The sequence below is a fragment of the Tasmannia lanceolata genome, unplaced genomic scaffold (genome assembly GCF_043159265.1).
Source record: "Tasmannia lanceolata isolate RefF3 unplaced genomic scaffold, GAP_Taslan_0.1 ptg000008l, whole genome shotgun sequence".
Lineage (NCBI taxonomy): Eukaryota > Viridiplantae > Streptophyta > Magnoliopsida > Canellales > Winteraceae > Tasmannia > Tasmannia lanceolata.
The window spans coordinates 31,820,172-31,947,100 of record NW_027518685.1 but is presented as its reverse complement, the minus strand read 5'-3'; the positions used below and the strand labels follow the sequence as shown (position 1 = coordinate 31,947,100).

The 126,929-nt window shown below is 39.4% G+C and overlaps 6 protein-coding genes across 11 annotated transcripts; 1 reads left to right on the top strand and 5 right to left on the bottom strand.

The window, feature by feature from the left end:
• Positions 1–15,854: 15,854 nt before the first annotated feature.
• On the bottom strand, positions 15,855–33,631 carry LOC143885204 (PITH domain protein (DUF1000)). 2 transcript variants are annotated; one of them, XM_077389263.1, is made up of 9 exons: positions 33,482–33,631; positions 33,268–33,354; positions 33,044–33,167; positions 26,142–26,190; positions 25,961–26,018; positions 25,768–25,814; positions 25,592–25,669; positions 16,602–16,654; positions 15,855–16,032 (listed from the first exon to the last, which is right to left on the bottom strand). In XM_077389263.1, the coding sequence occupies exons 1-8, from the start codon at positions 33,518–33,520 to the stop codon at positions 16,651–16,653; spliced, it is 486 nt and encodes a 161-aa protein (XP_077245378.1). In that variant the 5' UTR covers positions 33,521–33,631; the 3' UTR covers positions 15,855–16,032; positions 16,602–16,650. The 2 variants fall into 2 exon arrangements, with proteins under 2 accessions (XP_077245378.1, XP_077245377.1); XM_077389262.1 differs by lacking the exon at positions 16,602–16,654.
• A 2,123-nt stretch (positions 33,632–35,754) lies between these two features.
• LOC143882882 (uncharacterized) lies at positions 35,755–36,219 on the top strand. Its single transcript, XM_077386270.1, has one exon. The coding sequence runs from the start codon at positions 35,755–35,757 to the stop codon at positions 36,217–36,219; it is 465 nt and encodes a 154-aa protein (XP_077242385.1).
• Positions 36,220–42,624: 6,405 nt separating this feature from the next.
• On the bottom strand, positions 42,625–51,609 carry EMB3119 (Ribose 5-phosphate isomerase, type A protein). 2 transcript variants are annotated; one of them, XR_013253167.1, is made up of 4 exons: positions 50,853–51,609; positions 49,773–50,008; positions 46,743–46,814; positions 42,625–43,005 (listed from the first exon to the last, which is right to left on the bottom strand). XR_013253167.1 is itself a non-coding variant. In XM_077389261.1 (3 exons), the coding sequence occupies exons 1-2, from the start codon at positions 51,446–51,448 to the stop codon at positions 49,786–49,788; spliced, it is 819 nt and encodes a 272-aa protein (XP_077245376.1). In that variant the 5' UTR covers positions 51,449–51,608; the 3' UTR covers positions 42,625–43,005; positions 49,773–49,785. The 2 variants fall into 2 exon arrangements, 1 of the variants encoding a protein (XP_077245376.1); XM_077389261.1 differs by lacking the exon at positions 46,743–46,814 and having other exon boundaries at positions 50,853–51,608.
• A 3,504-nt stretch (positions 51,610–55,113) lies between these two features.
• Positions 55,114–74,200, bottom strand: SRR1 (sensitivity to red light reduced protein (SRR1)). 3 transcript variants are annotated; one of them, XR_013253166.1, is made up of 2 exons: positions 73,787–74,200; positions 55,114–55,563 (listed from the first exon to the last, which is right to left on the bottom strand). XR_013253166.1 is itself a non-coding variant. In XM_077389259.1 (2 exons), the coding sequence occupies exon 1, from the start codon at positions 71,635–71,637 to the stop codon at positions 70,822–70,824; it is 816 nt and encodes a 271-aa protein (XP_077245374.1). In that variant the 5' UTR covers positions 71,638–71,769; the 3' UTR covers positions 55,114–55,563; positions 70,595–70,821. The 3 variants fall into 3 exon arrangements, 2 of the variants coding, with proteins under 2 accessions (XP_077245374.1, XP_077245375.1); XM_077389259.1 differs by lacking the exon at positions 73,787–74,200 and adding an exon at positions 70,595–71,769; XM_077389260.1 differs by lacking the exon at positions 73,787–74,200 and adding an exon at positions 70,627–71,769.
• Positions 74,201–78,867: 4,667 nt separating this feature from the next.
• LOC143885200 (small ribosomal subunit protein eS1z) lies at positions 78,868–87,160 on the bottom strand. The gene is made up of 7 exons (XM_077389258.1): positions 87,027–87,160; positions 86,885–86,932; positions 86,676–86,781; positions 80,617–80,754; positions 80,354–80,539; positions 79,790–79,990; positions 78,868–79,201 (listed from the first exon to the last, which is right to left on the bottom strand). The coding sequence occupies exons 1-7, from the start codon at positions 87,035–87,037 to the stop codon at positions 79,106–79,108; spliced, it is 786 nt and encodes a 261-aa protein (XP_077245373.1). The 5' UTR covers positions 87,038–87,160; the 3' UTR covers positions 78,868–79,105.
• Positions 87,161–105,360: 18,200 nt separating this feature from the next.
• Positions 105,361–120,743, bottom strand: LOC143885199 (protein NETWORKED 1D-like). 2 transcript variants are annotated; one of them, XM_077389257.1, is made up of 5 exons: positions 120,538–120,743; positions 119,973–120,099; positions 119,379–119,684; positions 107,248–112,505; positions 105,361–106,597 (listed from the first exon to the last, which is right to left on the bottom strand). In XM_077389257.1, the coding sequence occupies exons 3-5, from the start codon at positions 119,479–119,481 to the stop codon at positions 105,515–105,517; spliced, it is 6,444 nt and encodes a 2,147-aa protein (XP_077245372.1). In that variant the 5' UTR covers positions 119,482–119,684; positions 119,973–120,099; positions 120,538–120,743; the 3' UTR covers positions 105,361–105,514. The 2 variants fall into 2 exon arrangements, with proteins under 2 accessions (XP_077245372.1, XP_077245371.1); XM_077389256.1 differs by lacking the exon at positions 120,538–120,743 and adding an exon at positions 120,202–120,412.
• Between the last annotated feature and the right edge of the window lie 6,186 nt (positions 120,744–126,929).

Genomic DNA, 126,929 nt, shown 5'->3' with positions numbered 1-126,929 from the left:
CCGTCCATTTGATGTGCAACAAGATAAATAGTTTGTTAGGACGATCCTAGCCCTCCGATTTAGACAGGACCAGCATATTATGAAACCTCTAGATGGGAAAAAAAAATCTATTTACGTTATGGGCCATCCATCAAATAGACGGTTAGGATGATCCTATGGCGTTGTCCGTACATTGCTTTTAAAGATGGAATGCACTAGTATCAAATCAAGTATTTATGAGTAGCTTTCTACAGTAGAAGGGGGGTGGCCGGGGAAGCAATAGGGGCGAATAAAACATTTCCCAAAAAGAAAAGGACGAATAAAAAAAGAAAAAACAGAGATATATTTTTACTCATACGATCTCATGTGCTCTTATTAATGTTCGCCCCCCGCAACTCTTCAGATCTTCTAGACTTCTACTATTTGTCAAAAGACTAAAATGTCCTTCCTTTATGATTAATTGACAAGAATGACCTAACCTACATTTGGGATTTTGTTTTGCGCTAATCAAGTTGGTTAAGATTTTTGCTTTTTCCTCTCTCATTTTTGTTCTGTGTTTTTGGCGAGGTTTAAAATTTCGGTTTCGGTACCGGTTTCGGACCTTGAAATTTTGAAATTTCGGTCGAAATCTGGTACCAAAAAATAAAAGCAATATTTTATTCATTATTAAATTTCGGTGAAATATTAAATTAATATTAAAAAAAAAACAGATGTTTTCCGAAATTTCGAAATTTCTGAAAAACCGAAATTTTTTTCCGAAACTTCGGTCGAAATTTAAAACCATGGTTTTTAGTCAGTTTCCTCTTCCTGAAAATGATGGATTTTGCATCTTTTTCTTTCATAGAATTTTTTCCATGAAATTTTAAGTATATAGAATTTTATTTCTTTAATAAAAAGTTTATTTCTTTAACAAAAAGAAGGAATGGCATATTCGCTCCTTTTTCCCCCCTTGGGAACGGGCCCTCTAGTGTAGTTATGAGTTATAACTAGGGCTGCAACTCAAGCCGGGTTTTACCCGACCCGCATCGACCCGACCCGAAAATAGCTTGGGTCGGGTTCAGGTTTCATGGGTTTCGGGTCGAGCCGGGTTCAGCATTCAAAAGCCCGCATGAATCTCGGGTCGAGCCGGGTTTGAAGGGGCCCGACCCGACCCGACCCGAGTTACATAAGATATAGTATGTACATTTTTTTCTATTGTTAGTTAAAAGTTAAAGGGATAATTACATTTACACCCTCTCTAGTTTCTGACACATCCACTTCCACCCCTATAGTTTAAAACGTGACAAATACACCCTTGTAGTTTCAATTTGTTTAAGGTAGGTCCCCTCAGCTGAAGGTTCGTCCATAGATTGAAGGGTTAGGATGATCCGATGGAGCTGATTTTTTGGGCACACCCTATCTATGTCAGGACCCATCAAATGAACGCTTTGGATCATCCAAACAATGTGGGCCCACATTATTTGGATGATTTTTTGGTAGTGTTTGGATTCGGGTAGGGGCCCACATTATTTGGATGATCCAAAGCGTTCATTTGATGGGTCCTGACATAGATATGGTGTGCCCAAAAAATCAGCTCCATCGGATCATCCTAACCCTTCAATCTATGGACGAACCTTCAGCTGAGGGGGCAAACCTTAAACAAATTGAAACTACAGGGGTGTATTTGTCACATTTTAAACTATAGGAGTAGAAGTGGATGTGTCAGAAACTAGAGGGGGTGTAAATGTAATTATCCAAAAGTTAAAAGTGAAAACCCACTGTTACTGTATGTGAGTGTAATTTCTGCTTTTATGAGTTGAGTTGATTCAAGTGTTTGATTCAGCATTGTTTGATTGTAATTACAACATTGTTTGATTACAGCATTGTTTGATTCAAGTGTGATGTAAGTGTAATTACATCATTGTTTGATTCAAGTGTAATGTGAGTGTAATTTCTACTTCTATGAGTTGAGTTGCCTTGCCAAACAAGAATTTTCCTTAAAAATTTGCGTCAACGTGAAAAAACCCGACCCAACCCGAACCGACCCGAGATTTATCATGGGTAGGGCCGGGTTTGGGAATCGTGGGTTTTCCGAAAAAAAACCCGACCCGACCCGACCCGAGATATTTCTCGGGTAGGGTTGGATTCTCCAAAACCCGACCCGCCCGACCCGAGTTGCAGCCCTAGTTATAACGACTCTTTTACACTAGAAATAAGGGCACATATATCATTTCCCATAAGAAAAATAATGAAACCACAAAGTTTCCTTTTTCACTTTCGGTTCCACCGAGGGAAGGCAACCAAACAAACAAAGGTTGAACTAGGGCTGCGACTTGGGTCGGGTTTTACCCTAGCCGCATCAACGCGACCTGACCCAAAAATAACATGGGTCGGGATTTAAATTGGAAAACCCGACTCAATCTTGGGTATTAAAGGAAGCAAACCCGAAAAATGAAACCCGAAACTCGACTCATATCGGTGTACTGTGACTTTCTTAAATATCTCTTGAATAACATAGAAAATTATTTTTGAATATAATGATACAATTGTTTTCATTGAGGTGATCATGTCTATTATGTGAAATTAGGGCATAAGTTGAATGTTTGGTTTCTCTTAAATTAGGGCATTAGTTGTGGTTGTTAATGGGTCGGATTCTGCTGAACCTAGGCAAGTATGTGTCCCAATCCAATTGAGTTATACATGAACTTGGATCATGATCGGTACTCTGGACAAATGGGCTACTTATCAATCAAACGATTGACATGGTGTATGCACTTTCACTTTTTATGTGAAAGGCTAAGACTAATCTCGCTAAACAAATATTTTTTTAGCTTCGTTCAGTTGCATCACTTCGCGTGGAAAGAAAAAGGAAATGACATGACAAATGGAAAAAGAAAGGAAAAGAAAAGGATAAGAAAACATTCTAAGAATCTTTCTTATTTTCCCATTATTTTCTTTCCATGCGGATTAATTGATAGCAAGCCAGAGATTAGGATTTAAACATTAAATCTATTAAATACAGTACCCAAAATATCCAAAGTAGAGACCAAGAATGGGAATTTTACAATAATTCTAATGAAAAATGCACATAAAGTCAAGGAATGGGGTAAGTCTATTATTAACCTATAACATGAAAGGAATGATACTATGAAAACCATTAAATAGGAGAACTCCGTGACACGTTTGACATGGGCCTACCCAGATGATTGTTAGTATAATGAGACTCTTCAACAAGGTTAAAAATTTCGGTTTCAGTACCGGTTTCAGACCTTGAAATTTCTAAATTTCGACCGAAATTTCGGTCGAACTCTGGTACCAAACCCGAAACTAATATTTTATTCAATATTAAATTTCGGTGAAATATTAAATTAATATTAAAAAAAAAAAGATTTTTTGGGTCAAATTTTAGAAAAACCACAAAATAAATGACCATTTCGGTTTTTACCCATTTCGGTGTCGGTCTACACCGAAATCCGAAATTTAGGATTTCGGTCGAAATTTAAAACCATGCTTTTCAACATGGAGATTCTTTTACCTCAAATAATTTTCTGAAAATGAAAGAGGATTGAGGTGTCTGGGAGAGATGGAACAAAATAATTATCGAATATAATAAAATCTCATAACAGAGCTAAGATTTTAATATCCATGACCTACCAATTCCCTTCTCCTTTTCCCACTCATTGAATCCTCCCCTTTCTCCGTTCTCTGTCGAAAATTGACCCCAAACAAATAATCAACCTTTAATGTGAGCATTGCCTATTCTTTTAACCATCCCTTTGCAAGCCATTAACTCAAGGATTGGAATCATCCCATAAGTGTGGTTTTTGGTGTCATAGAATTTCTACTATATGACTTACCAAATTAAGGGTATCTATCATGCGATAGTCCAATCAATGTGCCAAATTATATAAACAAATTTATTTAACAGACATAGAGAAATTTACATGTATAAGGCATTTAAACATTATAAAGAAATTTATAGGGCGCTGATACCCCCCCCCGGCGCGACGGCTGGCTAACGTATTCCCACCATTTGACCGGTCGCTCTCTCTCTCTCTCTCTCTCTCCACACACACAACAGGAACAGTTGGTGGGCCCAACAGAAACCATTGGTGGAATGGTGGGCCCATCTTTGAACAACGTAGGCCCCGCCCATACCACACCATAGGATAATCCAAACCGTCCATTTGATGGGCCATAAACGTAAATAGGTTGCGTCCCAAAATATTTTTCCATTGGCGGATCATAGCCCTCCGATCTAAATAGAAACTACATCTTATGCAACCTCTATAGATTGTTGTCATAGAATTTCTACTATATGACTTACCAAATTAAGGGTATCTATCATGCGATAGTCCAATCAATGTGCCAAATTATATAAAGAAATTTATTTAATAGATATAGAGAAATTGACATGTATAAGGCATTTAAACATTATAAAGAAATTTATAATTATAAGGTATCTAATAGTTAAAAGAAGGCACTTTATTTCAATAGTGACAATTGACACTTTATTAACCACTTTTATACTGGCTGTTGAGAGTGTCTTGGGATTTGTAATAGCATTCAAAAGCTAATAAGCCACAACCATAACAGTGATTTCTCTCTAAATCATGAAAATGGAAAATTCTTTCCTTAAAAGTAGTTAACAATCACCTTCCAATGACATGATTCCATCAATCAAACAATTAGGTGATGAAAATAATATGGTAAACCAACTGAATTCCCACTAATAATCCATGGAATACTTTTTTTATAGTTGTGAAACATGCCATTAGGTGGTTTTTCCATGTTCTGCCAAATATTAATCTAATGATATGAGCCACTACTCCCCTCTGCAAATCGAGAAAAATGGAGGATGTGTTTGGCACAACAATACCAAGAAAAAGGTCTTACTTAAATCCATAAGGTGCATTATTTTCTTAATAGACCATTTTCTACAGGTTTTAGGTCCAGATCCTTCAAGTCGGAGGAAGTTTAGTTTGTAGCTCAATTCTTATTAGGGTTTGTGCCTCAACATGATCATGAGTGGGAAGGTCTAATCCAACTTACCTAATGCCGGTAAAACCCTTTTTGTTGTAGTATAAAAGGGGAGTCATCGGGGGGAGGTGTGGCCACCGCACGCTATATGTCCCTCCGCCCTGTATGGAGGGTCTCTCGGTTTCGATTTCAGCATACCCGGAGGTCGGCTAATAATCATTCATAAATCATTACCATTTCAAAAAAAAAAAAACAAATCAGAGGGATCAATTGCTAAACATGTATGCCACGTAAGCATGTATACAGCACATATAGGGGTGTCAACAGATCCATTTCGGATTGGATCCAATTATAACTTGGTCATGATCGATTCGGATTCCTTATTTGTTGGACCCTATTGGGAGTGTTTTCTGGATCCTAGTTTATGAGTCTGGGTCATGATCCATTTCTAATTGAACCATCCAACGTTGCGTCCTAGGTCCTACTTATGCTGTACACAATTATGGCTTAGGGTAAGGGGAGAGAAGAGAAGAGAAGAGGGAAAAAACTAGAGAGATCGCCCTCATCAAAATTAAAAGTGAGAAAATGAAATGGTTTTTGCAGTTTTGAGTAGCATTTTAAAATATTACACCAATATCCCTCACGAATAAATGTAAATAGAAAAATATTAAAGGTATTTTCATACATCGCGCCCTCGATTTGGATCTAGGACTCTCCATCAGATTTGGTTGCTGCAACTAGGTTAGTTTCGTAAATAATTTAGAACTTAGGATATATATTTGGATCCAATGTGTTGGGCATTCCCTGCATAAGCAAAGATCCAACATCGGTAAAGTGAAGGGACGTGGATGGGCTTATAAGGACACGGGCGCTCTTCCCATAACGGCTAGCTTTTAGGGGTGAGTTCTACTCGGGTCCCGACACAATGGACATGGTTCGGACCTAGCTACGGTGCCAACATCCTGTTCTAGCAGCCTTTTGGGGACATGCACTCAGAGGTCATCTAGGACCACTTAACACGAAGGCATATTTGGCAACAATGAAAAAATATTCCATAGAATATTAGTGGGTCCTAGTGATGAGCAGAGTGGGAGATAGGGAGATACTTAGAGCTCGAATATTCCATAAAAAAATTTCTTAGTAGGTAAACATGCCATCAAATTCATTAAATTTATTTAATCAAAAAATTAAGACCTCAGAGAAAGTCCTAATCGCATTTTTGAAATTTGAAACACAGCGAGAATAACGGTCCCATGCTCTCTCTCTCTCTCCCGTCCCTCTCCCCTTTGAATCTTCAACTTTCATTTTTTGGAAAATGGTAAAGGAAAACCAAGCAGACAACTAATCTTTTCAGTAATAGTCACTTTTGGGCCCCACTTTCTTCATGTGTACATGATCTAGGTTAATCCAACTAGAAATCACATGCACTGAACATTCCCACAGACCCCACTTTGATTAGATGAATCAAACCCCTTGATCTTAAGAAAAATCAGACCGTTAATTTCAACAGTGAGATGTCCACTCAGAATGTGGGACCCACAAAATGTGAACCCCCTCACAATGCCCCTACTTGCAGGACCCACATAAATGATAATGTACTATTAATCCAACGGCTGGCTTCACCCAATCGGGGATCCATCTTCGAAAAGTAGAGAGAGTGATTATGTTTCAGGGGATTCAGGTCTTGCCCACATCCGAACCCGACATATTTAAAGAAAACGACAAATTTAGGGCAGAAAAAGAACCCTTTATTTTGATACTGCCACTCCTCGTAACTTTAACGTGAAGGCGTGCCTGAAAGAAGGTCATTTTCTCATGCAAAATCCATGCGTTACTCCTTCCTGACCAAAAGCCTTTAAACTATATACACATATATTCATCTTTCTCTTTCTCAGTCTCACTTTTCTTTTGTTTTCTTCTAAACGCCCTGTTTTAACTTTTTATGTTACAAAATTGCCCTCACATGTTTCACAACTATCTTTTTTATAACATCAACCTCCTCTTTTTCTCTTTTTCTTCCCTATCTCTAACTTATCTTCAGTTTTGTTTCTAGAAAAGCTAAGATTTGAAACATGAGATCGGTGTTAAAGTAAGTGGCATTCAATTGTTAAACAAACATTCTGCTTTTAAACATGACAAGGAGATTTTACATGGCATGTGGGCAAAAGTCTAGTCCAATTTCATAGGATGATCCAAACCGTTCATTTGTTACGTGCCTCGATAGTTAAATCTCAATAGGATGATCCTAACTCTCTGATCTATAGAGGTTTCCATAATGTGCAGTCCCTCTACTGATCTGCGGGTTCGGTTTTTTTTTATTTTTTTTGTGTCGAGCCTGTTGTAATAGCTCGTTAAGCATATAGAACAAGATGAGTTATCGCCTATTATAAAAACGTAGTTGTGCTGATATCATTTCCCTTTAAGGTATATTTTTATTTATTTTTTGAAAGAGAGAGAGATTTATTTTGGGGACTTGGGAACTTGGGAATTTGGTGCTCAAAAGGCTACAGCCCTACACACACTCGCACTCTTTTGATCTTTTTTCAGTCTATCACATGATATTTTCCATGATTGGCAATTTGGGATCTCCCACAGGAATATTAATACATAAAGGCTACCTATATTCTCAGTCATGTTTTGATAGTGGTACTAACTCATCTTGTCTTTTCTTTCTTAATTTGCTTCTATCAAAACATCGTAGTGGGAATATCAATGACCTAATTAAAAGGAGAGTATATTTTGGTGGTGCGACCGGACGGCAGACGCTATTCCAATAAAAATATGTAACTTGCCTCTTTGCTCCTCTCCTCTCCTTGCAAACAATGACACCACCAAAAAAAAAAAAAGAAAAAAACTAAAATATCCGCTTTAATTAAATTACAAATATACCCTTCGACTCTACTTATCCTTGACTTGATTAGTGGAAACTAAATCAATATTTTAATGACCTAATTAAGCCATAGGGACCACGATGGATGCATGGGCCCTTCGACTCTACATAGGATGGCATTGGTGGTGGGACAATAGTTTTTTTTTTTTGTTGGGTAAGCTGGGGATTATAGTTAACAAAACGTGATACAACAAAAAAAGGTTGGGAAAAATTCAGGCTTCTCATGGTATTGGTTAAAAAACATGGTAAACAAAAACACAAAACAGTGTTTAATACGTTTAAAAATTGAGAAAACTGTTGGTGCTCTTAAGTTGTTATAACGCATCCCATTGGTGTGCTTTAGCGGGACCCAAACATTTAAACGAATGGGAGGCGTTATAACAACTTAAGCGCACCAACAATTTTCTCTTAAAAATTCATCTTTTACAAAATATAGCGAGGGTAAATTTGGAAAGTTGGCAAAAAAATATTTCGTTAATGTTAATTCCTCTAAAAAAATGGAGTTTTTTTAACTTCAAAAATTTTAAACGACTGCAAATATACAAAACGCATTGTCTTAAAAAATGTCCCATAAAATGGAGTTTTTCTAACTATGCAAGGGTGGGGCAAGGGAGAATTTCAGTCAGCTGACATCATGACTTGATACCCAATGGACTTCAAAAAATAGGAAAAACTACCAAGTTGCCAAGCACGCTGGTAAAATTACGTTGCCGATCTTATAAAGAGTTCTTTTTCGATTTTATCTATTTTTTTTTTCTTCCTCTTCTTCTTCTTCTTTCCTTCTTGAACAATTTTGAGAAGTTTCCAATTTTTTCTTCTCCAACTCTGATTTAGGATTTCTTCTATTTCCTTCTTCTTCCATTCTTAGTGGGGTTCTTTTCCTTATTCTTAGCTTAAAACATCTTGTCCGCTTTCATGAATTCAAAGTCATTGATGTTGCTCAAAGTGAAAGTTATTTTCTGCCTTCGCCAACTAAATCCGATGAGTATATCGATGGCCTACTTTCCGTTTGAATCAAATCTCACCGTCCATCGATGCATGCCAAAGTAATTTCCAAGTGGAAATATCTAATCCTTTGGAAATACCTCCGGTTCGAAGTCGGAGCAAGAACTACATCTGCCAACCTTGATCTGAACTCGTGGTGAGTTCTTTTCAAGAAAGGGGGTTTGATGCAGGTGCATCTCGACGGATCGCATGGATCAACGGCTAGGATCGTCGGATACTTAATCGGACTACCAAATCACTAATTTGATGATCCAATTGGACGGCGCCCAAATCAACAGTCGACGTTGATTACCACTCTTCAATAGAGTCCTATATTAGTTTGAATTTGTTTTAATTATTTTTAGTGATTTTTCTTTAATTGGGACGTCCAATATATATGAGATTGTATTCAGGAGTTTTACCTTTACAAAGATTGCGTTAGAGATTTTAGGGATCGTAAATTAGAGTTAGAGTTTTTAGGAGATTTACCTATTTTTTAGGATAGAGTTGACGAGAGTTTCTTTTGGGATTATTTTCTTGTTTTCGCTTCCTACTATGAGTCTAGTTAGGAATGGCCAATGAAAGCCTATAAAAAGGCATTATTGTAACGTTTTTTGTTTTTTCTTGGATTGGAAATAAAATTTGGTTGCTCCTTGTTGCAGCCCGGAAATTGCACAAGAGAGCCATCTGCTGCTCTTCTTTGCCCTCTCACAACCGAGCCACCTGCTGCTCGATTACCCCCAAAAAAATACAGCCATCTGCTGCTGTACCGAGTCCCTATTTCAGGTTAGTTCCTTCTATTTTCAGCCCTTCCATTCTTCTCTTACCCTTAGCTAGCCTACTCTACATCAATTTATATCAAAGCTTCCGCTATCGCATATACGCCCCTGCATTAGGGCGGCTCCATAATGTCCTGCAGATGCATAGATTTGAAGCATGCAATGTTAAATATACACCGCAATGTTCTCAAAATATGCATAGATTCAGCAAATATTTATGCACTATCAAATTGCGGCTACGTTGAAGAAGCACACCTAAATTCAGTAACCCTTTAACCTTAAAACTCGATTGATGGAAGTTTCTTTAAAAACATAGCAGATTGGTGGTTTTAACAAACTTGCCAGCTTGGTATCCTTTCCAAAGAATATACCTGCCCCTTCTCCTCTCCTTTCCTCTCCTTTCCTCTCCTCCTTGGCTCCTTCCTTTTTAAGCTATGACACTAGACATGCAACCTTACAAATTATGGGTGCAACTTGAAGAGATTTGAGAATAGAGAGAATATGCAACCTTGTGGTTGCTATTTATATTACATTGCATTTTTACATGACAGTAATGCCCCTTTGATATGGCTAATATTACATAGAATATTTTACAGGCTATTAAAACTTGGGTCGGGCTCAACCCGAACCCGACGGGTTCAACCCGTTTTTGGCTCGGGTTGGGTTGGCATTTTCTTGGGTTGGGTTGCTTTAGGGTTGAGGTATTGGCAACCCGAACCCGACCTCCGTCTTCTAATTTTATCATGATTTTCTGAGGATTATGTTTTTTTTTTCTTGTATTTTTCTGTTTGGTTGTAGATGACCCGATCCCAACCCAACTCAACCAGAGTCAATCCGACCCGATTTGGAGGCGGGTTGGGTTAGGGTTGACCATCCTCAACCCGAGACTTGGGTTGGGTCGGGTAAGGGTTGAAGGAATGTTATCTCAGGTTGGGTTAGGGTTGGCCTCAACCCAACCCAACCCGACCCGAGTTGCACCCCTATTACAAATTTTCTATCAATATAGTAATTACATAAAAAAAACAGCAAAATATCCATTTTCATATAATGACAAAAGTACCCCTTTTCTTATCGTTGTCTTGATTGGTGAAAACTAATTTACTATTTTAGTTACCTAATTACATATCAGGCTTGTCTTGTCTCTAGCTTGATAGTCTGTCTCTACCATGTCATTAAGCCAAAAGGGACTGTTCATCATGATCACTCCCATTCTTGATATCGACCATCCACCCACGGAGACTATCTATGGATAGGAACCGTTCACATCTTGTGGGGTCCACCATGGATGGGCCCTTCTGCCCTTCTGCAAACAGCTTACCAATCTTGTAACTAACTACAGTCATTATGTCGGCAGTATACAAACCATGGTTTAAAATTTCGGTTTCGGTAACTGTTTCGGACCTTCGGAAAACTGAAATTTCGGAAGAAATTTGGTATTAATTAAAAAATAATATTTAATTCATTTCGAAATTTCTGCCGAAATTTGGTAATGGCCGAAATTCGGAATTTCAGAAAATTTCGGTTTCAGTCTACCAAAATCCAAAATTTCGGTCAAAATTTAAAACCATGATACAAACTACCAGCCAAAGAGAGAGAAAAAAACACACATTTTACTTACGGGATTTGGTAGGCAATATCGCAGAAAGCTATTTCTCGGCTCTCTTTCACAGTAGAGAACAGCCACACAGGCTTACTTTTTAGCAGATTTTGTCTTATTCATTTAATTCATCTGAGGTGGCTGTTCTCTCATGCAAAACTGAGCAGTGAAATGTTTTTCCTCGATATTGCCTAGCAAATCCCTTTAATTAACTCTCTCTCTTTCTTTCTCTCACATGGGAAAACTTGGTAATCCCCGGAGCTATTTCACCTTAAGAATATGTAGTTTCTTTTACTAAGAATGTAAATATTTCACGCTAATGATATTTGGCACTATCATGTTTTGATAAGGAAATTGATATTTCCACTCCCCTTTTAGTCCAATCCACTCCAACTTGGTCTAAAAGGAGAGCGGAAATATCAACTCCCCTATGCTTTAGATATTTCCGCTCCACTTTTATACCAATCCACTCCAAAGACCAATCCACTCCAAATTTGGAGTGGATTGGTCTAAAAGTGGAGCGGAAATATCAGCTCCCTTTAATAATTGCACAAACCCAGCCTGTCTTTTCTGTTTTAATTGGCTGTTGAGATCTTTTTGGGAACTGTAATAAGCATTGACAGCTGTTCAAATAATAAAAGACAAGATGAGTTGGTGCAATTATCAGAACATGCTACTGCCAAGATCAATAGCCCTTTTTTATTTATATACTATGTAATGTAAAACTAGATGATTGGGGTTTGCCATGAGCAACCCCAAAATCTTTAATACTAGTGGAGATCAAATAAGTGAAATACCCTAGAGAGGGCCGGCCCAGAGAAGAAAAGTGGGCTAATGGATCACTTTACTCAAATCAATGAGAAAGATTGGGCTGTCATGCACACAAGCCCCTAGGCTATTTAAAAACCCTATAATTCTAATATCTCTGTCTTTTAGATATAAAATACTTTGCTTAAACCTAATCTATACTTTATATGAGTTTTTATATGGTGTCAAACCATTTTTTTAAAAAATAGTCGGGTTGATGGCCCTAACTAAAATTGGTCGTGCTCTGAAAATCAACTCCAAAGATTGATCTAACCCTTCAATATGTAGAAGTTTATAGAATGTGTTGTTGTTCCTCTACAAACACAAAGGTTGGGATCATCCAATGGATATTGCGGGTCCAACATATGAATGGTTTGGATCATCGAATAATATAGGCCACGTATTTTTTAAATACTTGCTCCTACGGGCTGGCACCATATAAAATTCACTCTATACTACATATAATTTGAAAACTTGGGGGCTCAAGGTTATCTAAAACCTTATAAACGTAAAATTTCCTTTAACTATTAAATATCCTATGAATATAAATTCCTTTGTAACTATTAAATATCGAATATAAAAAGAACAAATATTTTATACATATATATATATATAAAAAGAGAAAACTGTTTGTGCGCTTCAGCTCACCATTTGTTTGGTACGCTTAAGTTGTTATAACACCTCCCATTCGTTTAAATGTTTGGGTTCTGCTGGGTCCCGCTTAAGCGCACTAATGGGAGGCGTTATAACAACTTAAGCGCACCAAAAAAATGGTGCGCTTAAGCTCACCAACAGTTTTCTCAACTATTAAATACCTTACTTTTTTAAGTTTTGGCTCTATTTCTACCTCATAAAAATTTAATCATAAAAGCAAATATTTTGTACCTAAATAGCAATTGCCCAAAGCGCCTGCCATTTTCTTGTAGCTACAAAATAACTTGTACATGTAAACTTTAGTACAGCTATCATGTACAACGGTAACTTTATAACTATTAGAATACCTTTCATTTTTAGGTCTAGCTTTATTTTGAAATCATGCTCATTTTCTTTATAGCTATTATACACCTTTCATTAACTTTTGTTTTATTCCAATTTTATGCTGAAAGAAATGGAGCCTCTGGAAAATTTAGCTCTTCAAACATGTATTTTTTGGATTGTCCAACTGATTTTCTAGTTAGATTCCAACACGTTTGAAGATCTGCGAATAGTGAGGCGGATTGCCTAACCTGCCCAAGAGTTAGTTGGGCAAGTTTGGAGCTAGACATTCTATTTTCTTCCACCTTGTTTTTTCTCGCTTGTTGTAGTACCGACTTTCTCGGTCGGGCGCTTTGTCTTTTTATCTAATAAAATGCTTATCCTTAAAAAACAAGGTTTTATCCTATGGCGCGAGCAAAGATATTTTAATTGTTTGATATTATTTCATTCACATGCTTCATATCTGTTCTAATTATTTTTCCATTTTTCCCATCTTTTTATGTTTCTTCATTTCTTTTTTCTTTTTTTTTTTTGGTTGTGGCCTTGTGGGTCTGTGCAATGGGTGTGTTTTCTATCTTTCCTTCTTACTTGATGCAGCTAATGCTTATAGATAGCACCTAGGAGAGCATTTATTTGGAGAGATCCAAAGAATCAAAAGTTGGTTTCCCATCTTTGTCATGACTAGAGCTAGAGCTGGAGACTTGGACCCATTTCTGGTTTTTTCTAATGGGCGGCTAAAAAGCAAAGCTTTATCTTTAGCACATGAACCTCATTGGAGAGTCTGAATAGAGGAAGGCTCTCACACTTTCTTACCTTTGAGTCTTTGACTGATGACATAGCCCAATTCTATATGCACATATCACTCACAAAGACAAATATGAAGATTCACCAAGATTAAGTTGGATTCCCAAGGAAGAATATGAGGGAGGAAGATGCTTTGTCTAAGAGGAAAGAAATGTCTGGGCACCAAGTAAAGAGAAGGGCCATGTCAAAGCATAAATGACGCTCTTTAGTGTGTCCCCATTTCATTTAATTCGAAAAGGAAAGAGATAAGGAGACAAAGTAGAGAAGCACTCTCTAAGAAATGGGACCCACTTGTAGTAAGGGTGGGGTCAAAGGTAAAGCTGTCTATTTCCTCTCTGGAGAGCAGAGGTTTGTGAAAGAAGAAGGTATTTTCCTTGGAATCCTCAATAAGTTATTGAAAATTCCCAAGGGTCCTTTTCTTTTCATGTGAGATATGGAATGCGCACTAAACAACCACTACTTAATAATCACAACCACCAAATTGTAGTCAACAAGTGCATGAGAGAGATGTAGGTTTGCATCAAAAAAGTGGGGCCCATTTAAGAGTAGATAGGAAGATCACTTTCCTCATCCAAATAGGAGTATGTCTTAGTCACGATCCGTTGAGATTCATTATGGACAGATTCTTTTGGAGTGACTTTTGGATCTTACATTTTGAGTCTGGGTCATGATCCATTTCAAATCAGACCGTTCATCAATGTCTTAGGTCCTACCGACATTGTACATAGTTAGGGCTTAGGGTTAAAGAGAATAGGAAAGAAAATTGAGAGAATAAACCCATACGGGCGTGGCTCTTTGGCTTAAAGTCATGGGTGTCCTCTCCAGTGACCGAGCGTTCGAATCCCCCGGGCTTATCCGATGCACGTGGTTTACGGGTGATTGCGTACATCCACAGGGAATAGTCCTGCCCTACAAATTGGCATGGGGATACCCTATGTCATAAAAAATAAAAAAATAAATTTTTTTTTTTGAGAGAATAGAATTGTCGTCAAAAAAAATAAAAAAATGGGAAAATAAATTGTCACATATCATTTTGATTAGAGTTTTGAAATGTTTAAAAAAATGCCCATAATAAGCAGACAAATGAAGGGAAATATGAAAGGTATTTTCGTACACTGGTGTCCTCCATTGGGATCTAAGAGGCTTCATCCGAATTTGTGACTACATCGGGTTCATGATCTAAAATAATTTCGGAGACCTTGGGACATGGATCCGATCGATATGCACATTTATCCAACTACTGTGCCCAAATCATGTCCATTAAACATAAGTTCTTTCAATCCATAGGATCATCTGGGTCCATTGAAACCCCTGCATCCAACTATCTTTTTAGTGTTCTTTGTTTAATTTTGCACTTCTCTTCTGGTAATCCACAGAATTTCCTTAAAAACAACTTTGATTATCATACCCAATAGTCAATACTGAAGCCTTTACTGTTTGGATTGCAGTATTCTTCTGGAAATGTTGGGAAAGCAAAATCCTATCAAGGCTTAACTAAGAGTAATAACACTAGTAATTTTGTACTTCCACGGTTATTCAAGGGAGACAAAAGTAATAAAAAAACAGAGAACGAAAAGAAAAAGAGGAAAAGGACTCTTCTCTTGCCTATTAAAGTTTAATTAAATAGTTGTCCAACAACAACGCTCCGACGCTATAAACGAGAAAGCAAGAGAGGGCAGAAACCGAGGAAGAGAAAAGGGCAAAAAAACAGAACAAAGAGGAAGCAAAAATCAGGGATATGATTTTTTATCCCCCTTCAGGATAATACACCTCCCTTCTAACGTGAATTGTGGTCAGACTTTAAACGCTTTTTGCATCAAAATCAAGTTAAAAGGGAGGTGTATTATCCTACAGGGTGGCTAAAAAATAATCTCACAAAAATTATTCACACAGAAAGAAAGGAAGATCTAATTTGATAATGCCACCCCTTTTTCTCTGCCCGAGCAGACCAACACGATTTGAATTTCAGAAGCAATAATGGTAGCAAATCTCTCTGTGTCGTACGCCGCCGAAAATGGGGGTGGCGCCGTAGGAAGTGATGGCCTTCAATTAATTTATCAGTATTATATAGAGAGAGAGATGACAGAAAGCTAAATTTTTCTGGGTGCAAAATATCTGATAAGAAAATCACAAAATTCACAACGATCTGGCCTTTTTGCCTTTATATTTTGTTAGTTTAGAAGGTTGATACTCTTGGAAGTTGGAACAATCAGTGATCCTCGATCTTCTTCAACCCTTTCATGTCCGTAGTTTCCACTCTGTAGACAAAGAAAATACACTCTGTGTGTGTCAGATTTAATTTCATCATCGCAAGATCAAATACAAGTCTACTTTGGAACATTGCAGAATAGTTGTTTCTATTTTTCTTAGGCTAATAATCCCTGTTTGGATTGGAGGAATTTTCTGTAAAAGTTAGGAAAGATTATTTCTAAAATTTCCTACTTTTTTACTCACACAGAAAGAAAATGACTCCTATTCATTTCTTTTTAATTGGAGGGACCTTCAATTTTATGATAATATCACCTCTAAGTTAACCATTAACATATCATTTTCCTCTAAAAAATTCTCATAAGAAATGTTTTTCTTGCAATCCAAACAGGGAAGTCCAGAGTCCCAAGCTTCCCCCCTCTTAGTTTGAGGTTGAAATGGGTTTTCATGAAGTGACAGGATTTGGACAATCCATGCGGGCCCTGTCTTTACCAACCAAATTAATGGTCTTCAGAGAGTTAAAAACAGACTATAAATCAAGGTAGTTCAAATTTAGGAGAGAAATGACATTGATTAGATGGTTAGGACTTAGATGATCCAATGGTTGAGAATTTTCCACCTGGACTAACACGGCAGGGCCCACCAGTCCACCCTATGGATTATCTCTGTCATCTAATTGTACAGCAACTTGTAAATTGGTTATGTAAAACGACCCACTATCAGCAATCACGATGAAATAAAACACAAAGCTTCACTTGGTTTAACACAATGAAATGATAGATGCCAAATAAATCCTTAATCAGAAACAGATAACATGAAATAGTGACAGAAGTTCGTAGAATTGCTCACAAACAACTGGAAAGATGAGATCAGTTCCTTATCAAAACTGTCATTCTACCCTAGTTTGAATTTAAGTCTCAGTTCTTAGATGCAACCATAATAACCATTCACACCGTCGCTGTTGCACATTCCATGCAGCAAAACCATGCCAAGTAATACACCCCCCTGCTTACTCATGAGACATTGGCATTTAAGTCTCAAATCAATTGTTTTGCAATCAATTGTGTTGCTAAAGTAGTTGGGCAAACCTTCTGAATCAAGACAATCCAAATGGACAGATCTCAACCTCCCAATCAGAGCAATTACAATGCGTACAACAAAATTGACCAGCTAATGCCAACTACTAATACATGGTGCAAGCTGTCTCAGGTAGATTTCAAGAGTGGGGGCAAAAACCTAAGGACGGGTCCTCTCGGCCAACCCCCCACCCTAAGTTGATCAGTTGTCTGGTAGTGATCCTGGCACCTGGGGATCTTAGCTCCAACCACATCCATTTAGTGGCTGTTTGGATACGCGGATTTTACAATCCGGGATTTCTTCAAAATTGTAGGTAAGAGACGAGAAGAAGCGGATCATCCATTGTTTTTTACTTCTCGCCCTTCTTTCCGTCAGCAAGAGAGTAGCAGATCCTCCCATATTTCCAGGTTTTAGAAATCTCAGGATGCAGGAGAGATTTTTAAAACCTAAATTTCTCACTTAAAATCCAAGAAACGCTGTCAGAACAGCATGCAGCAGCTTGATCATGAACCCTCTTTTACACTGTTTCCAAACTAAAAACCTGGATTCTAAAATCCACATATCCAAACGGCCCCTTATGGTTGTCAGGATATTGCAACCTTTATTGATGATTGCTCATACCACGAGTGTATCTTACGAAATCTAGGGATGAGGTATTCTTTATCAAGGCACTCCTATCTAATAACAGAACGGAGATGAGTACACCTCTCATTCCTTTGCTCAGTTCTTTCAGAGCATGATATTACTCGTCAATTTTCTTGCCCAAACACCCTCCAGTAGAATGGGGTGACAGTGCAAGAATAGACATCTTATAGGTGCTGGCTGCTCAGTCTTTGTTATGTGGTATGCATTCCAAAATCTTTTTGGTCTGCGGCTCTTCTTACCACCCATTATCCAATTAGTCGTAATCCTCGTATCTTATAGGGTCATGCTCCCTCTCAAACTATGCACCCTCACAATCCTTGTTTCCTGGTTGAAACCACGTCTTTGGGTTTGTTCAGGACCTTTGTTCTACTAGACACAATTGATGACATTGTTGTCCGATGTGTCTTTGTTGGATACTATTTCTTCCAAGGGCTATTATCAGTGTTTTGATCATCGTTTCAATGAATTTTATACTACAATGGATATTAACTTTTCATGAGAACATTCATTATTTTTTGCCTGCCTCTAATCTTCCTATGCATGCGAGTGATTTATTTGTGCCTCTACCCATTACTTGTCCTATTGCTTCAGCATCAGCTTTAGTTCGATCTCAAACACCAGCACCCACGCTTCCGCCGCAGGAGTTCATTACTTATGTTCGTCACCATCAACATGCTGGACCTCTTTCATGTTTCTCCCTCACTACTTCAGGCATCTCTCCTCCATTACCTGATATACCTAATGAAGATCCTACAAGAGTTCATGGATACATGCAAAACTCGGGGTGCCCGGATCAAGCGGATGGATGCACACGAGGGAAAATGAGAGATAATTTAGATACAGAAATCCAGAGGACCCACTGATGTTCTCTCAGGAGGGTGTGGACTCCCAATACCTTCCAGCACACGTCACCCGAGATGACTTTTCTGATTCCTAAGTTATTTATAACCCATGTGGTGGAAGTTGCTTCATTTTCTAGCAACTTTCCTGGAAAGACTTTTCCATCTCCTCAATCGGGAGAGACTTTTCCATTTCTAGTCATGGCCTATGTATTAGGTCCATTCACAATCAATCAAGGGTCGAGATCAACCTCTGTGGAAAGACTTTTCAACTCCAAACCTAGAGAGACTTCTCATCCCCATTATGGCCCACAACCACCAATCATAGACACCCACCTAAGACAAATACCCTCTCACTAGGTGGGATATTGTCAACTACCTAATGAGCCATCCACATTAAGTTGGTTAACCAACTGATGTGGCATGCACATCCTCTATCAATATCCCCAAAGCACATCCCATAAGATTGATAAAGACACCCAATTGGAAATCATTTTACTATACAAAATAATAAATATAATATAATTTATAAACAAAACATGTGCATGTATGCAATACGTGTATGAGGAATGTCACGTGATGATCATCACCATCATGGATCTCTGATCGAGGGCTGATGGCCACAAGATCCAACATCTCCAACTTAGACGTCGTGCCTGAGATGTCACAATCGCCTCCCAACCCCACAGAGAGACTTTTCATCTCCAGCCTGAAAAGACTTCTCATCTCCTAGGGGTTTAGTCAGTGGGTCGAAGATAATTTCCTTTGAGGGTAGGTTTCCCACTAATATCTCCTTTTCACATATACCATAAGATTGTTTGATATTTCACACAACATTAGATTCCCTATGAACCATCTCAATGTGAATGGAATCACTAGATTTTTGTCATAGCTTTAGATTCCCTATAAAGCATCTCAATTTGAATAGGATCGCTGGATATTTGTCATAACTTCAGATCCATATACCTTTAAATGCAGCTGCATTACAGACAATTAACTATGCCTCCATTGTAGACTTAGCTACACAAGTATGTTTCTTACTTGACCAAGATATTACTCTTTCTCCTAATATGAGTAGATTTTCTGTCATTAAGGGTCTTCTGCCTAACCGGCGTCGCAATCCCTTTAACTACCACATCAATGTTCTGATATGTTAACATGAAGTATTTTATACCCTTCAGGTACCTCATCATTCTCTTGACATCTAACCAAAGAGCAATACATACTTTGCTCTGAAATCTGCACACGAGACCTACAACATAATTCAAGTCTGGTCTTTTACACAACACTGTGCGTATTAAATTGTGGTGACGATCATGTGACAATCCCCAGACACGTATTGCACACACGCATATGTATTAGTTTATAAAGTATATTATATTTATTATTTTGTATAGAAAACTGATTTCCAACTAGGTGTCTTTATCAATCTCACGGCATGTGCATTGGAGACATTGGGAGAGGATGTGCTTACCATAGTGTGTGTGGCTCATCAGACAGTTGACAATATCTTACCTACTAAGAAGGTAGTTGTCTTAGGTGGGTGTGTATGATTGGTGGTGGTGGGCCACAGTGGGGATGAGAAGTCTCTTTGGGTTTGGAGATGAAAAGTCTCCCACAAAAGTTGATATCAGTCCTTGATTGATTGTGAATGAACCTAATACATAGGCCATGTCTGAAAATGGAAAAGTCTCCCAAATGATGAGATGGAAAAGTCTTTCCAAGAAAGTTGCTAGAAAATAAAAGCAACTGCCAGAAAAGTCATTACGGGCAACATGTGTGTTGAAAGGGATTGATGAGTCCGCACCCTCCTAAGAGAACATCATTGTGTCCTCTGGATTACCATTCCTAAACTATCTCTCATTTTCTCTCGTGTACATCCATCCACTTGATCCAGGCACCTCGAGTTTTGCAGGTATCTAGGGAATCATGTAGGATCTTCACGTAATACTTATATCGACCATCATGCTGATCTTCCTATTGTACCTAACCTTGACTTATTGTTCTAAGCAGAGGGGTGTGCCATTGTGTTGATCATCTTGTTGCTGCTGACCTTGACTTGCATATTGCTCTTCGCAAACGAGTGCGCTAGTGTGTCATTGCACATTGTATCCTATCACACAGTGTCTCCATCTTACAGGGCCTTTCACATTGTTGTGGATTATGTATTTATTCTTTGTATTGTTCAAGTTGCTTTGAGTCACCTTGCCACGCAAGGTGACTATTGCTGAGGAGACGGAGGCCCTTAATGCAATCATACTTGATATCTGGTTTCTCTTTCTCTTGGAAAGAAACTTGTTGGCTGTCAATGGGTAATTGCAATGTAAGTATCGCTCTGATGGCATGGTTGAGGGATAAGGCACGCCTTGTTGCTCAAAGCTTCACCTAGTCAAATGGCCTTGAATGCAGTGCTACTTTGCTATAGTGGCCAAGTTGGCATCATTTCAGGTCATTCTTTCAATCATTGCCAACCAGAGTTGGCCTCTTTACCAACTTGATATGGAAAATGCCTTCTTACACAAGACTCTCACAGAGAATGTGTATATGACTCCACCTGGCTCGCTCTCTGAATCAAAGGGGATGGGAAGGTGTGATGCGTTTGTAAGTCTATATATGGTCTGGAGTAGTCGCCACGAACATGCTTTCATCATTTCAGCAGAGTAACACCTAACATGAGAATTCACCAATGCCATTCAGATCATACAGTTTTCATTCTCTGGCACATCTGGCGGAACTATTCTTCTAGTATATGTTACATTATTCTCAATAGGGAGGATAGTGACTTTATCATCCATGTGAAAAGAGGAGCTTGGTGAAAAGAGGAGCTTGGTAGGACTTTTGAAGTCAACGACTTGGGCAGCATGGAGTTCTTTCTAGGTCCTGGGGTTTGCTCAAACCAACAAAGGGATCTTTCTGTAATAGCGGAAGTATGTCCTTGATCTACCAAAGGATATTGGAATGTTGAGATGTAAAACTGCACCTATGGATCCAAAGCACTCTTCGTGCTAGCGAAGGTTATCTCCTTCCAGATCCTCAAGAGTACCGACGCCTAGTTGGACGTCTTATCTACCTAACTATTAGTCGATCAGATATAGCCTTCGCAGTCAGCATGCTCAGCCAGTTAATGCATGCTCCTTGTTCTTCTCATCTTGTTATTGTGCATCATATCCTTCACTTCAACAAGTCCATCCTCGGCTGTGAATATTGTTGCCATGTTCACCTTGATTTCTCTGTTTACACATGCAGATTGGGCTGGACTAGCTGTTAACCATCGCTCCACATCAGGATATTGTGCCTTCGTAAGGAAAATTAGTTATATGGAAGAGAAAGAAACAATTGGTTGTCTATCGCTCTAGTGTTGAGGGAGATTATAGAGTTGCATCCCCAGGCGCATGTGAGCGTCTATAGCTACATTCCCTGACCTCCGAGTTGGGTTTCTCTACTAGTGGTACAATGCAACTTCATTGTGACAAAAAAACTGCTATCCACATTACATCTAACTCAATCTTTTCATGAGTGAAGGAAGCACATTGAAGTGGATGTCCACACATTTGTTATTATGAAGCAGTTATCAATGCATGTTATTCTTTTTCCTTCACTAAGGGTTCTCCGGTGATTGTAGTAGTATCTCTTTGATATTACGATATGGCAAAGGGTACCCTCTTTTCTCATTACACTTTCATCATGTCCATGCCTTCTCTTTATTTCATCAAGCATCATTTAGAACCTAAAAGAATATCTTAATCGTCACTTTCATACTAAAGATTTGGGCCTTCAGCACCACTTAGAAAATGAAGTTGGGAGGTTGAACCAAAGTATTAACCTTAATAAGTAAACATAGTTGATCTACTTAAAGAAATCAGATTCATGAAGCAAAGAATGTTTCCACACCAATGGATTAATACTAAGCTACATGTGGATGGTGGAGAACCGTTTGAAAATCATGCTAGATATCGAATACTAATTGGTAAGATAATCTATTTGAGACCAAATATTTCTATTTATGTGGCCTCCTTGAGTGCCACATTGCATGCAGTTGTTCACATCTTGAGTCTCAAGGGAAGTCCAAGCCAAGGAAATCTATATAAATCCAATGGACAAATGGAAGTTGAAGGATATACGGCTGCGACTGGGTTAGTTTGACTTATGGAGGTCAACTATAGTATACTGTACGTTTGTGAGATAAAAGTAACATGTGGAGGCAAGGTCGAGTGCAGAAGCAAAGTATAGAGGCATGACACACACTACCTATAATTTGATTTCATTGTGATCATTCTTAGTAGAACTGGAATTAAAGGATGATTTTCTATTGAGGTTATATTTTCAAAAAAGGCAGCTACACATATTGCAAATAACCCAGTACTTTATGAGGAGATCGAATACCATTTTGTTTGTGATGAAGTGATCAACAAGTGTCTATCACTGTCGTTCACCCACAGTACCAGTTGGCTAAAATTTTCACCAAGGCGATAAGCTTCAGTAGATTAGATTGTTTGTTTCAAGTTGGGCATACATGACATTTATGCTCAAGTTTGAGGGGGAGTGTTACAAAGTACTTGTAATTATGATAGAGACATCACTCAAGTGATAAACTTGTGTTTATATAGGATCGAGCCCATCATTAGTAAGGATACAAATGGCATAATTGTAATTATTTCTTCATTTTTAAGAATGGTAAAGATATCTATTAAAAAGAGAGGGGCAAAGTCCCAAAGATTAAGATGTTAAAAATACAAAAACAAGACGACATATTTGTAATTAGTTCAATTCACTATATCACATACAAGGGATGAAAGTCATGGCGATGGTGCCACTTAAAAAAAAAAGTCATGGCGAAGGAATTAAACCGTAACTAATTCGTTCCCCTTTCTTTCTTTGCTTCTTGTTCTTCACATCTTCCTTTGGTTTGTAACAAGTCATATAAACGGACAAATAAAATCTTTACATCTTCCTTTCGTTTGTAACAAGTTACATAAACAGACAAATAAAGAAACTGAGGGAAGATGTTCCTAACAATGAGATGTGAGATTTTAAAAGCCTTGCGGTAATGCCATAGTTGTTTTTTTTTTTTTTTTGAATGGACGCAAATTTCATTGAAACAAAAAAAAGAGTGAGACCGAGATGGTCGATACAGATAGAATAAGAAAAACACAATATAAAGAAATAAACAGCTGTTGTTCAAGCAAGGATAGCAAGAATCAAGCAAAAGGAGATGTCAAGGAAGGAGGAAGTTGAACATCTCCACGAGTAATGCCAAGGTTGTTACACTCAGTTTTATTTAGTTTTTAGAGTGTTATCTCATAGGAGGATATTAGTGTCTTTCCCCATCAAAATCACTTACGTTCTGAGTTGCGAGCGTTTTAAATAGGTCCTGTGCATGTGTTACGACTTACGAGTAAAGAAAGAGTTGGGCGCTTTGAAATTCTTGAGGCTTGCTATATCAAAAGCGGTAGGTCCGATATAAGGGTGTGCGTTTGGAATACAACGGGAGAGTTCTCCATCAACTCTTTCTATCATCACCTTGTGGCTTGTTCTGTGACCCCTAAAATTGCAAAGGTATGGTCTATCCAAGCTCACCATTCAAAAGAATGGTCTATCCAAGCTCCTCCCCATGTAGGCTTTTTCGGTTGGGTGGCTAGTCACGGGTGTATCCAGACGGTGGATTTCTTGAGGGAGTGAAGATGTTGATTGTAGATCATTGCCCGTTGTGCATTCTAGATAGAGAATCTGTGAAACATTTATTCATTCATGGTTGATTTCTTCTATTTTGCTTCGCTCACATTCCATACCACTTTGATAGATATCACGAGCGTTATATGGCATTCGAGCCTTCGGTGGGTTACTACTACTCGAGTGGATCATCTACGTATTTGACCTAGGTGGACTACCACGATGACAAGACTAGTTGGGGAACTCAAGGTCGAGTTCTTTTTAAGAAGGGGAGAATGATGCAAATTATGGGCCCAATAAGAAGTATATTTTGCCCATTAAGAATTTTAGGGATTTATTTCCATGTTACTTAGTTTCTAGGATTTTTATTTACCTGTTTTTCATTTTAGGGCATTTATTTTCCATGATATTTTATTGCCTATTATATACACCTAATAGGCACAGGACCTATTTGATGAAATAAGATTGATTGAGAATTTCTCCCCTCTACATATTTCTCCCCTCAATTTCTTTCTTCTAATGTTCTTCCCCTCTTCTTCTTCTTCTTCTTCTTCTTCTTCTTCTCTTCTTCATCTTCTTCTTCTTCTTCTTCTTCTTCTACTATTTCTCTTCCCTCCTCTGTCTACTATTTCTCTTTCTCTGGCCTATATCACCAAGTCAACTTGACGAGTGAATGATTGACATCACAAGTTTCTTACTGACTCGGGCAAGTAAAATGAGTTTTGATGAAAAACTAAGTCAAGTTGACAAGTGAATGATTGACCTGGCAAGTTTTTTAGCGACTCAGGCGAGTAAAATGAGTTTTGATGACTAGGACGCATCAAAAGCACAAATACACCACTTAGAAACCCTCATAAAAGTTAATAAAACCATCATAAAAGCGCCATTAATATAAAAAAACCATCATAAAAGCAAGACAACCATCCATAATGGTTTAAAAACATCGAACACCAAGTGACATGCACTTTCGCGCATATCTAATAATTTAGTACATACCAAATTTCACATATAAATATTTATACATAGTACATGCACTACATTTCGCATGCAATTCACATAAATATAATTATGTAATACAGACTGATATAGTATACCACTATTACACTTGCGGATTTTGATTTATGCATGTCGAATGTTTCGGTTTCGGTTTCAGTAGGGATAGAAAGGGAAACATTCCGGTCGTTTCATGTCAGTTTCACTGGAAATTTAAAACCGTTCTTTTAAGCAATAATGACAACAACTGTCAAAACATACTTCAAGCCGATGGACTGGCATGAACCCAGTAAAATGATAATAAATAGAATAACAAAATCAAAATCAAAAGCCAGTAAAATGCACACAAGAAATTCTACATCTTAAAGTATAAGTTTATACTTACGTGGTCCCATAGAGGACAATCTTTTGAACTTTCGTAATGTCTGTAGCACATTGGTTGTCCTCAATGAAAATGGTCAAGCTGTCAAAAATCCATTGCTGTGAGATTACCTTATTTTCATACTGCAAATTGGAACCAGAGAGACAACTGAAAGTACATAGGCGCATGAGAATGCATACCTACGAACATTCTGAAACTTGACGTACTTTAAGACAACTGGCTTTCCCTGGTAATGATGTAGAATGAGTTCTAACATGAGGATATATCATAGAATGGGTTCCAAAAATAACAACTAATTTACTCACAACAAGAAAACAACTTTCTTCCATGATTTAGGATCCTGATTTCATAGAAGTATATGTGACGATTTACCGTGAGGTTATCCGGGGATAGAACAACTGAGTCACTAGGAGGGTAGTCATTGACATTACTGCAGAAATCACGACAACGGATAAGAATTTCTGAAGAATGCAACTGATAAAAACGGTAAAAAAAACCATGAGATGTCCAATCCATACAAATATTCATATCCCTATAACTAAAGACTACATACCTAAAACCCATGTGCTCCTTGTTAGCAAAAAGTTTCACCATCCTAGGGCCTGTCAAAATGACCCTATGTGAGTATCTATTTCATCAATTGTGAAACAGAAAGGTTAAAAACCCAGTTGAGCTGAAAACCATAACAGCAGATGAGAGAGTGTATGATATAAAACCTGGAAAGGGTGCTTTATTTGATAAAAATAGAATAACCTTGCTTGCTTAATAGGAAGAACGGAAATGGGGGTTACAAATTAAGAATAAAAGTGTCGAAAACTCGAAATGGAATTTTCAAAAAAAAAAGTGTCAAAAAGGAGAGTGAGAGTGGTGATGATGTGTCTAATGAAATAAAGACTCAAATGTTGACTTTAATGGAAAACATGGAACCAGGGGTAAGATAAAGGCAGAGTTTTATGCTCATTGTCAAGTGTTGATAAATGCAAGGAACTTTGTTGTCTTACAGTCAGTATCAACAAGCATGACCATAAAATCCACATTACACAGAAAGGCACACAATTGACCACGCAGAGATTTGATGTCAATAGTAATGGCATCCTATACTCTTACTTCCCTTACGAGTGTAGGGACTAAGCCGTTCATAGATTATTTTCTTTATGACCATCAAGCATCAGAAATAGAATTATACACCGACAATGTATGATTTTTACATCCTTCTACAATTCTGACTTCATTGTTAGTTCACTCTTAATCATGAGACTTATGATTGTTGCCTACATATTACCTCGTAAATTTTCTCTTAAGCTTCTGAAAGTCCAATACAAAAAACCCCTTAGCCCCCTTGATCGTGTGGTCCTTTTGGTGAGCCACGGTCCCACTTATGCATCACTCTCACACAGATTGACGACTCACTAGTGGACATTGACAATTGTTGGGGACTTGGAGGTAAGCTGAGTGCAAAGCTATAGGGCATACCATTTGCAAATTTATGCGACTCCAAACTCTTCTTAGAGAAATGGGAATAGAAATTGACACACCCATGAGAATACATTCTCACAGTTAAGCAATATTTCATATCATCTCCAACCCAGTGTTTCAAAAGAGGACTAAGCACATAGAAGTTGATTGCCACATTTGTTCGAGAAAAGGTGGCGATCAAGATGTTGTCAAATATGAGAACCAACTTGTTGATATTCTCAACAAGGCAATTAGTCGTGACCAACTCCGAGATATACTTCACAAGATGGAAAAACTGATGTCCATGATGCGGCATGAGTGGGAGTGTCAAGATGTACATAGATTCTTAGTTTATTGTAGTTTCTAGTTTGTTGAGATACTTACATAATATACGGGTTTTTTTTTTTTTGAATGGCAAGAAAATATCATTAATAAGATAAAAGACAGATGGTCAATACAAAAGAGATGCCAGAATCCCTAAAGAAAAGAAAAGAATAATAGAAAAGACCAAGCTCCCCATCAATAGGACGCAGAAGATACAAGGACAAAAATCAAGGGGAGAGAAAGTCGAATAACTCGAGGGATTCCTTGAGGACCCAGTCTTGGCAAGACTAACTGCAACCCCATCTGCCAATATCCTAACATGATAGAAAGATGGAGATGAGCCTCCCACAAGATCCTGCATCTCGTCAAAAAAGGGAGCAAATCTCCAAGGAATGGCGAGAGATCCCCTAAGCCATCATATAACATTTAGGGATCTTTGAATGATAACTTTGACCAAGGACTCTCTATCCAACAAGTTAATGCCCTGGTGAACTGCACAAACTTCCATCTCCAAAGAATCTGTACTTCCAATAGGCCCCGAGAAAGCCCATTTCATTAAACCCAACTCTCTAAGCACGCCTCCAATCCTTGCAGGCCCAAGTTCCCCACACTAGACCCATCAAAGTTTAGTTTAAATAGACCTGGGGCAGGAGGCTTCCATGCCCTACGCAGGGAGCTGACTTTGTTCATTGCTAAAACCTCCACCCATTCCAAAGATCAAAGGCAGGAACTATCTTCGCCCAAGATATGGTTTGGGCAATCACGTCAGCATAGAGAAAAGAGGGGCTCTTGACGAATCCTTTGAAAATTCGGTTATTTCTCTCATTCCGAAGAACCCATAGAGTTGCAAGCAGGGATATGTTCCAAAGGAACTTGCCTGTTTTCCTCCAAGGAGCAGCCCCCCCAACAATCAAGAAGATTGATCAGATTCGATGGAAAAACCCATGTGATGCCAAATCGCCTCAATATGCAACTCCATACTTCACTACCAATTTGCAATGAACGAATATATGGTCCACTGATTCCCCGTCCTCAATGCAAAGGGCACAATGATCAACAATCAGCATGTTCCGCTTTCACAGATGATCAACTGTCTAGATTCGATCAAGGAAAGCTGCCCAAGCAAAGGCGCACACCCTGGAAGGCGTTTGGATGTTCCAAACTCTCGCTACTTTGGAGAGAACAGAGCACGGCACAATTCTTAAGTAAAGACTTTACAGAGGAATCCCTAGAAGAGTCATAGATCCAAACCCGTTTATCCTCGCCTGACCTCTCTATATAAGCACCCTTCAAGCGTCCCATTAGCCTTGCCACCGATAGAATCTCCTTGTAAAAAAAGTTTCTTCAAAAAGCATGTTTCCACACCATCGAATCATCTCTCCATTCAAAAGAATCTTTTACAACTACATCCTTTTTGACAGCCACTCTAAATAAATCCAGGAGGAGATCCTTAACAATCTCTTCACAACACTCATGGGACATTTGAAAATCGACAACTAATATATTGGGGTGTTTGTCAAGATCGTCTTTATGAGAGTAATGCCACCCCCCACCCCGCGCGAACCAAGATTTCAACCCCCATAGGAAGGCCAAGATAGGAGGAATGAAAACTATCAACTTTGCATCCCATGATTCCTGCTAGCCCCTCCACTTCTCCTTCCTCCACATGAATGCCAAATAATCTAGATTTATTAAAATTTGACCTTTGCCCTGTAACCATCTCATAACATCTTAGAATGGCTTTAAGATTCATCACGTTCATAATTGCAGGCGCACTGAATAAAAGCGTGTCATCAGCGAACTGCAAATAAGAAACCTCAATCCCTTCACTTTGAAACCTTCTATGAATCCAAGCCTTGCTCCATTGTCTAACATACTACTCAAAGTCTCAGCAACTATTACGAACAAGAAAGGAGATACAGGGTCACCTTGCTATGGTTTTAAATTTCAGCCGAAATTTCAGGTTTACCAAATTTCAGACGAAATTTCGGTCTAAATTTTGGGAAATTGAATTTTAAAAAAAATATATATATAGTATTATTCCGAAATTTCGGCCAAAATCTCGAATATAATAAAATATTACATTTTTTCTATTACCGGATTTCAGCTGAAATTTCGGTTTCGGCCAAGGCCGAAATTGGGACCGAAACCAAAATTTAAAACCATGCACCTTGCCTCAGACCTCGAGAAGATTTGAAGAAGCCTTTTGGGATCCAATAATGAGGATTGAGAATCAAGCCGGTGAGATGACACGCTTTGTTAATTTGTCTTTTTATAATCCTCCCATAAGTTAATAAACAAGGTTTATTATACGATTAAACAGAAAAACCATGTTCCATGAAAACCATCATCTTTTTTTCTTGCTCTAACTCTACATATTTTCTACATGTGTTATAGTGCATGCCTAATAAGAGTAGTTTCTGAACTTGAAACAAACTCATATCCATATGGAGTAAAGAGGATTTTGTCACAAGGTCTATGAGGCTAACAAAGTGATTCATGTACAAATTTTACTATGGGACCATATTTCCTACTATGATGATAATATTCCTTCCATGTGTGTAATAATTTGAAAAATTGGTAGCCGTAAGAGGCCTAGATATAATCGAATCATAAAATCAGATGGCAACTCATAGGGTTTTCTCTGTTCTTTTCTTTTCATGTTCTTTTTGAAAAAATAAAATAAAAAGGCAAGCATAATTATGAAACAATAAGAAACAGATAAGCCAAGCATAATATAACATTGACTTTATATTTTACTTTCCAAAGCAAGAACTGATGTGCGAACAAAGCTGACAGGGTTGAGGAAGCGAATGGTGAAGTGAATAAGAAATGTGAGGGAAGTGATTGAAGCAGCATAGAGGAAGTGCTAAGGAAGTGATGTGGGACCAAATGTAAAGGCTAGCGGAGGGAGAGGTGCATGCGAAGAAAGAATTGATGTAGGAAGGAGTAGTAACATGTCAGAAAGAAACACATTTAGGGCGTGTTTGGTTGCGTGGGGGTGGCTCAGAGAGTAGTGGAATAAGAAGTCAAAGGGAGGAGACAAGCATTCTGATTTGCCTGGAGTTACCTCGGCGAATAGTGTAAGTAGTGTTTGGTTGCGTGCATAGTTGTCAACCCGTGACTCGACTCGTGACTCGATTTCTTAGTTTTATAACTCGTGACTCGATTCGACTCATGACTTGTAAGAGTTTTTTATAAGAACAAAAATTTAGTTGAAAAAATATAATTATGTATCAAAAGATGAAGCATGTAAAAACTATAACCCAATAGCACATAGATAATGCACTAAGCCAAAATTATAAATAATTGTATGCTTGTAACCTGCATGCATGAAAATAATTAAGTTCTAATTGGAACTTAATCATGGGTGAAAACCCTTCCTTGCTTTAGATTTGTATCCGTCCATGATTTATGGTATGGTTGGAAGGAAATTTGTGGTGGTTCAGGCCAAGAACCCAAGATTGTCTAAGACTGGGAGCCTCCCGTACATGGTTTTTTCAAGTTAAACTTTAACGGGTCTAGCATGGGGAATCTTGTTATTGCTGGACTTGGGGGAGTCATGAGAGATGAATTTGGAACTATGAAATGGGTTTTTGCGGGTCCCGTTGGAGTCACTGGCGCTAATGAAGCTGAAATGCGTGCTATCTACCAAGAGATAAGGTATCTTGAGAATGAAGATTTGAAAAAGGTAGTGGTAGAAGGAGACTTGCTCAATGCGATAAGGTGGCTTAGTGGCTCACATTCCTTCCCTTGGAGATTTGCCTCTTTCTTCGATGAGATCCAAGATAGAGTGGGAGATGCATGGATTTTTGTCCATCATGTTGGGCGGTCAACTAATGGTATGGCAGATAGTTTAGCTAGAGATGGTGTCTCTAGGGAGAGAGTTGAGCTATTTGACTTCATTCTTCCTTGACCCTTGTTGTGGGGCTTGTTTTATCTTTCTTTTTTTCTGTCTCTTTATTTGTATAGACCTCCTCGGTCTTTTTTCGCATTTAATGCAATTGCCATTCAAAAAAAAAAATCTAAGTTCCAACTTCCAAGTTTTCAACATTCAAAACAAGAAAGCCCAGGCCAGCGACTCGACCTGACTCGTAAGAGTCTTATTTTTTCGACTCGACTTGTAAGAGTCTTCAACAGAGGCGACTCGCCCATGCGACTAGACTCGAAAGCCCAACGACTTGACTCGACTCGAGAGTTGACTCCTATGACTCGTAAGAGTTTGACAACTATGGTTGCGTGGCATATACTTGGAGAGTAGGAGATTATGTAGGGGGTGTCATTACCGGTAGAGAGAGAGAGAGAGAGCATCATTCCCTAGAAAATTCAACCAAAATTCCTTACTTCTAGAAGAATTTGGTTTAAAAGTCATAAGGGACAAGGAATCCACCTCACCAGACAACCAGTTAAAACATGGGAGCATCCAAGGGCGTCAAAGGGGAGTCCAATGCTATTTTGGCAACCAAACATGAAATGGCATGCCAAATCCAAGCAAAATTCTGACGGCTGCCGAGCTTTTGTGCAACCAAGCACACCCTTAGATATTCTACAAAGTTCGATAGATAGGGCCCAGCATGACAATAATTCTTCTAAGTTAATACAGTTTTAGTTCTTATGTCAATTAGATAGGACCTATATCAGATGGACCTAATGGCACACGTTGCAATTATGGATAAGTGAGATTACAAATACATGAATTACCGGGGCTGGGGATTCTCAACCAACACGGAATTTTTCTCTCCTCTTCTATCTCTCTTTATTTCCACACGGAATGTTTCTCTTCTCTTCTATCTCTTTTCTTTCACATCTTCTCCTTTACTTCCGTTCTTTTACATGCAGAAGTTGGTGATGGATTTTACTTCAAATGGTATGTGATCAGAGATAAAGCATGAAGATTAATTATTAATATTTTTTAATGAATAGAAATTTATTAAAGAAGAATAAACAACAAGCAAACAAAAGGATCTCAATTCTCAATCGAGATAATCAAAGCAACAAACAAAACGAGCAAAAGAGCAAACACAAATCAAATGAACGAAAAATGATCATGAGCTACTAGGGCCTCTCTATGCATGCCCCTCTGAGAAAGTTAATTGGCTACCTCATTTGCCGACCTAAAAACATGATAAAAAGATAAATCTTTTCGTTCGATGTGATCAAGAACAGACTCCAAAGCATCAGCGAACAACCATGAAAAACCTTTCCCCTCCAGCATCCATCGGATCACATTCAAAGAATCCTCCTCCACAATGACTAAGTCAAGAGGATCACGATCCACAAGAAGAATACTTGTTTTTAAGTGCCATTACTTCCGCCTCGTTTGAATCTGCTAAACAAATAGGACCAAAGAACCTATCTATCCCCATTTTGATTCATCAAAAGATACTCAAAAGAAAAACATAAAAAGATAAGAAACAAGTGTACAAAGAGATAAAGATAGAACCTACTTTCCTAATCACTCTAGATTAGGTCTTCTAATCTACCGCTAAGGCAATAGGACACAGTGAGATCTCAACACAATCCAACAGTGAGGTCTCACATATTCTAACAAAAAATTCAGATTCAGTGAAAATAAAAGTACACATATGAACGTAGAGAAAGCAATCTGGCAAGCAGATCATATTCAACTAACGAGAATAAAAAGAAACCCTAAAAACAGTGAGATGTTTCCATTACCTTCCTCTTCAGGCCCAATGAAAACGACTGAATGCAGCTTAATAACTTGTTGGAAAGGAATATAAATCAAGAGCTGTTCATCAGCATCACTCTCCAGATAAAGTCCCTCGTCTTCCCTGTAACCCTAAAATTAAGAAAAAAGGTGCACCAAATCGATAAGATTCCCAATTTTGCGAATAAAATCGAGGCCGATAAACACTAGGGTTTTGTTCGTTCAATTATACCTGTTTGAGGGCATTAACGAGAGAATGGCTCGTGTTCTGATTGAGACATTCGACTCCAGTCCAATCTACGAAGTCCAGTAGATCTACCTGTTCGAATTTTATGATGAGAAAAGTAAAGAAAGATTAAGAGGAAAACTGATGTGAAGATTGTTAGGGTTTGAACGAGGGCTAAAGGTGAGATTGTTAGGGTTAGGGTTAGTGTTAGGGTTTCTACCTGGCTTCTTGGTATTCCAGTAGCCGATTCTGCAGACATAGCGAAGGTCAGAAGTAAAAGCACGAGAGAGCACAACAAAGTAGTAAAACGAGAGAGAGTTTTGTACCGGTGTTTCTCGGAAGGAATACCTAATTATCGTACAAAAAGAAGCATTATCGGATGCTGATATTTGCACTGCCATGTTTTGGTAATGAGACAAACTTAACTCGTCTTTTTCTTTTTGATTGGCAGCTGAGTATGGTGCAACTTGGGTCGGGCTCAACCCGAAGCGAACCGGACGGGTTGGGAAAGCCAACCTGATTTAGTTTCCGTTAGGGTTAGGGTTGAGGCCTTTGCAACCCGACCTGAACCCAACCTCCGTCCTCTAATTTCATCTTGATTTTCTCTGGGTGATGTTTCTTTCTTGTATTTTTCTATCCGGCTCTTGGTGAACCCGAACACGACCCAACTCGAGGCTCAGGTTGGGTTAGGTTGACCATCCTTGACCCGAGGCTCAGGTTAGGGTTGAGGTAATACTATCTTGGGTTGGGCTAGGGTTGGCATCAACCCGATCCAACCAGACCCGAGTTGCACCCCTACTAGTAATGAGAGATTTTTTGGGAGTGGTAATAGCGCTTGACATCTCTTATCATAACATGGTAGTGGGAATATCAGTAGCCTTACTTTATTATAGCATTATAAAAATGATATTTGCCTAGCAACTTCGCGGAGATACATTTCACAGCTGACTTGCACGAGGGAACAGTCACCACACTTTTTAGCTGATTTTGTCTTATTTGTTTAATTCATCTGAGTTGGATGGTCTGCAGTGCAAAAGTCAGCCGCAAAATAGCTTTCTAGCTGATTTTGTCTTATTTGTTTAATTCATCTGAGTTGGATGGTCTGCAGTGCAAAAGTCAGCCGCAAAATAGCTTTCGGGGAAACTGCCTAGCAAATCCCATGTAAAATAAATAGAGAAATCTCCTTATGAGGGTTATAGTTTGGATGCCCCAAAATAGCAGACCCTCAGGTGGGGGTGCAATTTGGGTAGGATCAGGTTGAGCTTTTGCTTAAAAAGAATTGGAATCAACCCGAGCCCAACCAAATTTTATGGTAAAAGCTCAACCCGACTTCCTAAAAATAGACCCGAGTTCTGCTGTTCATAATCTTCTCCTGTGCAGGAAAATTTGGGGCTGTTTCAGAAGTTCTGATGTTAAAAGTATAAAAGATTACATAACACCATCTCCAACGGCTTAAGCTTTCGGAGTAATTGGTTGTTTGAAGCACTGCATAGTTGAAGCTTGTTAAAGTATAAAAGATAAATAACGCCTTTCTCCAACAGCTTAAGCTTTTGGAGAAGTTGGTAAGTTAACATGCTATCAGAGCCAAAGGTCTCGAGTTTCCGGATATCAAAAATCCACATGCGATGGTCGGCCCAAGTGGGACCACATGTGCCACGTGCTTGTCAAGTGGGCCACACGTGCGGGAGAGTGTTAAAGTATAAAAGATAAATAACGCCTTTCTCCAACAGCTCAAGCTTTTGGAGAAGTTGGTAAGTTTACAAAGCTCATGATGGAAAATCAGGAGGCAAATGACAACCCCACTTCAAATTTCTAAAATGCTTAAAAACGACAAAACAGGCTGCCCAACAACCCATATCCATATTTATGTCCGTGCACTTTATCCCTACAAGCTTTGTTTTTTGGTAGGCCAACCTCCCACCTCAGGGAGGAAGAACAAACCCTTTTTACAAGCATGTTTAAAAATTAACAAGAAACCAAGAAAGCAAAGGTTTGAGTCCCCAAATCCATTTCCCAATGATTTAGCAATCCCTCCAATCAACATGCTCTCAGTGGTTGAAGCTCCTTTTCAATTGGTACAAGAAGTTGAATGAAGAAAAGTCATTTGCACTCTATCAAGATTCAGCTCCTTTTTGCTCTGGTTTTACCTCATGGCATCCTTGTTTTCTTGGTTCTACCTAATTTGGCTCCACCATCTGTAGTTTGATTCTTACTAGGAGATCAAATGACTGGTTGAATTATTCTAAATCTTCTTTGAACTAAAAATGAATGATACTGATTTCTTGCTATGACGCTGTTAATGATGAAATAGATTAGTTCAATAGATTTATCAAACCAAAGCAAGAGGATTGTCCTCCAAGTTATTCTTGACAATGTTCGAGAAAGGCTTAGATTTCTAAGCCTGGACGACGATACAACTAGCCGCTCGGTCCAGATTGCTCACAACTTTGGAAGCTATATCAAACCAAAGCAAACCAATCACGATATCTGCAGATGGGAGCTCCCCAAAGAAGGCCACTCCAGAGTGAATACAGATACTTCTTTGGCTGGGAAAAAAATGCCTCTATTGGTGACATCCTGCGTGACTCAAGAGGCCTAGTTCATGGGGCTTTCTCCAAAAACATGGAGAACGAAGAAATTCAAGAACTCGAAAAGCAAGCCATATACCAAGGAATTCTTCTAGCTATGGAGATGAAAGTTGAGAATTTATGGATTGAGACGGACTCCCTTTATGCAGTAAACGTCATAAAAGGTGCCCACAACAGCCCTTGGAAAAAGAAGGCAACTTTTGCAAACATAAAGAAAAATCTAAGAAGTTTCAAGACAAGGAAAATCAGTCATACATGGAGAGAAGCAAATGCGGTTGCGGATTTTCTCTCGAAATCAGATTGCCCTTGCAAGGGGGCCTTTCATCCTTCCCTCTTCCCTCCCGCCCCCTTCTCGAGATTGCATCCCTAAATAATTCGAGCATGTCCTATTCAAGATTGTAATTTGTTCTTATAAATGAAATCTGGTAAGGGTCAGCCTAACCCCAGCTTACTTACCAAAAAAATAGATTATAAGCATGAATTCAGAATTTAAATAAGAGAAGGAACAATTTTGTTGAACTGAAATATAGAGAATGAAATGAAATGTCTATTGTAAAGAAAGCAATTCTCTGTTTGTTATAATCACAACCAAAGACCTGGTAAATATAAGAGATAGGACAGATTTTCATAGGAACAATTATGTTGAACTGAAATATAGAGATATGAAAAAGCGAGATATCGGCTGTAAAGAAGGCAATTTTCTGTTTATTATAATCTCAACCAAAGAAACGGGTCCTAACCGGTTAAATATAAGAGATAGGACAGATTTTCAACTAACAAAATGGGTTACATATCAGATTTGGTTAATCAGTAGCGTTTAATCTTAATAGAGTACCTAAGCAACTTATTTTCAGGCAATGAAAATAAACGTATATCACAAGGAACATTAATAGGTAGTATAATGGGATTAGTAAACAATGGAGATGCCTTTGAAGTGAAATCAGCGAGATAGACAAGTAAATAGGAAAATAAAAAAAAATGACGTGTGATGGGAAATAAAGAGATTGGGTTAGAGTTAAACTTATAGAACTAAAACTCTTATTTTGATAATAGGGATACTATTTCAAATTAGTTAAAAAAACAATTTAAACAACGAGCAAGGTGAAGAAACAGTATGAGGTGACTAATAAAAATCAATGGATAAATCCAATATAAGAAAATGCATGTGGGATCCATAGACAATGATTATTCTGATTAATTCGTGACAGCTATAAAGATTTATCCATTTTTCCTATCCAGAGTCCTGATAACATCGGTGAGTAGTTTTTAAGCAATAAGGTTAGTTTTTCTTTAATGGAATCAAGCATACACAAATGGATTTAATGGGGGATCTTTTTGAGGAGATCGAGGATCTAGAGAAAATTTGTGGCGATTTTGACAGGATTTGAGCATTTGGGTCAAGATTTGGGCTTTCCCTAGTTTTTTCGTGTATACAAGAACAGGGTTTTGAGACAGATGCTTGTGAGTTAGGGTTTCAAGGAGCTGCATGGTTTTCTAAATTTGATAGGTTTTCACAAATTTGATAGGTTTTCTGATTTTTTTTTTGTACTTAAAGAGGAGAGGAGTGTGAGCTAAAATAATGATAAATCCTGTGGGTGTTTTGATAATGGTTTAAAAAAATAAAAACTCGCATGCATAAACTTGCATGCTAATATCACTAAGGCTAGATAAATTGTAATTTTCAACTAGGTTACTATATGATACCATTACAACTGTTATGAATAAATAGTTTTGAGGATATTACACTTAAAGACATGAAATGAAAAGTTACCATATTGCATATACCATTAGCCCAAACAAGATATAGAATCAGAACAAAAAAATACGAGTATGTAGAACCAATTTGATAAACTGGCATGCTTTCTATCTGCTGCTGCCTATCTTATAACCTCAAAGACAAAGAGGTAATTCTTCGAAGATGAGTTTCAAGTTGAAGCTACCAAAGATTTTGCTTTTAAACAAAAGATTTTATAGAAAGGATTTTTTTATGTTCTTTATCATAAACTTTGTCAACATTCTTAACAAACTGACTCCTCTTCCTATTGATCTAAAATTCTGACCAAGTCAACCAAGCCTATAGTATGGACGACTTGACATACCAAACCCTTTACCTGTGGAATTGGCGTTTAAACAATTTTGAAACCCAGAGTTCCAGGTAGGTAGAAGATCCGATATCAGATACAAAGAACTACGCGTTCTATGATTATATAAGCAAGCAATATAAGCAAGCAATAAAGAGAGAGATTTTGATGTTCCTTTTTGTTTTTTAATCCTTTATGAATCTTTTTTATATAAAACTTTTATATAAAATAAACGAACAGGGCAGACCACTAAATGCCTCCACTCACTCAAGATACTGCATTTGTCTAGTGGAGCCTCTCATGACTCTAATTGTATAAGACCTACAATGTATAGAAAAAGTAGGTGCTACCTACAGTTACAATCAGTCAAGTCTTTCTCCCCAAAGAAAATAAAGGTGCTTTTTTGGATATAAATTGCTAGATGAAAGTTGATGAGGAACAGCTACTATATGACCTGAGAATGGTAGTCTTTTGGGCCTCTTTTTCATCTCACTCTACTATTCTGCATATAGAGTAACACAAGAAGTTGGTCCATAAGCACGCAAGTATTCCAATAAATTTGCTAAGTTATTCATTAGCTTTTCCAAATTCAAATTTGAAGCCCTGGGAAATAGATAGGGCTCAAAAAGTTCTGAACAAATGGAAAGAGAGGAACGTTAGGGGCGTAGTTAAAACTCCCCAATTTATTTTCACGAAAGTGATTGTGCTAACCATATCATGGACTAGGGCCCTCCTCAACTTTAGGTTTGTGTCAGCCTACAATCTTTGGCATGGCTGGAAAGAGGTTTGCGCCAATGGTAAGCAAAGGGAGATTATTTCTCAAGGTTGGGATCCACCGAAACAGGGATATCTAAAGCTAAATTTCGACGGTTCAAGCTTGGAGAATCCTGGGCCAGCAGGAGTAGATAGCCTCCTAAGAGATGATGGGGAGCAACAGAATGGGCATTTTCAGGCCTTATCGCGGTTGTAGAATCTAACGAGGCGTAGATTAGAGCGGTGCTTCAGAGCATTAGGCTGATTGAGCTGAGCATCCTAGATCAACTGATAATGGAGGGCGATATGCCCACTGGATTGACGACATCATGGATCAAGTGGAAGGTTCCTCCATCTCCTTTCATCATGTAAGAAGATCGGCAAATTCCAATGCAGACAAGCTAGCAAGGTAGGGAGCTGCGAAGAATGCCCTAGGGATATATGACTTTCTTCCACCTTGAGGGTTAATTGTTTGTGGTAATTATTGATTTCTCCTCTCTTTTTTCTTATTATTTTTTTGTCATGTACTGACCCGCTGACCATCTTGATCGAGGGGTTTAGTCCCCTTTTTTCATATTAATGCAATTCTTTACCATATATATATATATATATATATATATATATATATATATATATATATAGAAAACGGTTTCTACACATGTGTGTAGGAAGTTCTCTACACATTAGTAACGCGTTTTCAAGCTTTTAACGACAGCCCTTAGATTAATGTGATCTCAGCCCTACGTTCATATAAACCTCTCCATCGAGCAAAGCCCAAAAACAGACGGAAAAAAAAACCCAAAAATGGCGTGCGTCTCCTCCTCTCTTTCTCTGAAACCCTAGCTAGCCTCAACCCAAAAATCTCGTCTCCTCGCCCTCATCTCCTCGCCTCTCCATCTCGGGTTTCCACCTCCTTCCCCAGGTAAGGGTGAAACCTCTCCATCTCGGGTTTCCACCTCTCCAAGAACGAGACAGAGAGAAGAAGAGGCGAGGATCTCCTTCGTTATCTTCGTCTCTCTCTCTCTCTCTCTCTCTCTCTCTCTCTATTGCTTTTCTTATTTTTACCAACAGATTTCATGGTTTTTTGGGTTTTTTTCTCTTCCCTTTCTGTGAATATTTGTGGGTTTTTTGCAGGGCTCGTTCTCTTCGTAAATCCCAGCTGAAACCGTCGCCCTCATCTCATCGGGTGAGGATCTCCTTCACCAGGTAAGTCCTCCACCCCTTTCTTTATTTTTCCATTTTTTTTTTTGCTAAAAGAGGAAGAATCAGGCGATGAGGGCGAAACGAGGAAAAATCGGGCATCTCAAATCTCACCCTCTACCCAAATCTCACCTCCCACTTCTCACCCTCTACCCATTCGTGCCCTCCCAAATCTCTCCTCCCATCTGCCCTAACCCTTTCTCTCCACCCCTCACTTTCTTTTTCCATTTTTTTTTTAAAAAGAGGAAGAATGGGGCGTAGATTTTGTCGTTGTGTGGGATAAAAAAAACCCGATTTTGAGGACATGTTTTAAGCCTAAAAAAACCCGATTCTGTGACATTTGAAGTGGAAATATGGGATATGTTCTGATTGTGTTTCCATGGCCGCAATGAAACCTTATTTGCATTCAAATCATTGTGGTTTTATTGATATTGTTAATCCCTGTTTTTTTTGGTGCAGATAGTTAAGATTAATCGATGGCGTCGTCTACTGAGAGTCATCGTAGTTCAACTGTGATGAATTGTGAGTGTCAAAAGAAAGCCTGTATCAGAATAACTAAGTCAGATAAGAATGGAAACCGAGGACGGCCCTACTACACATGTGGATTCGTTGTAAGTAAAAATTCAATACGTTTCAATACGTGTGATTTTATTCCTAAAGCTCATACAACACACAGGAACTTGGCATCAAGAAGTGTGAGTATTTCCATTGGTGTCAAAATGATGTTGACGACAACGAATTTCGTTTGAGGAGGGACAACATGATTGCAAATCAACGTCTGCAAAGGTTGGAGAGCGAGGTTGCCGAATTGAAGGTGTTGGTGCAACAGGGACGTGAAGCCATTAAAGTGTTGGAAAGGTTGGATAATGAGGTTGTTGAATTGAAGGTGTTGGTGCAACAGGGACGTGAAGCCGTTAAAGTGGTCGAGAATGAAACTGGGTGGATTAAAGTTATAGGTGTTGTGGTTTTTTTCCTTGTTTATTTTTTTTATGAATGTAGCAGTAAGTGAGGTGGGAAGAATGAAAGAGTCTCAATCATATTGTAACAGACATCATCTCTTGTAATGCTTTGCTTGTATAGTTGTAAGCTTCATACGCTTTCGCCATTGTTGCACTTGTAAATGCTTTAACCACAATCCAATGCTTTGAGACCTCCAGCTTTGCCACTTTGTGAAGCTTTTTCCATATGTAAATCTACCTGGTCAGCGAGGAGAATCACATTTGAACCACCTGCCAGTGCAACGATTCTGAATTTATCTGGGTTCTCAGCCACAATGTCCAATGTCTGAAATCACCAAATCCAGATGATTTTTAAGCAGTTAAAGAATAAAAGAACTTTGGCAACAGGTAATAGGATCCGTTAAAAATAAACAAAGACAAGCATACTTTCGAGGGATGAGAAGCTAATAAAGGGTGAAACTGTTTTAGGGAAGAGTTAGATGCGTGTATCTCCACCTACTACATGCTAGCCCAAATCTCTCTACATCCCTACCAAATGTCATAACTAGATATAATCCACCTAGCAAACATGGACTATTGGCTCAAGAAGAAACAGTCTAAAACCTCAAAGAGAAGTACCATACGGCTGTCCCTTGGACCCGAAGACTAGTGAGATTCCATGTTGTAATGTATGGCATCAGCATGCCTTTCTCTGTATTGTTTTTCCATATTCAAAGATCTTCCAATGATATGACTAGGACAAGTTAGCTACAGAGAGTGTGGAAAGAGCTTTTTGGCAATTGTAGATTCTATTCCTCTGTAGCAGCTGCTGGTTTTCTAGGATCGGAGGGACATTTCGTAGGGTCTGATGCTGCTGTGTTCTTTTTGGTTTTTCTGTCAGGTTCTTTAGGCAGATAGTGCTGGCTTTTTTCTTATTGAGTCCTCATGTAGGGGTTTAAGGACAGATCGTCTTATCCTGTTGTAAAGATTTGGTCATGAATATATTTCTGTTTTTGATAGAAAAAATGTTGCTTACTTCTGAATTAATAAATCTCTCGACTCACCTCGAGATTCTATTTAATAGAAATTGTATATGTAGCACATGAACTGTTTCTTTCCAGCCTATATTCAATTAAATACTATTTGTACTTGATTTTATATTGAAGCTGTTGATATGGGGAGTCTTTTATTTGCCTGGGACTTTTGAAAGAAATGAAAACTACTACTTCCTGTTCGTCCATTATCTCTACAATTTACAATATATTTGGTCTCATGATGCACAAGTCGCTTAATTCTCTTCAAATGAATTTCATGCAGGTTCAACATTGTGGGTCAGGTAACTCAGAAATCTTGAATAAAATCAATGATCAATAAAATCAAACCATTGCAGGAATCACAATGGTCGTTTACCTTGAATGAAAGAAGCTCCAATGAGACTCTATATAATTCCTCTTCTTTGTGGAGCTGTCATACGACAACAAAATTAAAGATAGGATCAACTGGTTTGCACACAAAAATTTGATGACAATCCTCTTATTTACAATCAACATCTTTTGGAACCTTGGTGTGCGCATTTTCCCCCAGAAATACTAGAAGGCCCCAAAGCTTTTCCCTACAAAGACGCCACGCATTTTGTGGAGTTGTCATAGACCCGAACTCTATACATGGAGGTAGGCTCATTGCATACAGTTGCCATTCTCATTACATGGTCACTGTCGAAAGGATTTTCTCTTAGAAAATACTAGGGGAGGAAAAAATAGATATGGGTTATATATTTGATGATCCAAACCAATTATACGTGAGTGCCGCTCATTAATCTTCTATATAAAAGATGACTGTAAAAGAAGCAGAATTTTTTTCAAACAAAAAAAACCTATATAATGTTTGTACTTTGTATCCAGATTCTCAATCCCAAATTAAAAATATTTTGGTCACCAATACATAGACATGCTCATAGCCACAAAAAACAAATTTCAATAACCCAATGAGATATGTAGAAGTAGCTCAACTTTATGGGGCATGGTTTCAAAAAGATAACCATTCAGTTGAGCTAGAAACAAGTTACTTTCCCTTGTTTCTACCTGGAGAGACAGAATCACGAGCAAAATTAGTTAAGCCCAGCCTCAAAGCTCCAAGGTTCACACCATTACCAACCAAAATGCTTGTTACTCCCATGTTCGAGACCTGTAGAGAATGTTAACCAAAGTTACATGAATGGTATAAATGTAAGAAGGTGAAGAACTAAATACATAATGGATTTTCCAACTTGAAATATTCTATAACTATGGAAAGAATACAGAAAACTACGAAGATATAAATGAATTTGAAATGCTTCAGAAGAAAAATGCAAGAGTTTTAATTAAAAAGAATAGAAGCATTATGATTGTTTCAATAAATCTATTAAAAGTAGATTTCATTGTAAACACTTACTAACTGCACTCCAACGGTGGTCGCATTGAGATTTAAAAACATACCTCTTCCTCGAGTATGTTTTTGCACGTGGTCGCATAATGGCCTTTTTCTCCACATTTTTTACACGTCGTTTGCTGCTTCGGTTGAGATTGAGAGGCCTCCACTGGAGATTTAAACCTTATAGCATTTTTTGGCCGACCCTTGGTTCTCACAACTTGAGGGTCGTGAATACGTATCTCGAGAGGATATTTGGATTGTACTTGACTGCCACTGCTTTCCAAGACACTCTCCTTGTCTTTATTTGCTTGTTCGCATTCCGCCACCCACACATTTAAGTCTTCTTCCATCTTCTTCAAAATGCTCTTCTTTCTCGGGTGTTCATCTAGTACTTTATGAACCCTTGATGTAATGCACCATCTCTCAAATGAAGTTACTTCGTCACTATCTCCTATGCTTGTAGATGCGAAACTATTCACTTGATATCTCGCCCCAATGGTCCACCTATTTAAGAGATATCGCTCAGGAATAGAACCTAAACACCTCATATCCATTATGCGAAGTATGTGTCTACATAGAATCCCCGCGGTCTCAAACATCGCACACTCACATGTAGCATTAACACCTTCTGATACATCATATATAACCTTGTAACTCTTCCATTCCTCCTCATTACGCATTCTTACCTTGTATTCAGTGACGTTCTCATTCTCACTCTCCTTGTCCTCCCAACAATCAATACTCGCTAGAAATTGAAGTTGGAACAAGTCAAAAAATTTCCTAGTATAACACTTTGCAGCATCTGCTTCCAATGTGCTCTTTGTCTTCAATATTGCATGTGATGATTTAGTCCTCCAATCCTCTTCAGCTTCCTTTTTCCGCCGAGCCACAAGTGCATTTTCATATTGTACCACGAATTCTTCTAAAGTGGTACTTTGCTTAACAAATCCATCAAAGAAAGCATTAATGCTTTCGCTTCGTGCACTTGAAGTCATTCCAGCTGTGAATGTGTCTCTAAAATAAGCAGGAACCCAGTGCATTCGTAAATCCCACATCTTACATAACCAATGTCTTTCATCTAAATTATATTTCTCCACCAAACCTCCCCATTCCTTCTCACTATCGGCTTTGTATTTCCTATAAAACCAATGGTTGTATTCCTTATAAAACTGACTAGTTGCATCTCGCATGTCTGGAACATGCTTAACTAGATGCCTACTAATGTGCCAAGAGCAAAAGCGATGGCGTGTATTTGGAAAAACATGCCTAATCGCGTTTCTCATCGCCCCATCCATATCAGTTATTATACACCCTGGAGCTTTGTCAAACATGCATTTTAACCACTGTCGAAACAACCAAGTGAATGTCTCCTCCGTCTCATCTGCTAGGAGGGCACAACTAAAAAGTGCAGACTGTCTGTGGTGGTTTACGCCGGTAAATGGTGCAAACGGCATCCTATACCTGTTCGTCTTATAAGTGACGTCAAAAACAATTACGTCGCTAAAGGTTAGGTATGCCTCTCTAGCCCTTGAATCCGCCTAAAACATCGATCTCAGGTTTCCATCAACATCTATCTCCATGGCAAACTAAAAATTCGGATCTTCCGCTCGTTTCTGTTGGAACTGAGAAGCCTCGTCCCATGTTGTTAGCCCTATGTGCTCTCAAATGAGACGACACCTGATCTGGTGTGAGAGCACTAGATGAACCATCATTTGAAGCGTTAATTGCCCTTGCAATGCCAGAAGGACCAAACACATCACTGTGCATTTTATCCATCAACTTTTTACATGAGGCTTTCTTATGTAATGTATTATGTGAATGATGCAATCGTGTCTTCAATGGAGATATAAGATCATGGCAATGTTCTTCCACAAAAATTCTAACTTCCCACTTATCCTCTTTTGTCAAATTGATCTCCGTCTTTGCCTCCCAACCCTCTCTTGTTTCACAACGCCGCTTCACATCCATCCCAATCTGTCTCTTATCATTAGGATTTCTCAATCCCTCTTTATCACATACATAACTCTTCCTTATAGGTTCACCTGTTTTGATCGACCTATTGGTCCTGCCTTTTCGAATTCCAAAACCTGTACTCAACGCATATGAGTTATAGAATGCATAGGCATCTTCACAATTATCAAAAAGCTGGCCTTCAAAAGGTTTGCTAGCTAAAACACTCGCCGCATCATCCTTATTAGGCGTTTCTGAGGTACCAGTACCGCCCTCGTCATTATCAACCCAACCTAGCGGTTCCTCTTCATCACCCATCTCTAATCTATTTCTCTCATCAACACATAACCTATCGGCTTGCGACATTGTATCATCAGCCATAATTAATCTATTTTCATCAACCTCCACAATAGACAGCCCAAACGGAACCATATACTCTAAAGGAGGATCAAAAAACCTGAAGATGCAAGTGATCGACCATACAAACCCAAAAAACATCAGATCGAGATAAACATGTAACTTCAAAATTTAGAAAATTGCAAATTGATGAGATAAGTAAATAGAAACCGTAAAGATGAATCTCACACCAAAAACCACCATCGTAAGAAACCAAAAACCAAGAAGTCTATATAGTAGCTACTTATAGAAAGCATTGGTTCATCTACAACTCCTATTACCACAGAGTATCTTAGATTGGGTTAAAAGTTTTAGACAGAGATATAGGGTCCATAATACACCTCAAAATAAACCAATCATCAGTATAATACAGTTGTGAAACCCTAAAATAGAGAAAAACACATTAAAAAACCAACATCACAACCCAAAAATCATTTATAAACAATATCAGTAGAGAACAATATTGATTGAAAAAAATCAGTTGAGAACAATATCAGTTTCAGAACAATATCAGTTGATGACAATATCAATATCAGGTTAGAACAAAATCCATAAACTCATATTGTTCTCAACTGAAAATAAAATCCATCAACTCATATCATTTGTGAACAATTTCGATTTAGAGAAAGTAAAGCGATTCTTCGCTTAAAAAACCCCATAGACCCACAAGTCCAAACAGTAGATGGAAAAATCTTTGCTGGTTTCATGGCCTGTAAGGAAGTAATTTACTTTGCTTAAAACCCCATACCCCGATAGAAAAATCTTTACTGGTTTCATTGCCTGTAAGGAAGTAATTTACTTTGCTTAAAACCCCATACCCCATACCCCTATAACAGAGCTTCTATTATGTCTATTCGATGAAGCCATGACAGATTTTTTTTATCCCACACAACCACAAAATCTACACCCCATTCTTCCTCTTTTTTAAAAAAAAATGGAAAAAGAAAGCGACGGGTGGAGAGAAAGGGTTAGGGCAGATGGGAGGAGAGATTTGGGAGGGCACGAATGGGTAGAGGGTGAGAAGTGGGAGGGTGAGATTTGGGTAGAGGGTAGAGGGTGAGATTTGGGATGCCCGATTTTTCCTCGTTTCGCCCTCATCGCCCGATTCTTCCTCTTTAAGCAAAAAAAAAATAGAAAAATAAAGAAAGGGGTGGAGAAGGACTTACCTGGTGAAGGAGATCCTCACCCGACGAGATGAGGGCGACGGTTTCAGCTGGGATTTACGAAGAGAACGAGCCCTGCAAAAAACCCACAAATATTCACAGAAAGGGAAGAGAAAAAAATCCAAAGAACCATGAAATTTGTTGGTAAAAATAAGAAAAGCAATAGAGAGAGAGAGAGAGACGAAGATAACGGAGGCGAGGAGGCGATCCTCGCCTCTTCTTCTCTCAGTCTCGTTCTTGGAGAGGTGGAAACCCGGGATGGAGAGGTTTCACCCTTACCTGGGGAAGAAGGTGGAAACCCAAGATGGAGAGGCGAGGAGACGAGATTTTTGGGTTGACGCTAGCTAGGGTTTCAGAGAAAGAGAGGAGGAGACGCACGCCATTTTTGGGTTTTTTTTTCCGTCTGTTTTTGGGCTTTGCTCGATGGAGAGGTTTATATGAACGTAGGGCTGAGATCACATTAATCTAAGGGCTGTCGTTAAAAGCTTGAAAACACGTTACTAATGTGTAGAGAACTTCCTACACACGTGTAGAAACCGTTTTCTCATATATATATATATATATATATATATATATATAGAGAGAGAGAGAGAGAGAGAGAGAGTAGTGTTTCTGAGCTCGAACTCAGATAGTGGGCCCATGTTTTTGGGGGGATCCAAAGCATTCATTTAAAAGGCCCTATCATGGATAGGGTGTGTACCAAAAATCAGGTCCATAGGATCATCCTAACCCTTCTATTTGTGGAGGGAAAAATGGACATATACTGTTTCTCCACAAATCTGCCCAGTTTTTGGAGCTGAATTTAAGTGGACACCCTATCCATGATAAGGGCTTCCAAATGAATGCTTTGGATCCCCCAACAATGTGGGCCCACACCTATTTCTGAGCTCATATAAGCTTACCTGAGCTCTAGCTCAGAAACACTATTCTCATATATATATATATATATATATATATATATATGAGGAAAGTGAAGCTACACACTCCTGTAGCTAACTTAGCTACACCGACGGCTTAAAATACAGTGGGCCCACATTGTTTGGGTGATCCAAACCATTCATTTGGTAGGCCCTCACATTGATAGGGTGTGCCCAAAAAATCAGCTCCATAGGATCATCCCAACCCTTCAAACTGTGGAGGCAAAAATGGACAGATTTGTGAAGGTTTTTACACGTCCATTTTTGCCTCCACAAATCGTAGGGTTGGGATGATCCTATGGAGCTGATTTTTTGGGCACAACCTATCTATGTGAGGGCCCCTCAAATGAATGGTTTGCATCACCCAAACAATGTGGGGCCCACTGTATTTTAAGCCATCGGTGTAGCTAAGTTAGCTACACGAGTGTATAGCTACACTTCTCTCTCTCTCTCTCTCTCTCTCTCTCTCTCTCTCTCTCTCTATATATATATATATATATATATATATATATATAGAGAGAGAGAGAGAGAGGAAATGGTTTGTGTGTAACTGCACAGATAAGCTATCTGTGCATGTCTACACAAACCATGGGGGGGGGGGGGGGGGGGGGGGCACATTTTTTGGGGGATCCAAAGCATTCATTTGGAAGGCCCTTCCATGGATAGTGTGTGTACCAAAAATCCGCCCTTTAGGATCATCCTAACCCTGCCATTTGTGGAGGGAAAAAATGGGCAGAAACAGTGTCTGTCCATCTTCCCCTACAACTTTGATTGGGTTAGGATGATCCTATAGGTACACACGCTATCCATGGAAGGGCCTTCCAAATGAATGCTTTGGATCCCCCCAAAAATGTGGCCCCCACTATGGTTTGTGCAGCCATGCACAGATAGCTTATCTGTGCAGCTGCACACAAACCATTTCCTCATATATATGTCTGTGTCTGTGTGTCTGTGTGTGTGAGTGACCCTCCTAATAGTTTTAATGAACCTAATCCGCAAATTTAGTGAATTGAAGCCACCATGTGAACTAAGCAAATTGGGTTCATTAGGTAGGCACATATAAAGAACTTCAAAACCAAATCAAACCACCTAGCAACTACAATGCAAACAAATGTTTACATGATATGTTGCATACTAGTTTCAGTGTAATATTGGAAATATATAAACAGATATTCAAAAGAACCCAAAAAACATGCACTCTAAATTTAAAATAAACAACTAAGAACATGGTGAGTTGAGGAAACCAGCACCCGAGCCATTATAATCTGCTAAGAGGCATTCCATCCTCGACAAAACCATCAATTCAAATACAAAAGTCACAATTTACTCAAATCTAATAAAGAAGTCCCAAATCAATAATAAAAATCCCTAAAGGGCGGTTGTCCATCAGCAAAGGAAATTTCACCCAAACAGAACAATTCTCCATTTCCCAATGCAAGTGACTAGAAGGGTATAAGACAACGGAACAGAAAAGGGTAGAAAATATAAAACTACAAAATTTCCAGTCCAGCAAAGATCCGAATGTTCTAATAAACTACATTAAGAAACAAAAACAGATACACTAAACCCATGCAATTCAACAATTTCAAAAGAACAGAAACAGAACAAGATGTAAATTTCATTCAGACTGATCAAGCCCGCCTCCTTTTATTTCCCAATGCCTGTAGTCTAAAGCCCTGTTCGTTTTGAATTTTGAGTCCAAAATTGATTATTGAACTCAAAATTGCATTTAATTTTGAACCCAATAATCAGTTTTGGACTCAAAATCCAAAACAAACAGGGCCTAAGTCAATGCAGCCCAGAAAGGGGAAAGCATAAAAGAAACAAAAGTTTCTAGTAAAGATCGGTGTTGTATTCAACTACAAAAACAATAGCAGATAAATTACACCCACATAGTTCAATAATTTCATAAACAAAAGTACGAAAGAACAAGAAGAAAAATCCATTCAAATTGAATAATGCTACCTCCTTTTATTTCCCAAAACCCAGAAAGGGAGAAGCATAAACGATACAAAATTTCAATTAAGAATTCAACTGTGAGAACAGCAGATAAATTACCCCCACATAGCTCAACAATGTCAGAGAAACAGAGGCTAAGAAGACTTTTAGAACTTACCCATGTCTAAGAATCACTTGTTCATCACACTCACCCCATCCTTCCCCGCAATTATAACAGCAGTAGCCATGTCAAGAAACAGCCCATGCTCCACCACCCCTTCAAACGCGGAGATCTCCTTCCCCGCTGATCCAGCATCCTTGATCGGTGTCTTGAAGTACAAATCCACTATATAATTTGAATTATCCGTGACGTACGGCTTCCCGTCGGCATCCACTCTGAGCTTCGCCTCGCACCTGTTGAAGTATGAATAATTAAATAAAACTATCTCGAACAGCTGAAGCTTTTGGAGTAATTGGTTGTTTCATATGGTATCATAGCTATTTCCTACTACATGTTATGGGTTCAAAACCTAACAACTCCTTAATATTAAAATCTACATGTACGGCCAACCCAAAGAATGGGACCACACGAGAGGGGGGATGTTGAAGTATAAATGATTAAATAAAACCATCTCTAACAGCTTAAGTTTTTTTAGTAATTGGTTGTTTCACATGGTATCAGAGCTCAGGTATAAATGATTAAATAAAACCATCTCTCTAACGACCCACCCAAAAAAAAGGAGGGGCTGCACGTGAGGGGAGGAGTGTTGAAGTATAAATTATTAAATAAAACCATCTCTAACAGCTTAAGCTTTCGGACTAATAGCAGAGTTCAAAACCCAACAACTCCTTGATATTAAAAATACACAAGTGCCACACGTGAGGGGGAGTGTTAAAGTATAAGTATAAGCTTTTGGAGTAATTGGATGTTTCACAAGGCATCAGAGCTATTAGGTCACGCCATGTTTTGGGTTCAAAACCCAACAAATCCTTGATATTAAAAATCCATGTGTATGATTAAATAAAACCATCTCTAAGCACTTAAGCTTTTGGACTATAAATGATTAAATAAAACCATATCTAACATCTTAAGTTTTGGAGTAATTGGTTGTTTCACATGATATCAGAGCTATTGCCCCGCTGCAGATTCTTAGTTCATAACCCAACAACTTCTTGACATTAAAAATCCATGCATATGGAAGTATTTAAGTACAAATAATCAAACAAAACTTAAGCTTTTGGATTAAGTGGTTGTTACCCTTCTTCATTGAACAATTCTTGAAGCCTAATCAAATTATACTTCCAACAGAACTGCACAACCTCCACAGGCATTGCAAGCCCGCTCCCACCTAAACCCGAAACAAGCTTAGTCTCATCAGCAACAACAACAAATTTCTTCGACGCAGCCTCCACCATCTTCTCCCTTAAAAGGGCCCCACCTCGTCCTTTCACCAAATTGAGATAAGGATCAACCTCATCAGCACCGTCGATCGCGAGATCAAGGGTAGGATGTTCATCTAAAATGGAGAGTGGAATCCCTAATGAGGCAGCTTGTTCTTGGGTTCTTTTTGAAGTGGGTATTCCAACTATGTTTTGAAGTTGGCCGGAATTTAAAAGTTGGCCGATTTTATCGACGACAAAGGCGGCGGTAGAGCCGGTGCCGAGGCCGAGGACCATGCCGGAGCGGACGTAGTCGACGGCTTTATCGGCGGCGAGTTTTTTGAGGTCATCTTGGGTTAGGGTTAGGGCTTTGATGGTGGAGAAGGGGGTGCGGAGGGGAAGACGAGGGGTGTGGTGGGGGAATTTGAGGGGGGTAGATTTGAGGGAGAGGAAGGATAAGGTGGATGCTGCCATGGGTAGTGGTGGTGATATTGAAAATGGGGGTGGGGGGGGGGAGAAAAAGAGAGGGAGATAGAGGGTGTAGGTGAAGATTGGGGAATGGGAGGTGGAGGGTTTTTTTCTTCCCTTTTACCTCAACCCTTTTGTTTATTTTTTGTTCTTTTGCAAAGGGTTTATGAGGTTGGTAGGAGTTTTTGGGTCATTAGATAGGACTCATAGCCTCATAGGAGAGAGAAGGAGAGATCTTGGGACGTCAAAATACTAGAATTGCCAATGCGGGACACACTTTTGAAAAATTGTTAGAGAGGGGCGAAATGGAGGTTATTAAGTCTCTAAAAGAGGGTTATCAAACCTCTAAATGGGGTTATCAAACTCGCAGAAGGGGATTATCAACCCTCTCTAACAATTTTTCAAAAGTGTATCCCCCGTTGGCAATTCTCGTATTTTGATATCCCCCATTGGCGATTTTTCCTACTTTTTTTAGAAAGCAGAAATAAAAAATAATATTATTTTGGAAAAGGATTAAGGGAATGATATCAGCACAACCATGTTTTAATCACAATTCCATAAAGGATGGTTTTGCATCTGTTTTTTCAAGATTTTGGGTGTATTTTTTAAGGGTATTTTTAATCATTTAAAATATTTTTGAAACTGTGGGTGGTTGTGAAAAATATGTTTTGGAAATTGTTTGCCTAGTATTTCAAAAATTGACTTTACAGGCTAATTCAAGTATAATTCAAGTTTAAAACTTACATTTGCAAAGTATATGTTCATTGGTTAGATATCCATCTATCATTGGAGGAAGTAAGTGATTGATATTTGGTTAATGGGGAAAAATGAGATGTCTACAGAAGGTGATAGCTGTGACGATGAATGTACATGGCTCCTTTCAACACTCAAATATCCTCATCTTCTCCAATGCGTTACTAACAGCAGGCTGTCTCATATCCTCTAGCAAGTGTTGCGGGATTATCTATCCCGACTTACCGGAATCACGAATCAGAATCCGTATCTTAATATGCGCGGAATACCTTCGGCGATGTTCGCTAGCAAATCCCATATTGTATTAAACTCCAGCAAGTTCAATGTCATATTTCAATAAAAGTCTAAGAAATATATTTGGTTTCAATTAATCGATTGCCTACTACACATTTACATCATTTTTGCCTAAATCATAAGCTTCAACTCTCAACCCATAGTTCCCCTTTTTACCTTGGCTGTATTCTTATCCAAGTCCGACTTTTGCCCTATAGAGTCTGTGTTTTACCCTATAAAGTCGATCAAAAATCTTTTGACGCTTATGATTCCGCCAACCAAGTACTCAAGCCCCGCCAGCTGAGTACTAGACTGTGTCGTGCCAAGTCGACTAATATTTGCTTTGGCTGCATATGCGCTTTGAAACACTGCTGTCAACTATATTTTGTGAACTGTTAACTTGACCCACATACTAAATTGATTATTTCGCCTTCAAACCGATACCATACTTTGAAATTATTCTAAGCAATTGTATGTCATATAAGAACTATCTGTTTGACGAACTATCCCCATCTCTTTCATCTAACCTTCTAAATTCTGTTAAGACATCATCCGACTCAAATTCATATATTTTGTTTTAACCTCTAGTCATATATTCATCTGACATTATTTAGTTGTCAGTTCATTGCTTATGTTCAGATTTTTCATTTAGGGCACGATTGGCTACCATGAATTGTTTGTCATGATAAATCGGTGTCTACGAGTGGAGATGAGGAGATGAGGGTGAAGTGGCTAAAAATAAGTTTGTTTCTTGATTTTGTTGCCACTCCTCATCACTTGGAGACACTAGTTTCCTGTTTTTTTGTTTCCTAATTTTTCGCCACCTCACCCTCATCCCCACTTCGAGACCAATGGTAGCCAAACTTTAGTCTCTGTTTCTTTCAACTTAAACTCAGTGTAAAACAAATTTTACGTCTATTTTTAAAATGGGCATAAATTTTATTTTACGCCCATTTTACGTTGAAAGAAACAGAGCCTTGGTTCTTGACCATTTATCATCCAAATTTGAAACTACTGAGGAAATTGGATTCTTATCATTCTAACTAGTTAGCCTATTAAAATTCAGATCTTTGATTGAGTATTAGGATCCATAACCCTACACTCTTAAGATACACCCAATCAAAGACCTTGACTAGCTCTATTCTTGCATTGCCTAGGCCCAGTCTTTGATCCTATGTGAAACCTTTAGGTCATTTTGAGAAAAGATGAAAACAAGGCAAAGAATAACTCTAATCAAAATACAATTTATTTTTTCTTACCCTCTCCTCCTCTCAAGTCTCTAACTAGTTACCCTCTCCTAATATTCCATGGAAAAAAATTCATGGTTGCCACACATGGCCTTGTTTTTTTTAAACAAGTCATTTTTAGTTCATTGCATTTTGCGGGTCCAACTCTTGCTCCTCTTACTGGCGTGTCTATACGTCACTAAGCACCACAAGCATGTTTCTTGTGAACTTTGATCTCAGCCGCAAATTGCCTTTCCTATAAGGCCACGTTTGGATACCCACAAGATTTAGATTTGGATTTCTCACATTTGCAGTTGAGATCTAGAACTGAATCATATCCTTAGATTTCCAAATCAGTACAATAGTGGAAAAAAAAATCCAATTTTCAAATCTGTTCTACAACAATACATTATTTGGAAATCAATATTTGTGGCAATTATATTCACCCTGGCTGCTCCTCAACCTTGCTGCTTCAGCAGCGAGACATCCCTCCCCTCCCTCCTCTCTCATGCAAAGTGAGCCGCTAAATGCCTTTCCGCGAAATTCCCTAGTAACAAGCATATTAAAGTGAAAAATACCGAAAAAGAGAGTGTGCCATGAGTTTTCTATATGGTGCCCGAGCGTAAAGTACTGTGACCGAATATAAATTTACTTAGATAATACAAATTCATAAGATATTACACCGTGTCTTCGCGTATTTGTACGTTAAAAGTGAAGTGGAGCCTACGTGGTTGGATCATCCAAACCTTTCATATATTGGGTCCTTGGTTAAAACGCTAGAATGATCTCAACCCTCCGATTTGATGAGGTTTATGTAATGTGCCATCCCTCCACAGATCGAAAGGTTAGGAATATCCTATGGTGATGACTTTCTAGGCATGGTATATTTAGCTGGGACTGAATAAATGAATGGTTTGGATCATCCAACCAATTGGGCCCACTGCATTTTGGGAAAAAAAAAAAAACAAGCTGACAATATATAAAAACTCTCACTTCCGCCTCATTAGAATCACACATCCTACGTCCATTATGATCACAAAATAGACCTCCAATGCCCACTAGCCCTTGATTACCTTTAGAGCGTCCTTCGAAATGCTTTTTCTTCTTTTTACATTAGTAATTTGGTATAATAATAGGATATTAGAATATTAAAATTCAGGTATTCAAATAGTTTGGGATTGATTCCCATAGCCAGATGGTGAAGATCACCAGACTCAAGTGATGGGGAATGAAGGCTGATTAGGTTTGCTTCTCATTAATAAAACAGAGGGAATTGCAAATAGCTGAAATTTAAGAAACTAGACAGTATGGGGCTCAAATGGTTGTATGGGCGTCGAGCGACACCTTGTCTCCCAGGCCATACCCCTATGTTCTTGATTTCTGATCTTTAATGAGATGTAACTGTTATTAAAAAGAAAGAAAGAGAAACTAAACAATATGCCATTGATTTGAAGATATGCAAAACCAGCATGCAATCCTTTTTTAGAGTCATAAAAAAAAAAGTGTTTTTGGTGAAATCTATTTACAGCCATAAAAGCTACCACAAAACCTTTGCATAGCAAAGATAATACATACATGTGTGAGGAATATCAGGGCTGAACATGGGCTCTGCAGTATGGACAATGTGAATGGACAGAAAGCCAAGGGAGAAGGCAATTTGAATGGTATCTGTGGGAACAAGGGAGTTTCATGAAATCTTGCTCGGCCTGAAAGTCATCCAAGCAAATGGGACATACGTCCTTCACAGAATTTCTCCGATAAAGCAGGGGATGACACTGCTTCTCTTCTTTCATCATGCCAATATGAGTGTCACTGGCGCCAATCAAATCGCCAGAGCCTCTGTGTTCGTTTGGATGGTGGTTACTCCATCTGTTGTTTTGGAAGCAATGAGTGCAAATCGATTTAGGTTATAAATATCTATTAACATGATAACAAAAAAAAATAACGCTAATAACTACAAACCCATATTAAGACAACAAGCAAGAGCACAATAACCTTTTGTAATCCCTACAAAATTATAACAACACCTGCATATAGAAATAATTTGACATTTTATTTTGAAGATGTAGCGATTTTATTGAATGAAAAGAACCTATAATACATGCTTAAGGGGACAAGGCATCCCACGAGCTGATTAATTACGACCGCTGTTAAACTCCGTACTCAGATCCTATCCACCCAGCCCAGCCTATCTCTTTCCAATGGTCATGACCCGACGGTCACCACTTCATCCATTTCCACTCCCTCCAGCGTTAAACGATCTATCATCTCATTTGTGGATTGCTTCATGTACAGATACTTGGGTTGGATGGCCTCACAAATGTCCCTCACTTCAATGATGATATTTGTCAATTCCCTCAGGCCCGATGATTTGTAGTGTGCCCGTGTCAGAACATTGGTAAAGTCTCCTTCAATGATTAAGAGTCCCAAACTATGATTTGTGAACCATCTTAATCCTCATAGAATAGCCGGCACCTCCGCCTCATTTGTCCACAAGTCCCGGCTGGTCCGGAAAAAGAAAATAGTGCGGCAATTTTCATCACAAAACATGCCACCAATTCCTGCCCTTCCCGAGTTGCCTTTGGAGCTCCGGTCAAAGTTGAACTTTATCCATCCAGGGTGGGGAGGATTTCCACTCAGGTGATATTTTCTTCCTTATCCCTCTTTCCAAAATAAATGTTTTTCAATTCCTTACGATGTTCACCATCTTGTGTCAAAGTTGAATTTTATCCATCCAGCGTGGGGAGGGTTTCCTCTTGGGTGATATTTTCACCCTTATCCCTCTTTCAAATATAATTGTTTTCCAATTCCTTTAGATGTCACCCATCTTGTAAAACAATAGCACTTTTCATTTCTTCCCCAAGAGACTAAGTCCACATTAATGTCGTTTACAATACTCCCAGCCCGCCTTTCTTTTTCCTCTAAGAGATTGCTGTTCCTTTCCTACCCAAAGAACTCCGAAACTTCTTATGAACATCTGCCAGGTCCAATGGTAAGAAACAATGTTACACATAAAAAGGTCATGCAAGAAATAAGATAAACCTCCCAACAATCTTGGGGCTTCTAGGAGAAAATAAAGAACCATGTAGTAATAAGCCAATCAAGATAGGATGTGTTAGGCCTAAAATTGGTAACAGGTTATGGTAGGGCTGGATGGTCCGAGCTAACAAGTCACGACTGAAGGGCTGGTTGAGTCCTGCGCTGCACAAGGGTACAGACAAGAAAGAAAAGGGTCAGAAGACCAACCCGGAGTGATACTCCGGACGGGCGCTTCGACACTCAAGTCAGTATGAGCAGGAGTGCAGAGCAATGTCAGAGCAAAAGCTTAGAGTTTTGATTCTCAGATTTCAGGACCCTCACCTTAGTACAAGTGAAGGCTATTTATAGTGATTCTGAGCCACCTGTCTAGGACAGGTGGTAGTTCTGAGCCACCTGTCCAAGACAGGTGGTGGCCTCTGTATGGACCAGGTCTCATACCTAAGGAGGGCAGGTGGAAGTCCCTGATTGGTCCAGGTGTCATACCTAGTAGGGACAGGTGTTGGCCTTCCAACGGTCCTTGTGAGGGCCACGTGCCAGCAGCCAATTGGATGCTGAGTTCGGACCCATCAGTGCTGAGTCCGGATTCCCTCAGTGCTGAGTCCGGACCCCATCAGTTGCCCCCTGGTTCTTCGAGCCATGAGAGTGGCTAGAAGAAGCAAAGAGAAAGTAAAGACAGCGTCTGGCCGGCCTTAAGGCCTCTGGGCAGCTCAGGCCGGACTCAGATTTAGCTAGGAGGAATCGTGGCCGGACAGGAGCCTCCGGGAGCCCTGGCCTGGCCTTGAAGTTTGGCCTGAAGGAGCACGGCCGGGCAGAAGGCTTTCGTTTATCCAGTACGGCCGAATTTTGGACCAGAAGTCTGGCCGGCCAGGCTTCCTGGGCGTCATAGCCGGGCGTAATTGGTTCATGCGGTTCATGCGATCCTGTCCGGCTAAGGCTGTGGACGGCCAGCCGGGCAGGTCTTTGGACTTCGAGCGCTTTGCCGTCTAGCGAATGCGCCATATCCTGTCCGGCTAAGGCTGTGGACGGCCAGCCGGGCAGGGTTTTTATCTTCTAGCGTTTTTGTCGTCTAGCGATTGCGCCATATCCTGTCCGGTTAACCGGACAGGTATTTTGTCTTCTAGCGCTTTTGTCGTCTAGCGAATGCGCCATATCCTGTCCGGCCAGCCGGACAGGTCTTTTGTCTTCTAGCGCTTTTGTCGTCTAGAGATTGCGCCATATCCTGTCCGGCCAGCCGGACAGGTCTTTTGTCTTCTAGCGCTTTTTGTCGTCTAGCGATTGCGCCATATCCTGTCCGGCTAACCGGACAGGTATTTTGTCTTCTAGCGCTTTTGTCGTCTAGAGATTGCGCCATATCCTGTCCGGGCGGCCAGACAGGTCTTTTGTCTTCTAGTGCTTTTGTCGTCTAGCGATTGCGCCATATCCTGTCCAGCTAACCGGACAGGTATTTTGTCTTCTAGCGCTTTTGTCGTCTAGCGATTGCGCCATATCCTGTCCGGCTAACCGGACAGGTATTTTGTCTTCTAGCGCTTTTGTCGTCTAGAGATTGCGCCATATCCTGTCCGGGCAGCCGGACAGGTCTTTTGTCTTCTAGCGCTTTTGTCGTCTAGAGATTGCGCCATATCCTGTCCGGGCAGCCGGACAGGTCTTTTGTCTTCTAGCGCTTTTGTCGTCTAGCGATTGCGCCATATCCTGTCCGGCTAACCGGACAGGTCTTTTGTCTTCTAGCGCTTTTGTCGTCTAGCGATTGCGCCATATCCTGTCCGGCTAACCGGACAGGTATTTTGTCTTCTAGCGCTTTTGTCGTCTAGCGATCGCGCCATATCCTGTCCGGCTGGCCGGACAGGTCTTTTGTCTTCTAGCGCTTTTGTCGTCTAGCGATTGCGCCATATCCTGTCCGGCTAACCGGACAGGTATTTTGTCTTCTAGCGCTTTTGTCGTCTAGCGATTGCGCCATATCCTGTCCGGCTAACCGGACAGGTATTTTGTCTTCTAGCGCTTTTGTCGTCTAGAGATTGCGCCATATCCTGTCCGGGCAGCCGGACAGGTCTTTTGTCTTCTAGCGCTTTTGTCGTCTAGCGATTGCGCTATATCCTGTCCGGCTAGCCGGACAGGTCTTTTGTCTTCTAGCGCTTTTGTCGTCTAGCGATTGCGCCATATCCTGTCCGGCTAACCGGACAGGTCTTTTGTCTTCTAGCGCTTTTGTCGTCTAGCGATCGCGCCATATCCTGTCCGGCCAGCCGGACAGGTCTTTTGTCTTCTAGCGCTTTTGTCGTCTAGCGATTGCGCCATATCCTGTCCGGCTAACCGGACAGGTATTTTGTCTTCTAGCGCTTTTGTCGTCTAGCGATTGCGCCATATCCTGTCCGGCTAACCGGACATGTATTTTGTCTTCTAGCGCTTTTGTCGTCTAGCGATTGCGCCATATCCTGTCCGGCTAACCGAACAGGTCTTTTGTCTTCTAGCGCTTTTGTCGTCTAGCGATCGCGCCATATCCTGTCCGGCTAAGGCTGTGGACGGCCAGCCGGGCAGGTCTTTTGCCTTCTAGCGCTTTGGAACCTGTGCCTTGTATTTAATGCGGACGGCGCATTTAATGCGAACGACGCATTTAATGCGGCAGGTGACGTGGCGCACTCCGGCTGGTGGGAAAAGGGCAGGATTTTTCCCGCTCTTCCCAGCCTCTCTATATATACTGAAGTTTACTCTTCATTATTTACTTTTCATCTTTTACTCTCATCCTCTTCTGCTTGGCTGTTCAAGTTTTCTGCCCGCTTCGGATCAGTGAGCCCGGAGATCTTCGTCCAACACTTCAGTTCGGTAATCTCTTTTAGCTTTTCTTTTCTTCCCTTTTTAATGTCTAGCACTAGTTCGGAGACGGACTCTAGCTCAAAGGAGTCCGGTTCGACCAGTACCACCACGGGGTCCGGGGCATCAGAGAGGGCGATGCCGGCCTCACCTATGGAGGCCGGTGTTGAGGACGAAGAGATAGTAATCGTACTAGACGAGGAGAGCGGTGAGGAAATGATTGTGGACTTAGACACAATCCCGGTCCGTGGGGACGGACCGGACCGGGTAGAAACCAGCGACGATGAAGAAGACGTTGAAACGGTAGTTCCTCGCTCGCCGCGCATGCCTGTCGAGGTGATAGCGGAGGCACAGATGGAAGCCAACCCACAGTATAACATCGGGGCCCTGTACGAGGTGAACCATCTGTGGCCGGGCAAACTTTAGACCGTCAGGGACAAATACTGTATTCCTAGTCGGTACATTTTGAGGGCGGCCGTTGAAGGGGACCGGGCCAGCAACGATAGTACAGACCTCTGCCTATATGAAGAGGCCTTACGGGCCGGACTTAGGCTCCCCTTCCACCCCTTTTTTGCTGACGTACTGAATTATTACGAGCTGGCGGTTACACAGGTCGTCCCAAACTCTTGGAGAACGCTGGTCGGCTTCTTATACCTTCTGGGAGTCCGGCTCCGTAGGAACCCCACCGTGCCCGTCTTCAGGATGTGTGAGCACCTGAAGAGGCATAAGGACGGCGGCTGGATCTACATCAGCCAGAGGCCTGAAGTGAGAATGATCACTGGGATACCTACTTCCATTCACACATGGAAGAATAGGTTTTTCTACGTAAAGGACACCGTGCCGGGATCCCACTGGCCGTTCTCATTACAATGGAGAACACCGGACACTCGTCTCCTTAGTAAGAAACCAGCCCTTGAGGACTATGACCACATGACCTTCGCTCTGATCAAAGAAGAGCTCAAGCGAGGTCAAATACACTGCTCAGAATTCGAAGAGGAGGCCGAGCTGGTAGCGCTCGGGGTCACTCGTGCGACGCCGGCACGTATGTAGACTTTTTAGGCCAGCATTTTATTTTCCTGAACTGTTCTTCAATTTTTCATAGTTCTGACTGCGTTCCGTTCTCGCTCGCAGAAATGGTGAAGCAGATGTCCCTGTTGGACAGAATCAAGCAGACCTCCCAAGCGTCCCCAGCGCAGGAGCAGCCCCAAGCCAAGGGCAAGAAGAGAAAGGTGCCGGAGTCGACTCCGCCGATGGTCGCACTGGCTAAGCCTCTGAAAAGCAGCCGGGCGACGCATAAGCTTGCCATATCGAGCCGGGCAGATACCACGGGTCAGAGCTCCAGGTCCAGAGGGACGACAGGGCCGCAACACGGCGGGGCAGTTCTGGGCATTGCTGCCGCCGCGTCAGTTGGAGGCGACAAAGTCTTCCGCCCGAACTGGGCCGTGCAGAAAACGGACACCGGTCTGGGGGATACCCGAGTGGCCACGGAATTGATGTACAAGGGCGTCCTCCCACGCGACCGGTTAGAAGTCGAAAAAGAGGTGCCGGAGACCTGCGAAGCGGCAATCAGCTCCGCCCTCTATCAACTCCAAGTCTACTCAAGGGACATGGCTAAGAAACGATATCTCTTCTCTGAGACGATCACAAAGATCGAATCTGAGAAGGCCCAGCTCCAGAAAGAGAACAGCGAGCTCACTGAAGCCGTCCAGATCAAAGAGGCCGAACTCAACAGCTTACAGGACGAACTGCAGAGGGTCAAGAACCAGGCCGTGCAGGATCTCCTAAGTTCGGCAGAGAGGGCCGGAAAGAAGGAGAAGGCGGCCGTGGAGAAGGCCGTGAAGGAGACCGAGGAGAGGAAGGAGGCTCAGCACTTCGACTTGGGCCTCCAGGCCTATAGGGCAGGTTTCCTTCTCTGCTCCGAGCAGGTGAAGAGGCTTCACCCCGGCGTTTCCCTGGACGGACTGACCGTTCCGTATGCACCTCCGGAGGGGGAGGATGACGAAGAGGAAGACGAACCGGACTCCTCCCGGCCTGTTGAGACGGATGCGGAGGTGACTATGGCCGCAGTCTCCTCCACTGAGGTCGGCGAGCTTGCAACCCTCACTCCTACAGAGGTCGTCACCGAGGGGGTGGCCGACGAGGAGACCTGAGTAGCAGCCCTCTTGCTCCTATCTTTATTTTTTGCATGGTTCGTAAAGCCCATTCTTTGTAAGCCAGCTCGGCGAAGAGAGCAATTTTGTAATATGAATACTATGAATACAAATACACTTTTGTTCAACTGTCTGTACGGCATTCTTGTCTTTTGTACGCATAATTTCTGTGCTGCTTCCTTCTCTTTCTGTCGAGCCGGAGTGGTTGTCCGTCGTTGACCGAGAGGGTCTGTGAGCCATTTACAACGACCCGGAGTGAACCACTTCAACCCCACTTCAACGACCGAGAAGGTCTGCAAGCACCGAGCTGGGAGCTAAGTATGCAAACACTTAGAAAATATTTGAAGGTGGTTTCCACTGCGGGCGTCCTCGGCTGGAACTGATCTCCAAGCCACTAGGATGAGCCGGAGTGCACCACTACTGCTCGTCCTAAGTCTGCGAGAACCGAGCTGGGAGCTTAGTACGCAAACACTTAGAAAATATTTGAAGGTGGTTTCCACTGCGGGCGTCCTCGGCTGGAACTGATCTCCAAGCCACTAGGATGAGCCGGAGTGCACCACTACTGCTCGTCCTAAGTCTGCGAGAACCGAGCTGGGAGCTTGGTACGCAAACACTTAGAAAATATTTGGAGGTGGTTTCCACTGCGGGCGTCCTCGGCTGGAACTGATCTCCAAGCCACTAGGATTAGCCGGAGTGCACCACTACTGCTCGTCCTAAGTCTGCAAGCACCGAGCTGGAAGCTTGGTATGCAAACACTTAGATTCTTTGGAGGTGGTTTCCACTGCGGGCGTCCTCGGCTGGAACTGATCTCCAAGCCACTAGGATGAGCCGGAGTGGTCCAGTGCTGTATGTTGGCGTTTATATAAGTGACTCAAAGAGGGACACTTGTTTGGGAAGCTTATTTTATTCATTTCGAAACTTGAATAATTATAGCAGTTCTTTACAAGTCTACGAAGGCAAACAAAATTACTGATAGTAGATCCGAAGATTTCTAGAATTCCAGGCGTGCGGTAGCATCTGTTCGTCGAGGGACTCTAGCCGATAGCTTCCTGGGCGGATGACTTCTTTGACTCGGTACGGCCCTTCCCAGGTCGGAGAGAGCTTGCCTACTCTTCTTGGCTGGGAAACGGAGGCCTTCCTCAGGACTAGGTGGCCGGCACGGAACTCTCTTGGTCGGATCTTGACGTCATGATATCTGGACACTTTCTGCTTATAGGCCGCAGCCCTGATCTGAGATTCCTCACGAACTTCTTCAAGCAAGTCAAGGTTGGCACGGAGTCCGTCCCCGTTGAGCTGCTCATTGAAATGGACGATCCTTGGGGAGGGGACGCCGATGTCAACCGGGATCACTGCTTCTGTTCCGAAGGAGAGATTGAAGGGTGACTCGCCTGTAGCCGTGCGCGGAGTAGTCCGATACGCCCAGAGCACATGATACAGTTCGTCAGCCCAACGCCCGGCCTTGCCATCCAGTCTCTTCTTTATCCCCTGCAAGAGGGTCCTGTTCGTCACCTCTGTCTGCTCATTCGTCTGAGGATGTGCCACAGATGTGAACCTCTGCTCTATCTGCAGGTCGGAACAAAACTTTCGGAAGTTCCTTGAGTCGAACTGCTTGCCATTGTCCGTTATGAGGACCCGGGGGATTCCGAACCTGCACACTACTGATTTCCAGAAGAAGTTCTGTACATTCTGCTCTGTGATCTTGGCCAGAGGCTCTGCTTCTACCCATTTGGTGAAATAATCGATGGTGACAACGACGAACTCACGGCCTCCAGAGGCCGGCGGGAAGGGGCCCAGAATATCCATTCCCCATACTGCAAAGGGAAGATGACTGATGATCGGGGCCATCAGAACGGGGGGCTGGTGGACGGCCGGAGAGAACTTCTGGCACTTCTCACACTTTTTCACAAGGCTCAGAGCGTCCTTCCTCAATGTAGGCCAGTACAGACCTCTCAGGAGGACTTTAATGGTGAGGGCCTTGCCCCCGAGGTGCTCTCCGCAGATTCCTTCATGTGTTTCCTGCAGGGCCAACAAGGCATCACTGGGGCGGAGACACTTTAGATACGGGAGGGTATACGACCTCTTGTACAGAGTCTCGCCATCCAGTGAAAACCTTGCTGCCCGCTGCATGACCTTACAGGCCTCCTTTTTCTCTCCCGGGAGCTCTCCGCTGCGCAGATACCTGATGATCTCATCCATCCAGCACGGCTCATCGTCGATCTGCATCACTACGGCGGACTGGCCATCGATACTGGACCTCTTCAGAAACTCCATGTGAATTTCTCTGAGAGCGGTGTAACCTGATGCTGCAAGTTTTGATAGCACATCCGCCTTTACATTCTCTGCTCGGGGGACCCTGACGACCTCGAAGCTCTTGAACTTATCAGCCAGACTGCGAACCCTTCCCAAGTACTTGATCATCCGCTCTTCACGGGCTTCATATACCCCCTGGATCTGACAGACGACCAGCTGTGAATCGCAGTACGCCTTCAACCTCTGAGCACGGGTCTGCACAGCGAGATTCATCCCGGCTATGAGCGCTTCGTATTCTGCTTCATTGTTGGACGCACGGAAATCAAACCTCAGGGCATAATTCAGGACGAAGTCCTCTGGTCCAGTGAGAACGAGTCCTGCACCACACCCTGTCTTGTTCGATGACCCGTCCACATATACTTCCCAGAGCGGCTCTCCCAAATCTGGATGCGCGATGACGGACTCAGTCCCGGGGGGCGGTGCTGCTCTGGAAACGATTCGCGGCTCCGGTACAGCCAGCTCTGCTTCTGGAGAAGGAACTGCTACCAACCCGGGGTCTGGGTCCGGAACTGTGCACTCAGCTATGAAGTCTGCGAGAATCTGAGCTTTGATCGCCGGCCTGGGCAGATACTTGATATCAAACTCGCTGAGCTCCACGGCCCACTTGACAAGTCGGCCTGAAGTGTCTGGCCGGTGGAGGATCTGTCTGAGGGGCTGTCCTGTCAAGACCCTGATCGTGTGCGCCTGGAAGTACGGCCTTAGCTTCCTGGCCGCCATAATGAGGGCGTACACGAGCTTCTCTACTCGCTGATATCTGGTCTCTGCATCGTGGAGGACCTTGCTGACATAGTAGATCGGCTTTTGCTGGTTTGACTCTTCTCTGATCAGTACTGCTGCAACTGCCAAGGGTCCCGCTGAGAGATACAGAATCAGCTCTTCTCCTGGCTCCGGCATGGACAACAAAGGGGGAGAGGATAAGTACTGCTTCAGCTCCTCGAACGCTGCTTGACATTCCGGAGTCCAGGGCGCGGTTTTTATACCTTTGACCGCGTTGAAGAACGGGAGGCATCTTTCGGCGGACTTGGAAATAAACCGCCCCAGGGCTGCCACCAGCCCGGTCAGCCGCTGCACTTCTCTGATAGTATTGGGAGGAGTCAGCTCCATTACTGCCTTGATCTTCTCTGGATTTGCCTCTATTCCTCTCTGGCTTACCATGAAGCCCAGGAATTTGCCTACCCCGACGCCAAACGTACACTTAGTCGGATTAAGCTTCATGTTGTGTTCCCTCAAGACTTGGAAGGCCTCTTTGAGGTCGGAGACGTGGTTGGAAGCACTTCTGCTCTTCACTAGCATATCATCAACGTAGACCTCCATGTTCCGACCGATCTGATTTCTGAACAGCTTGTTGACGAGCCGCTGGTAAGTGGCTCCTGCATTCTTCAGTCCGAAAGGCATCACCCGATAGCAATAGGTCCCCTGGTCAGTAACAAACGATGTCTTCGGGATGTCTGACTCGTACATTCTGATCTGATTGTATCCTGAGAAAGCATCCATGAAACTGAGTAGCTCGTGACCCGCAGTAGCGTCAATGAGCTGATCTATTTTTGGGAGTGGGTAGCTGTCCTTTGGGCAGGCCTTATTCAGGTCTGTGAAGTCTATACAGGTCCTCCACTTCCCATTGGACTTTTTTACCATCACCACATTCGCGAGCCAGTCCGGGTACTGGATCTCGCGGACGAAATCGGCCTTCAAAAGCCTCTCCACCTCTTCTCTGATGGCTCTCCGCCTCTCAGGTGCAAAGTGTCTCCGCTTCTGCTTCACGGGCTTGCAGGTCTGATCGACACCGAGCTCATGGGTGCTAATCGACGGGTCGATGCCGGGCATGTCTGAAGGAGTCCAGGCAAAGACATCTGCATTGGCTCTGAGGAACTGAGCGAGATCCTGCTGCGCGGCCTCTGGCAGGGCAGAGCCGATCTGGACAACCCTCTGTTCGTCATCGTTGTTCAATTGAATAGAGATGAGGTCCTCTGCGGGCTCGTTGACTGTGATCTGCGCTTCGTCTCTCAGATCATACAGCTCGATTGGCAAAGACTCAGACGCATTCTTCCCTCTCAGCGCCGCCGCATAGCACCGTCTTGATTGGGGTTGATCCCCTCTGACTTCACCTATGCCTCCTGGCGTAATGAACTTCATCTTCTGATGATAAGCGGAGGGAATAGCTCGGAGGAGGTTCTGGCCAGGGCGTCCTAGAATGGCATTATAGGCCGACTTGGCCTTCACCACCAGGAAGGTCACCATGGCGAAGGACTGGCAGGGCGGCTCCCCGATAAGAACTGGAAGCTCAATCTGCCCTTCAACCTTGACAACTTCTCTTGAGAACCCGAACAGATCAGAGTTGGCCGGCTTCAGACGGTCAGTTCCGATCAGCATCTGCTCGAAGGCATGGTAGTAGAGGATGTCTGCGGAGCTCCCATTGTCGACCAGGATCTTCTTCATTTCCCAGTTCGCCACTAGCATGGTGACGACCAGGGCATCATCATGCGGGAGGATCAGGCCGTCAAGATCTGCTTCTGAAAAGGATATCTCGTTTTCCGGCTTGGCCTTCTTACTGCAGGCATGGACGGCGTTGACCTGCCGGGCATAAGTCCTGCGGGCCGATGAAGAGGTCCCTCCCGCGGTCGGCCCTCCTGAAATGGTACCAATAACACCATGAGGTTGAGGTTGAGGTTGAGGTACCTGAGGAGGGAGAATGGCCGAGGCAGGAGCTTGGATGCGGTCGCCCAGAGGTTGGGCGTCTCGGGGGCTTCTATCTCTGGGCCTCGGGTTGTCCTGGCGCTCCCTTCTGTTGTCATTATTTTTCAAGTACCTTCCGAGGTACCCTCTGCTTATCAGCTGCTCGATCTCCTCCTTCAGATGAATGCATGCATTGGTGTCATGGCCGTGACTCTTATGGAACCGGCAATACCTGGACATATCTTGCGTGCCCGCCTCTGATGTCTGCTTCTTCGGCCATCGGATAAAGTCCTCCTTCCGAATGGCTGCCAAGATTTGGGCCCTGGATGCGGTGAGCGGGGTGTAGCGCTCCCTCGGCGGGGGGCTCCTCTCCTTCCGGGGCCGGGGGGAGCTCCTTTCCTTCCGGGGCGGGCTGCTCTCCTTCCTCTGAGGCCTGTCGTCCATACGTTGCTTGGCAGGGTTCTTCTCCTCGGGTCTTCTCTTGCTGACGGAATCCAGGGCGGCGAGAGTTTCCTCGACGGAGATGTACTCTTCCGCCCCGGTCATCAGATCTGCCAGGGACTGCGGATTGCGCCGGGCAACTGTTCGTCTGAAGTCAGTTGACCGGGCTCCGGCCAGAAGAGCATTCGTTGCCGCGGAGGGATCCAGGTTGGGTACCTGCAGGGCCTCCCTATTGAACCGGCCAACGAACGCTTTCAAGGCCTCACCGTCTTCCTGTCTCAGGGCCATCAGTGAAGATGTTGTCTTTCGAGGTCTTCTGCTGCTCATGAAATGTCGGGCCAGGTCATCCCCGAAGTCGTCGAAATTGTCCACAGACTTGGGCTTCAGCCGCGAGTACCAGTCTCTCGCGGCTCCAGTTAATGTGGTGGGGAGTGCCCTGCAAAGGAACCCGTCTGACGCCCCGTGGAGAAGCATCGTGGTTCTGAAAGTCTGCAGATGATCCACGGGGTCGGTGGTCCCATCGTATTGCGGGATCTGCGGCATCTTGAAGCCCATGGGGACTGCCGCACCGAGTACTCTGTCTGTGAAAGGAGGATTGCTACTGAAGATCCTCGAAGCAGGGCGGCCATGATCTCTGGCCAGCTCTTCGATTCTATTGTCGATCTTCTGGATCCTCAGTAACATTGGATCATCCCTCTGCTCGGCCTGACGGGCAGGTCTGCTCCTTATGGCTGATGGGCTCATTGCAGAACCGGACTGGCTGAGCGGACTCCTTCGCCGGTGCCGCGATCCCTCTCCGTGCAGGGGGTCTCTCTTGTTGCCACGCTTCTGCACGGAGGGAGATCGTGACCGGTGATGCTGACGAGGCTCGGGGCGCACGTTCATGTCCCGCGAGCGATGGTCTCTTCTTGTGGAGTGACGAGTCTGGTCCCGGGGTGGAGACGCGCGTTCTCTGCGGGAGCTCTCTCCCCTCTGAACGGGTCGAGAAACTTCGACTGGGTGTTGCTGGAGTGCGGGGGCCGCATTCCTGAACTGCGCAACTACAGCAGTCATTTCTTGAAAAAAGGCCCGCATCTCCCTTGGGGTCGGGGTAGGGTCTGAGCGGTCCGAGTGAGGCGAAGTCCGCTCCACGGCCGCCCCGACCTCTACCTGCGAGGCCAGTCGCTCACTTCGTCCTTCGCGGGGGGCCGTAGCCCGGGTAGCCCGAGAAGTCGGAGGTGCTCGCTTGCCGGTCTGTCCTACCATTGTTTCTTAAGTAAGATGTCGAACAACTTTTTATTGCGGCCGTCCCACGGATGGCGCCAAATCTGTTAGGCCTAAAATTGGTAACAGGTTATGGTAGGGCTGGATGGTCCGAGCTAACAAGTCACGACTGAAGGGCTGGTTGAGTCCTGCGCTGCACAAGGGTACAGACAAGAAAGAAAATGGTCAGAAGACCAACCCGGAGTGATACTCCGGACGGGCGCTTCGACACTCAAGTCAGTATGAGCAGGAGTGCAGAGCAATGTCAGAGCAAAAGCTTAGAGTTTTGATTCTCAGATTTCAGGACCCTCACCTTAGTACAAGTGAAGGCTATTTATAGTGATTCTGAGCCACCTGTCTAGGACAGGTGGTAGTTCTGAGCCACCTGTCCAAGACAGGTGGTGGCCTCTGTATGGACCAGGTCTCATACCTAAGGAGGGCAGGTGGAAGTCCCTGATTGGTCCAGGTGTCATACCTAGTAGGGACAGGTGTTGGCCTTCCAACGGTCCTTGTGAGGGCCACGTGCCAGCAGCCAATTGGATGCTGAGTTCGGACCCATCAGTGCTGAGTCCGGATTCCCTCAGTGCTGAGTCCGGATTCCCTCAGTGCTGAGTCCGGACCCCATCAGGATGCAACTATCCAGAAGTTCTGTACTCTTGCTGCTATTTGATGTCTCAATTAGAACCCCGACAAACCAAGTCCTATGTCTAATTTTCTTTAACTGAAAACCTAATGAAGTTTCGTTGTCGTAGTAGAGATTATAAAGCTAAGCTCTGAGAGGGTTTGGGCAAGGAAAACAATTCAGTCAATTTCTCTGAAAACATTCACTGAACCAAAGAAGTTTTCTTTTGGGATTTCAAATTTGTTCCATAGGAACAATAGTTTGTGACAGCTACACAGCACTAAAAAGTAACAGGAACCCAAACTTCTGTCCTGAGAAATAGTCATTCCATCATTTATTTGCATGTAAAAGTAATTGAACTTTTCTGCTTAACAGATCAAATTTCCCCCTTGGAAATAGCAATAGGATTCTTGAAAAACCCAAGGAATCTGTAGTTTCTACTGAAAGCTAAGAAAAACGATAAAGAGTTTATCTGTAGTTTCACTTAAAGCTAAAGAAAAATAACTTAAAGAGAGCTAGCATGATGCCCAGGGGATGCCGTCCTGCTCTTTATGCCCAACCAGTGCATCTCCATTTCATTTTCCTATTAAATTGAGAGGATGATTACCCAAAGGCACTGCCATTCAGTCTTCCTCAAAATTAAGAAAATGTTTTTTTTTTTTTTTCAAGAAATTAAGAAAGGTACTTATTTGAAGATAAATTGTTAGCCAAGAGATGATGAGCAGCAGCTACTGAAATGATCCACTCTAAAATGGTTTTCAGGTTGGTTCTCTTTCTTATCATACTCTATGGGATTTGCTAGGGTCCATCACAAAAGGCATTTCGTGCAACTTCTGTTGCATTAGAGAGCACCCATCTTCATTAATTCCTTAAATCTCGACATTCGATTAATTTGCTAAATTTTATGAAATCATTTCTTTAATGTTTGCCTGCTAGATTAGTTTCTCAATATTGCTCCTTAAATTCAGCAAAGAACCAATGTGTGAATCTATATGTAAAAAAGTATGGTTCAGAAAATTCTGAACATAGGGAATAACATATACAGCTTTAATAATAGAGTGCTACAATTCAAAAAACTAAAATAAAAAAATAGAGTGCTTACCAAATTGCAACATTTGCCTAACATAATTCTAAGGTATCTCTCTCTCTCTCTCTCTCTCTCTCTCTCTCTCTCTCTCTCTCTCCATGATATGCTGCATACTAGTTTCAGCGAGATGCTCAAATAAATAAACACACACACACACACACGAGAAGCAAATAAGAAAAAGGGTGAGATAGGAAACCAGCACTCATCCTAAAAAACAATCAATCAGAATATAAAAAATCACAATTTGATTAAATCACATACAAAATGCACAAAGAAGTAATAAAGTTTCCACCAAATGTAGTTGTCCATCAGCATAGCAAGACAATTGCTTTCTAACCAAATAATCCTTCCTTTATTTCCAAATGCGAGGGACATGGAGGGCTTACGATAATGGAATCCAAAAAGAGGGAAATATAAAACCACAAAATTCCAGTATAAATCCAGTTCTTCTATTCAACTTCGTTAAGAAACAAACAACAAATATACTGAAACCATATAATTCAATAGTTTCCAAAGAAAGAACAAGAAGAAAACCTCATTCAAATTGAAAGGATACTTTTCCTCACATTGATTATTACTGTAATAAGGCAGGGCATTATTCCATGCAATTATACTCATCCCCAATTAAAAATTCCGATTTTCCTACTTCACTGAAGTTTACTAAACCCGTGGCTTTGGAATTTTCATACAAAACTGCCTCCCTAGTCCCTACACACCCCTTTCCTTGATCAAAGAATCAAGCAATTCTGATACTGGATTATTTAGAAACAGAGATCCATGTCTTGATCCAACTCAAAAAAATGCCAACTTGTCTCATGAAAAGCCCTAAAGAAATCTTCAGAAACCGTCTCGATCCCAACTTCTTTCGCAACCCTCTGAGCAAACAATAAGAACCGCCACGAATCAGCAATCTTCGTGTTAAACTCCGACACGAATTGCTCATACTTCCCAAAGCTATTTCCAAACAATACAATCCGATTCAAGAGCGGTGCCCGCCAATTTGTCTCCAACAAATTGTCATACAAAATGGCCTCACAATGCGGCATAAAGAAAAGGGTTGGTTTTTTCACTTCTCTCCTTCCTTGTTCATTGATTGAAAGAACTGAACATCCAAAACTTTCCAAAACCCTAGACTCAGTTAAAGAGAGAATTGGATCAAAAATCTCAATGTCTCCAATCCAATTAAACTTCCTCTCTAATAAGATAGCGAGAGCGAGCTGTAATCGAGGGGAATCGTATGATTCAATGCTGCCGATTCCGTAGATTACCATTTGCATTTGGGATTCGGAGGCCAAAACCCTAGAAAAAGTTTGGAGGATTTGGGGATTTTCTAGCTGGTTGAGGAAAACGCGGTAGAAATCTGAGTTTTCGAGTTTTCTGATGGAGAATTGGATTTTTTGAATCAGTTTTGATTCTCTTTCTCGATCGATTGCTGAATCTGAAGGGATCCATGGGTTTTGTACTAGGGTTAGGGTTTTGGGACTGGGGTTTCTTGTTTTTTTGCCTCGACGAGGTACAACTACAGTCCAATCCTCGTTAGGGTTTTGGTGTTTGGGATTTTCTGTTGCAGTAGCCATTCTGTGAGAATTAGGGTTAGGGTTTTAGCAAAACCTAATCCCACGGAAGAACAAAAAATCTCCTTGTTTTTTCTCTGCAACTCTCTGAATAAATTTTGGGAAGTGGCTACTTGTTTACAGTAGAAGGGGGTGTCTAAGAGAAGAAAAGGGGGAGAATATATTATTTCACTCAATTTTCTAAGAACAAAGATAAGAAAAGACAAAAATAATGGCAAATGGGTCCTTCTCAATTGGTTTAGTTCGGATCAATGCTAGGCCCAGGTCCTGAGTAAGAAAATGACGTAATTCTTTACTTCTAAGATTTTATTTTCACCCCCCTGCAGTAGGCATTCTCCCCCCTTATAACGTTATTTTGACGTCAAAAAGCGTTAAAGTTGGCCACTGTTCACCTTATAAGGGGGGTGAATGCGAACTAAGCGGGGGTGAAATATCATCGCACTTTATATGCGGCATTTTCCAAAGTATATTGTACAGCTCACATTATAGGATGATCCAAACCGTCTATTTGATGAGACACAACTCAAATAGGTTGTGCCGTCAAAATATACTGTACGGTGATCTCAACCCTCTTATCTATAGAAGTTTCCATTTTTTCACTTGGACAGCCCCCTTTGGATTTAAAAAAGAGAAAATGGTTTCTACACACATGTGTAGATAAGTTATCTATACACTAGCTTAAAATACAGTGGAGGCCCACATTGTTTGGGTGATCCAAACCATTCATTTGATTGGCCCTCACATAGATAGGGTGTCCACAAAAAATTAGCTCGATAGGATCAACCCAACCCTACAATTTGTGAAGGTAAAATGGACACGCTATCTATGTGAGGGCCAATCAAATGAATGGTTTGGATCACCCAAACAATATGCCCTCCACTATATTTTAAGCTAGTGTGTAGATAACTTACCTACACATGTGTGTAGAAACCGTTTTCTCTTTAAGATATATCATTTCCCTAACAAAATATCAATAAACAAGGAGGAATGATAGATACAAGGGAGCCCTTGCGTGAAGAGCCAAAAAAGGGCTCTTGATTGGATCGACGTCATCAAATGTGACCGATTTTAAATTGTAACTGAAAATGACGTGGATCCGATAAAGAGACCTTTTTTTGGCTCTTTATGCAAGGGCTCCCTTGTATCTATCATTGCTCCAATAACAAGTCATGCACATAAAAATATAGTGGCCCACCTATTTTGATGGTCGATACCACTCATTTCTTGGTTTTATAATATATCATAGATTTATTACAGATAGGACGTGCCCCAAAAAGAGTTCTTCATGGAATGGTACTAAGAAAACACTTTCAAAATAGGTTTCCATATTGGGAGTTTTTATATGATGCCCAACCGTCAAAATTATAAGGGCAGGGTGGCAAACCCCTGCCCCTTGATATTTTTTGTCTAAGTCTGCCCCTTGATTTTTTTTGTTTAAGTGTGACTTCGACAAAAAAAATCAAGGGGCAGGGTGACCCTTGTAATTTTGACGGTCGGGCATCATATAAATCTCCCCATATTCGAAGATTTAATATGGCTTGTTGCCCTAATAGTATAGTATTTTATTCAAAAGGTATTGTATGACCCACCATAGGATGATCCAAACCCTTTTCTTTTTTTCGTGCAAAGGATGATCTAAACTGTTCATTAGTTGGGCCATCCTAACCCTCCTATCTATGGAGAAACTAACGTCACATCATGGAGACGTGAACAGATCGGAGGGCTATGATCATCCTATAGAAATGATTTTTGGGGCACAACCTATCTAATCTAAGTTGTGGCCCAAGAGATGAACAGTTTCGATCATCCTATGGCGTGGGCAGTACAATAGTTTTTGAAGAAAAGAAAAATACTATAGGGTCACATGACCCCATAAAAATCTCTTTTCATAACCAATGCCATCACCCCTAAAAGGGAAAAGGATCCCCCTTTTGCTAGGACCTCTCTCTTTTTTTTAATCAAGCTCGATCAAACCCTAGAATCTGAACCATCCCATAGAAGTGGGACAAAGAGCAATTGGGTATTCAAGAACCCTAATCACCCTATAATCATTCTCACCTTAGAAGAATTTTCCAATCAGAAAAAAAAATAAAAAAATGTAGGAAGAAGAATTGAAATGGGGCTGAAAATAGGAAAATTGGGGGGTGCTGACCTGGAAGTAAAGGCAGTGAGTTTGCGTTGGAGTCTGTTGCGGGCTATGAGGGCAGTATCGTCCATGGCCGAAGGGGTGGATGGATCAAGTAGGGGGCGAAGAGAAGGCTCTCTCCATGACGGGATATTGTTCTGCTGATGGGCCCTTCTCCTTCTAGCCATCTCTACTCCTGGAATAATTCCAGCCATCTCTCTCAATTCCCAATTCCTCAATTCCCAATTTCTGATCCCCACTTCTCTAATTTTCAATGTGACTCACCCCATCAGATACCTCTGCATAGGAGGAATTTTTAAAAAGGGAAATCATATATTCAACCCCTTTTCTTCCCTGGTCCACCCCTTGCTGATATGTCCTCCTTCTAGGGGAGCAACTTGGATCGGGCTCAACCCGACGGGATCAACCCAATTTTGGCTCGAGTTGGGTTGGCATTTTACTCGGGTGGGGTGGCAAAGCCAACTCTATTTTTAATTTCGGGTTGGATTCGGGTTGAGGCCTTGGGCAACCCCACCTGACCCAACCTGAACCTAACCTCCGTCCTCTAATTTTCTTATGATTTCTTAGGGTTACTTTTTTTTTTTTTTTGTATTTTTATGGTTGGCACGAGGTTAACCCGAGCCCGACCTGAACTGATTTGGGAAAACAAGGTTAGATGGGTTGGGTTAGGGTTGACCACCCTTGACCTGATGCTTGGTTTGGGTCGGGTTAGTGTTGAGTGAATGCCTTGGGTTGGGCTAGGGTTGGCCTCAACCTGATCCAACCCAACCAGTAGTTGCACCCCTAGTAAATGCACTAGAAGGGGTGAGCATATCACTTCACTTTTCAAAAATACCATTCCATTTGGAATGAATTATTGAATTTGAATTGTTCCTTTTTCTTTTCTTGCTAAGATGGGTCCTACTGATCTCATTCAAAGATAATCGATGGGGGCACGGATGGTATCGGATCCGGTGGCTTAGATCTCATCGGAATTTCCGTTGACGCAGATTAGATCTTCGTAATTATTTATGGAAGAATGTCATTAGAACCGTATGATAAGCATAATATATGCCCAACCACATGACATTAGTGTGATCCAGACCGTTGTTTTCCTAGCTCCATATATCAAGGGCCTATAATCATCTGATCAAGGTCTTCTCAAGATAAACGATGGAAAAGTGTCGCCAAAAAACATCTAGGAAGGATTGTTAAAGTGACTTCTTTTTAGCAGTTTCCTCCGGATAACATAACTTCTCTTCTTTTATGCTCCTTCGTTTTGGATTTTGAGATCCCATGGTGAGTCCAAAACTGATCATTGTACTCAAATTAACATAAGCCGTATTTGTTTTAGATTTTGACAACCGATTGTGGGTTCAAAACCGGTTATTGGGTCCAAATTACGTTTAGGTTTAGGCCATGTATAATTTTGGGTCTAATAATCGGTTTGGGACTCATAATCTTAAATGAACAGGGCTTTAATTTTGAGTGCGATAATCAGTCGGTTGTCAAACTCTAAAACGAACAGGGTCGTAGTAATAATCAGTTTTGGACTTACAATCTGTTCTCAAAATCCAAAACAAATGGGGCAATGCATTTCTAAAGTTGGTTGTTTCAAGCTGTTATAATCAGCAAAGAAAATCGGCAGAAAAGAAAAAGGAGTGCAAGTATCAAATGAAAGGTGGATATAATTTCCCTGCTGATCTTCCTTCCTCAATACCTAACATTTTAGTGTCAATGTTGTAACCAATGAAGTGTGAAGTGACTCACAAGTTATGGAAAGCTAATTCAAAACTTCATGCCATTTTTTCTCTTTATTTACAATTTTTTTTTTCAACTTTAGGCAGACCTCAAAGTTTTGAAAGAAAAGCTACCAACATTCAATCAAACTAATATATACAAAGAGAAGAGTGTCCTTATAAAAAAAGGGGGTTTTACAAAACATTTAAAATATTTTGCCCTAATTACAAGTTAGATACAAGTTTGGATAAATAACCAGCTAGGTTAAAAAGATAATAAGATGTGTTGGTACGGACATGTAGGGCTTTTATTGAGGAAATACAAAACTTAGGTAGGATAAATAAGACTTCTATGAATTTTTTATGTTTCAATTGGATATAGAACACCTAGATGGGTCATACCCTACCTTCCAATGGGGGTGATAAAGGGTATTTTGAGCTCTTTTTTTTTTGGAACAAGATTGGCACAACTTCATCACCTGTACATTTCTTTTTTATGTCAAGTTAAGCATGCTTGGGAGAGAGTCGGGTGACATCCTCTAGCTCAATTGGTTGACTTTGTTATCCAACCTTGAGGTCAGAGGTTCAATCACAACTTACCTACCAAAAAATGGGCATAAAACAAAATTTACGCCCATTTTTCTCCTTATTTATGTCGAAAGAAATGGAGCCTTACGGAAAAATATGGTAATGTTTTTGTAAAAGACCCTAATCAAAATGAGGTGAAGGGATATCATCTCTCCATATAACACCATTCTGTCTGTATTTACACTTGTTTAAAGTCTTTATTTATTTATAAAAAAATCAATCTAATTTCATTTCTTTTTTACGTCAAGTTAAGCATGCTTGGGCGAGAGTAGTACTAGGATGGGTGACATCCTAAGAAGCACTACCCCTGTCAGAAATTGAGCCAGAGGCTCAATCGGTTGACTTTGTTATATAACCTCGAGGTCAGAGGTTCAATCCAAAATTACCTACAAAAAAATGGGCATAAAACAAAATTTGCGCCCATTTTTATGTAGAAAAATGGGCAAAATTTGTGTTTTATGCCCAATTTACGTTGAAAGAAATGGAGCCTTGTGGAAAAATATGGTAATGTTTTTGTTAAAGACCCTTATCAAAATGAGATGAAGGGATAGCATCTCCCTATATAATGCCATTCTGTCTGTATTTACCCTTGTTTGAAGTCTTTATTTGTGCTTGTCCAAAGATTCTTCATAGGTTGTTATCCAAACAGCTTATTTTAAAATTTAAGATTTAATAATCAAGCTTTCTTGAATCCTAGATTTTAAAAAAAAAAAAAAAAAAATTTAAAAATAATGCTATCTAAACAATTGATTTCTAAATAACATAAAATATTAAAAAGATGATCACACAACGAGAACAGATCTTGTGCATTTCATCATCCCCCTACTGCAGTTTTCATTGTATGATTCTCTCATTTTTTTAATGAAAACGAGATAAAGCTACAGATGTGAACGGCTCAATTTTCGAACCTGCACCGGGGAAATGATATATTAGCCCTTTTTTTAGTCATAAATAAACTAGGGGGGTGTCCAAAGTGAAAAAACTGGCGATAGAAGATTTTCATTCATCATTTTTTTAAGATTATTTACTTTAGTTCTTTAATTGCCTTTTAGCCAATATATTAAGAGAAAAGTGCATCTACACAATCGAGTAGATAAGTTATCTGCTCCGTCAGCTTAAAATACAGTGGGGGCCCAGTTTGTTAGGGTGATGCAGACCATTCATTTGATGGGCCTTGAAATAGATAGGGTGTGCCCAAAAAATCAGCTCCATAGGATCATTCCAACCCTTCGATTTCTGGAGGTAAAAATGGACGGATTAAACCTTGACATATCTGTCCATTTTTAACCTTCACAGTTCAAAGGGTTGGGATACACTAATCCCGTATATTAATTCCTTGAATCTTGACATTGGATTAATTAGTTAAATTTTTATAAAAGGGGAGTGATAAATTCACCTCCTTTTTTCCACTTTTGCACCATATCTATCTAAGGGCCTATCAAATCAATGCTTTAGATCATCCAAACAATGTGGGCCCACTTTGTTTCTGGCAGACGGAGTAGATAAGTTTATCTACTCATCGTGTAGATACACTAATCACGTATATTAATTCCTTGAATCTTGACATTGGATTAATTAGTTAAATTTTTATCAAATGGGAATGATAAATTCACCTCCTTTTTTCCACTTTTGCACCCATTTTTCCGGCTTCACCCAACAAAGGCCTAGAATGTGTCCATAGGTTCAACAGTTTTTTAATCTGGTCTTAACTCGAGCTTTTTCTAACTGCATAATTAAACTTCACCGACCAATTAACTGAGAAATGGTCACCATGAAAATCTTCAGATCCAAAAAAATCAACGCAAACGTTGTGACTCCAACAGGTGAAGGTGGGAAGGACTATTCAGATATAAAGTAAGGTTGTCAATGAAGGGAACTAGTTCTTCATTTTTAGTTCACCTGTTTACAGCGAAGCTCACCATTTGGTTCCAACTCCCATCACCTACCAAGGGTATACTTGTTGGATTTCGATAGCTAAGGCCTTGTTTGTTTTGGGTTTTGATAACCGAATGCTGAGGTCCAAAACAGATAACAATTTGCAGAGATGAGGAAAGAAGGCTACAAACTTATCCTATCACCAACTTATAGAGCCCAAGAACATGAGCCATTAAGAAAAGTGAAGCTGGTAACATTGGGGGAGAAGTCGAAAAAAGAGGTGAATTTATCAGTCCCCGGCAATAGATTAGTTTCTTAATGCGTGCTAGATTAGTTTCTTCTTCCAGGTAGATTAGTCGTCTGGACCCATCAGTCTTGTTGGTGGCCCGTAGTCCCCTTTCCAGTCTCAGGGAGGGATTCAGATAGAACCAACTCAACAACATAGGAAAAAATTCTCATTCTTCTAGGTGAAACTCTTTCCCTCCAAAGAAGGGCTAGTCTGTCTAGGGTCACTCGACCTGGAAACAACAGTTTTTCCTCAATCTAAATATGTTTCTTATGCAAACTGAGATCTTTTTCCAAAGGTGGATGAATCTGAAGCAGCAGAGATACCAATGGAGAATCGGCTGTTTTTACCTATTGATTCATTCCTTTCCCCTAATTGCCGGAAGATTCTAACTTGCAAACAAAGTATTGTCAACCCTAAAAAGCACTTCACGTCAATGAACGAGTGGGGGTTGACGTACTTCACGTAAGAAGTATTCAATGGACTGCTGCTGGGTGTCCCAAGTAATCTAAAATCTAAAGGGGAGGATTTCTCACCCCCCTCGCATTGAATATCTAGTAAACTAAGTTGCTAAAAAAGCAGATATCTCAAAAAATCAAAATGCCTATCACAAGTTAAGAAGCAGAAAAAAAGGGGATATAATATGACTAATGGGTTCTTATTAGAACAAATTACAGCAGTTTTCAGCGCACTTTTTTTCCCGAGTTTGAGCACATAAATGCATACAAACTTAGCTAAATAAAACTCTAAATAAAGCTCATATCCGATCCAAAATTACTACTGCAAAGTTTTTCATTAAAAAAAAGTACCTCATAACAAAATGAAAATTGAAGGGCAGAGGAGCACACTTCAACTCCCTTAGGCGCCAACTACTTCGACCTCGGCCTCTACCACTGGGTCCTCGGCAGGCCTGTCCAGCTTTACTCCAACATCTTCAGAGTAATCACCATGAACCTACACGCAAGCAGCACCAAAAGAAATTTTCAGAATAGTAATAAGCAAGGGACTACCAAGCACGATCCATATAACAAGTATACTTCATTTGACAAAACCCAATTTAATTGTTCATTATTTTCTGCTATTATGTGTAATACATACCACTAAGTTCTTGACTCGATCTATCCAGTTCTTAAATTTTACCGCTTCTTTACAATTCAGTTGGAAATACCAACGCAAGCGTAAATGCTCATAGAAAACACATAAACCTGTAAATGTTCTTTAAAAACTTACCACGGAAATTTGACCAAGACTTCGTGGAGTGGAAGAGGTAATATGGTATTGTTAGATCCTAAAAATACTCATCAGTGTTAAAAAAAATTGAGCACTCATCAGAGTTGAGCATGTTTTCTTCATTCCAGTCCATTCACTAAAAAACCGTACATTGTGATCGATGCATTGCAAAGGCATATTTCAGTATTTGAGATTTGTGAATCAAGCTGCTTCTAGTTTTGGTTCAGTTAGCCAAGGTTTTATAATCTAGAGAGGGAAGGAGAATTATATGGATTCGAAGAGGTTTGAAAATGAGGGAAGTGAGTAACATGCCTCCATCAGCTTTCCAAGATCGAACTTGGGGGCCTTCAGAATCTTGACTTTACGAATGAAAACATTCTGCAGGGGATAGATACTGGATGTGGCCTTCTCAATCTCCTTCCCAATCACCTCAGGAATGAACTTCTGCACCAGCTCCTTCAGATCACAAGATGTTGCCTGGTTCACCATTATTTCCCTCATCTTCCGACGAATCTGACAGCACCAAAAAATAAGTTTTAGGCGTATTACAAATATCTTTTGGATTTAATTTTTAATGATAATAAATGTATACCCAATAATTAGTATCCAGATGGCAATCCCAGACCAGTGTCATATATTCATCTGAATTACACTTACATTTTAAACAAAAAATAAAGCACCCATATGCATGGGTTTTAAATTTTGACTTCGGATTTCGGTCAAGACCGAAACCGAAATGTATAGAATTTCAGCAGAAATTTTGGTTTCAGTTGAGTCCGAAACCAAAACTGAAATTTAAAACCATGCCCATATGCTTAACAGCAAAGCAAAGCAAAAATATCCAACATAAGCAAAAGAAAATGGCTTTGCACTCACCTGTCTGATTTGACTAGATTGTGCATAGCAGGTTCGCTTAACCTGGTTAGGGCGCCTCTTGGTGAATCCAATGCAAAACATTCTCAGACCATAGCTGTCTGTTGTCTTCACATCTACATGTGCCTCAATCAAGGTCTGCCACTTACGGACAAGTGATCTTAACTTGTCTGTTGTGAAATCCATTCCCTAAATTATCCAATATGATTAGCAAGTCTGAAACATTAGACTAGAGAAAGATTAAAAATTTGAAATTTAACGGTTACCCAGAAGTTGGTGAGGACGTTCCTTCCCTGAACATCCTCTGCTCTCAATCTGATCTTTCTGTATGACTGATCCTCGTCAGCCTGAAGGTCGGCTAAGGAACACTCAAATACTCTGTGTTTGAGACCTTCAGAAGCAATCTGTCATAGAAGGAAACAAGTACAACATACGAACAGATTTAGCTGGCTTGAACAAAATATAAATAACTCATGGAATTAAAATACAGAAAGGCATGTAATAATTGAATATGCGAGGTTGCACACACAAAGCATACACGCCGCACTAGGGTTCCAGTTAGTAGGAATGGCACATTTATATACCATTTTCAGTACATGGATGGTACTTCGAACTTTTAAAACACCTTCTCTAGTCAGCTCTGTAAAGTGAGACATTCTTTGGTGATTTGAGGAAGTTTTGGGATTAAAAGTAAGCCTGGATGTTGGTATAAATGTGAATGAGGAGAACTAGAAGCCTTGTGGCTTCATTCGGTTGAATGATAGGGAGACTTCCTAATACATGAATGAGAACTAGAAGCGTTGCGGCTTCATTCGATTGTATGATAGGGAGACTTCCTAATACTTACTTTGGGATGAGTGGGGTGGGGATCCTTTTCTCGTGGGACCCAGTGGTGGAGCACATTAAGAAATAAATTTAGCCAGTAAGAGGAGACATTTCTCTCTTCTGGTGGCATAAATTTGCCAGTTAATGTCATGTCCTTGAGCAATATTCTTACAGGGTTACCAACATCATTGGAAAAAACTTCAAAGAGATTTTATGTGGAAAGGAGAGGAGAAGAAAGAACCAAATCACATGGAGAATCGGGGTAAATTGGGCAAGCCTCAATCGAAGGGTGGCCTTGCCTTGGAAACATAATCAGAAATACTGCACTTCTTGGCAACTTGTTGTTGCAATTGGGAGAGCAGTGGGACTGTCTTTGGAGAGCAGTTATCATGGATATGGGAAGGGTGTGAGCCTAGAGGGATCGATAGCAGTTGATGCTCATGGGTTTGAAAGTCCGTATTTGGAGAGGAGTTATCCGTTTAAGATTTCACACTGTCAATGTCAGGCTGGAAGTCTGAGTCGATATACCCTAGGATGATCACATCATCTCCTCCATTAGGACCTTTCTCAAATGCTCTCTAAATTGACCAAATACTTATATATCACAACGCTCCCACTAACCCTTTTTCAAATACATACCTCTTCCATGTCAATCTATAAATGGATTTTAGTAACTTGCACACCTTCAGATTACTCTCTTTGACAGAGTCAAAACCCTAAGGCTGAACCACATACGTGTCTTCCTAAATGTTTCATTCAAAAAGCTGGTTTTGACTTTCATCTATCAACTTGGTAATCAAAGTGTGCGGCTAACGCCAATGGAATCCTATGGAGTTTTGCATGGCTATAAGCCAAAAGTTTCCTAATAGCCAATACCGGCCCTTTGATTATAACCCCTTTTCTACCATTAGCCCTGCCCTATATATCTCCACCTTTCCGCTTGGGTCCTTCTTCATCTTATACATCCATTAGCACCCAACGGGCTAGAAGCCCTATGGTGGATCCACTAGAGTTCAGAATCTAGATCCCTGGGAATATATAGTCTAATTGGGATTTTATTGCTTTTAGCCACTCGTCTGCATCGATGTCCAATATTGCCTCCTTGTAGTTAAGGGGATCCGTCTCGACCCTGTTAGAGACCACACTATAATCATCGCCCATATAGACGAATCCATCATGCAGACTGATCTCCTTAAAAAAAACTGTCAAAGTATGGGAGTTTCGTTAGGCAGTATAGTGTATTTCCTCTCATGTGCCCTCTTTATTGGACTTTCAGGTTGCACTTCCAAGGCAACCATATTACTCTTGCCTACATTAAGAATGAATTCTTCCTCCAAAATGTGGCATTCTAGCTTGCAAAACAATTTTGATTGACTAGGTTATAAAACTAATAACGCTTTGTCCAATAAGTACAGTCCTTATCTCCAATTTCTAAGTGCCTATCTTTTCCACATGAGCTGGATAACCCCATATCGGATGATTACCGAGCGAGGTCGCAGCGGGGCTCTTTGAGTCCTGCATGATAGACCGTCAGATCCCTGCGTTGATCCACTCTTAACTCACTTGAACTTGTGGAATCTTGGAGTCTGGGTCTTGGATTTTATCGATTGCATGGCCGGATACAATTATATGTATATGATACATGTAAGAATTACACCATACTATGGTCTGTTTGGGCACACACCATAGTCGTGGATATGTAAATTGGTTGATTAATTAGATTAATTAATTAATTTACATAAAAGATTAATTAATTCAAAAATGGAAACTAATTCAAAAATGGAAACTTGGAGTTTCCAATTTTGATGGAAAAGAAACTTTCTAATTATAGAATTCTATATTTGGAATGTTGGTTGGTTAATTAATTAATTAGATTGATTAATCAATTAAAAGGAAACTAGGAGTTTTCAATTTTGGATGGAGAAGAAAGTTAATTAAGATAGATTTTCTTTGTGGATAATCCATTAATGAATTAATTAAAAAATAAAAAACTTGGAGTTTCTATTTAGAAGAAAGAGAGAGAAGGAAAAAGGAAAGTATTTCCATACTTTAGTTATTTATTTTAGAAACAAATCTCAAAAAGGAAATACTTTCATTATTTAAAGGTGCTTATTTAAGAAACAAATTCATGGTTTAAAATCATTTGTTTTAGAAATAGTTTCTAATTTCCTAAATGATGTAGCATTGAAAAAGTCAAACCAAGGAAGGCTATGTGAAACGAATTCGCAATTTATAAAAGTTTCTAATTCTTTTTTCAAAGGTTCACAGAAATAAGTTTCAACTCAACTCAACTCAACTCAACTCAACAAAGCCTTTGTCCCAAACTAGTTGGGGTTGGCTATATGAATCCTTTAAAAAAAATCATGAAGGTAAAAGGAATCTACCCGGCTCTAATCCTGGGTTCTAGTCGGGTTCTTCTACGTGGATCATTTTCTTCCATTCTATCCTATCCACGGTCATGTTCTCTGTTATGTTCCTAGCTATGTTGCATGGATTATTTGGCCCCTTATGCCGAATCCGTGTCGACACGCCTCCGCATGTCGTAGCCGTGTCCCGCACGAATCCTGTAATCCTGTTTTTTTCAGGCGAATCCAATTCATCATTGTCTCTTTTAAAATGTGAATCATGTATATTTTCCCTTTAAACGCATTTTCTTCTTTATTTTTTTAAATGAAAGCACATCCCGTACTCTTTTAATAAATACCTTTTTGCCTCGACCCTCGAACATTAACCCCCTTCCTCCTTCAACTCTCATAATATAAAACTCGCCTCAACCCTCTACCCTCAAAATTTTCATGAATATATATGCATATAAATTTTAAATTTTAAGAATTTTATTTTATTTAAAAATTATCGAATCCAAATCCTACTGTTTTTTTCAGGCGAATCCAATTCATCATTGTCTCTTTTAAAATGTGAATCATGTATATTTTCCCTTTAAACGCATTTTCTTCTTTATTTTTTAAAATGAAAGCACATCCCGTACTCTTTTAATAAATACCTTTTTGCCTCGACCCTCGAACATTAACCCCCTTCCTCCTTCAACTCTCATAATATAAAACTCGCCTCAACCCTCTACCCTCAAAATTTTCATGAATATATATGCATATAAATTTTAAATTTTAAGAATTTTATTTTATTTAAAAATTATCGAATCCAAATCCTACTTTTGGGGTTTGCCGAATCCGACACCTCGAATCCATGTCATTCCGACACGTGAATCCGAATCCATGAAACACTGATTCCTAGCTATCAAGTCTTTTTGATACAAGGTTACATTTCCAAATGTCCAATCTCTTGTCGACTCTCTACAATAGAGAGCCAAAATTCCTTCTTTGGTCAACCCGCTCCCCCAAAGGCAAGCCTAGGTATATAGCGGGTAAAATATCCACCTTACAGCCCATAATCCTTGCTATTCTTTGTACCACATCGGCCTCAATATTAATACTGAAGACTCTTGATTTGTGAAAGTTCAATCTTTGATCGGTTACTAATTCATAACATCTCAAAATGGCTTGTAAGGTTCATAACCTTTGCTGGGGCTGAAGAACTAAAAAGGAGAGTATCAACTACAAGGTTACCATTTCATAACATCTCAAAATGGCTTTAAGGTCAATAAACTTTGCCTGGGCAAAAGAAACCACAGCCCCAGCTCTCCAAATCTTAAAACCCTCAATTAGTCCTCTAGAACTTCCTTTTATCCATCAGTCTACTCAGTGTCTCTGCTACTATCACAAATTGAAAGTGCGATAACGGATCACCCTACCTAAGCCCTCAGAATTACTTGAAGAAACCTTTAGTGGATCCATTAATGGGGAATGAGAACCAAGCAGATAATAAGCATTTCATTATCCAGCCTACATCTACTACCAAAGCCCATTCTGCCTAGCAAGTAATCAAGACAGTCTCTATGCAATCATAGGCTTTTAACATATCCAACTTGCCTACTATACCCCTTTCTCCCATCTTATGAATGCAGACCAGCTAGGAGAAATGATTAAGGGGAGAACCCTTTTTTTTAAGTTTTAACAAAATAGCAATGATATGCAGTAAAAAACAAAAATGTGAATGTCATCTCCCTTTCTTTCCAGTGTTCAAATTTTTACTACAAAGGAATGAAAGAGCACTGGGGGTACAAGAAATGACTGAGCAGAAAAGCTTTCAAAAACAAGAATAGTGGAAATTTTCCCAGCAAACAGAAAAGTACATAATAGGCTTTTTCTAATGGTAAAGTACATCATAGGCTTAGTCTAAGAAAAGAAAAACATTGACTAACTGGCATCTTATCTACATAATTGGATTGCGAAAACCTGAACTGTAGAAAGAAAATTTTTGATTTCAAGTACGGAGTAAGGACCCATGAGTGTAACAATGAACATAACCAGCATGAATATCTCAGTTAAGCAAAATGGAGAAACACAATCACTTTGCATGGAATGCCAATACTTAAAACAAGAAATTCAAATACTTGTAGATGATATGTTCTTTCTAAAAAGGTTTAATTTCTGAAGGGTGAACCATGTATTCTACTCAACAGGCATGGCGCACACATTACTTATCACTTCTCGTAGTGAAAAAAAGTTACGAAATCCATTCAGACTGCGGGAATATTTTGGAAAAGTCTGGAAATGAAAATATTTCTAAAATCTTATCACTTCTCGTAGTGAAAAAAGTTACAAAATCCATTCAGACAGCGATAATATTTTGGAAAGGTCTGGAAATGAAAATATTTCTGAAATTTTACTTTTGTGGCACAAGATAAAAGATTACTGGAACCAAACCTATTCAATTTTTACTTAAGAGGGGGACCTTATATTGATGATAATATCACTCTACATTAACCATAATCATGTCATTTTTCCATAAATAGTAGAAAGAAAAAAAAATCCGAGGAAAATATTTTCTGACAAATGTTTTTCTTGCAAATCAAACAAGGCCTAAAAGGGTATCTTGATTTCTGTCAGTCCAGGCCCAAACCCAAAACCATAGTTTTAAATTTTGGCAGAAATCCGTAATTCCGGCCGAAATATTTCGGTTTCGGTAACAGACCGAAACCAAAATTACATTGAATCGGATTTTTACATGATTTCCCGAAATCCAACAATTTTTCACCCTTTCTTACAAAATTTCCACCGAAATGTAATGATTTCCACCGAAACTACCACAGTGGAAGTGGAAATCGTACTTTTCGGGGAAATTTTAAGAAAACCAAAATTTTTGTCAAATTTTTACATGATTTCCACCGAAACCGACACAGACATTTAAAGCCTTGCCCAAAACTAGGGATACCTGGGACCGCGTGAAAATTATAGAAAAAAAAATATAGGACTCCAAGACAACAAATAGACAGAAAAAAGGTTCCATCACCACAACAATTACTTCAAATTACTTTATCAGATAATAACAGAAATCCAAATGAAAAATTAAAAAAAAAAAAAAAAAAACAGATATGAAAAAAATATATAAGAAAAAACAAAGAGATACAGAGAAAATCACACACCTTCGTACCCTGAGTACGACTAACTAGGGTTTTTCCAACATTTCGCACATTGAAAATCGATGGTGCCTTGATATCATACCAATCCTTCTTAGCGAAAGGATCAACCCTAAAAATTGAAATCAAAACCAAGATATCCACATCAACAACTAACAATTTGAAAGAAAATAAAAAAACAATTTCAGATTTAGGTTTTTTTTTTTTTAACTCACGCCTTCTTCTTTCCTCCCTTTTTCCCCTTCGAAATCCTTTTGTTCTTCCTGAAAACAAAAAAGAAAGAGTTCGATAGATCTGAAAAGAAGGCAACATAAAAGACAAAGAGAGAGATCTAGAGAGAGAGAGAGAGAGACTGACCCGGTCGTCATTGATGAAGGTTTTGGAGTTTTTTAGGGCAGATGCGGGACAAGGGAAAAGAAGGAGGGAGCGGAAACCCTAATCCCTCTCTCGAAATGAAACCCTAGTCTCGTAAAACACTTGTATGTGTTGAATATATATAGAGCTTTAGGTAAGGGTGACATGTACCCCTGCCTCTAAATATAACTACGGAAATACCCCTCTGATGCTTAAAATGTCTATCAGAGATGGTGTGTGTTCGTATAGTCCAGTATTTTTTTTTTAAGGACTGTACGGCCTTCTTCAAGGGATGATCCGAACCGTTCATTTGCTGGGGTACAACGTAAATAGATGGATCAACGTGAGTCATCGGGCCGAACTTATGCTTGCATTTGAAACGTAATAATGAGTTCCTTCTTAGCATTTTTCGAAGTTACTAATAGTGTTGGGAGAATATACTAGCAACCATGAAAAAATTTCCTTTGCCAAAATTAATTTTTCTCCTAGACTTTGAAACCAATTTTTTCATGGTTTGCTAATTGCTTTTTTTGTTTGAACGTGAAATCTCTATAAAATAAATTTGGGAAAATGATCAAATAAATGTACATTTTACCTGAAATTGTCAGCAAAGGAGGTTGTTTTCTAAAGGGAAGTGATGTATCCGCCCCTTTTGATCACCAGGAACACCCCGTCAGTGATTGTGGCAATCAGGGGCATTGAATTCTTCTAACATAAGTACAACAACCCCTCTTTAGTCATTGATACACTGACAAGGGAGGTTCCTGGTTATCAAAAGGGGCGGATATATCACTTCCCTTTCTAAATTACAAATGAAGTGAGGAGGAGGGAGAAAACTTAGCCCATTTTCGGACGAGAATACCCCTGTAGCCTTTTCAATGTATTTTTTTACTTCTTCATCTTTCATCTTTTTACCTCATCTTCTCCAACTCCACTTTCACTGTAGCTTGCCTCCTCTTCTCTGTTTCCCACCTACAACGACGGCCACAACGGCAATGAGAACCCCAGGAGCGATCGAAGTTGAGGTTGGTCCCTTCTCATCTTATATTTTCTCCCATTTTTATTTTTTTTCCATATGGGTTTAGGGTCTTTTGGGTTTAGGGTGAAGTTGGAGGCCCTCCATCTCCATCTTCTCCTCCTTCCTTTGGTTCTAAATGAACATATTTTTGTGTGTCTTTTTTTTATTTCCTCTGGCTTGGAACCACTATTTCTGGTTCAGAACCACCAATGAGCCTCTCGGAACCACTATTGACATAGTTGGAACCACTTTTGACACAGTTGGGACCGCTATAAACACCCTTTGAACCACTATATAGAGGCTTGCAATAGTGGTTCCAAGGTGTGATATTGGTTCTGAAACGCAATAGTGGTCTAGAAAGCCTCTGATAGTGGTTCTGGAAGTCAATAATTATTCAGAAAGCCTCAATAGTGGTTCCATGGGTCTAATAGTGGTTCCAAAGGTGTAATAGATGTCTAATAGTGGTTCAGAAGGCCTAAATAGTGGTTCCATGGTTGTAATAATGGTTGCAAGGTTGTAATAGATGTTTTCAATAGTGGTTCCAAGGGTGTAGTCGAGGTTCTTAACCTCTCAACAATGGTTCCAAGGGTCTAAGAGTTGGTTCCCAGTGTCTAACAGTTGTTCCTTTGGTATAATAGTAGTTCAAAGGCCCTCGACCATGGTTCTGACATTGTAATTAGAGGTTCAAAACCTCTCAAGAGTGGTTCCTAGTGTCTAATAGTGGTTTAGAGGGCCTGAATAGTGGTTCCAAGGGTGTGTTAGTGGTTCCAAGCGTCTAATAATTGTTAAGAGGGCCTCAATAGTGATTCCAAGGGTCCAATAGTGGTTCCTAGGTTCTCAATAGTGATCGAAACACTGTAATTATGTCTAACAGTGGTTCCTAGGGTACAGTAGTAGTTCAAGGGGCCTCCACAATGGTTCAAACATTGTAAATAGTGGTTGTTAGGGTCTAACAGTGGTTCCAATGGTGTAATAGTTGTTCAAAGGGCATCAACAATGGTTCAAACATTGTAAATAGTGATTGTGAGGGTTTAATGGTGGTTCCAAGAGAGTAGTTGTGGTTCAGAGGGTCTGTTAATGGTTTATAGGGTCTCAATAGTGGTTCTAACATTGGATTCATTAGGTTTGATTCCATCTAAATAGGTCTAATTCGGATTCATTGGTTAGGATTCCATCTACATAGATTATAATTTGGATTGATTGGATTGGATTCCATGTAAATAGGTCTAATTTGTATTCGTTGAATTGGATTCCACCTAAATAGGTCTAATTTGTTTTCATTTGATTGGATTCCATCTAAATAGGTCTAATTTGGATTTATTTGGTTAGATTCCATCTAAATAGGTCTAATCCGGATTCATTGCTTTGGATTCCATCTAAATAGGTTCTAATTTGGATTCATTGGATTGTATTCCATCTAAATAGGTGTAATTTAATTTCATTGGGTTGGATTCCATCTAAATAAGTTTTAATTTATTTTCACTTGATTGGTTTCCATCTAAATAGGTGTTATTTAGTTTCATTGGGTTTGATTCCATCTAAATAGTCAGAAGAAGAGATAGTTGAAATTTAGTATCTTTGTTACTTTCAAATTGAATTCTTATTCTAATAATTTGATTTCACATCTTTTAACATACATATTTTTAGAGAAAGGCAGAAACTTATTAGTATGGACTGTGGTCTTTCACCATCTAGTGATCATGGTGAGTAAACTTGGACTCTAAAGCATTAGTTTTCATTCATTTTAAGTCTTTAGTAAGTTTTCTTATTTTTATGATAACTTCTTTCTGTGCAGCCAAGTTACATTATATCTAGATGCTGTCCTTCCAAGTTTCACAACAGCATGTAATCCTTGAATCTTAAGAAGGCCCATGAGAAATGGATACAAAGAAGCCCACTTCGTCATTTGCTTAACCTAGGAGGTGTCAAATTGCACAACGCAATTTTGACCACTTTGGTACATTCCTAGCAATGTAAAAGCAATTCATTCTTAATAGGTGGTAAGGTAGTTCTCTTTGAAGTGAGGGTTGTAGCACTAATCATAGGTTTATCCATGAGAGGCAAAAGAATCGAAATATATTGGGATTCCACGGATGCGGTGCAAGGTTGGAGGTTCCCAGGTCCCTCTGCAACCTTTGATCAGATTCTGCAAGTAGTTCAAATCGAATACAATTTAGATGAGGAAGATTCTATCCAGGCGATGGTGAAGCATGTCTTCCTGCTCCTCTTTAGCACTGTGTTGTTTCCACAACGTGATCAGAAGACCACTTCTTGCCTCTTCACCTATATAGATTTGGAGATTGTCAGAAGTATTGTTTCGCCGTACCCCGTATATGACTACATCGTAAAGTCATTGAATTCATATTCTGATAATGGAGGGGAACATATGTTCGGATGCTCTATCATATTACAGGTAAATTTTATACATAATTTAGTATTGTTCAAATACTTTATAAGTTATTCCTTCTTTAAATAAGTATGTCTTAATTTCAGGTATGGTTATTTGAGCACACCACGTTGTGTGAACCTCCGGCTCCTCATGTGCATCCACACCTATTGAAGTGGACAACACCTATGGATACAAGGAGGCAGCAACACACAGTTCTGATTGACATGATCCGCGATGGGGAGTTGGACGAAGCAAAGGTGAGATCCAAAAAGTTTGATTTTGTGTTGTTGGAGCATGCGTTTGAGATTTTTGTAACCTAAATCCAAAATTGTATTTCCAATGGTAAGGAGGCTACAACCTAGTGGTCCAATAGAAGAGGACCTATCAGTTGACGAAGAAGAAGATGGTGGAGATGTTAGGGTTTCGGAGGTTGCCACACCGATATATGTGGTAATCACCTTCCAATTTAGTTCATGTTCTTCAATTAATATTTTCTTTCATTAGTAACATATAAAAATCCCATCGTCCTTGTTTGTCAAAAAATTTAGGATCTTCGTACTCTTCATTCAACTCCGCTTCATATCTGCGCACAGGTTGACGAATTTTAGATAGAATAATGGACTGACAATATCATAATAGGATGGTATGAAATCCCCCTACCAATTCCTCTAAAAAATACCTATGTCTTTTTCGTTCTTTGGGAGTAACAACGGATGGAATAGGCGATGCATAGTGTGCCAGGACAGAATTATTGGAGCACAAAGCCGTTGTAGGTTGACTGGAATACAACACACTTCCGCATCGTAGAACGTTTGGAACTTCATTCAAGTCCACTTCAAATCTGGGCGGTGGTGAATAAGAGTAATGGGTGCTAAGCCCATCACCATGTCTTCCCTCATTGAGAGGAGCTTCGGATGGAACCGGTAAATTCAGAGGGAGTGTAAAGATAGAATTGACCAGGGGACCCAAAGTTGGTCCAATCAGAGTACAATAAGGACGGACACCGAGATTTATACGAGCCACATAATTACTTCCTCCATCCCTATACTCTTTAGTTATATAAAGGCCCAGAGAATTAATCACATTATTGTCAAAAAGCATCATCACTAGCTTAAGGTCATCATCATTTCCAATATCATATAGAATGATTTGAAATGGGTCTAGGATATACCGATATTTTATAGACAATGCAACTTCAATTCCTATAGGCCCAATTTTGTTGTGAATTAGGGTCTCCAATTTCAAGAATTTAATTTTTCTATTCACTATTAAAGGAATCTTTTTTCCACCAATGTATTCGAAGGATATTGCAATCCATCAACATTTAGAATAAAGGAAGCCCTTCTCTCTACCATATTTACAAACCTTGCCAGGATAAGATAGGTATGAGTGAACCTCTATTTCAACACTTACAACCCACTATTTAGTTCTTTAGAACCATTATTTAACAATCTCAAGCACTGTTTTAACACTAAGAACCATTATTTAGCACTCCAAACAACTATTTAAACACTAAGAACCATTATTTAACACTTGAAACCACTGTATTAACACTAAAGAACCCATATTTATCACTCCAAACCTCTATTTAAACACCAAGCACCACTATTTTAACACTAAGAACCACTATTTAGTTAATTAGAGCCACTGTGTAGCACTCCCAAGCACTGTTTTAACCCTAAGTACCATTGTTTTAACACTAAGAACCATTACTTAGCACTCAAAACCACTATTTAAACACTAAGAACCACTATTTAACACTCGAAACCATTGTTTTAACTCCAAAGAACCCCTATTTATCACTCCAAACCTCTATTTAAACACCGAGAATCACTATTCAGCACTCAAAACCGCTATTTAACACTAAGAACCACTACTTAGTTAATGAAAACCACTATGTAGCACTCAAAACCACTATTTTAGCACTAAGAACCAATATTTAGTTAATTATAACCACTATTTAACACTCCTAAACACTGTTTTAACAATACAAAACCACTATTTAACACTAAGAACCACTATTTAACAGTCCAAACCACTGTTTTAACACTAAAGAACCCCTATTTAGCATTCCAAACCACTATTTATACACTAAGAACTACTACTTAGAACTCAAAAACACTAGAACCACTATTTATACACTAAGAACCACTACTTAGCACTCAAAAACACTAAGAACCATTGTTTAAACACTAAGAACCACTACTTGGCACCCAAAAACATTAAGAACCACTATTTAACACTCCCAAGCACTGTTTTCACCCTAAATACCCATTATTTCACACTAAGAACCGCTATTTAGTTAATTAGAACCACGATTTAACACTCCCAACTACTATTTTAACAATAAAGGACCACTATTTAACACAAAGAATCATTGTTTTACACTCCAAACCACTATTTGAATACTAAGAACCACTGTTTTACACTCCAAACCACTATTTGAAAATTAAGAACCACTTTTTAGCACTCAAAACTACTATTTTAAGAGTAAGAACCACTTTTTAGTTACCTAGAACCACTATTTAACACTCCCAAGCACTGTTTTAACATTAGGGAACTACTATTTATTACTCTGAACCACTATTTAGCACTACAAACATCTATTTTCAAATAACAAAGTTAAGAGGGAGAGAATACCGTAAATTTGATGTCAAATGGAACCAAAACCCCTTCCCACGTGGAATAAAGCATACAAATGAGAAGATCTTAAAGAAGGCAAAAAGTACAAATGGGTTTCATGCCAAATGAAAGAAGACACTAAAATGGGTTTTTCATTGGACTTTGAGAAGATGAGCAATGCAAGCCTTTTAAACTATGGTTTTGAGAAGAGATTGAAGAAGGCAGCTCAAATGGGTTTCATGCCAAATAAAAGAACACTAAAATGGGTTTTTCATGCCACTGTGAGAAGATGATACAAGGTTTTTGCCTTTGAGAAGAGGTTGAAGAAGGAAAAAAGTAAGCAATCATGACAACAAGGTAAAAATGTGACTTTTGGAAAACATGCATAAGGGATGATTGGATGGGGAAGCTTCAAGAGGGAATGAGGTATTCTCGTCCGGAAATGGGCTAAGTTTTCTCCCTTCTCCCTTTTGTAATTTAGAAAATAGCCCCCAATAAATTTTTATGTCCAGTAGTGGTTTTTGTTGTTTAATTGGTGGAAGGTAAATGTAGACACCTCGTTTTGTAGCTCACTGACTTGCCTGACATGTACAGTCTCTCTATGAATGGAGAATTTCAGATCTAAGAATACAATAATAAGCTCATTTATTTATCAAAAGAAATGGAAGAAAATTATGGTAAACCTTGCATCACACCCCCAACAGTTGACACACCACTTTCTTTACTCCTCTCAGGAATAGGTGGCAGAGGCTACTGAAGGGCAGCATTTAAGAATATAAGTGGAACTACTAAGTATGTATTAAAAAACTATGAACCCAACCCTATAAAATTCAGTTTCCTCCAATTTCTCACTTCAGTCGTTTCTAGGTATGTAGCTTTTTTCTTATGTATACGAGACATTATGATATTCATTCCACAAAAAATAGAGTTTCATATGTTATCATACTATGCCTACCTATTATTTATAGCTGCTTTGGCAAACCTAGCAGGCGTATGCTATGATAGGATATTCTCAAACCTATTATTGATAGCTGCTTAGGCAAATCTAGCATGCATATGATATGATATTCTCAAACGCATGTAGAATGTATGCATGGATCCATACAAAGAAGGAAATTGTTGTTTCCATGCTAATGTTATGATATTTTTTGAAGTGAAGTTATGGGTCACCGTTTCATTAATTACTGGACCACTAAATTAGAAGAGGATGAGGCACATTGCACTTAGGTGCATTTGGATTGTTGGAATAAGAGATGGAATCAGTTTCCAATTCTGATTCCGGTGTTTGGTTCAAAAACTGTGAAAAGGGGCGGAATATGAATTGGATTCTGATTCCAGCAATCCTGACGCGGGTAAACAAATTGGTCATCGCTCAGTGAGATGGTTTTTGCATTGGCTATCTAGTCATCTTCTCTTTTATTTTTCTTCATTGCTCCTTTTGGTTTTGAATTTTTGGGCTTGTTAGGATCCCATCTGTGAACTTTGTATCCGTTCTTGTAATTCTTCATCTGATAAATATATAGGAAAATGATATCTGCACAACCATGCTTTTATAATTGCACTAACTCATCTTGTCTTTTATTATAAAAAAGCTGTCAAAAGGTTATTACAGTTCCCAAAAATCTCTCATAAGCCAATTAAAAAAAAAGACAAGCTGAGTTACTGCAATTATTAAAACATGGTAGTGCCAATATCAGTACCCTAAATAATATGCACCTCTTGAGGGGGAAAAGAGTTGCAGGCAAATCTTATGGAGAAACCAATGTAAGCAAGTTCATGGTAGCAGCTTCATTCAATCAGATCAGTTTCTCTAAGCTACAGAAGAATACTAGTAATCTTAGCCAAGAAGAATCCCGTATCTAGAGCCCACTGATATTGGCAATACCATGTTTTAATAATTGCACAAACTCAGCTGGTCTTTTCCTTTTTAATGAGCTGCTGAGAGCTTATTGGGAACTGTAATAGCCTTTGTCAGCTGTTTAAATAATAAAAGACAAGATGAGTTAGTGCAATTATCAAAAAAATTGCCAACATCAATAGCCTACGTAGAAATCAAAATGTAGAGAATGAATAACAACTTCTTAGATTGAAGAATTCTACAACTTACAAATCAGAGACGAAGAATAAAGGAAGCCCTTCTCTCTACCATATTTACAAACCTTGCAAGGATAAGATAGGTATGAGTGAACCTCTATTTCAACACTTACAACCCACTATTTAGTTCTTTAGAACCATTATTTAACAATCTCAAGCACTGTTTTAACACTAAGAACCATTATTTAGCACTCCAAACAACTATTTAAACACTAAGAACCATTATTTAACACTTGAAACCACTGTATTAACACTAAAGAACCCATATTTATCACTCCAAACCTCTATTTAAACACCAAGCACCACTATTTTAACACTAAGAACCACTATTTAGTTAATTAGAGCCACTGTGTAGCACTCCCAAGCACTGTTTTAACCCTAAGTACCATTGTTTTAACACTAAGAACCATTACTTAGCACTCAAAACCACTATTTAAACACTAAGAACCACTATTTAACACTCGAAACCATTGTTTTAACTCCAAAGAACCCCTATTTATCACTCCAAACCTCTATTTAAACACCGAGAATCACTATTCAGCACTCAAAACCGCTATTTAACACTAAGAACCACTACTTAGTTAATGAAAACCACTATGTAGCACTCAAAACCACTATTTTAGCACTAAGAACCAATATTTAGTTAATTATAACCACTATTTAACACTCCTAAACACTGTTTTAACAATACAAAACCACTATTTAACACTAAGAACCACTATTTAACAGTCCAAACCACTGTTTTAACACTAAAGAACCCCTATTTAGCATTCCAAACCACTATTTATACACTAAGAACTACTACTTAGAACTCAAAAACACTAGAACCACTATTTATACACTAAGAACCACTACTTAGCACTCAAAAACACTAAGAACCATTGTTTAAACACTAAGAACCACTACTTGGCACTCAAAAACATTAAGAACCACTATTTAACACTCCCAAGCACTGTTTTCACCCTAAATACCCATTATTTCACACTAAGAACCGCTATTTAGTTAATTAGAACCACGATTTAACACTCCCAACTACTATTTTAACAATAAAGGACCACTATTTAACACAAAGAATCATTGTTTTACACTCCAAACCACTATTTGAATACTAAGAACCACTGTTTTACACTCCAAACCACTATTTGAAAATTAAGAACCACTTTTTAGCACTCAAAACTACTATTTTAAGAGTAAGAACCACTTTTTAGTTACCTAGAACCACTATTTAACACTCCCAAGCACTGTTTTAACATTAGGGAACTACTATTTATTACTCTGAACCACTATTTAGCACTACAAACATCTATTTTCAAATAACAAAGTTAAGAGGGAGAGAATACCATAAATTTGATGTCAAATGGAACCAAAACCCCTTCCCACGTGGAATAAAGCATACAAATGAGAAGATCTTAAAGAAGGCAAAAAGTACAAATGGGTTTCATGCCAAATGAAAGAAGACACTAAAATGGGTTTTTCATTGGACTTTGAGAAGATGAGCAATGCAAGCCTTTTAAACTATGGTTTTGAGAAGAGATTGAAGAAGGCAGCTCAAATGGGTTTCATGCCAAATAAAAGAACACTAAAATGGGTTTTTCATGCCACTGTGAGAAGATGATACAAGGTTTTTGCCTTTGAGAAGAGGTTGAAGAAGGAAAAAAGTAAGCAATCATGACAACAAGGTAAAAATGTGACTTTTGGAAAACATGCATAAGGGATGATTGGATGGGGAAGCTTCAAGAGGGAATGAGGTATTCTCGTCCGGAAATGGGCTAAGTTTTCTCCCTTCTCCCTTTTGTAATTTAGAAAATAGCCCCCAATAAATTTTTATGTCCAGTAGTGGTTTTTGTTGTTTAATTGGTGGAAGGTAAATGTAGACACCTCGTTTTGTAGCTCACTGACTTGCCTGACATGTACAGTCTCTCTATGAATGGAGAATTTCAGATCTAAGAATACAATAATAAGCTCATTTATTTATCAAAAGAAATGGAAGAAAATTATGGTAAACCTTGCATCACACCCCCAACAGTTGACACACCACTTTCTTTACTCCTCTCAGGAATAGGTGGCAGAGGCTACTGAAGGGCAGCATTTAAGAATATAAGTGGAACTACTAAGTATGTATTAAAAAACTATGAACCCAACCCTATAAAATTCAGTTTCCTCCAATTTCTCACTTCAGTCGTTTCTAGGTATGTAGCTTTTTTCTTATGTATACGAGACATTATGATATTCATTCCACAAAAAATAGAGTTTCATATGTTATCATACTATGCCTACCTATTATTTATAGCTGCTTTGGCAAACCTAGCAGGCGTATGCTATGATAGGATATTCTCAAACCTATTATTGATAGCTGCTTAGGCAAATCTAGCATGCATATGATATGATATTCTCAAACGCATGTAGAATGTATGCATGGATCCATACAAAGAAGGAAATTGTTGTTTCCATGCTAATGTTATGATATTTTTTGAAGTGAAGTTATGGGTCACCGTTTCATTAATTACTGGACCACTAAATTAGAAGAGGATGAGGCACATTGCACTTAGGTGCATTTGGATTGTTGGAATAAGAGATGGAATCAGTTTCCAATTCTGATTCCGGTGTTTGGTTCAAAAACTGTGAAAAGGGGCGGAATATGAATTGGATTCTGATTCCAGCAATCCTGACGCGGGTAAACAAATTGGTCATCGCTCAGTGAGATGGTTTTTGCATTGGCTATCTAGTCATCTTCTCTTTTATTTTTCTTCATTGCTCCTTTTGGTTTTGAATTTTTGGGCTTGTTAGGATCCCATCTGTGAACTTTGTATCCGTTCTTGTAATTCTTCATCTGATAAATATATAGGAAAATGATATCTGCACAACCATGCTTTTATAATTGCACTAACTCATCTTGTCTTTTATTATAAAAAAGCTGTCAAAAGGTTATTACAGTTCCCAAAAATCTCTCATAAGCCAATTAAAAAAAAAGACAAGCTGAGTTACTGCAATTATTAAAACATGGTAGTGCCAATATCAGTACCCTAAATAATATGCACCTCTTGAGGGGGAAAAGAGTTGCAGGCAAATCTTATGGAGAAACCAATGTAAGCAAGTTCATGGTAGCAGCTTCATTCAATCAGATCAGTTTCTCTAAGCTACAGAAGAATACTAGTAATCTTAGCCAAGAAGAATCCCGTATCTAGAGCCCACTGATATTGGCAATACCATGTTTTAATAATTGCACAAACTCAGCTGGTCTTTTCCTTTTTAATGAGCTGCTGAGAGCTTATTGGGAACTGTAATAGCCTTTGTCAGCTGTTTAAATAATAAAAGACAAGATGAGTTAGTGCAATTATCAAAAAAATTGCCAACATCAATAGCCTACGTAGAAATCAAAATGTAGAGAATGAATAACAACTTCTTAGATTGAAGAATTCTACAACTTACAAATCAGAGACGAAGAATAAAGGAAGCCCTTCTCTCTACCATATTTACAAACCTTGCAAGGATAAGATAGGTATGAGTGAACCTCTATTTCAACACTTACAACCCACTATTTAGTTCTTTAGAACCATTATTTAACAATCTCAAGCACTGTTTTAACACTAAGAACCATTATTTAGCACTCCAAACAACTATTTAAACACTAAGAACCATTATTTAACACTTGAAACCACTGTATTAACACTAAAGAACCCATATTTATCACTCCAAACCTCTATTTAAACACCAAGCACCACTATTTTAACACTAAGAACCACTATTTAGTTAATTAGAGCCACTGTGTAGCACTCCCAAGCACTGTTTTAACCCTAAGTACCATTGTTTTAACACTAAGAACCATTACTTAGCACTCAAAACCACTATTTAAACACTAAGAACCACTATTTAACACTCGAAACCATTGTTTTAACTCCAAAGAACCCCTATTTATCACTCCAAACCTCTATTTAAACACCGAGAATCACTATTCAGCACTCAAAACCGCTATTTAACACTAAGAACCACTACTTAGTTAATGAAAACCACTATGTAGCACTCAAAATCACTATTTTAGCACTAAGAACCAATATTTAGTTAATTATAACCACTATTTAACACTCCTAAACACTGTTTTAACAATACAAAACCACTATTTAACACTAAGAACCACTATTTAACAGTCCAAACCACTGTTTTAACACTAAAGAACCCCTATTTAGCATTCCAAACCACTATTTATACACTAAGAACTACTACTTAGAACTCAAAAACACTAGAACCACTATTTATACACTAAGAACCACTACTTAGCACTCAAAAACACTAAGAACCATTGTTTAAACACTAAGAACCACTACTTGGCACTCAAAAACATTAAGAACCACTATTTAACACTCCCAAGCACTGTTTTCACCCTAAATACCCATTATTTCACACTAAGAACCGCTATTTAGTTAATTAGAACCACGATTTAACACTCCCAACTACTATTTTAACAATAAAGGACCACTATTTAACACAAAGAATCATTGTTTTACACTCCAAACCACTATTTGAATACTAAGAACCACTGTTTTACACTCCAAACCACTATTTGAAAATTAAGAACCACTTTTTAGCACTCAAAACTACTATTTTAAGAGTAAGAACCACTTTTTAGTTACCTAGAACCACTATTTAACACTCCCAAGCACTGTTTTAACATTAGGGAACTACTATTTATTACTCTGAACCACTATTTAGCACTACAAACATCTATTTTCAAATAACAAAGTTAAGAGGGAGAGAATACCATAAATTTGATGTCAAATGGAACCAAAACCCCTTCCCACGTGGAATAAAGCATACAAATGAGAAGATCTTAAAGAAGGCAAAAAGTACAAATGGGTTTCATGCCAAATGAAAGAAGACACTAAAATGGGTTTTTCATTGGACTTTGAGAAGATGAGCAATGCAAGCCTTTTAAACTATGGTTTTGAGAAGAGATTGAAGAAGGCAGCTCAAATGGGTTTCATGCCAAATAAAAGAACACTAAAATGGGTTTTTCATGCCACTGTGAGAAGATGATACAAGGTTTTTGCCTTTGAGAAGAGGTTGAAGAAGGAAAAAAGTAAGCAATCATGACAACAAGGTAAAAATGTGACTTTTGGAAAACATGCATAAGGGATGATTGGATGGGGAAGCTTCAAGAGGGAATGAGGTATTCTCGTCCGGAAATGGGCTAAGTTTTCTCCCTTCTCCCTTTTGTAATTTAGAAAATAGCCCCCAATAAATTTTTATGTCCAGTAGTGGTTTTTGTTGTTTAATTGGTGGAAGGTAAATGTAGACACCTCGTTTTGTAGCTCACTGACTTGCCTGACATGTACAGTCTCTCTATGAATGGAGAATTTCAGATCTAAGAATACAATAATAAGCTCATTTATTTATCAAAAGAAATGGAAGAAAATTATGGTAAACCTTGCATCACACCCCCAACAGTTGACACACCACTTTCTTTACTCCTCTCAGGAATAGGTGGCAGAGGCTACTGAAGGGCAGCATTTAAGAATATAAGTGGAACTACTAAGTATGTATTAAAAAACTATGAACCCAACCCTATAAAATTCAGTTTCCTCCAATTTCTCACTTCAGTCGTTTCTAGGTATGTAGCTTTTTTCTTATGTATACGAGACATTATGATATTCATTCCACAAAAAATAGAGTTTCATATGTTATCATACTATGCCTACCTATTATTTATAGCTGCTTTGGCAAACCTAGCAGGCGTATGCTATGATAGGATATTCTCAAACCTATTATTGATAGCTGCTTAGGCAAATCTAGCATGCATATGATATGATATTCTCAAACGCATGTAGAATGTATGCATGGATCCATACAAAGAAGGAAATTGTTGTTTCCATGCTAATGTTATGATATTTTTTGAAGTGAAGTTATGGGTCACCGTTTCATTAATTACTGGACCACTAAATTAGAAGAGGATGAGGCACATTGCACTTAGGTGCATTTGGATTGTTGGAATAAGAGATGGAATCAGTTTCCAATTCTGATTCCGGTGTTTGGTTCAAAAACTGTGAAAAGGGGCGGAATATGAATTGGATTCTGATTCCAGCAATCCTGACGCGGGTAAACAAATTGGTCATCGCTCAGTGAGATGGTTTTTGCATTGGCTATCTAGTCATCTTCTCTTTTATTTTTCTTCATTGCTCCTTTTGGTTTTGAATTTTTGGGCTTGTTAGGATCCCATCTGTGAACTTTGTATCCGTTCTTGTAATTCTTCATCTGATAAATATATAGGAAAATGATATCTGCACAACCATGCTTTTATAATTGCACTAACTCATCTTGTCTTTTATTATAAAAAAGCTGTCAAAAGGTTATTACAGTTCCCAAAAATCTCTCATAAGCCAATTAAAAAAAAAGACAAGCTGAGTTACTGCAATTATTAAAACATGGTAGTGCCAATATCAGTACCCTAAATAATATGCACCTCTTGAGGGGGAAAAGAGTTGCAGGCAAATCTTATGGAGAAACCAATGTAAGCAAGTTCATGGTAGCAGCTTCATTCAATCAGATCAGTTTCTCTAAGCTACAGAAGAATACTAGTAATCTTAGCCAAGAAGAATCCCGTATCTAGAGCCCACTGATATTGGCAATACCATGTTTTAATAATTGCACAAACTCAGCTGGTCTTTTCCTTTTTAATGAGCTGCTGAGAGCTTATTGGGAACTGTAATAGCCTTTGTCAGCTGTTTAAATAATAAAAGACAAGATGAGTTAGTGCAATTATCAAAAAAATTGCCAACATCAATAGCCTACGTAGAAATCAAAATGTAGAGAATGAATAACAACTTCTTAGATTGAAGAATTCTACAACTTACAAATCAGAGACGAAGAATAAAGGAAGCCCTTCTCTCTACCATATTTACAAACCTTGCAAGGATAAGATAGGTATGAGTGAACCTCTATTTCAACACTTACAACCCACTATTTAGTTCTTTAGAACCATTATTTAACAATCTCAAGCACTGTTTTAACACTAAGAACCATTATTTAGCACTCCAAACAACTATTTAAACACTAAGAACCATTATTTAACACTTGAAACCACTGTATTAACACTAAAGAACCCATATTTATCACTCCAAACCTCTATTTAAACACCAAGCACCACTATTTTAACACTAAGAACCACTATTTAGTTAATTAGAGCCACTGTGTAGCACTCCCAAGCACTGTTTTAACCCTAAGTACCATTGTTTTAACACTAAGAACCATTACTTAGCACTCAAAACCACTATTTAAACACTAAGAACCACTATTTAACACTCGAAACCATTGTTTTAACTCCAAAGAACCCCTATTTATCACTCCAAACCTCTATTTAAACACCGAGAATCACTATTCAGCACTCAAAACCGCTATTTAACACTAAGAACCACTACTTAGTTAATGAAAACCACTATGTAGCACTCAAAACCACTATTTTAGCACTAAGAACCAATATTTAGTTAATTATAACCACTATTTAACACTCCTAAACACTGTTTTAACAATACAAAACCACTATTTAACACTAAGAACCACTATTTAACAGTCCAAACCACTGTTTTAACACTAAAGAACCCCTATTTAGCATTCCAAACCACTATTTATACACTAAGAACTACTACTTAGAACTCAAAAACACTAGAACCACTATTTATACACTAAGAACCACTACTTAGCACTCAAAAACACTAAGAACCATTGTTTAAACACTAAGAACCACTACTTGGCACTCAAAAACATTAAGAACCACTATTTAACACTCCCAAGCACTGTTTTCACCCTAAATACCCATTATTTCACACTAAGAACCGCTATTTAGTTAATTAGAACCACGATTTAACACTCCCAACTACTATTTTAACAATAAAGGACCACTATTTAACACAAAGAATCATTGTTTTACACTCCAAACCACTATTTGAATACTAAGAACCACTGTTTTACACTCCAAACCACTATTTGAAAATTAAGAACCACTTTTTAGCACTCAAAACTACTATTTTAAGAGTAAGAACCACTTTTTAGTTACCTAGAACCACTATTTAACACTCCCAAGCACTGTTTTAACATTAGGGAACTACTATTTATTACTCTGAACCACTATTTAGCACTACAAACATCTATTTTCAAATAACAAAGTTAAGAGGGAGAGAATACCATAAATTTGATGTCAAATGGAACCAAAACCCCTTCCCACGTGGAATAAAGCATACAAATGAGAAGATCTTAAAGAAGGCAAAAAGTACAAATGGGTTTCATGCCAAATGAAAGAAGACACTAAAATGGGTTTTTCATTGGACTTTGAGAAGATGAGCAATGCAAGCCTTTTAAACTATGGTTTTGAGAAGAGATTGAAGAAGGCAGCTCAAATGGGTTTCATGCCAAATAAAAGAACACTAAAATGGGTTTTTCATGCCACTGTGAGAAGATGATACAAGGTTTTTGCCTTTGAGAAGAGGTTGAAGAAGGAAAAAAGTAAGCAATCATGACAACAAGGTAAAAATGTGACTTTTGGAAAACATGCATAAGGGATGATTGGATGGGGAAGCTTCAAGAGGGAATGAGGTATTCTCGTCCGGAAATGGGCTAAGTTTTCTCCCTTCTCCCTTTTGTAATTTAGAAAATAGCCCCCAATAAATTTTTATGTCCAGTAGTGGTTTTTGTTGTTTAATTGGTGGAAGGTAAATGTAGACACCTCGTTTTGTAGCTCACTGACTTGCCTGACATGTACAGTCTCTCTATGAATGGAGAATTTCAGATCTAAGAATACAATAATAAGCTCATTTATTTATCAAAAGAAATGGAAGAAAATTATGGTAAACCTTGCATCACACCCCCAACAGTTGACACACCACTTTCTTTACTCCTCTCAGGAATAGGTGGCAGAGGCTACTGAAGGGCAGCATTTAAGAATATAAGTGGAACTACTAAGTATGTATTAAAAAACTATGAACCCAACCCTATAAAATTCAGTTTCCTCCAATTTCTCACTTCAGTCGTTTCTAGGTATGTAGCTTTTTTCTTATGTATACGAGACATTATGATATTCATTCCACAAAAAATAGAGTTTCATATGTTATCATACTATGCCTACCTATTATTTATAGCTGCTTTGGCAAACCTAGCAGGCGTATGCTATGATAGGATATTCTCAAACCTATTATTGATAGCTGCTTAGGCAAATCTAGCATGCATATGATATGATATTCTCAAACGCATGTAGAATGTATGCATGGATCCATACAAAGAAGGAAATTGTTGTTTCCATGCTAATGTTATGATATTTTTTGAAGTGAAGTTATGGGTCACCGTTTCATTAATTACTGGACCACTAAATTAGAAGAGGATGAGGCACATTGCACTTAGGTGCATTTGGATTGTTGGAATAAGAGATGGAATCAGTTTCCAATTCTGATTCCGGTGTTTGGTTCAAAAACTGTGAAAAGGGGCGGAATATGAATTGGATTCTGATTCCAGCAATCCTGACGCGGGTAAACAAATTGGTCATCGCTCAGTGAGATGGTTTTTGCATTGGCTATCTAGTCATCTTCTCTTTTATTTTTCTTCATTGCTCCTTTTGGTTTTGAATTTTTGGGCTTGTTAGGATCCCATCTGTGAACTTTGTATCCGTTCTTGTAATTCTTCATCTGATAAATATATAGGAAAATGATATCTGCACAACCATGCTTTTATAATTGCACTAACTCATCTTGTCTTTTATTATAAAAAAGCTGTCAAAAGGTTATTACAGTTCCCAAAAATCTCTCATAAGCCAATTAAAAAAAAAGACAAGCTGAGTTACTGCAATTATTAAAACATGGTAGTGCCAATATCAGTACCCTAAATAATATGCACCTCTTGAGGGGGAAAAGAGTTGCAGGCAAATCTTATGGAGAAACCAATGTAAGCAAGTTCATGGTAGCAGCTTCATTCAATCAGATCAGTTTCTCTAAGCTACAGAAGAATACTAGTAATCTTAGCCAAGAAGAATCCCGTATCTAGAGCCCACTGATATTGGCAATACCATGTTTTAATAATTGCACAAACTCAGCTGGTCTTTTCCTTTTTAATGAGCTGCTGAGAGCTTATTGGGAACTGTAATAGCCTTTGTCAGCTGTTTAAATAATAAAAGACAAGATGAGTTAGTGCAATTATCAAAAAAATTGCCAACATCAATAGCCTACGTAGAAATCAAAATGTAGAGAATGAATAACAACTTCTTAGATTGAAGAATTCTACAACTTACAAATCAGAGACGAAGAGCAGCACACACTGTAAAATAGTAGCATGTACTATAAAAACAGAAACTTGAGGTTCAAAGACTCCTCATTAGTGAATTGAGTAACAGTCAACTCAGTCGCCCTTCGTTGAAGGTCTGATACATGCACAACAAGGAAGTTTCTTTCGCCCGCTCTTATCTCTTCCACCGTAGAGAAAGTCCCCCAAGAGAATTCTTGGTCTTCGCTCAACAACTCGGGGTCTTTTGTTTTCATGTTCATCCTCGAGTTTCAGCAACGCAGACTGGATTCTCTGAACTTCCAACTCCAACCTCCCAAATTTTTTAGACCATCTACGTGCGCGATCTGAAACTTGGGATTTTCGCACACTGCCTCCATCTTTCAACTCCTCATTCTTGGTATCAGAAGATATGAAACTGTCTTGAGCATTCTTAGTCAATTTTTTGTTAATATTGACCAGCTGCAAGATGGTTTCTTCAACTTCTTTTAACCGCCCTCTCACGTTATTATATTCGAAATCCGTTAGCTGATTGCTTTTTTTGGATTTTTCAATATTCTTTTTCAGTCCCTGTACACTTGCTTGAAGATTTGTCAACATCCGAGCATCAGAACCAAGCCTTTCTATGATTCTCTTGTTTCCTTCTCGAATGGACTCCATAACTTCGTTAGGTACGTCTAGCTTGTCGACTACCAACTCTTTCTCAGCTTGTAATTCAGAAGAGGGATACTCACTATTTTGCTCCTCCACCACTTCAATCTGATGGATCTCTATCATGTCCTCATTAGCTGACTCCGTCTTGTTGATTGCCGTCTCACAAATACAGTCTCTTTCTGCAGTTTCCCATAACTCAAGCATCTGATCATCTGTATCAGCATTTTCTCTCTTAGCCATTCCGAATGAAACAACACCATTTTCATAGGCCGAAGAATCTGAAACAAGATCAGTACTGGGTTCCTCACCCAAACGTCCTTTTGATTGTATTTGTTCAATTTCTTTGGTTGCACCCTCTAGTTGGGCATTTGTATTGGTGCTTTTCTGCATTGTGAGCCTTCCCATTTCCATCACTGCCTTTTCAATTGCTTGAACTTTAGTCTGCATGTTCAACAACTCCAAAAGTCCAACTGGCACCGCGGTACTATGATCTTCATTGAGTCCTTGATCACTCATGTCATGCTGATCACTAGTCAATACAGTATCCTGGATGCACATGCATGGAGTATGTCAAAGAGTTTCACAGATACAACTTTTTAATCACTTGCTGATTACCTATGTCACAAATATCTCTGACATTTTATAAAAATATAGTGATTTTATGGTGACATTTTGATAAAACAAAAAAATCCCGAAATAATCTTGAAAATTTTAAAATAATAAAATAAAACGATATTTTCATTTACCGCGATAATATCACGATATTTTTTATTTTTTCTTAATTTATATATTTTGAAATAATTTTATTTGCATTGTTTTTCCCAATATAAACCCGAAAAAAAAAATATATATATATATATATATATATATATATATATATATATATCCGAGATTTTCCCTTGCCGAGAAATTCCCAAGAACAATATTTGTGACTTAGCTGATTACAGAAAAAACAGCGCTGTTAACGCTCAAAGACTCAGGCTACACAACTCAATAGGTGGCCAAGCCAAGGCAGACCTGTTAACTGAGGCACAGCTCGGTTTACTTGACGGACCACCCTAGTGAGAAGCAATACCATGTTGTCAAATAAAAAAGACTAGTTACTTTGTCAATACCTACTAAGCAAGACCAGAATATAAAAACTAACAACCACCAGTATAGTATAATAACTTCCAACTTTTACAAAGAAAGAATACCTGTGTTTCCAGATTGTCTGTCGCATGATTCTTTGTTTGAAAATGGACATGGTCTTCTAGAGATGATATGGTATTCCTCAAGGACAATATGAGGGGCAAATATGCAACCAATTCAGCTTTCAGTCCCTCGCTTTCTAATTCTAATAAACCAACTCTTTTCTTCAGGTCCTCAATATCTGCACTTCTTGAAGAGCTTTCCTCGTCAAATATCTTTTTCTGAATTTTGGCGCTTCCTTCAAGGCTCTCACATACACCAATCAGTTCAAAAGCCTTTTCTTCGAACACTCTTGCATGCACAGTAGATGTTTGAAGGTCATTGTACAATGCTACAGCCTCTGTCTCCCTGAGCTCAATCTCATTAATCTTTTTTTGTAGTTCAAAACTCAAATACTCTTCTCTAATTCTAAGTTCTTCAATAAGTCCAAAAGCCTTTTCTTCGAACACCACTGAACGTACAGTAGATGTTTGAAGGTCACTGTACAATGCTGCAGCCTCCGTCTCTTGGATCTCCACCTCATTAATCATTTTTCGCAACTCAGAACTCAAATATTCTTCTCTAGTTCTAAAATCCTTAATTTCGTCATACAATTTGCATTTTTCTGACTCCAACTTCTCATTTGCTTGATGAAGGCATCCAATCTCCTTATTCCAATTGGAGTTTTGTTCTGATAAAATGCCAACCTGCGTCTCTAACTTTTCTCTTATCATCAGATATGCAACCAATTCAGATTTTAGTCCTTCATTTTTTAATTCCAAAACACCAATTCTTTTATTCAGCTCCTCAATATCCGCACTTCTTAAAGTCCGTTCATCATCGAACATCTTTTTCTGAATTATGAAGCTTGCTTGAAGGCTCTCACATACACCAATCAGTCCACAAGCCTTTTCTCCAAACACTTCCGCACATATAGCAGAGGTTTGAAGCTCGTTGTACAATGCTGCTGCCTCCGTCTCCAAGATCTCAACCTCATCAATCATTTTTTGCAATTCAGAACTCAAATTCGCTTCTCTAATTCCACGTTCCTTAATATCTTTGTGAAATTTGCCTAGTTCTGACTCCAACTCCTCCTTTGCTTGATGAAGGCATCTAATCTCCTTATTACAACTAGAGTTATCTTCGGAGAGCATGGCCACCTGAATCTCTAACTCTTCTCTTACCATGAAATATGCAATTAACTCAGATTTCAGGCCTTCGTTTTCGAATTCCAACACACCAATTCTTTTCTTAAGCTCCTCAATATCTGCACATCTTGAAGCTCGTTCATCATCGAAAATCTTTTTCTGAATTATGGAGCTTGCTTCAAGGCTCTCACAAACTCCAATCAGTCCGCAAGCCTTTTCTCCGAACACTGCTGCACATACAAGAGAGGTTTGAAGGTTAATGTACAATTCTGCAGCGTCCGTCTCCCGGAGATCAATCTCATTAATCATTTTTCGTAAATCAGAACTCAAATACTCTTCTCTAATTCTAAGTGTCTTAATTTCGTCATGCAATTTGCATAGTTCTGACTCCAACTTCTCATTTTCTTGATGAAGGCATCTAATCTCTTTATTCCAACGGGATTTATCTTCGGATAGTATGACAATCTGCTTCTCTAACTCTCCTCTTATCATCCTAGCTTCATCAAATTCCAGCTTGAGACTCTCAAAATCTCGAAGTAGTTCTATGTTCTCGATCTGTGTAAATAGGAGCTTATGTTCAGTGTGTGAAAGCTCTAACTCCTTCTGACCCAACGTATGGTTTCCAATTTTGATTTGGTGGCGCAACTGTTCACTTTCATTTCTGACTGTTTTCAGCTCATCCCCCAAAATCACCGCAAGACTTTCGTACCCTTCCAACGTCTTAATTGACTCGTTGAGATGAGAATTTTCCATTTCCACCATTTTGATCTTTCCAACCATTAATGTAATCTCCTTTTCAAGCTCAATATTCATACCATGTAAATGGTCGAGACAATCATTTAGATATTGTACTTCCACAGCTTTCTCAGTTCCAAAGCTCTTATAAATCAATGAAAGGTAACCCAGGGTCATTGCCTCTTTTAGGAGAGAATTGTTTTCTCCCTCTAATGTGTAGTTTTCCTCCCTCAGATTGCAGAATTCCTTCATCAAAGATCGGTTTTCTTCCAGCAACTCGTAATTTTCATTATACAATGTCTCACAAGCCCTTTGTGAATCTGACAACTGTGCAAGCAACTCCTTTGTCCTGATTTCAGACTCCCTCTCAAGAGCATTTTTTTCTAATTTCATTTTTGATGCCTCTAGTCTCAGTTGCTCTAGAAGAGTAATGTTGACAAATTTCTCAAAAACCAGCCGTTCCTTTTCGTCCTCTCCATCTGAAATACAACTCTGCATGCCTTTAATTGTTCCTAAAAGTTGCTTCAAAAGTACTTGGTCTTTAATTCTAACTGGGCATCCATCATCCGAACAGATACCCACCAAAATTGATAGTTGATGAATTCCTATTCTCAGCTTTTTGATATGTTCCAATAAGGAATTCACTTTTACCCGCTGACCGTGATGTTCATTGTACAGGGACAAGTTGCTCTCTTTCATATCATGGATGAACCTCTGCAAGACAAAGACCTCGAGCTGAGCATTTAAAACTTTATCTTGTTCTTCTTCGAACTCTTTCTTCCTCAATCGAGCTTCTTCTTCCAAGAGACATACCTGGTTTTTAAAATTAGCCATTTGAGATTTGCTCGACTTGGTAAAAGCCGCATGTTCTTGTTTTTCTAGATTCAACAATACTAGTATCTCATCAACTTGATGAAAGGCTGAATCTTTCACCTTCTGAAGGCAAAACTTTTCTTCTTCTAATTCTGCATACTTTTTCTCCATGTTTTCTAGACTCTGTATACTACTTTCTAACTGAGAGACCAGGGCATTCCTTTCAGCTAGAAGGCTTGAACTCTCATCTTCGAGAAAATGACAAGATTCTTCTAAGCTCTTTGATTTTCCTCTCAACTCACCAAGTTCAACATTCACATCAGATAGGTAGTTCTTCAAGGAACCATTTTTCTCCAAAAGCTTGTCCATATTCTCCCTAATGCTTTCTACCTGAGAGACAAGAGCATCCTTTTCAGTGATAAGGGTGAATTTTTCTTGCCAGAGACACTGGACGGAATTTTCTAATTCCTTTAGCTTTTCTCTCAACCCTTCTAACTCAACATTCAAATCTGAAAGAGAGTTCTCCAAGAGTGCATTCTTCTCCATAAGAACTACTCTCTCATATTCGTCTTTCTTACACATCTCTTTCAACTTTAAACTCTCATCTTGCAAGTCCTTGATGGACGAAGCAAGACATTCCGCATTTAAGCCCACTGACTCTACTTGTTCTATTACAGCTCGGTGTCTCCTGTGCAAGTCATTTTTTCCCTCTTTTAAACAGTAAAGCTCTTGCTGAAGAGCATTCCTTTGGTCTACACGGAGACCGAGCTCCTCTTCGAGTTTCAATTTCATCTCCTTCAAACCAAAGATTTCATCTTGCAGATTCTTTATTGAAATAGCAAAAGACAAGTTTTGCCCATTTAAGCTGTAGCTTTCCTCTTTGGTCCTTCGAACTTCATCCTCTAAACCTTTTTTACTAAACTCCATTTCCTTCAACATCTGGACCTTGTGTTGAAATTCCGATGCCAAAACCCTCTGATCTTCTTGGAATTTCTCCAACTCCTCATGCTTGTTTGAAAGTTCTTGTTGCTGCATCATTGTTTTTTGTACTAACATTTCCATCTCTGACTGCAGAGAATGATTTTCCCTCTCCAAAATAAGACACCGCCCTTCAGTGCCATTTAGTCTTGCTGCTTCGGTCAATATCTCACCGTTAAGCCTATTGACATCTTCTCGTGCATGAGAGATTTCATCCTCTAGATGAGATATCTTCTCCAAAAACTTCTCATGTTGAAGAAGAACATCTTCCTTTTCAGCTTGTAATTTAGAGAGGGACTCCTGTAGACTTTGAACTTCAGCTTCAACTTTACCCGCACGTTCGGATTCGGATATGACCTGCATCTTGAGATTCTGGTTCTCGCCTGATAATTCTTGCAATTTAGAGACAGTTCTTTGTAGACCAGCTTCCTTTTCAGCTTGTAATTTAGAGAGGGATCCCCGTAAACTTTGGAGTTCAGATTCAAATTTACCCGCACGCTCAGATTCAGACATGACCTGTGTCTTGAGATTCTGGTTCTCGTCTGATAATTCTCGCAATTTTGAGACAGTTTTTTGTAGAACAGCTTCCTTTTCAGCTTGTAATTTAGAGAGGGACTCCCGTAGACTTTGGGCATCAGATTCAAATTTACCCGCACGTTCGGATTCGGATATAACCTGGGTCTTCAGATTCTGGTTCTCGTCTAATGATTCTCGTAATTTTGAGACAGTTTTTTGTAGAATAGCGTCATTTTCAGCTTGCAATTTAGAGAGGGAGTCCCGTAGACTTTGGACTTCAGATTCAAATTTACCCGCACGCTCGGATTCGGACATGACCTGCGTCTTGAGATTCTGGTTCTCGTCTGATAATTGTTCCAATTCAGAGACAGTTTTTTGTAGTTTTTGAACCTCTGTTTCAGATTTATACGCACGTTCAGACTCTGACATGACCTGCTTTTTGAGACTCTGGTTCTCAGTTGATAACCTAGAAACCTGATCTTGGAGAGCCTTTGTTTTGCCGTAAGTGTCTTCCTTCTCCATCTCATGATCTTGGATGTTTCTAGATCCATAGTATGTCTTCTTTTCAGAACTGTTTCTCTCTTCCTCTTGAAAAATCAGGCCTTTCCTCACCCTCCCCTCTGCAAATTTTGAATGGTCTACGAACATTTCATTGAGCTGTTTCAACCCTTTTTTGCTTGTCACGGTATCATTATTTTCGGGATATCCTCCGTTCCTTTTGACAGCCGAGATATGTGATGACAGTCCGAGAGCGTCCTTTTGCAAGTCATCAGGGTCAATTAATGCACGTATAGGGTGTGGCATTTCGGGTGTGTGCGGCTCTACCTCCATCCCGGAAGAGCCCGAGGGAGAATCATCGGGCAGCACAAATGGAATTTGGTTTGGGAATGCTTCTGACATGGTTTGATGTGCCTGGCGAAGCTCACCCGTTGCATTATTATATCTCTCTGCTAAAGCACGGTAAGCTCGGTAAAACTCCTCAACCAATTTCATAAGCTCGGGGCGTTTCTTGTAGTACATCTCTGCCCTCCTTGCAAAGGAATCTGCATCTTCTTCTATTAATTTGATCATTGCTTTGACCTTGCCATCCATATCTGTTCAGGTAAATAAATGCATCTTGTCAATGAGTCATAAGTTTTCCACTATCATAACCACATTATCAGATTAGCACATAGCTGATAAGATAGGAATAAGATTTAATACAGATCTAGAATATAGATCCTCAGGGTTAGACACCAGTTACATAAAAATTCTTTTACAAGAGACACAAGACGCTAATAGATAGGTAACATACTAAAGACTTGGTAAGGGAGCAACGGTGCCTAAATTGTTGAAGATCAACATCTAGTGTTGTCATTGGGTTACTTTATCTGATTACGACACAACATGGCAATCTGAACTCACTTAGGAAGTGCAACAACTAAGAAATAAAATAAAAGAATAAAGTGAATAAAAAATAAAGTCCTTGATAGGGAAACTGGTTCAAGGAACAAAATTTTTTTTATACAAAGATAAAACATCCAATTGGTCAAACTGTAAATTTATTACTTGTCATTTTTTTTGTGAATTTTGGCCGCTACGTATTTGGGCGCTAAGACATGGATGTAACCAGAAAAACAACAAAGAGTGCTGTTCCGGAAAAGCAACAAATTGTGCTGGTTTTTTTTTCATCTAAACCAGGTTCAGTCCACTTATAGTTGATGCCTTTGTGCAGTTATCCTTTTTCTTGGTTTGACACATGAGAGCCCCTGATGATGTTATTGTTTGCATCATGATAGTTAGCATGATTACAGTGGCCCGTAGCCTGGCACAAGATAAAATAATTTTTATGTTTCATTTTTTGGATCAAACTTCGTCTTATTCATAGTAGATTCTATTCATTTTAGATAAATATGGATATTATAATCAGTTTCTGCTAACCCTTTTTCAATTTTATTAGCTATTAATTCCAGTTTTGGTTAGAAGCAAAATCAATTAAAAAGATGCTTCCGTCAGATCATTTTTCTTTCAGTTAGGTAGGGATTCAAATCATTCAATTTAGTTACTTGGAATCATATGCCAAGTCTCTAGTTTTGGCCTCACCTTTTTGGGTCGGTTATTTTTGGGCTTTTTATGTTCCCTTTGTTTTCTTGGGATTGTTTATTCGCGCTTTGTACTGTTCTTTATATTTTCTTCTTCTCTTTTAAATATAATATTCAACCATTCAGAAATAAATAAATCTATCAACCAAACCTTTCAATAAGTTGCAATGATAATTTGGTACATAATGAGCTACTAGAGCATGGAAATTATGTGAAGGTATTTTTGTTACCACTTGCATCGCACCAGAATTACTTACTATTGCAGTTAGGTGCTGAAATGTTATCGTTTATGTGTATTTGAGATTTGAGATGGTTGATAAATTCTCAAAGCCTGATTAGCATCTCAGCTTTTAAAGAATGAAACTGCTTAGCCCTCTTGAGTCTTTGCCAGAAAGAGCCCCATCCCAGCCTTAGAAGTGTCACAATGCACCTCAAAAATTTTATTAAAATATGGTAGAGAAAGAATGAGTCTCAAACAATTTCTTTTGATAAGATTGAACCCATCTTTTTCTTCTGCAATCCACTCGAATAACACTTTCTTCATATATTGTGATAGGAGCTAGTAAGGAAATGAAATCCCATGTAAAGCAGACGTAGAATGAAGCAAACCATGAAGCCTGTGCACCTGATGAATATTTGTAGGACTTGGGCAGTCTACCAATAGCTTGCACCCTGGACTGATCAACCTTAATTCCCTGTCAAGAGACATCATACCCCAAAAAATCACCATGTCAATCACGGAATTACACTTCTGTAGGTTAATAAACAATCTTTCCTCCCTTAAGGTGGACAAGATAGCTCAAAAGTGTTGATGGTGCTCCTCTATAGATGGGTTCTACACAAATATATCATCCAAGTAAACCACTACAAAGTTTCCAACCACGCTTTTAACTTCTCTTTCATCTTTGGCTCTTCGAACCATGCTATCTCAAACTGAAAAGGAACCTGCCCCATTACTCTCCTCTCGAGTCTAGCAGAATGGAACAATGATCCAAAATCAATCTGGGTAATGCCAACCAGAAAGCGTTTGGATGCAAGAGATCCACAGGGGACATAGGAGGAAGCGATCTGATATGCTTCTACTCGAGTTTCTAGGCCAAGTAAACCGAGCAGTGTTTAAAAATGTGAATGTGACGAGGAACAACGCGGATGTGACGAGGAACGCGGACAAGAAAAATCCTTGTCAACTTGGTGCAGATGCGGCCAAGAACGCAGTTGACGCGGTCAACGCGGTCATAACTCGGAAGAGTCAAAGGAGTTTTTATTGACTCTAAAGGGCAAAACGCGGAATGCGGATGTGTGCGACACGGAACGCGGCCAAGAAAAATCCTTGTCAACTCAGGGGAGTTCCTTGTCGTGTCAAGGAGTTTTTAAACACCGAAACCGAGTTCCCTTCTTTCTTTAGGGCCTTTCAATTATTACGAGGGATCCAATGTTGAATGCCCTCCATAAAAAACCCTTAAATTATGATCCCCATTTACCACTAACCCTTCCCATCTTTGTCACCTCCTTTTTAAACTCTATAAAACAAATAGTGAGAAAGACCTTCCCCTCCATTTGTAAAGCATTGGGTAGGTCTTCGCTCATACATCCAAAAACAATTTTTCTGCGACCTTTTACATAGACACAAACATTATCCTTGCCCCTATTAGTTGCATTAACATCGTATTGATAAGGTCTCCCCAGGATTATGTGACACGGATCCATGTCAGCCACATCACACAACGCCCCGTCTTTATAATTCTTTCCAATAGGAAACGGAACAAGACAAATTTGATTACCTTTGTTTCGACGCCTTTCTAGCTCCAGTCAATCTTCTGCGGTGATGGAAGCTTCTTCGCCTTTAACTACAACTTGCTCACCATCGAATTTTACACTATGTTGTCGTTGTTGCCATTGTCTATGTGTATCTTGTCTTTAAGATATTATGCCATTGAGAATCTCCTTCCCACTTTGGTGCCAACAACAATCACATCACAACAAGGGAAAGTCGGTCCCCATCGTCGCCTTCTGTTATCTCAACATCATCATACTCTATGGTTTCATCTTCTTCTCCAACCTCTTTTTCATGTTCTAGTTCAACCAAGTTCACTAAGCCTCTCTGAGGGCACCGATTGAACCTATGCTCTTGCTATTGACACCAATAATACTTCTTTGGGAATGGTTAGAAATATGAATTCTTTGACAGAGTTCCTCCTATTAGCTTCGTCTGTGTCAAAAGGAGTAGAAAATGAGTTAGGGTCTCTCCCCTTTACTGGCTTGTTACTAATATCAAAGAGAGGAAAGCATACAATGACCAATATGCCCTTATGGCACTACACACAAACATACATCTAACACTCCCCCTCAAGCTGGAATATATATTATACATTCCTAGCTTGTTACAAATATCAACGAAATTGGATTTGCTCAAAGGTTTGGTGAAGGTATCAGCTAGCTGTAGCCTAACATGCCAAGGCTCCATCCTTAAGCTTGTAGCCTACATGCTTAACCTTTTTCTCGAATGGGATCCACAAATAATAAGAAAAACCTCTCGACCTCTACAAGACAATCCAAAAAGTCTTCAATATGAAGATGACTATTGAAATTGGGAAGGTCATCCCCACATGAAAATCACTAGAATCTCGGTCCCCACCATCGTGATAACCTCTAAAGCCACCATGTCCCACAAACACCCCTTCAGTATATTCATTATCCTCACTGGAGACTTCCTCATAGGGCAGAGATCTAAAAAGATCACAAACGCGCCCTATTATAAACTTCTCGCGAGCCCCATCATCGATGCAAGGGCGGCCATTGCCACGATCTCGATGGGGCTCCACCATAAACCTTCACTTTCTGGTTTTCATGTTGGAACTCTAAAACCTCAGCCTTCATAAGGACTTCTCCACGATCAACATCGTTGGAGTTATTCTCTCCGTTTGGTTTTCCATTAGCTCAGGTTGATCCTTGCTCTGATACTAACTAATGCAACAGGTCAAACAAAAAAACAAAATTGCAGTCGAAGCACACAATCTGCAAATAAACCCAGAATCAAAGAGGGAGAAGGAGAGAAGAGAAGAGAGATTAATCCATGCCTAGATAGGTACAACCTATGTGCATTGTATGAGGTTAGGAAAAGCCACCAAGGTTCACAAAGAAAAACAATAATATCACTCTACAATTGAAGACGAATAAATTCCTGCAACAATGGTAGCCCTAGAGGGTATGCAGCTTATGCAGTTCATAAGTTACAATAAGGAGAGGGCATACCATAGATGGGTTATATTTTTATTTTTTTTGAAAGATGGCAGAAATTTTCATTGATACTATGAAAAATACAGAGGGAACCAGAGGTGCCATCAAACATTACATAGTATCGGTATTGCCTGGCCCGGAGCATACTCCTGAGCCAGGAAGGTAAAAAATAGAAATCTTCAGGTTCCACCATTTAGCCTCGTGCCCTCTTCACTAACCGGCACTGCCTTCCAAAAAGACTTTTTCAACTCCCTACTGATCTACCCTCCTCTAATGAAAATTTGAAGAACTAACCATCAGCTTCTCACTCCAAACATTCACACTCCTTTTTAAAAAAAAAACTACTAACCTCCATCACATCAGAAGATAAAAAAGCGACCACGCAAATGTGCCTCACCAAGCGAAAGACCAAGGTCTCTCAAGCTATTGAGGGTCTATTTCATTTAATTTCCCCACCTAGAGCACTTTAGAGCACATCATCTGGGTTTATGATGCGGTGAACATACAGACAACCCGCCTAAGAAAATACACCAAAGTAAAACAACATCTAAATCCCAACATTCCAAAGAAGTACCAAATATTACCACTCAACACCATCACACCGAAACTCGATAAGAAACATCAACCCTCCTAAATCCTCTCTATATACACTTGCTACATCCAGTAGAAGAAAAACATCACTCCTTCCAACCAAAATCCATCCCACCCAGTACTTTCCAATCCCAAACTCCTTCAAACTGGCTTTTCATTACCCCACCAAAAAATTTTCCCCGAAAGACAGACACGGCCAAAGAGAGCAAGACAAAACACAAAAAACCTAACCAAAAAAACTATTTACATGGGGGGGTAACTTTTAATTACTAGGGTCAGTAGCCCACCTTTGTCCTGACCCTGACTTTCATTTTTTTCCTCTTCCTTGTTCTTTTCCTCTACTAGTTGATCTTCCATTTCTGTTCCAGAAAACATCGCCTATTGCTAACAACTCGTCAATTTCATCCGATGTGATGACATCCTCCTCAGCTTGACAGATCCTAGATTCCTCCATACTGCCTACCTTAGCCTTTTCTCTCACTTTTTGCTCAGATACCCATCGCAGTCTCCTTTCCTCTCTCTCTCTTCCTCTAAGCCTTCTTAAAATGCGGAAGCTTGTAGATTGGGACACGAATTTCTTTTACATCTCTCTTTCCTGTTAGACGGAAGAATTCTTCTGCATTCTCTCTAGTGGCTTTGTTGAACTCTTTCCACTCTTGCTTTCGGATTTCCATCTCTCTTTCTCTTGGTGTTGGAGGACCTTCATAAGTCCTTTTCTCCTTGACCTTAGATGTTTTTTTACTTTCATCTACTGGATCTTCCCATCCAACCTTCCTTTTTTTTCTTTTCTATCCTCTCCACTACCTTGACCTGATGAGTTGATATTTTCCATAAACCTTTGAATCACTGAAGCGAACTTTTTTTCCCTCTTCTCTTTCTTTGCTAAGCAACCCTGAAGCTTCCTTTTAAAGATGGAGAGACCTCCTTTAGTAGCCCGAAGCGACGGTGGTTTGAAGGAATAATTATTTCTCTCGGGTTTGATGTCACCTCGCGAGAAGGAAGCTTCTCCTTTACGGCAACTTTTCGGTTTATTATGACATCAAAAGTGTGATTCAGAACTTCGGCATACCACACAATTACTAGAGCACTGAGGTGCAACATTATTCTATATAGGAGAAAGTTTTAAACCATAATATTGAACTTGATTGCATTGGAGGAGAAAACAATGAATATAATTACCAAGTAATTATCTTCTCCATGTAAGCAGAGAGCATGAGTTGTCATTAAATGAAGCACCATATAGATGGAAATGAGAATATAATACATGGTTAATGGATCATGTGCATTGTTCAGTAGTTTCGTAAGAGTTTTTCCAATTTTGAGGGTTTTAGAATCTCATATACTTTCAGATGTGCAAGTATATGCCCAGTGGTTGGTGCTCCTAAAATGGTGACTCCAGTACAACGAAATTGCTTTCATATGAAAGTGTATTAAAAGTTTGAATTCATTTATGTTTGCTGACAGTTGAGTTGAATTTTGTAGAAGTTTGAATCAAACTTTCAAACATAATTATTTACATCGTGCACAATAATAACAGAATATTTCAGTAAGAGTATAGCAATCAATCCTGTTTTGATATTTAGCTTGAAACTGTAGAATTACGAATTAGAGGGTAGGCAGTAGAAAGGCACTCCAATTTTTATTTCTGCAGCACTTGAATTGTCTATAAGAACGGGACAAGTATGATGGCTATGCAAAAAAAAAATCCTCAAGTCAGTAGTAAACAATTAAGATAAGATTCATGCTAAACCCAGATTCAGAAAAGAGACAAGAAAGAAATATTTGTGTTCAAGGCTCCAAGAAACACTGAGCATGGTTAAGAGTGAGTTCTATAGTATACATTTGTTTAAAGTGCTGGTGAAGGCCTAGATGATGCTTGACAAATACCAAAAATTGTTTGTATGAGGCTAAAGCCTCTTCTACTAATCAGAGATCACAATCTCAACTGCTAAGCCACATGAAAGGTATTCAATTCAATCAAAACAAAAACTTGCTAATCTGAACTAACAAATGAGCTGTAATAAAGGAGCCAATACAGAAAACAGGAGAGACATATACCTGTAAGATTTTCCTGAAGCCATTTTGAATTTTTCGGGCTGTTATGACTGTCCCACCACCACGAATACAAACGTCTTGATTCAGAATGTAACAAGCTTGTCATTGCTCCAAACAACAACACCAATACTACTTACTCTGATCTCCAAAAAAAGCTGATCCTTTTACCAATAAAAACACAGGTAATAGATCGAAGAATGAACCAGAGCCCAACAAATTCACCACAACCCAACCTTCAAAACCGTCAATCATACACTAAAGAAACCCCTTGAAGTTATTTATCTCTCAATCGTACAATGTCCAGGCTACCTAATAAAAAATAATAATAATAATAATAATAAATCAACAACTGAGAGAGATAAAAATAGTCAGCTGATATTGGTCCTACGATGTTTTGATCATCGCACTAACTTATATTGTCCTTTATTTTTTAAACAGCTTTCAAATGTTATTTCAGTTCCCAAAAATCTCTCAGGAGCCAATTAAAAAAGAAAAGACAAGCTGCATTTGTGCAATCATTAAAACATGGTAGTGCCAATATCAGTAGCCTAAAAATAAGGTAAATAGGATAAATCAGAGTCAAGCCAAGCAGATTACCTTCACAAAACCATGATAGAAAGATCAAAATTCCTTGTACTGCATCAATACTACCTAATCAACAAAGCCCAAGTCCAGAATCCAGGCAGAAGAATAAAATGTATCACTTCCACAGCATCAAAAACACCTGATCAACAGTACCCAAGTCCAAAAATCAACAGCATCAAAATGTTAAGGAAAAATAATAATAAAACTTTAATCTTCAGAATCCACTAAGTATATTAACTACCTAATCATTAAGAGCCAGAATCAACATTGCCAAGGACTCACTTTCACAGCATAAAATCCAAAACCAAGAAAACAAATGCAAAATCCTAACTTCTTACAGCACCAAACTGACCAAATCAACAACACCCATGTTCAAAAAACAATTTCAAGGATAAAAAACGAAAAATAAAATAAAAATAAAACCAGAAGAGAAAGAAAAAAAACCCAAAAGGGCTTCAAGACCCAGAAACCCAACACTTACTAATTCTTAAAAAAAATAAAAGATCCAGTAAAAAATCCATAAAAACATGATATTTGTTCTGATGGGTCTCACCAAAAAATGAAAAGAATAACTTACAAAAAAACACTGGAGGTGGTGGGGTTTGACAGCTCTCTTGTAAAAAGGCTTTCCTTCTTTTTACAGCTTTAAGTTTAGATGCCGTAGAAGGGAAGAAAATTTGGAGATTTTTCCTCTCCGTTTTTTCACCCCTATGAAAATGACTAGTAGTGTTTGGTTGTCAACCTAGTAGAGTAGTGGTAGGGGGCATCAATACCAGTATAGAAAGAGAAGAGAGAGAGAGAAAGGCATAAATCCTACAAAAATCCAAGCAAAACACCACGCCTTGGTTGTTTTTTGCTTGGATTTTGTTGGGAGTTTTATGGCACGCCACTTCCCAAGGCAAGCAAGAGCATCCCCAAATTATCTTCGGGGATTTCATGTTGGTATTTTAATACAAAAGTATCCCTGGTTGGTATTTTACAAAATTCTTTTGTTTACAAAAAGACGCCACTTTGGTTTGGAAAATGAGTTTGCTCACTTCCTTCACAAAAGCGAATAGTCCCGTATTAGCTTTTCACTTCTTTAGTTTTGTGAATGAGAAGAGGAGAAAGGGGGCATACACGCATGAGCCACCAAGTGGACCCGGTGGACTTTTGGCTATACCACACGCGCGCTGCCAGGCTCGGCCGGCCGCACGTGTGAGTCAAGGTTTTTCCTTTCCTTGTATTTTAATTTTTTTTCTGTCTGTTTAACTTCCCTTTACCTTCGTCATTATTGATTAGGTAAGCCGGCTTACTAGAACATCAATTAACTAGATAAATAATGTCGCCGTTATTTTACGAATAACTGCGCCGTTCCTGAACGTTGGGATGCGACCTTTCGCATCTGTAACGTCTTTTGAACGGACTTTTTCTTAAAGGACTTATTTACTCCATTAAATAGTGTGTCGAACAGACATGTTTTGTTCTATAAAAGAGGAGGTTCTTTGTGTTTTCACTAACAACAATAGAACAATAAAAACTACTGTTTCTTCTTGTTTTTTCTACTTTACTGTAAACAGAGTTTTATCTCTTCCTCTTTTTATCTTACGTATTTTGTTGGGCTATTGGAGTGTTCAGGTAGTTCGAATTTTCTTGATCGTGCAGTTCTTGAAGATCGACGGTGCATCGAGCTATTGTATTCTGAGGTGGTCAGTAATCTGCTGCATTGGAATTGGTTTCCGCAGAAGCGCAAATTCACCTTAAAGAGAGCGACATAGTTCATCAGTCTGTGCCTCATCTCGCCGCATCAGAAAAAGGTTTCACTAACATCGTTTATTTGTTTTTTTATTCCTCAAGAGAAATCTGGTAAGCTGTATTATTCTCTAAATCCACAACATTTCATTCCATTAATAGGAGTAACACCCAGAACCCAAGTAATAAAATGCCCAAGAAAGGCCACCTTTTGTAGAGCCTAGTAGACCCATTACTCCTACTCTCTCTCTTTCTCTGACATTTTTGCTTGGATTTTGTTGGGAGTTTACTGGCATGTCACTTCACTAGACAAGCAAAGAGCATCCCCAATTTTCTTCGGGGATTTCATTGCTGTAATTAGGGGCGGAGCTACATGTAGCATAAGGGCTGTGGAGTTGTGCCAAACTCCTTAATAGGCCCAACTCAATTGGGCCCAGCCCCCTATAAAATTTGAAGCATGTCCCCATTATGTAAAATGCCAGAGAAAGCCCGCCTTTTGTACAACCAAATAGACTCTCTCTCTCTCTCTCTCTCTCTCTCCTGAAAATAGAAACAAAATCTAACCAAGATTTTCATACATTCTCTTAGGCTCTGTTCACTTGTTTTCTAGCTGTAGGAAAAGAAAAGAAAGGAAAAGAAACTGTGAGAAAATTTCTTTTTTGTGAGAAAATTCTGTTGTTCACTTGGCTGAGAAAGGAAAAGACAGTATGTTGGCAAAGTAGTTTTCTCAGGAAAATGATTTTCTCATCCTTTTGGTGAGAAAATTTAGAAGGAAAGTGCAAGAAAGTTGGTTTTCTACGTCATTGTTTATATTTTCCACCTGTGTAACTTCGCTTTCCCGATAAAATGAGTGAACGGCGGAAAATGTCAAATCATGTCCGATCACGGAAAAATTTGGCTTACTTTCTTCTCCTTTCCTTTCTCAAGAAGGCAAGTGAACAAAGCCTTACTCATTTTCATCCAAAGAATTTGGCAAATCTAAGCAAATTCACCAGGCAATTGTACTGTGAGCAAGGTTTAAAATTTCGGTTTCAGTACCGGTTTTCGGACCTTGAAATTTCGAATTTCGGTTGAAATATGGTACCAAAAAAAAAAAAACAATATTTTATTCATTGTTAAATTTCGGCCGAAATTTCTGTGAAATATTAAATTAATATTAAAAAAAAAAGATATTTATGTCAAATTTCGGAGAAGCTGAAATTTCGGTCGAAATAAATGACCATTTCGGTTTTGTGTGGTTTCGGTGTCGGTCTCCACCGAAATTTAAAACCATGAGTGTGACGGGGAGGGGAGAATTTTTGTAAGAAAAGAAAGAATATTATTCCTTGAGTAATTCGCTTCACGGGTCCACCTTCTCTCTTTTTTGTTTTGCCCTTTTCTATAGTACATGAGTACATGTCACGTTTTCTAGTGGGAAATGATATATTCGCCCCTTTTCTACTTGGGACAGCCCTGTCTAGCCTAAAAGGGCAGTCATAAATACCCTAGAAGGAGGGATGTCCCAAGTAAACAAATGGGGCGAATATGTCACTCCCCTTTCTTATTTATCAGTTTTTATTAAAAACAAGGGGATTTTTTTTTTCGGTGACTTTCGCTACGTGGGTCTTGCCTTCACCTTGGAGGGACGCACCGTCCACCTTTAAAAGGATGGAATAAATCAGAACAACCACACCCCTCTATTTTGATAAGGGCACTCGTCTATATCAAACACTTCTCATACTGGTTGTTGATGCTTTTTGGAGTTTATAATAAAAGGAATAGTGCCATTATCAAAACAAATCGGGGTGTCCAGGGAAGAAAAGGGGGTGAATATATCATTTCCCTTCACAGTGAGGCCCACTCCATAGGAAGATCCAAACCATTCATTTATGAGTCCCCAAATTTCGACCCAATTTCGAAATTTCGGCCCCGAAATTTCAGGTGAAACCGGAATCAGGTAAACCCGAAACCTTACAAAATTTCAACCGAAATTTAAAACCTTGGTCATGCCCCAAAAATCATATATAGGACGATTCAAACCCTTAGATCTGTAGATGACGGCATTCTTTGAATTGGGGCCCAACAAATGAATGGTTTGGATCATCAAATAGAGTGGCCCCATTGTGATCATGACAACCCCTTAATTATTAAAGGGACATGATATATTCGCATTTTTTTTACACTAGTGGGGGCTGTCCCAAAAAGGGGCGAATATATCACTTTCCTTATTGAAAGGCTACTGATATTTGCACTACCATGTCTTTATAATGACACAAACCCACCTTTTCTTTTATTATTTAACCAGATGTCAAAAGCTTTTACAATTCCCAAAATGCTCTTAGCAGCAAGTTAAAAAGGAAAAGACAAGGTGTTAAGATATGATTTGCTGTTGATTTATCTTAATGGCAGATTAGGGTAGTTGGTTAGTTGACACAAGGTGAGTTTGTGTCATTAACAAAACATGGTAGTGCAAATATCAATATATTATGCATAACACTAAACTCGGTGTATATCATCTTGATGCATAACCTAAAATATTAAAATTAAAATTCATTGAACTCTTACTGTCAAACTTGAGTGATTAGATCTAGATCATTGATGTGCCATTGATCAGATAGCTTAGGCCATCTGATTAGAATGAATTTCAGTCTACGACAACTGTTGTGGACCCAGCCAAATGGACAGTTCAGATGATGCTTATATCATGAAAGTGGGCCCAATCAGGCCATTGGACTATATATATTTTATATCTGTAGAATTAATTCCTTCCTAAGCATTGAAAGAAAGGTAGAAGGCCTCTTTTGTCCTTGTTACACTCGAGTAGGCAAAGAAAGACAAGGAGATGTGAACCCTTCAAGCTTGCAAAAGTAATTTGTGAGAGACTCATGCAACCCGACTACCAAATTCCTCATCTTCCTTTCATAACCCTTTTCAGAAAACCGTCTTAAAACTCACCCCACTCATATCCAAGGTTTTAAATTTCGGTTTCAGTGTCAGTTTCGGCCCACCGAAATCGAAATATTTAGGTTACGGTGGAAATATTGGCTGGAATCTTGCAAAATTAAGAAAAAATTTAGATTTTTTAAAATTTCCATCGAAATGCCTAAATTTTCGGTACAAATTTCGGTGGATATTTTTAAATTTTCCGTAGAAATCTGTAAAATTTCGGTGGAAATTTTATAAATAAGGGTAAAACAAAATTTTGGCAAAATCTTGTAAAATTTCTGTTTATGGGGAATTTCGTTTCGGCCTGAGCTGAAACCGAAATATCTCGGCCAAAACAGCATGTTTTGACCGAAATTTTAAACTATGCTGAGACAAGAACTTGGGATTTCATTTTTCAACCAGGAAAAAAACAGTTGGGAGGATGGAAAGGGGCCCATCATAAAGAACACACTTAAATCATCTTTTTCATTTGTATTGTAGTGGAGCAGCAAGCACTACCCATGTCCCCAAGATTCCAAAACTGAATTGATTGTGATGTTTGTTGGGTAAAGGGGAAAACACTGTGACAAGGGACAATTTCAGACAAAGCCAAGAGTCCCAAAGGCATGTGCACTCTTACACTTTTACAGAGGATATATATATATATATATATATATATATAGGGTTACTTACTGTTAATTGCTCTGTATTTGAAAAAATGACGAGAAAATGTTGTCTTTTGAAAAAACTCTAAGAAATGTTGTTTTATTAAAAAAAATGACTTTTTAGGACGAAAATACTCCTAACCTTACTTTATCTTTTTCTTCTTTGTTTTTACACTTTTTTACTTTTACTTTCAAGTTTTACAGTATCATTTCTAGGTTTTACTCCAACCCTTTTTGTGTGAAACGCCCCATTTTCCGGCGATAGAAGCCTTCTTCTCTGGCGAAACATCTTCATTTCTCTGGCATATGCTCATTTGTCTTGAGAGGTTAGAAGGAGTTCTCTAGAGACGCCCCTTTCTCATTTTCTTTTTCCTCCTCCAAATATCCAAAATCTCATTATCTTTGTAAGTATTTCCCCTTTTCTAGTGGCTGTAGCCAAAATCAGTTGCCCAAAGAGCTTTCACTAGGCAACAGGGTAGTGGAAGCTAAAATGGTACTCGCACGGGTTATTCATAGCCAAAAAATAGGTTACTTGAAGCTAAAAAAATGTAACTCGAATAAAAAATTGATAGCTCAAACCCACAAAGTGATAGTCGAAGCCAAAATAAGAAGCAAGGCACTCGAAGCAAAATGTAAGTTATTTGAAGGCAAAAATGATAGTCAAAGCCCCAAAAATGCTAGTTGAAGCCAAAAAAAAGTTACTCAAAGCAAAAAATGATAGTCGAAGCAAATTTTTTTTTTACTTAAGCCAAAAAACTAGTTAATGCCAAAAAACAAATTACTCAAAGCCAGAAAAAGTTACTTGAAGCAAAAAAAAAGTTACTTGAAGCTAAAAAAAGAAGTCGAAGATAAAAAAAATTTAGTCGGAGCCAAAACGTGTTAGTCAAAGCGAAAAAAGAAGTTTGTCGAAGCCCAAAACGTGATAGTTGAAGCCAACAAATATTTCTCGAAGCTAAAATATATTAGTTAAAGACGAAAAAAGTTCCAAATGTTATTGGAATTCAAAAATTTTAGTCGCAGCCAAAAACATATTAGTCGAAGCAAAAAAACCAGTTATTCGAAGCCTAAAAATATTTAGTCGAAGCGAAAAATACAACGGCGAATGTTACAGGAAACACATTTTTCACTTCGACCAAGTAATTTTTGGCTTCGACCAAGTAAATTTTGGCTTCGAATATCCTGTTTTGGCTTCAAGTACCTGTTTTTGCGTTGAGAAGAAGAGGGGGAGATCTCGAAACCCTTCGACAAATTTTCTTTGGCTTCGACTAAATTTTTTAATTCCAGTAACATTCAGAACTCTTTTTGCCTTCGGTCAAGTAGATCTCGTTCAAATATTAGACGGTGGTAAACATCACCTACCTTGGACCGACCACTCTAGCAATCAAAACAGGGTAGTTTTACAAATTCTAGCATAAAGATTTTGTCCTCTCTGAAAATAACTAATCATTTGATGTCCATTGGATAGCACGAAAATGATGAACATATGACTTTGCCATAGCATCTCTTTTACAAGTTTAGAAGTTAAGAGAGGTAGTGGAGTTTTCCATTAGCCACAGTAACACAACAAAAAATTATCAAATGGGGTTTCTCAACATGTCCATAATCCAATTTCTCCTTCTCATCTTCCCATTCTATTTTATTCCTCTGCTCACATGACGATATAAACACT

Excerpts from the sequence above, each read along its gene's own strand:
- SRR1 (XM_077389259.1), bottom strand. The coding sequence starts at position 71,637 with ATGGCTACTGCAACAGAAAATCCCAAACACCAAAACCCTAACGAGGAT.
- EMB3119 (XM_077389261.1), bottom strand. The coding sequence starts at position 51,448 with ATGGCAGCATCCACCTTATCCTTCCTCTCCCTCAAATCTACCCCCCTC. Across the intron at positions 50,009-50,852 it reads GAATTGTTCAATGAAGAAGG|GTGCGAGGCGAAGCTCAGAG; the intron begins GTAACAACCACT and ends ATACTTCAACAG.
- LOC143885204 (XM_077389262.1), bottom strand. The coding sequence starts at position 33,520 with ATGTCTGCAGAATCGGCTACTGGAATACCAAGAAGCCAG. Across the intron at positions 33,355-33,481 it reads CTGGAATACCAAGAAGCCAG|GTAGATCTACTGGACTTCGT; the intron begins GTAGAAACCCTA and ends AAATTCGAACAG. Across the intron at positions 33,168-33,267 it reads TCGTTAATGCCCTCAAACAG|GGTTACAGGGAAGACGAGGG; the intron begins GTATAATTGAAC and ends TCTTAATTTTAG.
- LOC143885199 (XM_077389257.1), bottom strand. The coding sequence starts at position 119,481 with ATGACAAGCTTGTTACATTCTGAATCAAGACGTTTGTATTCGTGGTGG. Across the intron at positions 112,506-119,378 it reads GCTTCAGGAAAATCTTACAG|ATATGGATGGCAAGGTCAAA; the intron begins GTATATGTCTCT and ends TTACCTGAACAG. Across the intron at positions 106,598-107,247 it reads CAGACAATCTGGAAACACAG|GATACTGTATTGACTAGTGA; the intron begins GTATTCTTTCTT and ends ATGTGCATCCAG.
- LOC143882882 (XM_077386270.1), top strand. The coding sequence starts at position 35,755 with ATGGGAGCTCCCCAAAGAAGGCCACTCCAGAGTGAATACAGATACTTC.
- LOC143885200 (XM_077389258.1), bottom strand. Across the intron at positions 80,755-86,675 it reads GTCGTACTCAGGGTACGAAG|ATTGCTTCTGAAGGTCTCAA; the intron begins GTGTGTGATTTT and ends CTTCTATGACAG. Across the intron at positions 80,540-80,616 it reads ACGTCCTCACCAACTTCTGG|GGAATGGATTTCACAACAGA; the intron begins GTAACCGTTAAA and ends TGGATAATTTAG.